The sequence below is a fragment of the Choloepus didactylus genome, chromosome 3 (genome assembly GCF_015220235.1).
Source record: "Choloepus didactylus isolate mChoDid1 chromosome 3, mChoDid1.pri, whole genome shotgun sequence".
Classification (NCBI taxonomy): domain Eukaryota; kingdom Metazoa; phylum Chordata; class Mammalia; order Pilosa; family Megalonychidae; genus Choloepus; species Choloepus didactylus.
In genome coordinates, this window is record NC_051309.1 from 15,807,587 (window position 1) to 15,942,246 (window position 134,660).

Below are 134,660 nucleotides of genomic sequence, written 5' to 3' on the forward strand. Positions count from 1 at the left end.
CTCACAAAAAGGTTACATAGAGGCAGAGCAAGAAACAGAAAAAACAAGAGGGGAAAAATTCTGATCAACTAAGGAGAACCTAAGTTAGAGGTCTAGAATAAGTTGAACTGAATAACAGAAGCCAGAGAACAAAGCCAACCAACGAGAAAACCACTAGGTAAAAGATAGAAAACAAGCTGCAAAATAAACTAATCAAGGAAATCAGATGCCTAGACAACTTAAGATAACAAGCCATACCAGGAAACACGAAAACATGGACCAGCCAAAGGAACAAACTAATAGTTCAGCTGAGACACAGGAGTGGAGGCAACTAATGCTAAATAAATTCAATGAAATGAAGGAAGATATAGCAAAAGAGCTGAAGGATATAAAGAAGACACTGGCTGACCATAAAGAAAAATTCATAAACTTAAAAAAACAAATGGCAGAACTCATGGGAATGAAGGCCACACTGGAGGAGATGAAAAACACAATGAGGGACACAACAGTAGATTTGAACAGGCAGAAGAAAGGATCAGTGAATTGGAAGACAGGTCATTCAAATTCATACACACAAAAGAACAGATGGTGAAAAAAATGGAAAAATATGAGCAGGGTCTTAGGGAGCTGAGTGACAACATGAAATGCACAAATATACATGTTATCAGTATCCCAGAAGGAGAAGAGAGGGGAAAAGGGGCAGAAAGAGTAATAGAAGACATATTCACTGAAAATTTCCCAACTCTTATAAAAGACAGAAAATTAGAGATTCAAGAAGTACAACGTACCCCAAATAGAATAGATCCCAATAGACCTACTCCAAGACACTTACTGGTCAGATTGTCCAATGTCAAAGACAAAGAGAGGATTCTGAAAGCAGCAAGAGAAAAGCGATCCATCACATACAAGGGAAGGTCAATAAGACTATGTACAGATTTCTCCGCAGAAACCATGGAGGCAAGAAGACAGTGGCATGACATAGTTAAGATACTGAAAGAGAAAAACTGCCAACCAAGAATTCTATATCCAGCAAAACTTTCCTTCAAAAATGAGGGAGAAATTAAAACATTTTCAGACAAACAGACACTGAGAGAGTTTGTGAATAAGAGACCAGCACTACAAGAAATACTAAAGGGAGTGTTACAGGCTGATAGGAAAAGACAGGAGAGAGAGAGTTGGAGAAGAGTGCAGAAATGAAGATTATCAGGAAAGGTAAAAGGAGAGGAAAAAATAAGATATGGCATATAAATTCCAAAAAACAAAATGGTAGTAGAAAGTACTGCCCTTATAGTAATAACACTAAACGTAAATGGATTAAACTCCCCAATAAAAAGACACACACTGGCAGAATGATTAAAAAACAGGACCCATCTATATGCTGTCTACAAGAAACTCACTTTAGACACAAGGACAAACATAGACTGAAAGTGAAAGTTTGGAAAAAGATATTTCAAGCAAACAACAACCAGAAAAAAGCGGGAGTAGCTATATTAATATCAGACAAGTTAGACTTCAAAAGCGAAACAATTAAAAGAGACAAAGAAGGACACTACATATTAATAAAAGGGTCAATTCATCAAGAAAACATAACAGTCATAAATATTTATGCACCAAACCAGAATGCCCCAAAATTCATGAGGCAAACACTGCGATCACTGAAAGGAGAAATAGATACCTCTACAATAATAGTTGGAGACTTCAATACACCACTTTCATCAATGGACAGAACATCTAGACAGAGCATCACTAAAGAAACAGAGATGTTGAATTGTATGATAAATGAACTAGACTTGACAGACATTTATAGAACACTACATCCAACAACAGCAGGATACACTTTTTTCTCAAGTGCTCATGGAACATTCTCTAGGATAGACCACATGTTGGGTCACAAAGCAAGTCTCAACAAATTTAAAAATATTGATATTATACAAAACATTTTCTCAGACCACAATGGAATGAAGTTGGAAATAAATAAAAGGCAGAAGATCATAAAATTCACAAACATATGGAAGCTAAACAACACCCTCTTAGAAAACCAGTAGGTAAAGGAAGAAATTACAAGAGAAATTAGTAAATACCTCGAGGCAAATGACAATGAAAACACAACTTATCAAAACTTATGGGATGCAGCAAAGGCGGTGCTGAGAGGGAAATTTATTGCCCTAAATGCCTATATTAAAAGAGAAGAGAGAGCAAAAATTGAAGAGTTAACTGCTCACCTGGAGGAATTAGAGAAAGAACAGCAAACTAACGCCAAAGCAAGCAGAAGGGAAGAAATAACAAAGATTAGAGCAGAAATAAATGCAATTGAGAACAGGAAAACAATAGAGAGAATCAACAAAACCAGAAGTTGGTTCTTTGAGGATCATATCCTATATACAGAAGGAAAAGTTTTACTTCTTCCTTTCCAATTTGGATAACTTATATTTCTTTTTCTTGCCTAATGCTCTGGAAAGAACTGCCAATAAAATGTTGAAAAACAGTAGTGACAGTGGGCATCATTGTCTTGTTCTTGATCTTCAAGGGAAAGCTCTCAGTCTTTCACCATTAAGTAGGATGTTAGCTGTGGGCTTTTCATATATGCCCATTATCATGTTGAGAAAGTTTCCTTCTATTCCTGGTGTTCTAAGTGTTTTTATCAAGAAAGGGTGCTTTGTTTTGTCAAATACCTTTACAGCATTAATTGAGATGATCATGTGTTTTTTTTTTTCCTTTATCCTGTTATTGTGGTGTGTTATATTAATTTATTTTCTTATATTGAATGAACCTTGCATACCTGGGATAAACCCCATTGATCATCATGTATTCTTCTTTTAATATGCTTCTGGATTCTGTTTGCTAGTATTTTGTTGAGGATTTTTGCATCTATATTCATAAGAGACATTTTTTCTGTAGTTTTTTTGTGGTATCTTTATCTAGCTTTGGTATGAGGGTGATGTTGGCTTCATAGAATGGATTAGGGAGTGTTCCCCACTCTTCAATTTTTTGGAAGAGTTTGAGAAGAATTGGCATTAAATCTGTTTGGAGTGTTCGATAGAACTACCCTGTGAAACTATCTGGTTCTGGGCTTTTCTTTGTTGGGAGGTTTCTAATTACTGATTCTTTCTGTTTACTAGTATTTGGTTTGTCAAGATCTTCTATTTCTTCTTGAGTCAATGTAGGTAGTGTGTGTTTCTAAGAATTTGTCCATTTCATCTAGGTTATCTAATTTATTGGCATACAGTTGTTCATAGTATCGTGTTATAGCCTTTTTTATTTCAGCAGGGTTGTTAACAATACCCCCTTTTCATTTTTGATTTTCATTATTTGTATTCTCTGTCTTTTTTTATTTGTCATTCCAGTGAAGTTTTGTCAATTTTGTTGAACATTTCAAAGAACTGACTTTTGGATTTGTTGATACTTTCTATTGTTTTTGTTTTCTATTTCATTGATCTCTGTTCTAATCTTTGTTATTTCCTACCTTCTGCTTGCTTTGGGTTTAGTTTGCTATTCTTTTTCTAGTTCTTCCAGTTTTGAGGTTAGACCTCTGAATTGAAGTTTTGCTTCTTTTTTTAATGTAATCATTTGTAGCTGTAAAATTTCCTGTCAGCATTGTCTTTGCTGCACCTCAAAAGTTGTGGTATGTTGTATTTCACTTTCATTTGCCTCAAGATATTTCCTTATTCACTTCAGATTTCCTGTTTAACCCTCTGTTTGTTTAAGAGTAGTTTAATTTCCACATATTTGTGAATTTTCCTTTTCTCCCTCAGATTTCTGGCATCATTCCCTTTTGGTCAGAGAATATATATTCTATGATGTCAATATATTTTTTAATCTATTGAGACTTGTTTTGTGACCCAACATATGGTCTATCTTGAAGAATCATTCGTGTGCACCTGAGAAGAAGGTATATTCTGTTTTCATTAGGTGCTGTGTTCTACATATGTGTGTTAGGTCTAGTTGGTTTAGTGTATTATTCAAGTCCTGTTTTTTTTTATTGATCTTCTGACTAGATGTTCTATATATTATTGTGAGTGGTATGTTACAGTCTCCTACTATTAAGTAGAACCGCCATTTTTTTTTCCTTCAAATCTATCAGTATTTGATTACTATATTTTGGGCTCCACTGTTGGGTGCATATATATTTATAATTGTTATATCTTTCCTGTTGAATTGTCCCCTGTATCAATATGCAATGACCCTTTTTGTCCCTTGTGACTTTTTGACAAGGTCTATTTTATCTGCTATTAGTATAGCCACCCAAGCTGTCTTTTGGTTACTACTTACATGGTATATTTTTTCCACCTTTTCACCATCAACCTAGTTGTATCTTTGACTTTAAGGTGAGTCTCTTGCAGAAAGCATATAGTTGGGACATGTTTTTTTAAATCCATTCTGCCAATCTCTGCCTTTTGACTGCAAAGTTTAATCAATTTACAGTTAAAGTCACTATGGATAGTACCATTTTGCTATTTATAAACTTTGAAAGTCTTATACCTTTTTTTGTCCTTTTTTGTCCTTTTTTGTCCCTCACTTCCATTAAAGCCTACTTTTATATTTATTTGCTTTCTTGTGTTGTACCATATTGAGTGCCTTCTCTTTTCTATCTGGATATATTTTTCATCTGTTTTCTTTGTGGTTACCATAGGGTTGAAATTTAATATCCTAAATATATAACAATTATATTTGGTTTGATAACCTTGTAACATCAATGACATGCATGTATACTTTTCTACCACCCCTCTGTCCTACCACCATTTTTTTTATACTTGTTACCACATATGTCTTTGTACATTGCATGTCCAAAAACAGATTTATCATTACTTTTTATACATTTGCATTTTAGCATCTGTAGAAAGTAAGAAGTGGAGTTACATCCCAAACAATACAACATAATAATACTGGCATTTATAATTACCCAAATGCTTACCTTTTCCATGAGTTTTTATTTTTTTGTTGTTGTTGCTTTGAACTACTGTCTAGTATCCTTTTGTTTCAGTCTGAAGAACTCCCTTTATCATGGCTTGTAGGGCAGCTCTGGTGGTGATGGACTCCCATAGCTTTTGTTTATCTGAGAATGTCTTAAACTCTTCCTCATTTTTTAGAGTCTTATGAGAGATAAAGTTCTCGGCTAGCAGTTGTTTTCCTTCAGCACTTTAAGTATTTCAGCCCACTACCTTCTTGCTTCCATGGTTTCTGATGAGAAATTAGCACTCAATTTTATTGGGATTCCCTTGTATGTAACATGTTGTTTCCCCTTTCAGAACTTGCTTCTTATCTTTTGCATTTGAGAGTGTAATCGATAAACGAAAGGGTGAATTTTCCTCATGTTTGTCCTGTTTGTTGTTCTCTGAGCTTCTTAGATGTGCATATTCACATTTTTTCTTGTTTTCCTTTTGCCCCTTTCTCTCTTTCTTCTCCTCCTGGGACCCCCATAGTATGTATATTGTTGTGCTTGATGGTGTCCAATAGCTATCCTAGGCTAATTTCACATGCAATATTTCTTTTTTCTTTCTGTTCCTCAGCCTGACTCATTTCAAGGGAAATGTCTTCAACTTCACTGATTCTTTCTTCTGACAGCTTCATTCTTCTTTTGAAACCTAACTGGGCATTTTTCATTTCAGTATTGTGGTCTTCAACTCCAGTGGTTCAGTTTGGTTACTTTTAAAATCTCTGTCTTTTTTCTTAGGCTCTCATATTGTTCATTCATTGTTTTCCTAATATCCTGTAGTTCTTTCTCTGTGTTTTCTTCATCTCCTTAAACATGTTAAAAATCAATTTGTTTTTTAAAGAATAGCCTTGCTCAGTATGTCCACATTCTTGTCTTCTTCTTTGGTGTTTTCTGTATATTTATCCTCTTTCTTTGGCTAGGCCATCCCTTTCTGTTTCTCTGTCTTTTTTTTTACTCTTTTGTGGCACACTGTACATTTCAATATTTTAAAATGTTAGCTCTGGGATTTACTCCCTGGGATGCCTGTTTCCTGGTTTTATAACCAGCTGGATAAGAGAGAGCCTTTCCCGAGCTTCAGCCTTATGATCAGGAAAGTCTGCCCAAGGTGAATGCATGTGCAGTTTTCCCTGTTTTACTGGGTCTTTGTCTTATCCTCAGCTTTTGCTTGTTAGTTGCTTTGGAGTTTACAGGAGTTTGGTTGTCTCCTCTGTTTCCCGGGGGACAAACCTCCCTCTCCTGGGTATCTGAAGCATGAAATCGGGCAGGCCTTTGTCCCAGACTCCCTGCCTTTATAGTTCTTTGCACTTCTTTCATTGTCTCACGTTGCTTTTGCTTGGAGGGCAAATTCTGGGAGGAGGGTAACCCCTGGGAGGTCTTCCCCTATTCGATCTTTCCCAGCCAAAACAGGGCAGGAACTCATGGAGGGGGAACAGATGAGCTCCAGTGTGCCCTGTGGAGGGGCCAGGAAGGGTGCTAAAAAGTTCTCTGACAGCTCCTAAAAGCTGGGCTTTCCTGGGCTACCCAGCAAATGCAGCCCTTCAGCTCACTTTTCCCTGCAGCCCTGAGGAGGCCCTGCATCTTTAACTCTCCACCGGTCCCTGCACCTGTCCAGTGAGGTTTGAAACAATGGCTGCCACAGCCTTTGCCCATGGTGGGTTTAACAACAGCTGCCCTCAGAGCTGGGATTCAGCCATCTGATTTCACTAATAAAAAGTTGTCATCAGTGATCAGTTGTGCCCATTCCTGTTCTTGGGAAAGATGATTTTTATTTCTCTATCACCAGCAAGCTAACTAGGGACTGGATCCTGCTGTAGCCTGCTAAGAGAGGGGGAATGGATGCAAGGAGCTGCTGCATGGAGAGAACAATTTACTGTTATTTACTGTATTTTATCAGCTCTACCTCCTCCTCTTCCATGGATGCTGTACAGTCTCCTCTGGCCTCTGGAATTTCAAAATAGTTGTTTCAGACAGTTCCTGCCTGTTTTAATAGTTGTTTAGGTGGAAGGACTGAGTCCTGGAACTCCCTACTCTGCCGTCTTCCCCAGAAGTCCTCCAGGCCTCAATTAAAAGCATTTTGGGGCAATCTGCCTGTTCCTGTTTTTTTTGTTGTTGTTGTTCTTTTTTTGTTTTGTTTTGTTTTTTGTTTGTTTGTTTGTTGCATTGAAAAATAAAGAATAAACAGTGCATGCAAGCTTCAGTCCTGCTCATTTTCAGGATGTGGGAGGAGAAATCACACAGCTTTCCTTTTCACAAGACTTTAGGAAAAAAAAAGATCATAGGCACTGACTCTTCTTAGGAAAACAGGTCAACTCTGAGCTTCCCAAAGATGCTCAAAGTGTTGGAGCTGCCACAGGCCAATGCCCAAGAACATGTCCAAAAGTTCCCACCATGGACTGTGTGCCAGTTTGAATGCATTATGTCCCCCAGAAAAAGCCATATTCTTTGATGCAATCTTGTGGGGCAGACATATTATTGGGGATTAAGTTGGAATGTTTGGATTAGGTTGTTTGCATGGAAATGTGCCCCACCCAACTGTGGGTGATGACTCTAATTGGATAATTTTCATGGAGGTATTGCCCCACCCATTCCACTGGAGCCATATAAGTGAGCTGACAAACAGAAGGAACTCAGTGCAGCTGAGAGTGACATTTTGAAGAGGAGCTACAGCCAAGAGGGACACTTGGAAGAATGCACAGAAGCTGAGAGAGCAGCTGCAGATGAGAGACAGTTTGAAGACAGCTGTTGAAAGCAGGCTTCTTCTCTGGAGAAGCTAAGAGAGGACAAATGCCCCAAGAGCAACTAAGAGTGACATTTTTGAAGAGGAGCTGAAACCTAGAGAGGAACATCCTGGGAGAAAGCCATTTTGAAACCAGAACTTGGAGCAGACGCCAGCCACGTGCCTTCCCAGCTAACAGAGGTTTTCCAGAAGCCATTGGCCATCCTCCAGTGAAGGTACCCGATTGCTGATGTGTTACCATAGACACTTTATGGCCTTAAGACTGTAACTGTGTAACCAAATAAACCCCCTTTTATAAAAGTCAATCCATCTCTGGTGTTTTGCATTCCGGCCACATTAGCAAACTAGAACAGACTGTAAATCCTCTGTGAGTATACACCAGTCTGTAAACTCTGGGTCAGCATAGAGTGGGTGCTTGTGTCAGTCAGGGTTCTCCAGAGAAACAGAACCAAGAACCCACAGGATACACATCCAAATATAAAATAGAGATTTATTATAAGGAATTTGCTTATGCAATTGTAGGGGGTAGGGGGTAGGAGCTGGCAAATCTGAATTCCATAGGACAGGCCACAGGCTGGAAATTCCAGTGAAGGTGGTGTTAAAGTGTTAAAGTTGTGAGGCAGAAGTTCTTCTGACCTCTGGAAACCTCCGTTCTTGCAGTTCAGACCTCCAACGGATTGGATGAGGCCTACTCACAATATACGGGATAATCTCCCTTACTTAGTGGCAAGTGATTGTAGATGCTAATCCCATCTACAAATACCTCTGCAGTAATGACTAGGCTAGTGTATCACCAAACAACTGGGCACCTTAACCTAGCCAAGTTCACACATACAATTAATCATCCCAGAGCCTTTTAATTGTTTGTTGCCTGATGGTATAGTGCTAAGGTTAATTGCACAGGCCTGAAATGAGATTGGGTTCAAAACCCTTCTTGACTGGCTCTAATTTTGGCCAAATTACTAATCTTTCTTAAGCCTCTGATTCCTCATCTGTAATGTGGGAGTAATAAAATACTAACATATGGCAGCACAGTGGGTTAAACTAAGATATTGCACACAAAGTAACTAACACTCAAAGATGTTTGCAGTTATTGCTGAAGGAAGAAAAAGAATTGTGCCATTAATTGGCAGCATTTCCTCTCTTCTCCCTTGTTGAAAGATGGGTTCTGTCTGGTGATTCTGATGAAGAGCCAGGATCCACTGATGGCTGCTGTGGCAGTGGCTGAGCTAGGGCTATCGAAAAGGAATCTTTCCTTCTGCAGGCATTGCTTGAGGGCCTGCCAAGAGCTGGCACTGTTCTGGTGCTGTGACACCATGGTGAAGGGAAGTCAGCCAAGTCCTTGTTCTCCTGGTGCTGACTTTGTGGGAGGAGCGTACAGGAGAGGCGCTCCCATTTCTAGACGGTTTACCAGGGAAGTTGGCTGCTCTTTGCTGTATCCATATGTCCATATGTGCTTACAGCAAGTCAGAGACACAGGCAGCTTAAATGAGATGTCCAGGCTTGTACTGGCTTGTTATATATTATGTCCTCCAGAAAAAGCCATATTCTTTAATGCATTCTTGTGGGGGCAGACGTATTAGTGCGGATTGGTTTGGAACCTATTGGTTCAGTGTCCATGGAGATGTGACCCACCCAACTATAGGTGATAACTCTGATTGGATAATTTCCATGGAGGCTCGGCCCCACCCATTCAGTGTGGGCCTTGTTTAGTTTACTGGAGCACTATATAAGCTCAGAGAGAAGGAGCTCATAGCAAGCTGGAGCTGAGACAGACATTTTGAAGATGGCCATTGGAAACTGATGCAGACATTTTGGAGAAGGCCATTTTGAAACACAACCTAGGAGCAAGCAGATGCCAGCCATGTGCCTTCCCAGCTAACAGAGGTTTTCCGGATGCCTTTGGCCATCCTCCAGTGAAGGTACCCAATTGCTGACATGTTACCTTGGACACTTTATGGCCTTAAGACTGTAACTGTGTAACCAAATAAACCCCCTTTTATAAAAGCCAATCCGTTTCTGGTGTTTTGCATTTGGGCCTGTTAGCAAACTAGAACAAGGCTCAAAGAGCTACCAAAAGATGGAGAGCCAGGATTTAAAGCTGGGGTCTGGTGGTTTCCGAGAGACATCATGGTCTGGCATGTCCACAGCAAAGTGGAAAGGGCAGAGTTCAAAACTATATATATCCACACATAGATAAATATACAGTTGATTCTCATTTTTCTATAAAGTCACAACGATTACTGAACCATTGCCTCTAGGGGAAAAACAGGGTTAGTTTCCTGCTAGCCTCTGGTTACAACATTTCCTCAATCAGTGAATGTATACTTTGTTTTATGTGTGTTTCTGTTTAAAGACAGCTTATATCTTTTGCTTCCTGCTTAAATTTGCACACGAGTTCCCTAGGAAGTTTTTGTTTCACTGGCCTTTTAGAGAGGGGTCCCATTTAACCCCATCTGGAAATATTATCATTGCCTAAGAACATTTTAGAACAACAATTAAACAAAGCCTTTGAACATAAATTTAAGGCAGTTTAATCACGAATTGCATTGGGTGGTAGGTAATTGGAGCTCATTAAATAAAATGTTGATTCATTAACATGGAACTCATGGCCAGCAGCACTATACCTTATGCCTGAAAGAAGCTTATCTGATGCAGATATTTTCTCTGCAAGGCACATCACAGCCTTCTTGGGCTCAGGAACAAAAAGCTCATTCAGGTCCCAACCCCTGGTCCTGTGGGTGTGAACCGCGTCTGTAAATAGGACCTTTGAATTGGTTGCAAGGTAAGGTGGCCCAGCTGAATGGGGGTGGGCCTTACTCCAATGCAGCTGAAGTCCTTACAAGCAAAAGAAATTGGACATAAATGGGGTGCAGCCAGAAGCTGGAAGTCAACGGAACTGGAAAAGAAAGGAGAAGATACCGCCATGTGCATAGCCATGTGATGGAAAAGCTGAGGACCAAGGATCGCTGGCAGCCAGCCCCAGAATGCCACAGTCTTTGGGAAGAAAGTATTGTCTTACTAACACCTTGACTTTGGACTTCTCCTGGCCTCAAAAACATGGGCCACAAAATTCCCATTTTTTCAGCCCACCCATTGCATGCTGTTTATTTTAGATGCTAAGAAACTGAAACAGAAACCCTAGCCAGCACTTCAGCACTACACTTAATATAGTGAAAATACCACAAAAAAGCACAAAAATTAGAAAACATGGCACTGAATATACTACAGAAAGGACACGTTTACAGTATGAGAGCTAAAATAAGAAGGCAGTGTTGCTTTATTCCACCTCAGCTGGGAAGGTGCCCACTGAGCAACTCAAATTTTTCACAGCTCTGACATGTCCACAAATGACCAGAAAAGCACCATGAATATTGATTTGGGGATGACCAATAAATTTTAGCAAATCAATGAATTTGCAAATACAGAGTCTATGAATAATGAGAATCGATTGTATATAGATTCATATATTTGGTAAATTAACTAAAATGACATAAATATATATTGTCTTTATGACTACTTTTATGCCTATCAAAGATTAGAAAAATGACTGGAAGGAAAGATGCCAAAATGATGATAGTTGGTTTTAGGGTTTTGAAGCAGGGGTGACATTTTCTTCTTTTCTCTATTTCCAATTTTTAAAATGTGCTTGTATTACTTGAAAGGTTAAAAATATGGCTAATAAACTTGACAACAGAAAGACCATGCTTCCTCCTAAATAGGGGGTGGTCACGTCTCTGGTCCCCCAGACATCCCAACATCCATCCTTTTGTTCCCCTGATAGTTCTGTTTAAATGCCTGTGGCAGTTTGAAGCTCTTATGAACCCCAGGAAAGGCCATGTTCATTTAATCCATTCCTGTGGGTGTGGACCCATGGTGAATGGGACCTTTTGATTAGGTTGTTTCAATTGAGATGTGGCCCACCCCATTCAAAGTGGGTTTTAATCCCCTTACTGGAGTCCTTTATAAAAAGATAAAGGACACACAGAAACAGCCCAGAGAGCTCAGAGGAGATAAGAGATGAAATTAAGAGACACTCACAGAGAAGAGCAACACAGAAGCTCAGAGAGGAGGCCATTGGAACCAGAAGTTGAAAGCAACAAAACCCAGGAGAGACGCTGGCCATGTGCCTTCCAATGGGACAGAGGTGTCCCGGATGCCGGCAGACTTTCTTTAGAGAAGGTATCGTCCTGTTGATGCCTTAATCTGGACATTTTCATGGCCTTAGAACCCTAAATTAGCAAGCTAATAAATTCCCATTGTAAAACCCAACCCATTTCTGGTATATTGCATTTTGGCAGCTTTAGGAAATCGAAACAATGCCTTTTCTTCTTTTCTGTAAACTCCACTCACCCCCCATGGCCTAATCTAGTGTCTCTGTCTTTTCAAAGCCTTCCAGAAAACTGCTCTGACTTATTGTGATCTCTCTCATCTATCAACAGCCATTGGAATATTCATGATTATTTGGTGAATACCTGTGATGGGCCAGAAATGCTGCTAGACTCTCTATGTATGCTACCTCATTTAATCCTGACAATGATTCACTGATGTCTGCAGGGATTTTCGAGCTCATTTTAATGAAGAGAAAATTGTCCTTCAGAGAAGTTTTGTTACTTGCTCAAGTGGCAGAGCCAACCCAAGTCTACCTGACGACACCGTCTGGGTTCTTAACTGCTCCGCTACAAAAGGTTTCTTGAAGGCCAGTTTACTTCTGTGTTCTCAGCCCCTATGCAGTTCCTGGCATGTTTGCTGAATGAATGGCTATCAGATGATGGAGACTTAATGCATTGTAGCCAGGTGCCAATAAGGCTGTGATAACCATGTAGCCAGATGTTGAGTGCCCAGACTGTCCCAGGTGTGCACATTATCTCAATCCCTGCTTTGACATGATGAGTAGATATTATGCTGTGCCCGTTTTACAGATTAGAAAGCTGAAATTCAAAAATTGTACTACAGCAATATGGTGTGCTGGAGGCAGGAACTTTTTTTGGTGCAATTGTAATCTTTCCCAAGGGCAAGCTGAATGTAGCTGAATTCACTACTTGTAGAAAGATAAAACACAAAGTGAGAACTTTCCCAAACCAAATGACTTAGTAGGAGTAAAGGATTACAGGGCCCTTTTAGGTTTTATTTTCTCAAGTGTTTGTTGATTTAACAGAAGGAGAAACTGAAAGAGGAAGTGACCCAAGTCACTGCCAATTAAGTAGCAATCAGAAGTTAGGATAAAGCAAAATCAGAAATTCTAACTGTGTGGGTGTCAGAAAACCCTCATTCTTAGGCACTGTAAATGTGTGAAGAGTTATAACTCTCTAGGGTTGGCAACATCTTTCAATTTAAAAAACAAAACAAAACAATATTTGTTAATGGAGGAAGGGACCAACAAAGGCAAAAGGGCCCACAGAAGACACAATGTGGCCCTGCAAACATGCATTGGGGTCCCCCATGTACCCCCTCATGCAATCTGCCAAGCAGCCCAGGGAGGGAGGCTGTCTGTTCTCCTCATTCTGCAGCTGAGAAAACTGAGGCACAGAGAGGTTGAGTCCCACCCCCAAGCACAACACCTCATTGCTGATACGTGATAGATCTGAGAATCAAACCTACCCTGTCACGCCAGCCCCTGGAGGGCAGCATGGTCATCTTATTGACTTTTCCATCAACATCAGACGTTCAATAAACATTCATGGAATGAATAAACAGTCTTATATCATCAGCAGCCCCTTGCTCCTTTAAAAGAGTCTTCCAAAATTTTTAATGCTTGTGCCCCTTGACCCAGAAAGTCTAATTTTGAGAATGCCGGTACTTGGACATGTGAATAAATATGTTGACACAAGAAGATTTATTGCAGCATTTAATGTGGTAACAAAGGAGTGAAAAACCTAAGTGCCCATTGATTCTAGCTTGGTTAAACAAATCATGGTACATCTCTACAGTGGAATACTGAGGAATTGTTTTTAAAGATTAGGTAGAGCAACACGTGCAGATATGGAAGGTGCTCAAAGTATGTCACCATGTGAAGAAAGCCAGATGCCCAATAGGGTATGCTCAATGCTACAACGTTTCTGAAAAACAAAGGCCTGTCACTTTGTAGATATATTTACGTGCACATGCCACCTAGTCATTGATAGAATAAGAGGGAAGTCCAGGGTAGGAAAAAGGATGATTTTCTCTGTTCATCATTTTGTTCTACTTGACTCTTACTCCATATGCGTTTATTATTAAAAGCACATACAATTTTTAAAAGGGTTGCATTTTTGTGGTGGGTCTTAAAACATTTCATTTTGCTAGCCAGAAAGCTATAATTCCAGACTATTCAGTTCAATAAGGGACATGTGGCAGGCCTCATTATATAACTGGCTTTGAGCCCTGTACAGTATGCAACGTGAAAGAAAGTAGGCACCCAGCATCAGGGGGTGGAGGAAGGCAGGGAACAGCAAGGTCAGAGACTAGGAAAATGAACCAGGAGGCAAAATCCATGTCTCTCATCCCATTTCCAGATTCTCTAGTTTAGATCTGGGATTGCTTGACCAATCCTAGAAGTTTGGTTCTCCACTTTTCAGAAAGGGTAGAGCAGTAGGTGCCAGAAATAAAACTCTGGTTGGTCATTTGTTCATTTATTTGCTCATAAAGCATTTATGGAAGTCAACTTGAGTCCCAAGATACTAAGAGAATAAACTTCAATTCCTGCCATCCTTGTCCTGAGGAAATTCCTGGTCTAGTGAGGAGGGGACGCCTGGAAGACTGTCTCAGAGCCTCTGAGATCTGTAGGTCCCAGAAGATCTATTGACTTGTATATTAATTAGCTAGGGAGTGTACAATTTGGAGACCTAACCCAGTTAGGGATCTAACTGGTGTCAGGAAAGCCTTCACAGTGAAGTCACACTGAAGTTGAGACCTGAAGACATCTGAGAAGGCCCAGAGGCAGGAAGAGCTGGGCTTGCTTGGAGACAGAGAGAAAGCCAGCAGAACTGGACCATCAGGAAGTTTGGGGAGAGAGGTGCCTATGGAGACTGGAGAGGGAGACAGGGGCTCCCACACCTGCTTGCTGGATCTGGAGGCAACACAAACTCACTGCAAGTGGGGCGGTGATGTAATCAGAGATTACCCTGGCTGTGGTGAAGAAAACACAGAGGAGGTCAAGGAGAGTGGGTTTGGGGACACCAGTTGGGATACTCTTCCCCCAAGGAGAGAATGAAGGAGGTTGGACTAGGACTGTTATAATAGAGGGGAAGAAAATGGATAATGTATAATTTGCAGGCAGAAATAATCAACTTCTACTTGGATGTGGGGCATAATGGAAAGGGAAGTATCAAAGAAGACTCAGAATTTTCTGGCTTGAGCAACTGGGATGACATTGGTACCTTTTAATGCAATGAAAGAGACCAAAAATGTGCCAGTTTGAAGAAGTATGATTAGTTCAGCTTTAGTCAGAGTGTTTTCACAGCTTATGAAACCACTCAAGTGGAGATACCTGCTTCCTTTTAACATCTCTTCAGCCCTATCAGGACCTCCGATCCAGAGACTCTCTCATCCTTTTACTCTTTCTCACCTCCTTTTGCAAACCCCTTCTCTCTCTATGGACTTAGATTCCATAGTCCATTAGTAATATCCCATCCTTGCTTACATTTTCAACTCCCTTGTCTTTCTTTCACTCCATTGTACTCACATGGCAAGGCACAACCCCATCCAATCCAACTCTCTGCCTTCTTTACTCTTGCATGTAAGCAGTGGGGAGGGGCTGGAGAAAAGCACCCAACCTCTCTGACTGACCTCTTTAAAAATTCCTGACTCCCTGGGGATCCTGCACCCATTTCCTCCTGCCACTCGCTTTCCCAGTCTCCTTCCAGCTCCACCTTCCCTGCTGCAACCTCAGTGGACAGCCTTCTCATTTTACTGAGAAGTAATCAGAAGAGAACATCCACATCTCACCACCACTAAATCCACTAACCTCCCAACACCTCAAGCCATCTTCTTTGCCTTCTGTCTTAGTTTCCTAGGGCTGCCATAATAAAATACAAAAAAAAAAAACTTTATTATGGGTGGCTTTAAAGAAAAAAAAATTACAGTTTCACACTTCTGGAGGCTAGAAGTTCAAAATCAAGCACTAGCAGGTCTATGGTCCTTTAAAGTCTATAGGGAAGGCTCTGTTCCATGCTTCTCTCTTGGCTTCTGGTGACGATGGCAATCCTTGGGCTTCAGTCTCTGCTGCAGTTGTCACTTGGCTGTCTTCTCTCTCTGTCTCTGTATCTTTTCTCCCATCTTTACAAGGACATCTGATATATTGGAGTACATGCTATCCCTACTCCAATAAGACCTCATGTATTTTTTTTTTTTCCTAATTCCATCTGTAATGGTCCTATTTCCAAATAAAGTCACATTCTGCAGTACTGGGAATTAAGATGTCAAAATATCTTTTGGGGAGACACAATTTAACCCATAACACCTTCCTTCTGTGAAATGGTGGAGCTCCTACTCATCCACTGTGCCTTGTGACCCTCTCACCTATATATAAGTGTTCTGATCTAGCAGTTTCCCACTCTCCTGTATTATCAGTTGTTGCCTGTCTACTAGATCATCCCATCATCCTACAAATATACTGTTATAGGTCCCATCTCAGAACAAAATATTCTCTCTTGACTGGAACTCTTTGTTTCTTTCCTACACATACTATATGATCTTTGGAAACCACCCTCCATATTTGTGTCTCTAGCATTGACCTCTTGCCTTAATTCCAGATGTTTACACACAACTGGCTACTTCACGTCTCCTCTTGAGGGTCCAATAATCATCTCAAACTAACACATCCAAAACCAGATTCTTGATTCATGCCTGTTCCCTCAAACCAAATCTACTTCATGCCCAGTTTTCTCATCACCATAAATTGCAATGCTGTCCTTCCAGTTACTCAGGCCCCAAACCCTGGAGTCACCTTTGACACCCCCCTCTCTTTGTTGCAAACCCAACATTCAGCTCACCAGCAAATCCTATTGTTTCCACCTTCAGCCTATAACCAGAGCCAACTGCTTTTTTTCTTTATTATCTTTATTACTTCTCTCCTGGTCAAAATCACCGGCACATTTTGCCTAGATCCCTGCAAAATCTTGTAACTGGTCTCCATCTTTCCATCCTCACCTTCCTATATCTTATTCTCTATACAAAAGACAGATTGAAGCTTTACAAAGTCATGCCAGATAAAATCACTCAGTGATGGGTTAAAAATAAAATCCGCATCCAAAGTCCTTCTCCTAACCTGCAGGGCCTGATGTGCTCTGGCCTCCTGATCCCTCTGAACTTCTCTCTTATCCTCACTTTCTCAACCCTCTCCTCAGTGGATGGACTTGTCATTTTACTGAGAACATCTATAGCTCACCATCACTAAACCCACTCATCTCCCAACACCAGCTACCATGGCCTCCTTGCTGTGCCTGGAAACGCAAGGAACAGCAAAGGGCTGAGCCTTTGCACTTGCTTTTCCCTCGGTCTGGAAAACTTTTGCCCCAGGGAGTTCCGTGGCTTACACCCTCACTTTACTTAGTCCTCTATTCAAATGTCACTGATGTACCCAGTGCCATGGGGACCCTGAGAAAGGAGAGGCAGGGGGAAGTCTGGGACAAACCACTTGATTATTTATTGAATCATCACTACTAGTGCTTACCACATATCACACACTGTTCTAAGCCCATTCCATGGGTTATCAAATTGCACCCCTCAACATTCCTATGGTCAAAATAGCTAACATTTATTGAGTGCTTAGCATGTGCCAGGCACTGTGCTAAACATGTTGTAAATATGAACTCACTTAAACCTCATCCACCCTGTGAAGTAGGTGCTGTCATTATTCCCACTTGACATCTGAAGAACAGAGAGGTTAAGTAACTTGCCCCACGTCACCCAGCCAGTGAGTAGTAGAGCTGGAGTCTGCACACAGGAATTAACAACTGACGCCACTTGAGAGAAGAGGTCAGGCTTAAACTGCACCTTTAAAGTTGGCTGAGCAGAAACTTGTCAAAGCTAAGAAGTAGAAACAGGTCTTCCATCCCAGGCAAGAAAGCACTGCGCACAGGCAAAGGCACAGAGGCAGGCGGCAGGCTTCACACTTTCCAGGAAATAGGAAGAGGCCACCTACTAAAATGTAAAGTGCAAGGTTTATAAAAGGCTGCTGGGGAGTACAACTCAGTTGTCTGGGCATTGACAAAGGCGTAAGGTGGCTGTTTCTCCCTGGACCCGGGAGATGGAGACTCAGGGTCTGCCTGCTCAGGAATCTGGAAGTGAGTACTGGAGAGAAATTGTTGAAATCCTTTAAACACTTTTCGGTCCAGCTGGCCAGGGAACTTTGAAGGAGGGGGTGGGCATGGAGGGGGGAGGCAGAGAAAAGGCAAGTGAGACGCGAAGGGGAGGTGCATTTTCAGAACCCGGCTGACTCTCTCCTCTCTTGCTGCCCAGCCGCCAGCGGACCCCTCCTGAGCCCTCGCCCCGCCGACCCTGCCGTCGGCCCCATGGAGCCAGAGAGCGCTCCCGGCGGGCGGCGGCGGCGCTGCCTCCTGATCTGCCTGGGCGTCCTGGTGCTGGTGATCTGCGCGGTGGCGGCCGGAATCCTGTGGCCGCGCCGCCCGCCGGAGCTCTCCAAGTGGCGGGGACGCGGCAGCACGCCCCACTTTTCCGAGATCGTCCTGGGGCGATGCTTCACCTACACGCAGATCGTCCGGCCCGAGCTGAAGTGAGTTGGCCCCCGGGGCTCTCTGCTGGGCACCCCGCAGCGATGGGCACCCCGCACGGTCGCGCATCCCACTAGAGCGGGCGTCCCGGCTGCGCACGGCGGGACTCTGCGCGCGGGCAGCGGGCAGGACTGCCCGAAACAAAGCGGCTGGGGTTTGAGGGTCAGCCGGGAGCGGGGTGGGGGCCGCCCTGGATACCGAGCTCCGCGCTTAATGATTCCGCGCCCGCGTCGCGGGAGCCGCTGGCGTTGGCCCCGAGCGTGCCCGCCGCGGGGGTGACCCCTTGGCCGAGATGCCCGCCCCGAGGAGGGCATTTTCTACTTTGCATGGGTTTCCGGCTCGCTGCCTCTGCCCCGAAAGTGCCCCGGACGGTTACGGATGACAGTTGGTGAAGTGGCTGGAGGAGCCCACGTCAGAAGGGCCAGACCTCGGAAACGAGCTTTATTCATTAATATAGAGCAGCACCCCAGTTCTTCTTGTGCGCCCTGGGAGGCTTGTGACCAGAAAAGACATTAACAAAACAACACCCAAAACAACTTTAAAGATTGAGATATAAAGAAGCACCAGGAAAACTTTCCAGAAGGTTCCTGGTGCCCCCTCCCAGGTACTAACCTTCCCCCAGGGAAACCGCATTTTTTGACTTCTGTCCCCAGGGAAGTTTCTCCCGGAGAACTCATTTAGAAGTTGTACGTACTGTAGGATGAGCTGGGGAATAAAAAAGCTACTTTTCAGCTGTCAAAGGAAGGTTCGGGAGCTGTGCTTGAGATAAGACATCTCCCGCTTCTGGGTGCAGCCTCGGTGGCTTCCATTCTCAAGCAGACACCTGAAGTCTTTGCAGGTGGCTCCAGAACAAAGATTCCAAGGGTTCCCTTAAGTGTGTTGTTTACAGATAATTAAGTGCTTAACTGAAAGAGAAAGGAGAAGTTGAAGCATTCCTTCAGGCTGCATTTTCTAAAATTGAGTGAAATCTAATTTAAGATGGTAATGATAAAAAGCAACCCTATTTTTATTCTCATTTTAATTTAACGTGTTCCTGGTTGTTGTTCATTCATTTTTGGTAAATTCATACCACTGGTTACATCAGCAGAGCCGGGATAGCAAACAGGATGTACCATACAAAGTAAATGACTTAAATTTTTCTCAAGGTGCAGGCTCATTATTAAACGCACATTTGTATGTATACATAGGTATGTGTACGTATGTTCAATATATGTGTACATATTCCACAAAATGTTAACATGGGATGTTCTATTAATAACAGGAATATCCTGTGTTAATATGTTGGTGAACATCCTTCCAGACATCTCACAATGCATGTACACATGTGCGTGCACACACACACATTTTCTATAAATGAGCTAGTAATAATATGGTGCTTACTCTGTGCCAGGCACATAAAAAATATCAAATCATTTAATTCTTTAACAACCAAATGGTGATAGTCACTACTGTTATCCCCAGTTTACAGATGAGCAAACTGAGGTAGAGAGTCGGCGTAAACTGCCCAACATTTGGCTCTGGAGAACTGAACTACAGCTTACTGCCTATGTATGTCTGTCAATTGAGAAATGACAAAGTAAGCTGCAAGGCAACAATGGCATTTATTTGGGGTTTTAGAATTGAAATTTGGGGAGCACAGATTCAGGTAACAGCCCAAACTGTGTCCCATTTTGGGTCTTCCAGGCAAGGATTTTTAAAGAAAAAGAAGATTACAAAAATATTAAAAAAAAAAAAAAAAAAAAAAAAAAAAAGAAGATTACATAAATCGCTTGTGATTGGTGGATATTTGGGCCACTCCAAATGTCCTTCAGGTTAGATGGTTTAATGAGTATCCTCAGGATTTTGAGGAATGCTGTTGATTTTTTTTTTTTTTTTGTCATTAGAGTTTGTGTATTTTATATCATCTAGGAAGTAAATAGTGGAGTTACAGTTCAAAAATTATTGACTTCTAGTTGTATTCCATTGTGGTTGGAGAATGTGCTTTGAGTATATTCAAATGTTTTTTTTTTTTTTTTTAATTTATTGAGGCTTCTTTTATGTCCCAGCTTATGGTCCCTTCTGGAGAAAGATCCATTATCACTAGAGAAAAATGAGTGTCCTGGTGATTTGGGATGTAAGGTTCTATATATGTCTGTTAAAATTCTGTATATCTCTTTCTCCTTTCTTTGTTTCTCTGTTGTTAGGGCTCCCTTTAGTATCTGAAGTAAGGCAGGTCTTTTATTGGCAAACTCTCTGAGCATTTGTTTGTCTGTGAAAAATTTAAGCTCTCCCTCAAATTTGAAGGAGAGCTTTGCTGCATAAAGTATTCTTGGTTGGAAATTTTCTCTCTCAGAATTTTAAATATGTCATGCCACTGCCTTCTCGCCTCCATGGTGGCTGCTGAGTAGTCACAACTTAGTCTTATGTTGTTTCCTTTGTATGTGGTAAATTCCTTTTCTCTTGCTGCTTTCAGAACTTGCTCCTTCTCTTCAGTATTTGACAGTTTGATCAGAATATGTCTTGTAGTGGGTTTGTTTGGATTTATTCTATTTGGAGTTCGCTGGGCATTTATGCTTTGTGTATTTATATTGTGTAGAAGGTTTGGGAAGTTTTCCCCAACAATTTCTTTGAATACTCTTTCTAGACCTTTACCCTTCTTTTCCCCTTCTGGAACACCAATGACACTTAAATTTGGACATTTTATTTTATCTATCATATCCCTGAGATCCATTTCTATTTTTTTTTTATTTTTTCCCCATTCTTTCTTTTGTTCTTTCATTTTCCATTCCGTGGTCCTCAAGGACACTGAGTCATTGTTCAACTTCCTCTAATGTTGTACTAGGAGTATCCAGAATCTTTTTAATTTGGCTAACAGTTTCTTTTATTTCCATAAGATCATCTATTTTTTTATTTACTCTTGCAAGTTCTTCTTTATGCTCTTCTAGGGTCTTCTTTATGTCCTTTATATCCTGTGCCATGCTCTCATTGTTTGTCTTTAGTTCTTTGATTAATTGCACCAAGTGCTGTGTCTCTTCTGATCTTTGGATTTGGGTGTTTGGGTTCTCCATATCATCTGGTTTTATCATATGCTTTAAAATTTTCTGTTGTTTTTGGCCTCTTGGCATTTGCTTTACTTGATAGGGTTCTCTCAGGATATAAAAAATACCAGTCTCTAATTTGTCAGATCTACAGCTTGGTGGCATACACTTCCTCTAACTAACCAGCAAATGGCATGCGCGAATCACCTATTCCCCTCAAGTCAGTTCTCCCCAGCTTTGTCTTTGTGGTGTGTGGGGATCTGATTCTTGTGGGGTTCAATTGGTGTACTAAGTTTGGGTGTGTTGTTGGAGCTGTCCGCCCTGAAAGTGGGGCATGTGTCTGGGTAGTTAGGGAGGCAGGGCAGCTTTAACAATTAAACCTCCCAGGGGTTCCCAGAGATTTAAGGCTGTTGCAAGAGTCTAAGCCTTCATTTCAGTCTTGCCACAGATAGTGTCTGCCGCTGACCCACAAGTCCTTGGTATTGGTGTAGGGTTCCTGGGATTTCCAAGCGCGTCCCCCTTCTCAGCTGTGCTCTTCCAGGACCTCTGCTGAAAGAAGGCTGTGCCACGTCACAAGTGTGCGCTGGCCTCCAGGGAAGCCACAGTTTCCCCACACCACAGTGCGGCCGCTGGACTTTCATCTGGCTCACTCACTCATTTCAGAACACAGAATCCCAGTTTCACCAAATGCACAGTCCCTGTGGATTTAGCAGACCTTGTCCAGAACTGGTGTCTGGAACTGGCGTTCTGGGTCACTTTCCGGCTTTTATCTAGTATTTTTCACAGAGGTGTTTTTTGCCCTGTCTGACCTAGCTGCCATCTTAGGTTCTCCCTGAGGTCTTCATTTTAAGATCGAATTACAGCAAGGGGGTGCTTTGAAGACTACTGCAATACTCTTCAACCATTTTAACCATTCAACCATTGCACTGTTGAAAGAAACTCTGAAGCAGAGAAGATGTTACTGCTTTGAAGATTGGCCAATTGCTTGACCAAAACTCTTGAAAAGTGGTGGGACCTTTTGGAGGATCTCACTGGTGAGACGGTCAGTACCTTGTCTTGGCCTCTCTACAACCCTACAACCTGCGCTTGTCAGCATATGGAGAGGGTCAGGGCAGCGTGTTCACACAGGATAGAATCCCAGTATAGTTTTCCTTTGGAGCAATGGAATGATCCCTTGCTCAAGGTCTGAATTCCCAGCTGGACTGTGAGCTCTGCGAGACCATTGGATGGTGGCTTAGTGTTCTGGTGCTGTTGTAACAAAGTACTACAAACTGGGTGGCTTAAAATAACAGAAATTTATTGTCTGAAGTTCTGAAGGCTAGAAGTCCAAAACCAAGGTGTTGGCAGGGCCATGATTCCTCTGAAGTCTATAAGGCTCTGGGGGTGGCTTGCTGGCAATCTGTGGTATTCTTTGGCTTGAAGCATAACTCACTCTCTGCCTCTATCACATGGCTATCCTCTTTCTGTCAGTCTGTGTCCAAATTTTTTCTTCTTATAAGAACACCAGTCATATTGAATTAGGTCCCACACTAACTCAGTTTGGCTTCACCTTGACTAATAAAACCTTCAAATATCCTATTTCCAAATAGACTCACATTCATGGGACTTGGGGTCAGGACTTGAACATATCTTTTTTGGGGGACACAGTTCAGGTCATAACAGATGGCATACTGTTCACCCATGTATCCCCCATGTTTAGCAGTATGATTTCGGCTTCCTTCAATCCCATGTTTCATTCTGGGGTTGTAATACTGGTGGCCAGAAAGTTTTAAATGCAACTAATCAAATGTGGAAGGTGAAAGTGTGAAAGTGAAACAGGGCCCTAAGGCGTGGGATCTGGGTGCTGCTGTGTTTAGAAAATGGAAAGTCAGACCACAGGACTGGGGTGACTGAGGAAGAAAGTGTGGGGGGCACCACACACGCAAATGAGCTGAGGTGGGGTGCGGGGGCTTGAGATGCCCCCAGGACATCTGGGAGAGTGTAGCTCAGGATCGAATTGTCTACAAGGAAGAGCTAGTTGGAAGTCCTTGGAGGAGCTGAGGTTTCTAGACCAGAGAAGGCAGAGCTAGGAGGAGAGAGAAAGACAGATGCTACTTCTGTGCTTTTTGACCAAATGCTTTGCTCCAAATACTGTTCCCAGAAAGGTCAGTGGAGGCCAATGCTGACGCCTCACCCATGCAAGCAGAAGGAAGTGGTGGCCGTCAGCCTGGAGACAAGCGTTTGTTACTTCATCACACTAGACGCTCATGACTTCTCAGATTCCTCCTTTCCCCTTTGTCATAGGAGCCTTGGAAAAATGTCGGAAGTCTTTTCAGCTATTTTGAAGGAAGAAATGTTGGAAATCAATGTTTATTGGCTGTCTTCAATGTACTGGGACCTTTATGTATTTTATTCATTTTTAACTTTTTCATAATCCTGTCAGGAAAGTCCAAGGATTCACATCATATGGGCAGGGAAATGGAGCCTGGCTGAAGTTACCTAATTTGTTGATATCATCCAGTAAGTCAGGGCTAACTATGTAATTTGAGAGGCCCCGTGGAAAATGGAAATATGAAGCTCATCATTCAAAAGGCAGGATAAAAGCTTTTCCTTTCCTCCACACTGTCTCACTCCACCCGTTGGGATGTTTTTATTTGCTATTTAATGTTGAACTCCGTTGGGTAGTAGGATACATGCAGCGAGGGAGGAGACCCACCCACAGGTGCCGGGGTTCCACTTGGCACCTTGATGCAAGTGGAAGGTGCATCTGACTCCAGCCCTCCAAGTGCCAGGCTCCTGAGGGTGCCAGAGGATGGCAGTGGTCATTAGGTGGGGACTGGGACAGTGCATGGCCGAGAACCTGTCTGGGGAGGCAGAGAGGCAGCAGGAAGTGGGACAATGTATGAGCTGTGGCTTCAAGCCCCTGGAGCATGCTCCGTTGTTTCATTGGACTGCACCCACAAAACACAAATTCAAAGATAAAATCATTAAGAATTTAAGAATTTAATTATTAAGAATTATTAAGAATTTAAGATAGCGATTGCAGAGCGTTAACCTCCAAGTATGCGTTTGCACTGGATGTACACCCATGAAATTGGCCTTGTTGTTAGTACATGGCAGAGAGGGGATTTAAACCCATCTCTTCTATCTCTAGAAACATCAGACCCATTAGACTGATGAGAAAACTGAGGTGTGCAGTGATTATCTCCAAGGTCCAGAGCTAGTAAGTGGTTGTCTTCGTTTGCCAGGGCTGCTATAAAAATCCCTTACAATTTTTATAGGCATTTATTTTCTCACAGTTGTGAAGGCTAGAAGTCCAAACTCAAGATGTCAGCAAGACCATGCTTTCTCCCAGGGCAGGTAGCATTCTGGTGATGGCGGTCCTCTGTCACATGGCGATTTCTCTCTCCTCACTGGCTTCTTCTGACGTCTGGATTCTGCTGACTGAGTGCGTCCAAATTTCCTCTCTTTATAAGGCGTCCAGTCATATGGACTAAGACCTGCACTGATTCAGTTTGGCCGCACCTTAACTAATAATACCATCTTCAAAGGTCCTATTTACAAATGGGGTCACACCCACAGGAGCACAGATCAAGACTTGCCCATTCTTTTGGGGGATACATGATTCAGTCCCCAACAGGGGTAGGCCAGGTTTTGAACCCAGGTAGTCTGGCCACACAGCCTGGAGCCACCACATCATATGGGCTCAAACGAGTTTTTTCTCAGAGCCTGGGACACCAGATTCCAATTGTGTTTGCATTTCTGTAGTCTTCAGGTAGAAGCACCTGGCACTCTTTCTGTCTACCTCAAGGTAAGTCGTGAGGCGGCAATGTGAGGTCCTGGGTTTCCTGTTAGGGAAGCATGATCCTAGAGTTCAGCCCTTTTGCCTTTGTGATTGGGGAAATATTGGGTATCTACCTTGATAAAGCAGCAGGATGGTGTCCTCTTCTGGTTGCCAGTGCATGTCCTCTGTGGTTTATTCATCTCTTTAAGAGCCAATCTCTTAAAGCAGGGCCAGGAAATATGCAGCACGCACCCTGCACCCCTCGTTCTGTACTCATGAAAGGCATGGCTGATTGATCACAGCATTTTGGGTGAGACTGGGTTCAGCAAGGCACTCCAGGAAGATGTTGCTAATCTGTTGGGGTTGTTTGGAGAAATGACATGGATGTGTGATTCTGGGGTGAGAATCATGTTGCTTGTCAAACTAAGTCAACAGGTATAAAATATTATTTATCTCACCCAGGGAAATTCTATCATCATGCAGTGTTCAGTTCTGGGTGCTTAAGTTTAAGTTTAAAAAAGGATCACTAACAAATGAGAATGGGTCCTGAAGTTGGAGGGGAGGGTGTGCAGAATGAGAAGATAAAGAGAGTTCAAGGCCTGGGGTTGCTTGGCTTGGTAAAATTTGATGGATATTATAGACGTCTTCCAGTGGTTGAAGAACAGTCTCATTGCAAGGGGATTAGGTGTGGGTAATTCTACAAGGCAGAATCAGAACTTAAAATCAAAAACATCAGGAATTACAGCACACATTTGTACAGTCCATCACAATTTTCATTCATTTGTCAAAGTATAATTTTCAAAGAGTTAAGAACATGACTTTCATAAACAACAGAGTAAACACAAGCCAAAGATTTATTTATTCATTTATGAAAGACCTAGTAAAATGATAAAGCTACTACAAAGAACATTTTGAGGCCCTGGGTATTTATTAGTATTGATAAGGAATATTGGAATAAGATTGGTAGGCTAGATCTAAAACTAGTTGATGTTTTATAGAGCAATAAAAAGCCATAACTATTGGGGAAATCTTCTATGAGACAAATTATTTGCATCTCTAACAGAAAAGATCTGCAAGTTCCTATGTAAATTAATAAGGTTTTAGCTATTAATGAATAGTAAATTGCAATAAAAACAAAGATACATTCTGTTAGATAATTAAAAAATTCTTGGATAAATCTGTCAAACAATGCTCCAATAAGATGCTAAAAGGACAAGTTGCCCACATTTTTGGCTTATTTCCAAGTTTTAAATAATTTAACAAAATGTATGGTGGTAACATATATACAACAAAAAAAATTCTCATTTTTACCACTGTTGTGGCTACAATTCAGTGATATTAATTACATTCATAATATTGGGCTATCAACATCACCATCCATGACCAGAATTTTCATCACCCCAAATAGAAACTCTTTACCAGTCAAGCAATAGCTCTCCAATTTCACCCCTTCCCTAGCCCCCTGTAATTCACTCTCTGTTTCTATGTATGTGTTTATTCTCGACATTTCAAATAAGAGAAATCAAGTGTCCTTTTGTGACAGGTTTATTTCACTCAATATAATGCTTTCAAGGTTCATCTGTGTTGTAGCATGTATCCAAACTGTTCATGGCTGTATAATATTCCATTGTGTGCTTATACCACATTTTGTTTATCCATTTATCTGTTGATGGAAACTTGGGTTGCTTCCACCTTTTGGCTGTTGCAAATAATTCTACTACAGACATTGGTGTGCTAAGTTTTAAATGATTGTTTACACATTATTTTAGTTTCCTGGCTGCTAAAACAAACACCATGCAATGGGTTGACTTAAACATCAGAATTTTATTGACAAGTGATTTTGAGGCTAGGAGACCAAAGTCAAGGTGTCATCAAGGCGATGCTTTCTTCCACAGGGCTGTGGTGTTCTGAGGCTAGCTGCAGATGATCTTTGGTCCTGGCCTTTTCTGTCACATGGCAATGCACGTGGTGGCCTCTCCTGGCTTCTTGGTTCAATTGCTTTCCAGCTGCTGGCTGCTCCCTCAGACTTCTCTCTCAGGCCTTCAGGGAAAGGATTAAGACTCATCCTGATTGAGTTAGGCCACACCTTAACTGAAGTAACCTCATCAAAAGGTCCAATTCCGAGGAGTCGTACCCACAGAATGGGTTAAGACTAAGGATATGTTTTTGGAGTACATAGCTTTAAGCCACCACATGCATATGTTCAATAAATCTTTACTGAGCTACTATTATGTTCCACAAACTCTTCTAGATTCTAAAGATATAGCAGTGAACAGAAAAGACTAATTTCTTGACCTCAGAGAACTTACACATCAAAGAGAAGAAGGCTTCTGGATTTCTATATTGCCCTGTGATCTTTTGCAATTGGCATACCAAGATCAAAGTCAATAATATTTTTTAAATTGATTCACCTATGGTAATTCTTAGCAAAATATTCAACTTAGTTCTCATAGAAAAAAAAGGTTTTTCTTTTTCAATTTTTCCAATTGATTTGTATACAATTTAATTAAATTATGTGATGAAAACAAAACAGCAAGCACAGATAGATTTACAAATGGGTAAATAAATAACCCTGTGGGTAGAACAAAAGTCCTTAGGTATAGTAGAGACTAACCATTTGGAAGCCAGGATGGATAGTGTTAGTTAATACAGTGTGTCAGTTAAATCAGAGTCAGTGACTAGGCCCCTGCCCCCTTCAGCTTTGGCTCCTGGGGTGAACCTGAACCAAACCTACAGTTTGGAATAGAGCCACCCACTGATTCCAGCTTAGATCAGCCAAACTACAGCCAACCTTCAGATCCATGGGCATGAGAATAAATGCCTGTCATTGTAAGTCACTGAGATTTTGGCCTTAAAATATTTTGCATGCCATACGGAAAAAATACCATTAAAATATATTATAGTTAAAAATGCAGTAAGTGAGTAGTCAAATGAACAAATGTATTTAAACCCTACCAAATAAAATACAAGAGATTAAAAAAAAAAATCAGGGTCAACTAAGAGATTTTCTGCAATAAACAAATTTGGAAGTTTTCTGGTATTTTTTTTTTTTTTTTTGCTGTTAGGGGGAATTTCTTTAGAAATAAATCAGGTCAGAAAAACTACAAAGACGAAGTCTTCTTAAATGAGGCAGGAGGAAAGAATGAATAAATGATGCTGAAAAAGAAACCCAAGAAAATGAATGATAAGATGTGTGTGTGTGTGTTTGTGTGTGCGTTTAAAATTTCTCTCTCTTACAGGACTCCTGTGATTTAGTTAAGACCCACCTTGAATGGGCGGGGCCCATAGCTCCATGGAGATAATTTAATCAAAGGTCTAGCCCACAGTTGATTGACTCACATCTCCATGGAAACAATCAAAAGATTAATGTCTGCCCTCACAAGATTGCATTAAAGAATATGGCTTTTTCTGGGAGACATAAAAGGAAAATGCATACCTGCTTATATGGATGGCTGTCAGCATAGTTTTATAGAAACAATTCAAGGTTTTGCTCTCATATTGATACCAATCAAAAGTGGTGTGTTCTTTGCCTGATGTACTCAAATGACTGATTTGGAGACACTGGATTTCAAAGAGATAACTAGTTTATTGCTAAGTGCAGAGCAGGAGATCAGATGACCTATTGGCCTAAAAATCTGTCTCCGTGAACTGCAGTAACTCTGACAGTTTTATAGTACCAAAAGATGGGCAAGTTTTAGGATAATGAGCACAATGGCTCAAGATGACGAGGTTAGAGATGATCTAATTATTGAGCATACACAGACTGATTTCATGCTTAGTCACAGAAAGTATGTAAGAAAATGGCAGCTTTAATATGGTGATAGATGTGATTTTCAGTATTATAATGAGGTATAGGTCACTTCTAGGTTAAAGTTTAAGCTACTGAGCATGTCAGGCAGGCCAGTTTTGGTTAGATCCAGCTCCACTTAGCAAGATAGTTTTGGAATTGGGGATGGTTAGTTCTGGGCTGACTTGAGACCCTTCATTAATAAACATTAGAGACTGTCTTTAGTGATCATAAGATTCTATGATCTTAAGTTGATTATAAGGGGATATAATGAGGATCAGTAAAAGGTTTTTACATCACAAAATAAAGATTATATGTCATACAATGATTATCAAAGATCAAGGCAACTGGATTACAGTTCAGCAATTTCAGATATTTCCCTCTGGCTATTTTAATACACTAGAAAGTAAAAAAGAAATATCTATCTAATGATTCAGTAATCATAATCATTTGTTAAATCCTAACTTCTCAGTTACAATATGACATTTTCAAAATTGCTAAACTGAATTTTCTGACTTCCTACTGGAATGTACTAAATATGGTACATCCATATTATAGAAAGTTGTTCTCCATCTTTGGTCTTTGGATGTTAGTAAAGTTCTATTTGAAGGGATGCTAGAAATTAGCCTCAGGCAAAATTTTACTTGACCAACATCCACGTTTGCCTTCATATTGTCCAAATGTTTCTTTTCTCTTATTATGGCTATCAAGTAAATATTGTAAAGTCATTTCTGTCTTTGGCACCTCATAGGTTAAATATTGTGAAATTCATAATCAAATTGCCTCACTGATTACTTTGGTTCTCAAGAGTAGGAGTTCATTTGTGAGTTAAATTATCCAGAGCAATGTCTAACTAAGTTGGCAGTAATTAAAACTCCTTAGGAGTTCTTCAAGGGCAAAGAAAGACTGAAAACACACAGTTGAAACCAGGAGAGATTTTAAATGACAGAGGAATGTTTGAGACTTGGATGAAAGATAAGTGATCATATTTGGGGGACCTGCTTTCATGTTTTAGAACTTCTAGGGAAAGTTTTTTAAAGATACTTCTGAACTTCAGGGTAACAACCTATTAATTTACAGCTGAAAACTAGTTTTGGATTCCCCAGGTCTAGTTTTCTTCAGTCTTCCATCCAAGGAAACTCTTTTCTCTCTTTCAATATTCCTCATTCCCCAGTCCATGTCTCTTCTCAAATTTTAAACATACTGAAATGTCCACAGAATAATATTAAAAACACCTGTTTATTCACCAGAGTTAACAGACAATAAAATTTTTTGTCATATTTACTTCAGATTTTTTCTCTAGTTTTTCAAGAAAGAACATGTTACAGATACAATCAAAACACCCCTGTCCCCAATTCCCTGTTCTCCTTTCTCAGAGGCAACCACTGCTACATGTGTCTCCTGTATTCTTCTAGATATTCTCTGCACATACAATCACATATACTTATATTCTTCCCCTCCCCTCACATATATTCTCTTTTCTATGCCTCACTTTTTTTTTCACTCTTAACAATGTATCTGGATTATCAGTGTAGCTCTGTCTCATTCTATTATACATAGTATTCTATTTTTATGGATATATCCAACTCTAGACTTGTTTTAAAACTTTGTAATATATTATAAGCAATGTGGTAATAAAATCCTTGTGTGTGTATGTGTGTATGTATGTGAGTGTGTGTGTGTGTGTGAGTGTGTAGGATAGAGTCCTAGAAGTGGAATTGCTACATAAAAGTATATGCCATTTTTAAATTTTAAAAATACTGTCAAAAATCTCTTCTTGAGACAATGTGTGATCTATATATCTTGTGCCTCCTGTAATTAAAATCATATATGATATCTTTCTTTCTGACCTCGTCTCTGTTTCCTCTCCTCCTCACTCACCCTGTTCCAGCTATGCTGGCTTCTTTGCTATTTCTTGAGAATATAAAAGTTTAGGGCCCTTGTAATGGTTGTTCTCACTGCCTGGAATGCACTTCTCCTAGATGACCTTATGGCTAAGTCCCTCACCTCCTTCAATTCTTTGTTCAAATGTCATCTACCTCTCTATTTAATGCTGAAGGCTACCACCTCTTCCCCAAGCACTCCTGACCCTTTGATCTTACTGTATTTTTCCTTTCTTTCCATTGTACTTGTAACTTTTTAACAATCTCTGTAATTTACTTGTTCATTGTTTGTTGCTAACTCTTGGTTTTGCTCTGGTAGAGTGTAAACTCTCACACGGGAAAGGACCTTAGTCTGTTTCGTTCCCTGGTATATTATAAGTGCACATAACTGTGCCCAGAACATAGTAGTGATCAATAAGTATTTATTGGATAAGTGAATTGCTGATTTCTAAGCTTTCTTTGGCCTCAGAGAGTCTCTGAGGCTAAGACTAAGGACTCAGAAAATCCTACTTGCTTCAGGGAATTCACCCATCACTTCTCCACACGGTGGCAGTCTTTACCTTGAATACAGGCTCCAGTAGACAAATTTGAAAATTAATAGCTGCATTAACCTGCTTGTTTTCTTTTAGTCCAAAACACCTGTCCTGAAAGACTTGACAGGAGGAAATTCATAGGCTGTTATGTAATTACCCTCAAGATCTAAGCTCTTTTAGGAGAGAGGATTTAGGTGTGAGTGCTTTCCCTGGGAGCAACATATCATGAAGATGATGGTGCTTTCCTTTCAGAGACTTTGAAATATAATTGCTATCTGTGAGGAGGGCGTAGGTTTGGAGAGTGTCACAGTACAGAATTATGACATCTAAAATAGCCTGATGACATACAAGATCGATCCAACCACCAAACATAACTGTTTTTTTCAGCTTAGCAGAAGACTTTAAATCCTTCTGCTCCATTCCCTCTTGGCCCACACAATTTTCCCCAGCACCTGGGAATCACTGTTGCCTGTTCTAGTTTTCACTCTCTCACTTGATCTATGGAAGTAGGAAGCCTTCCTCATTTCTGTTAGAAGCTACCCTGCTCTGGGGGTAGAGTCGTGATTTAAATTTTCCTGTGGGACGCAACACTGTTTGGTAGAAAAAAACGATGTTGGGAATGGTGGGCAGTTTTGCCACTCACTAACTGTTGGACTTTGGGCGAGTTGCCTAACTCCTCTGAGCTTCAGTTTCTTTACCTCTAGAACAGCGAGAATGATAACACCCTCCCCGTGGGGCCAGTGTGAAATGGAAATCATAATGTCAGCGTAGATAGGTGAGCACTTAGTGCCCTGGCTGGCACTTGGAGGTCTTTATGCCCTTTCCCTTCCACCTGCTAGTGCTACCTCCTGCCTCTGGGCGCCTGGAGACACTACCTGGGCAGGCAAAGCTAGTGCAAGGGGGTGAGAGACTGAGAGACGAACAGGAGGGAGTGACTCAAAGGGGGAGAGGGTGAATAAGGAGCTGCCTGGGCTCTGCAGGAAGGAGCAGAGTGGTAGGAAAGGGGAGGAAGTGCCATCAACCTGGATTTCTGACGTCCATGCCCAGCCTATGTTGAGTTGAGCCTCCAGGTCAGCATTTGAGGAGGCAAGCAGGAAATTACTTGCAGACTAAGGCTCCAGGCCTCCCGGAAAATTTTCCCATTAGCAGATCAAAGTCTATCAGAAGCCTCACCTGTGGCTTCCACCAGTCATGAACACTGATGAGGGCATGCTGGTCTTCACAGCCTGTTGATCCTTTAATATCCCACCCAAGATTGCTAGTTATTGTCAGTGCCCCCAACCCCAGACCACCAGGAGCCCACTGTCATTGAACAAGGTGGGTTTACTGCTTTTTGCAAGAAGAGAGCACACTCACTATGGGGGACCATGGTGGGTGGGGGTTCGGTATGAGAATGCTCGAGGACTTAAGGGATTCGGGCTTGAGTTAGGGATTCCAGGGAAGGGTTCAAGGAGGCTGGCTTTGCCCTGGATTGGATGATGTCAAGAAGTGGTGGGGATGGAGATAATTCTCTGACAGGGTATCTTGAGAAATCTTATCAGGCTGGAAGAAGGAAGCAAGGCTGACTGACTCTGTCATTGGTAAAGGAGCAGCAGTTACTTACTAACCATTTTTGTGATTTGGACAATGTTCATGTTTTTGTCTGTGCTTACATCACTGGCTATCACAGCCACAAAGTGGCCTTGTCTGATGTTGGTTTTCTGTGAAATTTCTGTGAAATTGTTTATGTTCAACAGGACGACAAGGCCCAGCTGGTGGGTGCCAGGCCTGCTCCCAAATATCAGGGGCTGCTTTTCTCTTTCCCATGACCCACGTCTCCACTTACAACCTGTGTGGTGCACGTCCTGGGGAGGAAGGATGTAAACAGCTGATCTGTGATCACTTTACTCTTTGGGGAGGGGGATTCACTTGAGAGAAAGAAAAGATGGCAGGCAGCTTGGCCTGAACTCCTTGTCAACTGGCCCTCCAGATGGATAGACTAATGGTTTTTTGCTAGAATGAAGCGATCTGTCTCTTGAATGCCTTTAGCAGGATGTCCTTGGATAAAGAATTACTTATAGAAAATAGAAAATATATTCAGAATGTATGAGGAGTGACTCCCTATAAAATTACGTAAGCTATAGAGCCCTCTAGGGAATAAAATGGAGATGTTTTCATCACTTAAATCCTTCTGGCTGTGTAAGAAGCCGAACAAAACCTCACACAGAGACCTTATCTATTATTCTGGTCCAGAAAGCATGTGTCCCATGCAGGCAGGAAGGCAGAACCTGGGAACACATGCAGGATGGGCCAACATCTCCTTGCTCTTCTAGATTGCCTGTATCCTAGAACTTAGTAGTGAAGTTTGATTCTGGCTAAGAACTATGCTAAGTGTAAGTGCAATGTGGCAATCCATTCTTGCTTAAAGAGGCAAGAAGTCTTCGAAGTGGAAACAGATCTCCCTGGAAAGAGGTGTGCAACCCTGCCCCCACCCCCACCCAATTTATCATGGCTCTAGATCTTGGGCAGGTGGTCTAAAGTGCCAAAACTATATCTTACCTGGTTACATGGTGCCATCTTTAATTGGATGAAAAGTAAGAAAAGATAATTTTAGCTAAAAGACATAGGAAAGTGTACAAAACTAATAGGAGTAAGGGGGTTTGGACATTTTCCAAAACTAGATTCTCAAATGTTTGATCTAATTGTTCAAGCAACTTGACCCCACTCCCCACTGTAATGCAGTATTTAAGGCCACAAAGCAATCCTTACACCCCTGACACCTAGATATAACTATTCTTAGAACATGGTTTAATGAATCTAGTTCTTTTTCCCTCAGTTTTTTTAAATTAATTGTGATCATACTACATGTGATGGTAAGGTTCATATGTCAGCTTGGCCAGGTGATGGCATCCAGGTGTCTGGTTAAGCAAGCACTGGCCTAACTGTTACTGCAAGGACATCTGTGGCTGGTTAATAAACCAGGAGGCTGGTTTATTAAATCATCAGTCAATTGGCTGCAGCTGTGACTGATTACATCAAGGAAGGATGTGTCTTCCACAATGAGAGAATGCAGTTGGCTGGATTTAATCCAATCAGTTGAAGACTTTTTTTTTTTTTTTTTCTTGGAACAGTGGTTTTAATATTAAAAATGAGATCTCAATCATGAAGCAATAGTATTGTTAACAGTGTTTTCTTGGTATTGTGATGACAATGATTATAGCAGTTGCCACTTCGAAAATCACTAGACACCTATTATTTCTCACATGTTAAACAATTTTTTAGTGTTTTATCTAATGTTTACAATAGCTAAAGTGAAGTTCAGGGGACTTAAATAATGCTAGTAAGAGATAAAGTCAGAGTGCAATTCCACTTTTATCAGAATCCATAGCCCAAGTTTTTACAGCATCTGATGCTCCAGTGACACACATTTTAGCATCCATAGAATGTGTGATTATCTGGAATTAAACAGTTATAGTTTAATTCATGAAAATAGAAAAATTATGTCATTTCTAAGAGAAAAATTAACCAAAAATATAGTGTAACATTTCAATATAAGCCTTCAGATGTACAGAGAATAGAAAGATATTTATTTTATTAGAATATACTTTGTATTTAATACTATATTCACAGAAATAACACTTGTACTTTTACATGGAGCAAAGAAGAGCATAAAAGTTTGTTCAAAAATGTGAGGTCAAAAGCATAGGTAAGTGAGACAGATAGAGGACCTTCACTTCTTCCGCTGACCAGTGAATTGTTTCCTGAGGAGTTCATCGAAATTGCCAGTTCGTTGCTTGAGGAGTTTGTCGAACATGTTCATTAGAGTTGCCAGTTTGCTGCTTGATGAGTTCATCGAACACCTTCATTGGAGTTGCCAGTCTGCTGCCTGCCCTATGGAATTTGGATTCGTGCATCCCCACAGTTGCATGAGACACTTTTATAAATCTTATATTTATAGATATCTCTTGATGATTCTGTTTCCCTAGAGAACCCTAACTAATATAATGTATCTCCAATTTTTTATTTAAACCCTCCTTTTATATTGTTGAGATACTATATGAATCCATTTTCATTGTAAACAAACAATATAGAAAAATATAGTGTGAAAGTGTAAATTCCCTTTCTCTACTCTTCCAGAAGTGTATTCTTTTTCTCTTTTCTACAAGTTTAGGTCTACTTTTTCACTTAATGTTGTAAAATAAATATTTCCCAAGCCTTTCCTGTATAAAATGAATTGGTCAAAGTCTGCTTTATATTCCATTGAGTGGAGGCATCCTACAAAACCATCCACTTTTTGTTGGCTACATGTCTCTAATCACTCTGGAATCCACCAAAAAGGCAAAGCCAGAGAGTGGTCAAACAAAAATCTGCAGTGGTTACAAATACAGAAGGACCAATCATGCATGTCACAAGAAGTCTTTAGGGGAGCAAATGAAGAAAAATCTTTCTCAAAATAAGGACACTGATGGTGGTGGTTTGAAGCTGTATGTACCCCAGAAAACATGTTCTTAAACTTAATCCATTCCTGTGGGTGTGAACCCATTGTAAGGACCTTTTGATGAGGTTACTTCAGTTAAGGTGTGGCCCAACTCAATCAGGATGGGTCTTAATCAGATTACTGGAGTCCTTTATTAGTGGAATGAAATTCAGACAGAGAAAGCCTCAAGAAGCATGAAGCTGAAATTCAACATAACCCAGAAGAGAATGGAGAGACCAGGAGAGGCCGCCATGTGCATTGCTGTATGACAGAAGAGCCAAGGACCAAGGATCACCGGCAGCCAGCCACAGAATATCAATCTTCAGGAAGAAAGCATCACCTTGATGATGCCTTGATTTTGCACTTTTTCCCAGACTGAAAATCATGAGCTAATAAATTCCGTTTGTTTAAGCCAACCCATTGCATGGTATTTGCTGGAGCAGCCAAGGAAACTAAAACACTGATCAGCATTTAATCAAGTTTCTTTTTCTTTTTTTAAATCCTGTTTTCTATCCTCTGCAATAGAAAATGTTCTACTTTTTGTTGTGGTCTCAAATTTTAGTGCCTTGGGCAAGTCACCAATGCTCTAATGTAATTAGTTTTGCTCTTTTCTGTTTTCTGTACCAGAGTAGGAGTACCTTGAGAGTAAAAACAGTATCGTATCGTCTTTATCACCCAGTGCGTCTTGTGAGGTGCACAGTCATCCTTAGGCATGTATTTGTGGAATGAAAGAATGGATGGAGGGATAGAAAACAAGCCAATGTCTGTTGGGCTCAGGCTAGTTCAGTTTTCATTCTTTCCCTTCAAATTATGAATGCTTGAATGTAGAGAGACTAGGCACCAAGTCCTTTCTCCTTCATTGCAACAGCACCTTGAGAACTGGGTGGCTATTAAGAAAGCTTGAGTTTTCTTAAAGTTGTTACACAATCAGAGGTCTCCACGTGGGCAGCTGGGCAGGCTTTCACTGGCGGTAAGAACAATGGGGTTGTCAGCACCAGCAGGACACAACCTTGGTGGCTTCTGTGGCAATTGCTTTACTTTTGAACAAAGTATCTTTGAGGATGCCCAGATTTTAAGGTCTTGTGGTGGTGGAATTATACTTGAGCAATTCAAAATGATACTATTAATTATTTTCAGATTCATTTGCTGATTGCACCAGACAGGTGGCCATTTAGTTCCGTCATGGTATCTGAGTCCACTGATGTGACCTGCCTTGGCCTCCACTTCTGGGAAGGAGCTATTTAAGAAAAACTCTTTTTTTCCTCTAAAAATATCTCAGGTGGACTCACCCTCTCTTTTTGGAAGCATGCTTGGGATGGCCTCTTGAGAGGTGTGAATTCTGGCTGGGTCAGTTTAGCTGACGATAGTAGTAATACAGTTATGTGAATGAGGATCTAACAAGATGCCTGTATAACACTTGGCATGATGCCAAAAAAGCCCTCATTAGATGATGCTTCTTGTTATTATAAGCATTGCAGTGGTTAGTCATTGTTGATTATTGGCTAATTAACTATAAGCAAATGAAAGTAAAGTCAGGGAACTAGCAGTAGAGAGAGCAGAGGTGATGGGAATCAGGGCACTTGCAAGGTCTAGTTCTGACCAAGTTCCTGGCCATAGTAAGTGCTCAATAAAATTCTGTTGAGTGACTGCATGCCTGGCATGTAAGAGTTGGGTGACCTTAGGCTAGATGCTCTCCCTTTCTGAATGCCTGTTCCTTATTTGTGAAATGAGAGGGTTTAATTAGATCACTTGGCCTCAACCCTGGTTTGCTGTTAGAATTATCTGGGAGATCTTTTAAAAAACTCCAGGTTCAGCCCCCCTTCTACTTTCCCTCATTCGGACTTGATTGGTCTGGAAGCAGGTATTGGATCTTTCTCAGAGCTCTCCAGGTGGTCCTCAAGTGTGGCCAGAGCTGAGAACCACTGTACAGGGTGGCCTCCCGTGTCATTCTGGCTCGAATGGGTGTGACCCTGAGAAGGAATTCCTACATGCACAAACGGTGAGCTCTGGGCTAACAGTTGCCACTCCACAGCCTCCCTGTCCTGAGCAGCAGACCCCCTAGAAAGTTCTTGGGTAAGGCTTCCAATCATGGCAAGGGGCAGCCTTTGCAGGGAAAAATATAATGAACCTCCAGAAGTCTCTCTTTTTCCTTCCATACTGCTTCTTCAGTTTCCAGTTCTGCCATACACAAGAATTCTTGTGGCCTTCCATTTTCCTTAAACCAGCCAACTCAGAACAGTCTAGGCTTGGCCATCATTTGAATTGATGGAATTGTACTCTATCCAGGGCAACAGACATGAGGATTGTGGACTTTTGCAAATATCTGAATTAATGCTTTACCGTTGTAGAGCCACGTTTGTGAACTTGAGGCTCATTTCTGAGATGACATATATGAATTAGTACTAGAGATATCTCTGTACATTGAAGTCCTAGTTCCTTTTTATTTCAGCCTGCATAGTTAAACCAATATATATGCTGAATTGCCCATTCAGGTTGAAATGATTACTTTTGATTTTAAAGATGAAATGTATCTTCACAAGGTCTTTCTCCAAACTTCTCACTTCCTCTCCCCATTTTCTCTTATTTATGGGACACACGGGAAGCCCTGGTCCATAAGATGGAGAAAGGAAGGCAGCAGAGTTACAAACTGTTCCAATTCTGTTGGGACTCGGTTTCAACTCTAGTGTTCTGTAACTCTGCTTTGTATGAATAAGGAACTCCGTTAAATTTTTAACCTGGGGTTTCTTGAGCCCTCAGTGTCATGGATCTTGAACTGGGGCCTTATCCCAAAGGAGCATAAAAATGATTTTAGAGGTTTTGTGAGTTTGCTGTGAGACTCCATTGACTTGTTCATGATTAAATTACAACACACTCGTGAAAGCATCTGGTACATCATAGGTACTCAGTGCCCATTCATTTCTTCTTCCTTACGGATGTTTTGTGGTGGGAAGTTCTCTTATTTTCTATCTCAGGGGGACATAGCTCCCTCTCCACCCTTTGTCTGTCTCAAGTCCTATAGAAGCCCCTGAGGAAAGAGGTGGAAGAGCTTTACGAGGGAGTTGAAATCTGGAACAGGAAGTCCTTAAGAAGGCCATCACATTAAACTAATGGAATTAAAACATTCTCCTGTAAAGGGAAATAGCTGCCAAACTCCTTTTCTCTAAACCGCCCACGATGGTGCACCATAAATTTTGACTGACATTTAAGCATGTAATGTAACAACATTTTCCCCTTATGTATATAATCCACGGAGAAGGCCAGGTGGATAATGGTTTCCCGGCATGGCTTTCGAGGGCAGACAGTGATGAGGTTGAAGTGGCTGCGCTGAGTGGGAAGCGGGGTCCTCCGGTGAAGGGAGCCCTGCTGGGAGGCAGACCCCAGGCACGTGTCACCTCCTTCCGTCCTTGCGAACCTCCCGTGAATGAAATTCTATCATCTCCCTTTTACAGATGAGGAAACTGAGGCTGGAGCAGTTTGATGCCTGCTCAGTAAGGTGATGCTGGAGTGGTGTGGCGAGGAGCTCATCTTCAGGCTCACATTGTCATCCAGTCCTGGGTTTATCACTTACTAAGTTGCCTGAGCTCCTGGCCTCAGCAGGAAAATGGGGCAATGGTAGAATCTACCTGTGACAGGGTCTGCAGATTGTCCCTTCTTCTCTAAATTTAAAACCCAGCTATTAGGTGGGTGCATGGCTGCCAAGATTAAAAGACTGCATTTCTCAGCTTCCCTGCAGCTAGATGTGGCCATGTTTAGGAAATGAGGTAAGAGCGTGATATTATGGTATCTTCTAGTAGCTGTTCTTTTTTTTTTTTAATTGTATCTTTTCATTTAATTTTAGTTTTATTTAACATTGTCAATGTGTTTTTTTTAATTAAATTCATTTTTATTGAGATATATTCACTATACCATACAATCATCCATGGTGTACAATCAACTGTTCACAGTACCATCATATAGTTGTGCATTCATCCCCCAATCTATTTTTGAACATTTTCCTCATACCAGAAAAAATCAGAATAAGAATAAAAAATAAAAGTAAAAAAGAACACCCAAATCATTCCCCCCATCCCACCTTATTTTTCCTTTAGGTTTTGTCCCCATTTTTCTAGTCATCCATCCATACACTAGATAAAGGGAGTGCGATCCACAGGGTTTTCACAATCACACTGTCACCCCTTGTAAGCTACATTATTACACAATTGTCTTCAAGAGTCAAGGCTACTGGGTTGCAGTTTGATGTTTCAGGTTTTTACTTCTAGCTATTCCAATACATTAAAACCTAAAAAGGGATGTCTATATAGTGCATAAGAGTGTCCACCAGAGTGACCTCTCGACTCCATTTGAAATCTCTCAGGTCCCACCTATGGATGAGTTAACCTGCTGAGGTGGCTTAGCTAGAGAGAGAGGGCAACATCTGAGCAACAAAGAGGCACTCAGGGGGAGACTCTTAGGCACAAGTATAAGCAGGTTTAGCCTCTTCTTTGCAGTCAGAAGCTTCACAAGAGTAAGCCCCAAGATAGAGGGCTCGGCATACCAAGCCATCAGTCCTCAATGTTTGTGAGAACGTTAGCAACAATCCAGGAGAGGAAGTCCAATACTTCTGCGTTTTCCCTCAGCTCCCCAGGGGGGCCCTACATATATATTTTTATTCTCCACCCAAATTATTATGGGATGTGTTTCTATTTCTCTCTAACCTACACAAACCTGCCATATATCATTTCCTATTCAAAGTTCCATGTAATTGTGGTGTTTGAACAAACTGACTATAGAAGTTATATTGTTTAGAAAGTATAGATCCTGCACCAAATAAACATTTCTTCCCTTGGTCTCACATGGAAGTTGAAGTTTTAACACACACTCAGTTTCAACCTTTACCCTTTGGACCGATTTGCCTTAGTCTTAAGCAGATCTACTTCATTCATATCTCTAATCGACATCTGGGCTCTTTTTTAGTTTATTTTTTTTTAACAGTTGCTGTATGCGCTAATACTGACATTTATATCTGCCAAGTTATAGCTCTGAGTTTCAAGTGTCACATAGATGCCCAATGTTCCAGAGACCAGTCGGGTTATACACAAAGGGATCAGCATCTCAGAGTCTGGAGATAGCCATTACAATTCAGGAATAGATTTGACTGTTCTAAGAACTTACAATCTAGGGACCACTACAATAATCATTCCCCTGTTAGGCTGTGCTCTATGATTCAATTCTGAGTTTACATATTGTAGTTAGTCCATATTGGTGGGGCATTATAGTGTTTGCCTTTGTTTCTGGCATACTTCACTCAAAATGCTGTGTACAGGATCCATTCACCTCCTTGCATATCTCACAGCTTCACTTCTTCTCGTAGTTGCTCAATATTCCATTGTATGCATACAACAGAGTTTATCATTCTATTCCTAATTCAATGTACTGTTAAGTCACCTCCACCCATTGCAAATCATGAATATTGCCTCCATAAACACCAGTGTGCAAATGTCCATTCATGTCTCTGCTCTCGGATCTTCCAAGTACATACCCCATAATAAGGTTGTAGGACCTTATGGCCCCCATATACTTAGCTTCTTGTGAAACCACCACACTGGCCTCCAGAAAGGCTACACCATACTGCCTCCTCATCAATAGTGAATAGGTGCATCTCTCTCTCCATGTTTTCTCCAGCACTTTTACCCCATTTATATTTTTTCCTATAATTTTTTAGAGATATATTCACATACCATACAATTATCTACAGTGTACAGTCAATTGTTCATGGTATCATCATATAGTTGTACATTTATTGCCACAGTCAGCACTTTAACATAGTAATTACTACGAAAAAAGTTTGTTTTTTTTTTAGCGAATAATAGAAAAGATAAGAAAAAGAAAATACCATACAATACAATATAATAATAAGGACAGAAAACAGCTTCACTACCAAGAATCCCATATCCCTCCCTTATATCCCCCTCTCATACACATTTAGCTTTGCTATATTGCCTTTGTTACATTTAATGGAAGCCTATTACAATGTTACTGTTGACCATAGACTCCAGTTTGCTTTGATTATGTTTTGTTCCCAAATACCATCCCTTTTTAAACACTCTGCTTGGTTGACTTTCATTTGTTATCCCACATGTAAAAACATTTTTATATTTGTACCTTTAGTAACAGTCATTGGCCAGTCCAGTTTTTGCCAAGCTGTACAGTCCTAGTCTTTATCATCTATCTTTATCTCTGGTGTCGTACATTCCCCTATCCCACCTCTTTCAGCTTTTCTCACAGACATCTTGGTTCGGTGTACTTACAATATTGTGCTACCATCACACAGTATTATGCTATCGGTTTCTGGATCTTTACAATCAATCCTGCTGAACATTCTGTAGTCCTTCAGCATCAAATGCCCGATCTCTACTCTTCTTTCTATCTCCTGGTAGCTTGTGTTATCATCTTTTAACTCTCAAAGTTTGTTCATTAATGTTAGTTCATATTAGTGAGACCATACAGTATTTGTCCTTTTGTTTCTGGCTAACTTCATTCAACATAATGTCCTCAAGGTTCATCCATGTTATTATATGTTCCATGTCTTTTTTCTGTCTTATAGGTGCATAATATTCCATCATGTGTATATACCACAGTTTGTTTATCCACTCATCCATTGATGGACATTTGGGTGTTTCCATCTCTTGGCAATCATGAATAATGCCGCAATAAACATCGGTTTACAAATGTCCGTTTGTGTCTTAACTTTCAGTTCCTCTGAATACATACCAAGCAGTGGAATAGCTGGGTCATATGGCAAATCTATACTTAGCTTCCTGAGGAACTGCCATACTGCCTTCCAGAGTGGTCACACCATTCTACATTCCCACCAGCAATGAATAAGTGTGCCTCTTTCTCCACATCCTCTCCAGCATTTGTAATTTTCTGTTTTTTGGATAATGGCCATTCTGGTAGGTGTGAGATGATAGCTCATTGTAGTTTTGATTTGCATTTCCCTAATAGCCTGTGAAGCTGAGCATTTTTTCATATGTTTTTAAGCCATTTGTATTTCCTCATCAGAAAAGTGTCTGTCCATGTCTTTTTGCCCATTTTTTAATTGGGTTGTTTGTCTTTCTGTTGTTGAGTTGTAGGATCCCTTTATATATTTGGGATATTAAACCCTTATCTGATATGTGGTTTCCAAATACCATCTCCCATTGTGTAGGCTGCCTTTCTTACTTTTCTGACAAAGTCCTTTGATGTACAAAAGTATTTAATTTTGAGGAGATCCCATTTCTCTATTTGTTCTTTGGTTGCTTGAGCCTTGGGTGTGAGGCCTAGGAAACCACCTCCTATCACAAGATCTTTAAGATCTTGCCCTACATTTTCGTCTAAGAGTCTTATGGTCTTAGTGCTAACATTTAGGTCTTTGATGCATTTCGAGTTAATTTTTGTATAAGGTGTGAGATAGGAGTCCTCTTTCTTTCTATTGGAAATGGAATCCTGTTCTCCAAACACCATTCATTGAAGAGGCTGCTGTGTCCCAGTTGCTTTGGATTGACTGCCTTATCAAATATCAATTTTCCGAAGATGTGAGGGTCTATTTCTGAGCACTCAATTTGATTCCATTGGTCGGTATATCTATTCTTATGCCAGTACCATGCCGTTTTGACCACTGTGGCTTTGTAATATATTTTAAAGTCAGGTAGTGTGAGACCTCCCACTTCATTCCTCTTTCTCAAGATACTTTTGGCTATTTGGGACATCTTGCCCTTCCAAATATATTTAGTTACTGGTTTTTCTATTTCTGCAAAGTAAGTTGTTGGGATTTTAATTGGTATTGCATTGAATCTATAAATCAGTTGAGGTAAAATTGCCATCTTAATTGTATTTAGTCCTCCAATCCATGAACATGGTATGTTCTTCCATTTTTTTAGGTCCTATTCGTTTTCTTTTAGCAGTTTCTTATAGTTTTCTGTGTAAAGGTCTTTTGTGTCCTTGGTTAAGTTCATTCCTAAATACTTGATTCTTTTGGTTGCTACTGTAAATGGAATTTTTTTCTTGATTTCCTCCTCTTGTTGCACATTACTTGTGCATAGGAACAGTACAGATTTTTGCTTGTTGATCATGTAGCCTGCAACTGTGCTCTATTCATTGAATAGTTCTAGTAGCTTTGCTGTAGATTTTTGTGGATTTTCTACATATAGAATCATGTCATCTGCAAACAGTGAAAGTTTTACTACTTCCTCTCCAATTTGGATGCCTTTTATTTCTTTTTCTTGCCTAACTGCTGTAGCTAAACTTCCAGCATAATGTCGAATAACAATGGTGACATTGGGCATCCCTGTCTTGTTCCTGATCTTAGAGGGAAAGCTTTCAGTCTTTCCCCATTGAGTATGATGTTAGCTGTGGATTTTTCATATATTGCCTTTACCCTATTGAGAAAGTTCCCTTCTTTAGTAGCTTTTCTTAAAAAGGAGCTGGCACATGCTCTTTGCTGCTGCTGCTTCTTCCTCCTCTTCCTTCTCCTTTTTCCTCTTTCTTTCCCCTTAATCCTTCCTCCTAGCTGGAATGTAGTCATGATGGCTGGCACTGAAGCAGCTATCTGGGGCTGAGAAGATGGTCTCTAACTTGAGGAATGCCATGCCAGTCCCAGACTCCTTACCACCAAATTGCTATCTGAGAGAAAAATAAAATTCTATATTATTTAATTCCCTGTAGCACATTAACTCAAAATGAATCCTAATAGAAATGTTGTAAGATAAAATGAGATATGCACATGAAACATATAGTAATCCCTCCATAAGTGCTACCTGTTATTATTATTACCCCAGCTCACCCAGCTAAGTGGGTGGCTGGTCTGGAATTTTGTCCTGTGACTATTTCACTTTGAAGTTGTTGTATTTTATAGTCTGACTCTTAACTGAGGTGGGCAACCATCCAAAGAGAAATGCATCACTGTCTGTGGACAAGCGGTGTGTGCTCTCTCCACCCCAGGGACACATCAACTGGACATGTCCTCCAGGGCCCTGTTCCTTGGTTAACCTGTGAGGCGTGGGCCACACCTGTGTACTCTGCTGGTTGGAGATGACTGTCAACCTCCTTCCATGGAAATCTGAGCAGGGAGCACAAGAGAAAAGGAAGGGGAGATACTGATATTGATTGAGCCTTTCTTCTGTGCTAGGTGCTGTTTTAAAAGGGCTTAACATATGCTTTATTTAATCCTAATCCTATGTTCCCCACGTTACAGATGAGAAAATGGAGGCAGAGAGAGGTTGAGCAGGTTTCCCAAGGACACATAGAGATCCACTAGGCAGCCTGACTTGAGGGCTTCCTTCCCTGTTTCCCCTGAAAAAGAGCAGGTGGGCGAGATGGGCAAGGTGGCTGGTGCTGTGCTAGAGCTGGAGGAGGAAGTGAGTCTGGGCCAGGGAGGGTGGGAAGCCGTCTGGATGGCTTTGCCTGTGCCCCACATGGAAAGAGCAGGCTTAGGAGGGAACAGAAAGTTGAGAGTCTTGTCTTTACTTCCCCTAGGTCAATCTGGCCTCACCTGTTACCCTGCTAGGATCCCAGCTCCAGAAGCTGGAGTTTACCCTGATCATGATTAATCAGTTCTCCCAGAGGAAATGCACTTCTGGACCCTGAGATACCAACAGGCTTATGTGTACTTTGTCAGCCATTTGTTTGCTTAGTGACTTTCCTGGACTAATTCTGTAAAGTCTGTATTCTTTATCAAGTTCAGAGAATCAATGAAATCTCTGCTTGATTAGTTTATGGTCAGCTAATGAGTGGACAGAGATTTTTCTTAAATGTCTTAAAGGAAGTATAAAGAAATAGGAAGTTTTCCAGCCTTTGCTGAGGGACTCTGTGCGTATGAGTTAGGGCTTCCACTGTTCCACCTTAGCCTTCATTTTCTGCTTGGGCGGAGCCTCAAGTTCAACCAGAGATGAGAGTGTTTGGCCTTCCTAGGGCTATCCTGTGCATGAGCCCAACTCTGGTGCCGTGCATGCGTGTGACCTTCCTAGGAACATGTTAGAGATTTTCAAAGTCCCATATGGATATCTAATTCCCAGGTTTCTTCTAGTTTTTGTTGTTGTTGTTTTTGGTATCTGTGTCAGTCTCTCACACTTGGGCCACTGTGATGTTAAATAATTGTCATCGTTTTAATAAGTGATCTCTGGGTAGGGCTGTTTGCACAGAGCAAGTCAGACCAATAAAGACAAGCCTGAGAACTGAGCTTTGTAGCAAGCTTCCAGACAGGGCAAATGGTAGCACTTCTCCAGAGATGGGACATTTGGGGGCTCCAAATGTCTTCTGTCCTCTCCAGTGCCAGGTAGGCTACTGGCTTTTCACAGCTATCATAGATGTGGGCTGTTGGTCTTGCAGGCTGTGATGGAGCCAGTGCGACGCAGAGGGAATGAGGGCAAGTTAAAATGCCACAAAGCTCACTGTCCTTACTGAGATTCAGCTCTTCTTGGCTAAACACGCCTTAGATTTTTGCAAGCTGCTTGTTAATTTGCAGAGTTCGAAAAAGTTGACATTGACAGTTTTTGCCAGTGTTCTTGTTTATTTAATGGAGGAGCAGATTTTTTGGAGGTCCTTACTCCACCATTTGGGAAGAAATCTCTTCTCCCTTTAATCTTATGTATGTGTAGCAGCCCCTGGCCTGAACAAAACAGGCCTGCGGACCCTGGCACACAGCAGTCTGTGTGACCTGGGCAGCTAATGTTTAACCTATCATCTTTGTAAACCAATAGAGCAGAAAATTGTGAATTAACCTTAAAAGTAACTTTAAAATGGGAAGTAAGCAGGAGGTGAGAACTCTTGGTCTCATAAAGGAGCAGTATGTAAATGTAAAGTATTGCACCCAGATTTGAATAAGCATTCATCTATGGTCCCCAGACCTCCCACTGTCAAGTGTTAATCTGTAGTTTACTTCCTTCCTAACACTTGTGGTTATCTGTCGATGACCACCACCTCCTCCCCCATGTTACAAGACCCTGTTCCTGTGCTTATACCCTTAGGAATGTCCTTGTCTCTAACCCTTATAACCAGCTCAGCTGGCCTCTAATTGTGCGGTTTGCCTGCCTGCTGAATGCTGCACCTGCCCGGCAAGAGAGAGCTGTCATGTTCTCTATACAGGCTGCAACAGTAGGTTTTAAATGTTATATAAGTCAAGACTCAACTTCCACTCAATCTATAAATGTTATCGGGAATCTAGTACTGCAGAGATGGTCAGATGAAGCAGTCATGGACCCTGGCCTCAAGGCACCACATCCTGGGGAAATAGGCCTGGACCTACCTACCCTTTCGTGGCAAGATGAACTGGAGGCCAAGTGTAGGGTAGCAGGTTTACTCTTCCTTACAGGAAGGGGAGTGTTCTCTGAGGAACTTGGCTTTGAGCTGGGTTATGATGTAAGAAACCCTTAGATCCAGCCCTAAATACAGCCGTATGAACATACATCCCTCAGCATGAAAGATAGATGGCCTGGAGGCCTCCTGGGGGGACAGCAGAGTCACAGGTCCCCACCCCTTCTTACTCCAGGGCATGGCCATGATGCAGGGTAGGATTTCACTAGGCAAGTCAGCGGCGAATGGGCACTGTAGGCAAAGAGATGGGAAAATTCAGGGAGAGGAAGTTGGACTTTTTTTAAAGAAGGCAGTAGGACTCCTTAAATGTTTTTATGCAGCATGTAATGTGAGGAAGAGACAGTTAGTTGCCTTTAAATGTTTGCCTTAGTTTCCTAGTGCTGCTGCAACAAAGAACCACAAGCTAGTGGCTTAAAACGATGGGAATTTATTCTCTCACCGCTCTGGGGGAGAGAAGTCTGGAATCAAGGTGTCAGCAGGCCCTGCTCTCTCTGAAGGCTCTGGGGGAGAATCCTACCTGCCTCTTCCTGGCTTCCGGTGGCCTCTGGCCATCCTTAGCATTCCTTGGCTTGTAGATGCATCACTCCAATCTCAGCCTCCACCATCACATGGGATTCTCCCTGTGTCTCCAAATCTCCCTCTCCTTTCAAGGCACCAATTGTATTGGATATAGGGCCTACCCTAACCCAGTATGACCTCATCTTAACTTATTTACATCTGCAAAGACCCTATTTCCAAATAAGGTGCCTTTTGCAGGTTCCTGGTGGACATGAATTTGGGAGGCACACTATTCAGCCCAGCACAGTGCTCTTCTCTATTTTATTGCACACCTAGGCAACCAAGCATTAATAACTAGACCCCTTAGTCTGGGCATCAATGGGCATGGTTCTGAATCTTGGCTCTACCAGGTTGCCAGGTGTGTGAAGTAGGGCACGTCCTGTTAACCTCACTGAGCTTCTGTTTCTTCATAGGTGAAGCAGGGGAGGTAACGCTCACCACATAGAAAGGTTCAGATTAGATGAGATGTATGTGTAAACCACCCAGCAAACAGAGGACACCTCCTAAATGAGTTTTAGTTTTTTGTAATTATGCTTCAAAAATGTGTTTAAAATCAAATTATCCATGTTTTATTTTTCTCCCAGAGATAAAGACTGCCAGGAGATCTGGAACGCATTCAAAAATGCATTTGTTTCTAAGAATCAGTGCAACATAACAGAAGAAGACTATCAACCACTAATGGAGCTGGCAGATCAGACTTTACCTTGCAACAAGGTAATGGGGTCAAATTGTTGCTCTTAAAATTGAGGATACAAACTGGAGGAAAGAGGCCACAGGGCCAGATTTTGACTAGGATGAGGAGAGGAAAAACCCAGACATTAGACCGTGGGTGTGGTTGAAAAGAGATAATGTTTGTGGGAACACTGGGGGCTCAGGGTGGCATCAGGGTTTAGGGTATCTGGGACAGAGGTGAGAGAGATGAGAACATGGAAAGAAGAAGGAAGAATTGTCCAGAAATCAAACAAAACAAACCTAACACCAGACCACAAACACAAACTCAACACCCCAAACTTATCCAAAGACAAAACTTTTTTCTCGTCTCTGATACTACTACTACTACTACTAATTCAATAATGACAATGCTGATTTGCACTTGCAGAGAGCTTTTCTGCTTAGAGAAGACTCTCCTAACCATTATCTTATTAGATTGTCACAGCCACCCTCTGATATAAGCAGGTCAGGTGTCAGCATCCCCATTTTACCAGTGAGAAAACTGAGCTTGGTGAGTGTAGGTGATCAGTGGTTGACCAAGTTTGGCCAGCTTGAAAGTGACCAGTTGAAATGTAAATGGAACAGGATTTGGAGTCAGAGAGGCCTGGGTTTTAATACACGGATGTTCTGGAAAGGGTATGTAATGACATGCAACTTTTTGAAAGTCAGGGTTTGTGAAATTCAATGTGCTCAAAATTGCCTTCAAAAAGCCCCTAAATCCATCCACAAACTAAGGGGCTCTTGTCTCATTGTTAGAGAACTGGAGATATTATGCAATTCCTCCTTGGTGCACCAAACACCATGCACCACATGCAAATTCCATTTGTTGAATACGTGATTGTGCAACAGATATTGCATGAAGCAACTTATTTGCATTATCACATTTATTCTTCCCAGCATCCTGTGAGTTTGGTGCAATTATTATTGTCACCATTTTACAGATTAGGAAAGGGAGGCTTAGCCATGCTTTGGTTGGCCCATCAGACACCTAATCAGTGATGGTGCTGAACTTTGATAAGGCAGTATGACTCCAGAGTTTTAAATGACCATCCATTAAGAATGAATAAATTCAAGGAGCAGTTCTGAAATTTGGCTCTCTGTACCTTTTAAGTAGGACCCTGAAAAAAAAAAACAAAACATGTCACTTGTCCTTTATGTGTGTTGTGTGTTATGTGTGTGTGTGTGTGTGTGTGTGTGTGTGTGTGTGTGTAGGGAGGTGGGATGGGATGGGGTGGGGAAAGAGGAAGCAGCTACGGAGCTCTTTAAGAATCAAAGAGCACTTTTCCCAGAACATTTTTTTGCAAAAAGTTCCAGGAATTTTGGAGCTTCCTAATGCCTCCTCTAGATGTGGTCCAAATCCATGTTTATTATAAGGTTTTATCCCATGACCTTTGACTTTTTCAACTGTAACCAAAAATAGTAAGTTCATTTTGTTTTGTGACCTAGAAAACACACACACACACTCACAAATGCATACACACAAATACACCGCACACACGTTCTCTCTCTCTCATAGAGACAGAGAAAACAATGATGCATGAAATAATACTCTTGCCATATGTGATTTACTCTGTTTTCTACATTTTCTTTCATTTAAACATGAGTGGTTTTGTTTTGACCCACTAAGTTGATTTCAACCATAGGTTGTGTTTATTTTCCCTCAGAGCCTCTTTTGGAGCAGAACGTACGACCTGGCCCATCGGTACACGCAGGTGCAGTCGGAGATGTTCACCCTGGAGGACACGCTCCTGGGCTACCTGGCTGACGGCCTCACGTGGTGTGGAGACGCGGGCACTTCCGGTGAGGCTCCGGGTCACGTGGGCTTGCACAGGAAGTGCAGCGCGACGGAACCCTGGGCTCCGGCGGGCACTGGAAGAGCCTCGTGGGGGAAGGGGCCACGGGCACCCGCCCTGCTCCAACCACACCCTGGTTGACGGCTCAAACCCGTGCAAAAGTAGCGTTTGCTAGACCAATCCCCATTTTCCTGAAAAACTGACTTAAGAGTTTGGGGTTGTCCTCCGTGCAATCATGGCTTTGCTCCGTGATTCCCTCCTCCTTTTTGCGTGCTCCTGTAGCCTGCTTCCTGAATTCTTGTACTTTGCTTTCTAGAAGGGCGTCTTTCAGGACCAAAGAATTGTAGAGTAGGTTGAGACCCCAGAGTCTCCTAGGACATGGCCCTTGTTTCACAGAACCGGCACAGTGACTGGCGTCTCATTTTGCAGACGTAGGACCCGAAACACCTGCCTGTGGAAAGATGTTTTCTACTCAGAGGTCCCTAGTTTTCACTCCTTTTTTCTTAGTTTTGCTGTGGATACTCTATGTTGTTTAATTCTTTATACTGTTTTGTTCTTACTTTTTGGCTTTTGACCATTTTTAAAAGCATATTTTACTGTAGCTTCTTGCCCCCTGATTTTCATTTACAAAAAAATGAGGTGTGCTATTTGAAAAATACTTGCATATTACAAACATGCGTAAGGATAAAAATTGAAAGTTGCCCCACATTCTTTCCCCACCCCTCAATCCCCATGAGATTTCTCAAAAGGCAACTGTTGTGCACAATTGGCTACATACCCTTACAGATTTTTCCCTTTAAATACTATGTGTTTAAAATATACACGGTGCTGTTCTACAGCTTACTTTATTCATTTAAAATTAGTAGGTATAAATAAATGTAGCTGTATTCTTTTAAAAGATTTTAGCATATATGCTCTATGGGTGTATCATAATTTATTTAACCAATCTCCCATTGAAGGATTTTTAGTTTGTGTTAGTTCTTATTGCTGTTATAACCACTGTTGCAAGAAACACTTTTGCATGCACGCACACACACACACACACACACCTCTGTATGGTTGTGGAATTACTTCTGAAAGATAAATATCTATAAATAGAATTTCAGTGATAATTTCAGGATAAGTTGTGCTACAGACTGATAAACTGTCATTCAAAAGATGGTCACAATTTAAACTCTCAAGAATGTATGAGATGTTTATTTACCCACACCACTAACACTGGATAAGAACGCTCAAAAAAAAAAAATCTTTGCAAATTTGATAGATAAATGCTTCAATTTATTTGGCCTTTGTTTGTGAGGCTGAGCATATTTCTATATTTAATGGTAGATCTTTCTATTTCTTCTCTAAACTGCTAGTTTGTGTATTTTAACCATTTTTAGTGGGGTGTCTATTATTTTCTTATCAATTTATAGAAGTTCTTTATAAATTATGAGTAACTGTCTGCATGAACACGTTCTCCTTCCTTGCTTAGACTGTAGTAGGGTTCTTACTACCCAACTCCTCGCCCCTGTAAACCAGCCTCTGTCTAGCCACTACAGGATTCTTTTTAAACTGAAAATGTGTCTGTGTATGTTTCCTACCTAAAACCTTTAATGGTTCTCTCTGTCTCTAAAATTAAGTCTTAATTCCTTGGCCTGGACTCTGGTTTTCCTATGCCTCATCTTTCTCACCCCTTATGCTCTGGCAATACTAATCTCAACTCACCAGCTCTGGGCCTTAGCCCATGTTCTCTGCATGGAGCACCTTGCTCTATCTTGTCTGTCTGAAGACTCCTCTTCATCTTTCAAAACTAATCACAACATCACCACCTCCAGGAAGCCTTCCCTGATGGTGCTGTATCCCCCAGAATCCCATTCAAGTTCATCTTTCTCTCCTCTGAACCGTATATGCCTGACACATAGTATTGTGACTTATTTGCTTCTGTGTCTGTCTTCCGCATTAGATCATGTGTTCTCAGAAGGCAGGGCCCCGCTCTAATCCGTCTCCCCGGATTTGGACTCTCAATAAGTGCTTGAGTATTAAGGCAAATAAATATCCTTGGGAGAAGTGACATGGAGACTGTGTATGCATGTGCTATGTCTATGAGGCCTCACTGATGTCTGAGCCTGTGTCAGGGGTGAGTGAAGAAAGATCGAGACCTTCTGAGATTGAAGGTGTGGGGACTAGGGAGGTTTGGGGGGAAGAGTCAACAAGGGAGAGCTGGGGGGAAGCAGAGAAGTGGGAGGTAGAGGCAAGAGTGACCCTCAGGGCCCAGTCTTACCTCTAATTCCTCTGGACTCGGGGTTGATGACGGGGCCCTGCCTCTGTCAGCTGAACTTGTGCTGTGATTTCCCAGAATGATGACTTGAAACTGGTCACTGTGTTCCCGGCTGGGATTTGGAGGGAAGGTGAAGACTTGGAAGGCACTCAGGGGACACTTAGTTAAATTGGGTCGAGACATGTCCATTCTCCATCCCCCATCCTGGCAGCGATGCCTTTTGAAAATGTTTCTACTGCAGTGGAATGGCCAGGGGAGAACAGATCTTATTTATAACCTTTCTTTTCGACGTCGATTATTTTATTTAATTATAAAAGACTTATAAACTATGTCTTTTAGAAATGAACTATCAATCTTGCCCAGACTGGAGGGAAGACTGCAGCAACAATCCTTATTCTATATTCTGGAAAACAGTTTCCAAGAGGGTAAGTACTCAGCAGTAAAGTTCTAGAATTTTGGAGACCCAGGAACTTAAGAGGTGCTCCAGTCCAGTGGTTGGCTCTTAACCGTTTTTGGGGTCACAGCTCATTTTAGGAGTGAAAGTTTAGGATCCTTTCTGAAGGAAAATGTTCAGTAAGTGCATGCTAGATTTTCACATAGGATTTTATGGCATTCATGGAAGGTCCATGGGCTCCAGTTGTGGAATCCCTGCTCTGACCCACTCTTCAGTTTTAGCTGCTGGGAAGCTGGGGGCTTGTTTTCATCCTTCATTTCAGACATGAGCCTGTCTTAGATTCCTGGAACACTCTTAGTAATCTGTATTTATAGACCACTTATTATGTGCTAGGTATAATACTGAGCTCTTTACCTGGACTAAAACCTTTCATCTTCACAAGATCTCTATGAAGTAGGAACCATGTTTATCACACCCATTTTACAGATGAAAAAGTGGAGGTGCAGGTAGACAAGCAACCTACTAAATGCACACTGTAAATGCTCAGCTGGGAGGTTGACCCAAGCTGTCTGACCTCAGATCCAGAACCTGGGCTAGGAAATACTCATTATGTTCCTACTCCTCCTCTCTGTCTATTTCTGACTTCATTGTAAGCTGCCCTTGTGCATTTTTATTTTTCTTAAAAGTTGCTTTAATTCCTTCTTTACAAGTGGACAAGGAAAGAAAGAGAAAAGAAGGGAGAAGGAAATGAAGGAAGGAAGAAAGAAGGAGGAAGCAAAAAAGAAAAAAGCCAATTAGAATTCTCCAAAATTCAATTTAGGCATCTGAGGAACTGAGGCAAGCAGAAACTTAACATTTGTTAAGCATGTTTGTGACAAGCCCTGGGCCAGGGGCTCTTACCTGTATCATCCTATTTGGTCCTTGCAATAGGTGCCCGTGAGCAGTTGTAAATGCCCACTTTACAGGGGAAGAAAATAAGACTCAGGTGAAGTGACTCAGTCAAGGTCACTCAACTAACAGGTAGCAAAGCTGAGTCTAACCCAGGTCTGCCTGAACCAAAGCCGTGCTTCTCTATTTTGATTTTGATCCTGCTTGTTGGTTCTGTCTTATCAATGGCAGGTCTGATTGTCTTTAACTTCCTGTGGGTACCTAATTAAGCGTCCGCCGTGAGGGGATTCAGGTAAGCCCTGGTATGGTAGAGACAGAGAAGGAGCCTGGGATTTGAAGTACAGAGAGCTTGGGCAGATTCCTTAACTGTTCTGACCTTTGGATTCTTCATTCTTCAAATAGGGAAAAAATAATGCCTGTCCCACCTAATTATTATGATTTTTAAATGATACCACTGTCCCATTAACTAGCTCAGAATCTGTTCATTCAACAAATATTTGATCATTATCTGCTATGTGCTGTGAAAAATCAGGGGAGCATATACTTTCTCTTGTCTAGAAAAGTGTCTAGTCTACTGCTCTATGATATGCTTTGGGGCAGTGCTATTGCTAAAAACTTTAAAGTCAAGGTACATTTTACATGTGGTAAGCACCCGCTGGTGATCCCCACTCTGTACTCGGTGTTTGGAGTACAATGGCTTGGGCAATCGCAGCCACCCCGTCATTATGAGGTTATGAGGTTTTGTGCCTTCCTTTGCCAAACACTCCTGGAGGTAGACAGTCTTCTTTTGTCAGACTGGTTCCTTTTTTTGTTTGTTTGTTTTAGCAATAGAGGCTATGCAGCCTGTTGGTTTGAATCCCCACCTACTTTTTTCACTTCCAAGTAACGTGACCTTGAGGTTGATTGATCCAATACTTACCCCCATGGATGCTCTTTTGAGAATTAGATACCCAGGGTCAGTGTTCGACCCCCTGTAAGCCCTCTGCTGAGTTAGCACTTGATTAATGAAAACCATTGGGCCTCTGACTTCTGCTCATCACCCCTCAGTAGAAAGACAGACACAGCATTGCCTTTCCAGCATTCACTCTTTCAACAGTGGCTCCTTATCACCTGCAGAATGAGGTCCAGGCATTCACGGCCCTCCAAGAACTCATTTATCTGTCCAGCTTCAGCCTCCTCTGAAGTTTCCCCAAACACAACACCGTTCTCTCAGCACTTTAGGTCTTTCCATCCCTGGTTGCCTCGGCCTTTGCCTGGTGAAATCCTATTCATCTTTTAAGACTTGGCTCTTGTTACTCTCCATTAGGCTTTTCCCATTTTTTCCGGTTGTTTGCATCACAGTGTATTAGACTCCTTGCTTACCCTTCTCCTCTCCCCTTCTCCTCTCCCCCTTCCCCCCTTCCCCCTCTTTCCTTTCCCGTCACAGGTTTTCACAGGGCACCCACTCTGTGCAGGGTACCAGGTGCAAGGCATAGGGCCGTGGTGGGGAAAAGGAGAGCCAGGTTCATGGCTGCCACAGAGCTCTCAATACCAGAGGCTAAACTGACATGAAGCTCATCATCACAATGCAATATAGTTGAATATAGTGAAGGGGCCATTGTGAGATGCTTGGGGAAGGGGGCCTGAGTTGGTCTCTGGATTCTGGAAAGGCCTTCTGGAGCAAGCATATAGAATCACACTGTCTTGCTCATTTTATGGTCCCCAGCAGCTGGCAGAGACATGAGCTGAATGTTCTGTTGCATGGCAAAATGAAACCACGTGCCCAGTAATATTTATTCATTCATTCATTCATTCATTCTTTCCCTTGGTGCCTGTCCAGGCCTCGGAGTCACCTTCTCTCTCCTAGGTTTCCCCTTTCTTGTCTCGTTTCTCTTATCTCTGAATCGTCTACTGTGCTCCCACCAGAGGAAATGTGCAGTGCCTGGGGTGCATGATGCCCAGGAAATGCTTCCACCTTGCTCCTGCATCACGGTTCGTCTCACTCACCTGGGCTTCTGACTTCAGAACCACCAAGCTTAGCAACTCCTTGAACGATGACTTTGAACGTCATTGCTCAACACTTGCAGAATGGGCAACTGCTTCCAGCACTCTGGCGTGAAGCATAATCCCACCAATGGCTTGGAATGAAAATCACAGACCTGGTGTTCCTATGTGCTAAAACCATACAGGATACCCGCCCCCCAGCTAGCTCATACTGAGAGCTGTTTTGGATGGAAATGCTTAGACATGGTAATGAAGTTTGCATGCTGAGGAAATGGTGGGCATTTTTTTTTTCTAAGTTTGCAGAAGCTGCCTGCGGTATGGTCTATGTGATGCTTAATGGATCCAGACATAAAGCCTTTGACAAAAACAGGTACTCATTTCTTTGCATCTTATTTGCAAGGATTTTCACAGCCCCCTGATGGGTAGTTCATTCTTAGAAGAACATGCTTTTCATGTTTTTGTTCAGTCCTGAAGATTTGGGCTAAAAAAGTTAATACCTCTGTATCCTCGAGAGAGCTATGTCTTTCTAAGTGCATGCTTTTGTCTGGTTTCTCCTTTATCAAAGCCCTCTAATGGTCCTGCTATTCATTGCTCTGTGTCCAGACCGTGCACTTGAGTTTTCGAGACATGGTATAATTTTCTAAGCTTTCTCTCCCATTATGCTCCACCCTGCCCATTTCCCGTCTTTGTTGATTCTGTTCTCCCATGTGACCTGCCTCCTCTCCCCTGCAGGTTGTCTGAATCCTCACCAACCTCCCAGCTCTGTTCTGATTCCTCTTCTCCATGGAGTGTCTGAATCCCAGTTCAGCAGTCAAACCAATATTGGGAACATCAGGAATTGTGCTGAGCCCTTGACCTCCATTTGTAGGCATCGTCAGCAATTTCTCGTAGTACCTAAAAGCAGGGACTTCAGAGGACATTATGTATAACTGATGTGACCTTAAGCAGGGCACCTAACTTCTGTGAACCTGTCTTGAACACAACTGATAAAGTGATGGTGATATGAAGATTAGCTGAGATAATGCATGAAAAATGCTGAGCTCTGTGCTTGACAACATGGAAAGAGTTCAGTGGTTATCAGCTATTATTTCATTTAGTCCTCGCTGAACCTGGCTGTACCAATGCCTTCCTTTTCTGACCTACTACACATATTGTTTTTGCCACATTGATTATCTTTTCAGTTTTTGTTCTCCAATCTTTCCCTGGATAAGCCTGGATGGGAAGGAAGGGAGCATAATTAATTTGCACTACTCAAAATTAATTTTTCTTTTCTCCTGTCTTAATATTTAATTGCATGAAGAAGCATTTGTCCTTTTGTCATCTTCCGTCCCCAACCTTGAGGGCTTTTGGGTGAAAATGTTAACATTCCCGAATTTTATAGTTTGCTATTTGTGATCCAAGGACAATACCGAGTGACAGCTGTCAGAGGCTAATGGGAGAGACTGGGCAGGGGTTAGGGTAGGACATTGAAGTCATTTAAAACAGTGCTTTTCAGCTTTTATCGAGGGCATGAATCACCTGTGGATTGTTAAAATGCAGATTCTGATTCAGAAAGTAGTGGCTGAGATTGTGTGGTTCTAACTAGTTTCCAGGTGATGCTTATTCTGCTGGCCAAGGACCACGTTTTGAATAGCGTGTATTTAAAGAATCAACGTTAATGTATAGCTTAAGAATCCTTTTTCTTTATTTGGCCTCAATTGAATGAGGAAAGGTGGCTGTTTCTAATGCAAGTCATGGGTCAGTGTTCAGAGGGTAGGTTTTGGCTCAGACCTCCTGCCTGCTGGTTTTGGGCAGCAGAGACAGAAGCATGAAGGCTGCAGTTTGGGGTTGACAGTGTTCTTTGTCTGTTCTGTCTTAGCGTTTTTGGAAGTGTGGAAATTTTCAATTTACAACCGAAGAAGGTTCATACTCTACAGGCATGGGTGATGCATGATATTGGAAGAAATTCCAGGTATATTTTTTTTGTCTTTGTGTCCCAGTATGTTCAGAGTCATTTTATGAATCTGTCCATGAAAGAATCCACAGTCACACGAATGTGTTGAGAACAGACTGGCTCAGGTAATTAATGGGGCCTTGCTCTACATTTAGCCCATCCCCACCACCTCTTAGTTTTACCTTTAATAGACATCTGTTGTGATCGGTGCCTCACTGATTCACATCTTCAAATCCCCTGCTGACCTGGGAGCCCTTAGAGGAGGCAGGCTTCTAATCCCAGGACATGTTCAGGGCCCACGACCTGGAAGATACTCTGGGATGTTTGTGAGATCTTGTTATTTTAATACTTTCTTCTTTCTTTCTCAGTGACTCATGCTCAGGTTCTTCCATAAATGACCTGAGATCGATTCTAAGCCAAAGGGATATTACATTTACCTGCCAGAATGACTACAGGTAATTGATTTTGTCTGGAAGATGACATGGCTGTCTTGCCCTCAACAAGCATTTGCCCTTTTCTCATCCTCGTCTGAGAATGGAGGGCTGGGTGACTCCTTCCTGGGCCTCCATGGTGACCTGGCTCCCTCCCTCCCAGCCTAGACCAGGTGTTCCCAGCCAGTGGCCCGCACCTGGCCAGCTTTCCCCCATTCTTGGCTTCCTTCCCCAACTTGCCCCCCTGGACAGCGATGCAGCTCTAAAGCTGAACCAGCTTTTCAGGGCCTATTTGTTGGTTTCCAGTGTGGAAGACCTCACTAAGGGCTTACAGATGCACCAGGAGTATGTTTTTCCAGGCCTTTCTCCCCAGTCGTAAAATTCCTGTCACTTGGCATATTTTTGTGGCTCCTATTTCCTTAGGGTGGACTTCAGTGTGGACACCTAACTCTTGGTAAGATGCCACATGGCAGTCTATCGAGTTTTTCTTTTTTTTCATCAAAAATTTTAAATCTTCAAAAATTTTTGCAAGTGATGTAAGCTTATTGGAGAAAAATTTTAAATTACACATAGTATTTTTATTTAAAGTCTCCTATAACCCTGTTAAAAAAACTGGGATACCCCAGTCATTTTTAAGCAGTTGTGGGCAGTGATGTAAGCATTGGTTGTTAGAAACGTCTTTGGAGAATTTCCCTTGTGCAATAGCTTAGAACAAGACAGAAGCAGAGAGAAAAAGTTTCACAAGAGTGTAGACACCAAGTGCTAGCATATTTTCGTTGTCTCCTTCCTGATACCATCTGCGCCCTTCAAGCAATCCCAAAGGGCAGAAGAGCGATTCAAGGGGCTCTTGCTGAGGATTCGTGTTTCCCAATGACCTGAATTCCCCATCAGTCAGCTGGTCCCTTTCTGGCAGCTGCCAGAAAATAATGCCAACTTTCTACAGTGGTTATGTGGACAAACAGAAAGAACAAAGGAACAACTGTAACTGAAACCTTGACAACCAGTCTGTTATTCAGATATTTTGCACTGAGAAAATAGAATCCGAGGAAGAGAATTGGGGAATGAAGTTGAATGCCATCCCCAACACTCCTTTATCTTTTTTCCCTCTTATTAAACATTCTCCTTTCTCTCATTAATGGTCAGAAGCTCTTTATATTAAAATCCGTCAATTACCCTCAAGACCTACTCACGGTTTTAGGTGAGCTCATGCCTCCCCACCTGGAAAGAATATGTAGGTAGAACTTCCATTTGGACACAGATAAGTACAAACTCTAGAACATGTACATACAGTGGCCCATGCAGGACATGGGTCTTTTCAATACCAACACCTGTCACCTCACACCTTATCACCTTATAAATCAGTGTTTATTCCCATGGCTTTACAAGTGACTTCAAATGAAACTAAGCTTGGCCACACCTTGAGTCATTTACCACGGAGCTAAACCCTTCTCAGTGGTGTCTCTCTAGGAGAGGAACTTGTGTGGATCTTAGTAGGTCCATGCATAACTTTTGTGGTTAATAAAGGGGTTTCTTTCCTTAGTGAATTGAATCCCAGATGTATCGACTCATCTCCTGATCTCCTTTTTGCTTTCTTGTCATAGGCCTGTCAGGTTTCTGCAGTGTGTGAGCCATGCCGAGCATTCATCTTGCAGTTCTGAGATCTGAGTTAATTGACATGGTGGTTTTGGACCTTGATCCCTTGCAGTATTCAGCGACATGCATGACTCAGGAGACAAGCCGTTGGAGAGATGATCTCGGAGTGTCCTTTGTCAAAGTGTCAAGCATGAACACTGAGTGTTTTCCCCCAAAGTTTTAAAGTAACTTACATTGTCAGCATAGTTTTTATTTTTATCTCCTAATAGTCAAGGAAAAAAACCCATGATTTTATAAAGTTAGAATGAAAATTTTATCTTATTTCATTTTAATTTTCATGTGATGCTTTTATGTTATTTTTCTGTTAGTAACATCCTTTCTATTGACAGTGACCTCACCAAACTTCTCTTATTAGAACAGGCAAGTAACAAAAGGCAAATGCTCATGCACTGTGTTTTCAAATGAATGACCTTATCTCAGGAAATATGCTTGAATCCTTCCTACAGATAGTCTAGCTATAAACTCCATGGTTATGAGTCATGCTGGAAAAAGTGTTCTGTGGGATATAACCTACCTCTTATAGGTTGAAATGTGTCACCCCAAAAGATATGTTGAAGTCCTAAATCCCACACCCCCCCAACCCTATCCTGTGAATGTGACCTTAATTAGAAATCGGGTCTTTGAAGGTATGATTGATGAAGATGAGCCCAAAGTGGATTAGGGTGGGCCTTAATCCAATACGACTGATGTCCTTATAAGAAGAGGGAAATTTGGACAAATGAGAGAAGAATGCCATGTGATGATGGAGGTCGAGATTAAAGTGCCGCATCTACGAGCCGAGGAGCTCCAAGGATTGCTGGCAAACAACAGAAGCTAGGAAGAGGCAAGGGAGGATTCTACCCTACAGATTTCAGAAGGAGCGTGGCCCTTCCCACACCTTGATTTTGGACTTCTAGCCTCTAGAACTATGAGTAGAGAAATTTCCATTGTTTTTTAATCTACCTAGTTAGCCACTGCTGTTCTTAAGGCAGCTCTAGGATAAAACACTACCTTGGTGCTCAGTCATTTCTAAGCCTTCCAACAGCCCTGTGATGTTGGTGTTATTACCTCTCATTTGTTAGATGAGAAAATGGAAGCTCAGAGAAGTTACATAATTTGCCAAAAGCCACACAGCTAGTTCACCGTGGAAGCTGGATTTAAACACAGCTCTGTTCTACTCCAAAGTACATGCACTCTCTCTTTCTAGGCCAATGATTCCAAACATCAGTGCCTTATATTCTCTTCCAACAAATACACATTGAATTAAATTGAATAACATTTCTGGAATCTGGAAATGAAATTTTGGAGGATGGTTTTAGACTTTTTCCCCTCCTTCTCTTTCTCTTCCTCCTCATGAGTAATGTCTTATATATACAGTGAACAGTTAAAAATATTTGTTCCTGAGCCTAACCTTTTGTGTTTTCTCCCAATTTTTCTTGATCAGTCTTGCTAAGGGTTTATCAATTTTATTACTCTTTCAATGAACCAACTTTGAGTTTTGTTGGATTTCTCTATTTCATTGACCTTTGCTCTTTTCTTTATTAATAATTTTTCTTCTGATTTCTTCAGATTTCTTTTTGCAGATTCTTAGATGGAAGCATGGATTATTGATTTTGCAGCCCATTTTCTTTACCTATAATATATTTAGAACTATAAATTTTCCTCTGAACACTGCTTTATCTGTAACTTATGTCTTAATATATATATCTTTTCCTTATCACTTATTTCAAAGTATTTTCTAATTTCCATTGTTATTTAGAAATATGTCCCATAATTTCTAAACATTTTCTAGTGTTTTTTCTTTAAATATATGTTGAATGAAGAATTAATAAACCGATTTGATATTCCTTCAGGAAACCAGCTTGTTTGTTTGGAAATTGCATAACCTTTTGGGTCAGGCATTCCTGAGTTCCTATTTTGTTGTCACTTCGTGATCTTGAGCAAAATACTTAAACTCTCTGAACCCCAGCTTCCTTGTTTCCCAAATATGGATCATAAACTTACACCCATTAAAGTATGGAGAAGACTTACAAAGATGTCCAAAATTTACAGCCTAGCACAGTTCCTGGTGTATAAGCAAGCACTCAACCAATGGTGGCTCCTTTGACCTCCCCCTCATTGACAATCCACTAAGACCATTTCCCTTTGGGCGCTCTTGTGGCTACAGCCACTGTGGTCAGTCCAGAGATTCTTCACTAGCCCCTTCTCCACTTAGCACATTCTCATGAGGATTCAGTCTTGCAGGACATGAGAGGGGGTGTTTGGGACCAGCTCTAATTAAGATTCAATTATCTCCACCTGCAGAATGTCTTCAGAAACAGGTCCCATGTAATCAATTGGGCCACCCTGGCTGTTTTCCTTTCAAGACTCCCTGCCTTATTGTTGGACTCGGTAGCTGATTTATGGGCTCTAATTTTCCTTCCTGGCTCTATACAATACTCCTTGAAGAAACTGGCTGCCTGTGGCAGAAAAAAATGTTCTCTTGTCCCTTTCCAAAGATGAAATGGATAGAGTAGACATTGGTTTGCTAGAGGCCTCACCCAAGCAGACGCATTTGAGTGCTCAAGTTCAGCCCTGGTGGAGACCTTAGAGGAGTTGGTTCCAAGGTTTTTATATTGTGCTGCAGAGGGTCCTGGGGGTCTCATAGAGGTGGCTCGGGAACTGGGGTGCTCTTTTCTTCTTGTACCACCGTCTGCATCTTCATTACCTTGATGTCCATTCTTGCCTCCTTTTTCTCTGTAGTTCCAACTTTGGCTAACTTTGCCTTTGACCAACTGTGCAACCATCCCTTGCCCTAAGGACTTTCTGGCCTATGTATAAAAATAGATCTGCCATAATCCTCTTTTTATAAGTGACCTCTCTACAGAATTACTCATTGCTCATAAATGTTATTAAACTCATAAACCTGCTATTCCCTGCCTCCCGCTCCATCGTTATTTGTTCTAGAAACTTCTCAGCATCCCACCTTGCACCCGTCATCATCATACTTAACCAAATCTGTGGGGAAGGCATAGGCCCTAAAACCTCCTTTCTAACTTTCTCAGCTCACTATTTTACTATTGCAGTGGTTCTCGACTTTGTAATGTTTGAGGCATACTTTCAAATGAAGTTCTGGAATTTCAGGCTGAATTTACAAAAATGGTGTCTCGATCTGTGATACAGTGTTCAGTGGGCCTTTCTTTAGCCCTGCGTCACTGTTTGAATAGATCTGTTTAGTGCTGTGTCTGTATCCAGCAGAAGTTATTAAATGTTTTGGCAAAGCACAGTCTTTGATTTTGGCTTGAGTTTTTTTTTTTTCACCTTTTAGCTCTTGTTCCAAATGAGCTGTGGTGTGAGACCTAAAACTAAGGTTTGCTATTATGTGCTGCCTTGATATCTGGGGAAAATTGGGAAAGCCTCAAATGGCTTAACTACAAGTTCCTTGCCCTCTTTACTGTAATTCTGTGGATTAGGTCCCCCAGCCAAAGAACCCTCCTTATCGTGGGAACCAGGCACAGGTCCTGCTTATCCCTGAGGGTTTCAGTTCCCTGCCAGCTTGCAGAATTGTTCAAGCAATCCAATCCCATCCTTCCATGGAAACCAGGGGGCAGCTTGCCCTCTTGTTACTACAAAGCCCACCTCCCACAGCTCCTGGTGGGTCTTTCCATTCCTGAGTGCAACCCTGTGTGGCCCTGTGCAGCAGGCAGTGTCCTTCCCCGGGCTGTAAGGATATGTGACTACTAAGCTGCTGTCAACCTCTTCTATTCAGTATTGGGTGTTGTGTGTTTGGCTGTCCCCATAACCCAAGGACAGGGATCCCTTCTCACCAACAAGGTGAATAGGAGGTGATTAAAACATGAGCTCAACCCATCTCCACACACTCTCTGACATGAAGGGACACACAAAATCAACTTACCTTTTGGTGTTCCATTAATCCTTAAAACAATTCCTAAATTTAAGATTGAAAGGCTTAGGTGGACTCCTTATAGCTTGTATGTTTATTTAAAAAGGTAACTTTTCTTTTTTAAAAAAAGGCAAGCAGTTATATGCACTGGATAATTTTAGTGTCTGTCAAATGAAGATTGCCTGTAATCTGTAAGAATTTTACGTTTACTGTAAGAAGTCACGGCAAACCCAGAGTACTATAAATCTTAAAAAGGTATTTTATAAATGAAATGTTAACCCAGGAATTTTTCCTCAGTTGTTTTTTTTTTAATTAATAAAGTAATTGATTTTTTTATACTACCAACTTGAAGTCATCATTTTAATATATTTTTTAAACAATTGATCAGGGACTCAGTAGTTGGGTAATATCTGAGAGACAGTGGTTAGCGTGGAAGGCTTTTGTGTTATTCCCGTCAAAGCATTTATCCTTGAACTTGAGCCACACAAGTACACATCGCCATTCTCATCCTCTGATCAAGATGCAAGCCACATGGGGTAGTGAAAACCATGGAATTTGGAGACAGGGGACCCATTAGGACAGTTCATTAATGTCTGTAAATCATCTGTTCTGAATATGTTTATAACAGACATAGATTAATTAATTATACAAATAATAAAAGAATAAAAGAGGACTTTGGGCAATCATTCTTTTAAAAAATATTTGGCTCTGGGCTTGAAGGAAGAGTTAAGGGGCATGTTAAGCTGGCGCTGCACTGCCAGAGGCCAAAGGACCCCATCACCCCCACCCCAAGACTGAGAGAGGTAGACAGCTGGAGAGAGGGCTGCCATCTTCCTGTGTGTGGGTCATGGCTGGGGAGGTGAGAAATGGATGCAGAGAAGAGCCCGAAATTGCAGACTGTTAAATACCTGAACATACTCACTCACTCACTCCTCTTTATCCTCCCAGACATCAAAGAAGGTATAGAGTTGTTTACTTTCCAGTCAGAATCTCAGTTTGGCAAATCACATCATGACCTTTGTTCTCTATTAGGAAAACTCAACTTGTAACCTCCAGGACTCTAACGTGACAACATAGCAAAATGCATGATGTTTAATAAGCTTATTAAATGTGAAATGGCATTGAAAGGCTTGATGCAAAATGCAGTCCTGAAGAGAGGAGAAAACTCACATTTATCATGCCAGGCACTTGACATATTATAGCATCCAGAGATCTCAGCTGCAACAACAGAAAATGCTGGCTGAAGGTAAATTTTCTAAAGAATATTAATTGCTTATAGGTTCTCTGTAAGGCAAGAAAAACAGCTTAGAGGCCATCTCACCAAGGACAACACCCCAAATAACTGCCTAGATTGGGCTGGTAGAAAAGCCTCTGATTGCCCTGATGACCTTGCCCTGTCACACTGTCACTGCCTGAAATGACCCTGCTGTTTCTGGGAAGAGAAAAGACCCAAGTGGGTGGTAGGTGGTGTGTGGCACATGGGGCCTGCTTCCTTCCTCACTGGTTTCAGATTCACACTTGCACAATCCGTGCGGTATACGCGGCCTGATGCAAGTAAACAGCTTAAAATAGAGCACAATTCCTCCATCTGTAAAATGGAGGTGTAATTGTGCTGTCCTCTTTGGGTGTTTTTTGAGTGTTAAAGTAAGATTCTTACAATAGTTCGTACTTCATATTAAGAGCTGAATGTTAGTTTTTGAAATTAAAACAAAAAAGCTTTTTATGTTGGACCCTAGTTTCATTTTGGAGGAAATTTTTTGACAAGCTAGTTTCTTGACAAGCTGACTTGGTTAGGAAGCTGAGACCCTGGGGGAATGGAGAGGAGGGTTATCCTGCTAAATGTAGGGTCATCCACAATGTCCCATGAGCTTTGAACCATCATCCCAGGTGGTTAGCACTTGCACACCTGAGGGAACTGGCTCCAGTCCCTAACTGGCTCCAGTCCCAAGCTGGATGTTAACAAAAGCTGCTGTATTAATTTGCCAGAGTTGCTATGACAAATACCATAATATGGGCTTGGTTATACAACAAGAATTTACTGGCTCACAGTTTTGGAGGCTAAAAATCCAAAATCAAGTCATCAGCAAGGCCATGCTTTCCTCCCAAAGTCTGTGGAGTTGTGGTGCTGGCTTACTGCAATCCTTGGCGTTCCTTGGCTTGCATTTTCTGCCTCCTGTCACATGGCCGTCTCTTTCTCCTTACATGTCTGCTGACACATCCGCTAACTTCTAGCCTCTTGGCCACACCTATTGAGGATTTTAGGAGATTCTATTCACAAATGAGTCCACACCCTAACTAGTGATAACATCTTCACAGGGTCCTATTTACAGTGGGCTCACTCCCACAGGAATGAAGGTTAAGATTAAGAACACATCTTGTTAAGCTACAGTGGCAGAGAGATTCCAGAAGGAGCCGAGAGGTCACTCTGGTGGGCATTCTTATGCACAATATAAACAACCATTTTTAGGCTCTAGTGAATTGGAGTAGCTAGCAGTAAATACCTGAAACTATCAAAGTATAACCCAGAACCCATGAATCTTGAAGATGATTGTATAAAAATGTAGCTTATGAGGGGTGACAATGTGATTGGGAAAGCCATATGGACCACACTCCCCTTTGTCTAGTTTATGGATGGATGAGTAGAAAAATGGGGGAAGAAAACAAACAAACAAACAAACAAACAAAGGCACCCAGTGTTCTTTTTTACTTTAGTTATTATTCTTGTTATTTTTGTGTGTGTGGTAATGAAGGTGTCAGGGATTGATTTTGGTGATCAATGCACAACTATGTAGCGGTACGATTGAATTGTACTATTTGTTTTGTATGACTATATGGTATGTGAATATATCTCAATAAAATGAATTAAAAAAATAAAAAAAAATAGTATCCTCCAGCTGCTCTGGACCTCAGCATCTCATTCCTTAGTCAAGAGCCTTTTGGCTGCAGGTAAAAACAGTGCACAAGTGACAAATAAAAAGGGGAGGGACTTAGTAGGAGGCTACATGGATGTTTCACAGAAACCAAAAGTGTATAGCACCACTGGGCCCCACCCACAATGGACTGGAACCAGAAACTAGAAGCCAACAGAGAGCCAGATTGCCACAACTCAGTCTCTTCTCTGTCCCTGAAGTCCCATCTTCACTGAACTCTGCATTATCTGTGCCATTCTTTTCTCTCCGCAGAATAGCTTTCTCTTCTGCTCCGGCTGCTGTGATATATACCATGCCATGGATGGCTTAAACAACAGGAATTTATTGTCTCACAGTTTGGGAGTCTAGAAGTTAAAATTAAGTTCTCTTTTGTATATAAGCTGATTGATTCCTAGAACACTAAATATCTGTGTGACACCTAAAACTCAGATCTAGAGCTCAACAGATACGGATGTCAGTGTTAGAGCACACAGCAACTGTTAAAAAAGCTGAAAAAGAGTCCAGACTTCAATTAGAGATATCAAAGAAGCAGATCTAGTTAGGACTAGGACAAATCAGGCCAAAGCATGAAGGACGATATTGACTGTGTTTTAAAACTTCAACTTCTATGTGAGACCAAGGGAAGAGATGTTTAATTTGTGCAGGATCTATATTTCCTAAACAATTTAACTCATTCAGTTTGTTCAAATATCATAATTACATGGAACTTTGAATAGGAAGTGAGACCTGTTAGGTTTATACAGGTTAGTGTGAAATAGTGACACACCCCAAAGTAATTTGGGCAGAGAATAAAAATATATATGCAGGACCCCCTGAGGAGCTGGGGGAAAATGCAAAAGTGTTGGACTTCCTCACCTGGATTGCTGCTGATGTTCTCACAAACATTGAGGACTGGTGGTTTGGTACACGGAGCCCTCTATCTTGGGGCTTGCCCCTATGAAGCTTGTTACTGCAAAGGAGAGGCTAAACCTGCTTATAATTGTGCCTTAGAGTGCCTCTTTTTCGCTCAGGTGTGGCCTTCTCTCTCTAGCTAAGCCAACTCAGTGGGTGAACTCACTGCCCTCCCTGCTACGTGGGACCTGACCCCCAGGGGTGTAAATCTCCCTGGCAATGTGGGATATAACTCCCGGGGATGAATCTGGACCCAACACTGTGGGATTGAGAACATCATCTTGACCAAAAGAGGGATGCAAAATGAGACAAAATGAAGTTTCAGTGGCTGAGTGATTCCAAATGGAGTCAAGAGGTCACTCGGGTGGGCATTCTTACGCACTATATAGATAACCCTTTTTAGGATTTAATGTACTGGAATAGCTAGAAGTAAATACCTGAAACTATCAAACCACCACTCAGTAGCCTTGACTCTTGAAGATGATTGTATAACAATGTAGTTTCCAAGGGGTGGCAGTATGATTGTGAAAGCCTTATGGATCACACTCCCTTTATCCAGTGTAAGGATGATAAGAAAAATGAGGACAAACACTAGATGAAAAATAGAGTGGGGGGATGATTTGGGTGTTCTTTTTTACTTTTATTTTTTATTCTTATTTTTACTTTTTCTGGTATAAGGAAAATGTTCAGAAAAATAGATTGGGGTGATGAATGCACAACTATATGATGGTACTGTGAACAACTGATTGTACACCATGGATGACTGTATATGTGAATATATCTCAATAGAACTGAACTAAAAAAAAAGAACACATCTTGTTTTGGGGCACATGATTCAGTCTACCACAGGTGCCAGTAGAAACCCCCCAAATTTAAAAATTAAAAATTTTTCGTTTTCAATTTTTAAGGTGACCAAAGGTTCAACAACCTCCTCTGGCATTGTGACAGCCCTCCACCCGAGTCCCAACTCTCCTGACTGGGAGCCCATTACCCTGGTGATAACAGGGTATGCAGCAGTTCTTGGTGTAATGAACTTCAAAGACAAATGAGCTGGAAGTAGAAGTTCCCTCTCTGTGCCATATTGAACTGAAAGAACATTGGAAAAGAGTAAAAGTTGAGAAAAAAGAGGAACAGCTAGCCCAAGCCAAGAACAAATCTCCTTTTGTGAATAATACTTAATAATCAGTTCAGTTTTCACAGGGTTGCCTTCCAAGGGAGTTTCCCTGAATGGATAAAAACACTAGATTCAGAGTTGGCTGCTGGAGGAAAGAGGCCCCTTGGAGAGCCACTGAGTCCCAGATTATTCTCAGTTGCTCACAGTCTTTTGACTTTGTCTGACCTTGATCCCCAGAGCCATGAGCTTCTCAACGTGGAGCTTGCCTGGACTGTGAGATGCGAGGAAGGAGCACTTGGGGAGCACTAGCTGTCCTTCCTACTGCCAGCCTTCTAGATCATGGGCATTAAGTCATTGCATCTGTGCTGTCAGATGGAAGTGTTTTAAAGAACTGTTGTTTTTTAAGTGTTAAGTTTTAATCCATGACCATGAACACGTCAATTACCTTCACAATAAAAGTAACAAAACAGACATTTCTGTAATAATTTATTGCAGAATCGTGAAAGAAGCATGGAGCATTTTGGCTGGAAATCATTGGCCAAACCCTTTAATTTACAAGTGAAGAAACTTTCTCCTGGTGGGTGGTGGGGGGTAGATGTTGAATTATAGACAGGAGCTTTTCCTCATTCTTTGTTTCCCTTTCAAATATTTTTTTTTTCTTTGTAATAAATAGCATTTCTGCACTCCTCTTTCCATTTTTAACTAAGAATATGGCAGCTCGGTCAAAGACTACGTTTCTCAGCTCTGTGGTTGGCTCTGCCCATTGGGATGTGAGTGCATATGAGTAATACAATTGCCTTGTCATCTTAAAGGCAAAGCCACTTGCCCTGGATTTCCTTTTCCTCCCTTCCCTTTACTGAGAAACGGGGCACCTTCATTTGTAGACTTGGATCTAGAGATGGCACATACAGTTTGAGAATGACACAAATCTGAATGATCATAGAGAAGAGATTTCATCCTAGCTCCCCAAGCCCTTCTCCCACTTCTGGACTGTAATGTGAGAGAGAAATAAATTTCTATCTTCTTTAAGTGACTGCATTTTGATTACTACTTGTTACAGCATCTTAGCTTGAGCTGTAACTAATACACCAAGCTTCAACCACACTCAGCTTTTCAGACAGCTGATAGACTGTTGGGCTTTGGGAAAAATGATGTAGATGAAGGGCTGAGGTGGATGTGTCAAAATGTAATTTTTACACATTAAATATTTCAAAGTTTGAAGGGGAAATCAAGGCAAAAATGATGGTTTCCTTCAACATGTGAATATATGTATTTATTCTACCTGAATTTCCAAAGCTTCCCAAGAAGATTTAGCTCAGGAGATCAGGTCATGTTAGTGAGGTGGGGTAAGTGGACGGGCTGAAGTTTCACGCTAGAGGGCTAGAGAAGACTGGGCCAAGCTTTGATGACAGGAAGAGAGGACAAGGGACTGAAGTCACCTGGGATGCAAGGGCAGAACTTGGAGTCACTCATGCACCTTTCAAACACTTGCTGCAGGCCTACTATGCGCCAGGCCCTCTGGTAGGAAGGGGCTGAGGATACACCTCTGCCTTCTAAGAACTCAGGGTCTCTATGGAAATTGCTTTCCTTGAGGTCCCATCTCAAGGCCAAAGCAAGTAAGACCATGAAGCCGTTCCTAAGGACCACTCCCTCCCTTACCCCATCCTGACCACTTTCACCCAGAGTCTCAGTTCCCCAAGGGCAGAGACATGGTCAGTTTTATTATCACTGTGTCCTCAGCTTTGGAAACATACTAGATCAGTAAGCATTTGCTGTCCGAACTCCTATCTCCTTGTTTCTCTTTGCACCTCAGCTCCTTTTTTCAGACTCCAGCTTTGCTGGTTACACCCATCTCTGCATTAAATAACTGATTTATTGATTATTTATTATTCATTCAATCACCAGTATTTGATTACTTTCTAGGTGCTAGGTGCTGGTGACAACTCTGTCTTGAACTAGTTGTGTGACTTTGAGCTTGTCATTTCAACCCTTAGAACTTGTTTCTTCGTGTGTAAAATAGGAGGAGTGGCACATTTATTATTGGCTTCTGGTATCAAAGCAATGGACTGCAATGACTTATTGCTCAGGGGGAGGGGGATCCTCCACCCAAATACTGCCCTGGATGACTTGTATATATAAGGTGTTTATGACTGAGATACTCATAACTCAAGGACTCCTTTTCCTTATTAAGATATCACCACCAACAACAACAAATGGAAGAAATCTCTGAGCCTTGGTAGTTTGAGATATTATCCAACCTGAGACCTTTCATCTGATTATTCTGGTAAATGCATCTCGTGCTGTGGCTGTGAGGCTGTAGTATATCTTTGAGCTGTTAATGATTTACAATCTCATATCAGGGATATTTACAAGGGAAGTCACTCATACTGAAATGCATTTGCAGAAAGCTGTGTCATTGAGTTACACCATGGGTGTCACCTGATTTTCAAGAAAGTCAGTAAAAGCAAGACCAAGTCTCAAACTTGAGAAAGGGACTTGGGCTTTTCTATTTTCTGATCTTTAAAGGCACTGCTCACCCTTGAGGGCTGGTTACTGGATCTGCTGTAAATACTGGCAATTGATATGGAAATGCAGCTGGTCAGTTTTTCTGCATGCCCTGTTTTCTGTCCCACTTCTTTGCTGAAGGGAGATGACTAATGGATATATATAAAAAAAAGGCAAGTTGGTGAAAACCCAGAAAAGGAGAGGACAAATGTTGCTGAGGATGTGAATCAATTGGATGGGGGTTAGGTATAAGAACAGTCCGGAAAGCTAAAAGTACAAAAAAAAAGTGCTTACCTGATTTCCTCAAACTCAAAAAGCTTATTCATTTCATATTTCACATTTCAAAAATTGGGAGGATCTTAAAATTGATGTGTTTATATTATATGTTTTTCCCCCTGAAAAACTGTCATTTTATTAATGGTACATCTAACGTAGCCTGTTTACAATAGAGGAAATGTGTTATTCTCAATTCTGATATTCCAGTGCCCCACTTTGATCCAAGAAAAGCTCTGTGGGTCAGTTTAGTGACTATTAAACCTGTCATCTCCACATGAAAGGAAAAACAAAACAAAACTTTCAGAGCTTGGTAAAAGAAAAGGTATAGCAGATAATAATCAGATATAGGGGAGATGACTACTGAAGCCATCAGTTTGTAGTGGGCTTAAAACTCCCAAGAATTATTTTTTTATTTAGTCCCTTCTGTGTCTCTTGGGTGGTGTGTGGGAGGTGTCAAATCCAGTAACTTATTTGTAGCTTAAACTTCCCGATTGGAAGATGATTCACCCAGCTAGGGAAATTCTCTGAGCAAGGCACTTACTGATAGCACACCCAAGAAAAAGACCTCATGACTTAGCAATTTCCTTAATGGCAAAATAATGGAAATGTTAACTTTGAAAACTTAGCAATTAATATTATATTATTATTATTTAGTAATCATTACATTGTAATTATTATTATTTAATAATTTTTCTGTTCAGTTATTGTTCCAGTTTGCTAATGCTGCCGTTATACAAAATACCAGAAATGGATTGGCTTTCATAAAAGGTGTTTATTTGTTTACAAAGTTACAGTCCTAAGGCCATCATAAAAGTGTCCAAACTAAGGTGTCAACAAGAGGATACCTTCACTGAAGAAAGGCCAATGACATCCAGAACACCTCTGTCAGCTGGAAAGGCATATGGCTGGTACCTGCTTGTTCTGGGTTGTGTTTCAGCTCCTCCCTCAGCTCCTGTGCATCCTTAGCTTAGCATCTCCAAACATCCTTCTGTCTGTGTCAACAAGCATTTCTTAGTGTCTCTGTCAGCTCCTAAGCATCTCTCAAAAAGTCTCTCTTAGCTGCTCTTCGGGTGTTTTGTCCTGTCTTAGCTTCTCCAGAGCAAACTCTGGGCTAGCATCTGAAAGCATCAGCAAGCATCTGGGTCTGCTCCTTTTAAAGGACTCCAGTAAACTAATCAAGACCCACTTTAAATGGGTGGGGCCACACCTCCATGGGAATAATCTAATCAAAGGTATTACCCACAGTTGGGTGAGTCACATCTCCATGGAAACAACCTAATCCAAATATCCCACAAGATTGGATTAAAACATAGCTTTTGGGGAGACATAATATATCAAACCAGCCAGGTACCCTGAGACATAATACAGTTAAAAGTATCTGGCCCAGAAAGGGCATAGAGGAGTGAGGAGTCTGGCTCCTGACTGAAGACACTATGTGTGATTTTCTAGGCCTGATCACAGGCAATTATAAAGGCTTTACCTTGCTGGTCTCACAGGGGAAAGCCACCTTCCCTGCACAAGACTTGGTGCACAGTTGGTGCATCCTCAGAAGGGAGATGCAGTCAAGGACTTGTCATGCTGTTACCCATACCTGCCTTCCAAAGCCAAGACTTTCCACTGGTGCCTTGGCTGAGACCTCTTTAAGGTGGGGTGAGGAGGAGACCCTGAAGACCCTTTTCTCCATTCCGACTCAGTACTCAGTACTTTTCCTCTCCTAGCCCCTCCCCTCCTCTTGGCCACTGGGTCTGCATGGCAGGAGCCTTTTGTTTGGGCTCCCTTGGCAGTGCTGATCCACCTGACCTTTGCTTGGTGGCGCCATTCCATGGGAGGAAGGGAATAGGGGGAGTTGGTGCTTTTCCTCTGGGTTAACCTCTTACTTACACCATCACAGTAAGTGATTTAAGGCTTGATTGTTATTGTCACTCGGGCTTGATTGTCTTAAATGACTACCAAGACAGCTGGCAGCTCAGCTCAGTTCTTGACCGTGGGTGCTTAAAAAACAGCAGTTCCCTTCCTTTCTTTCTCCCAATTCAGCCACTCCTCATTTTGTATTTCAAATTACAAACCCTTTTAAGGGACTCTGCCTTTTCTTGTACCAACTCAGGACTTTGAAGACTAACGATATGATGTTGACGATAACAATTGCAACCATGAGAACAATCATGTTCAGGTTTTCTAAAGCATCCAGAATGCAATATACCAGAAATGGATGGGCTTTTATAAAGAGGATTTATTAGGTTACAAATTTACAGTTCCAAGGCCTTAAAAGTGCCCAAACTAAGGCATCAGCAAGAGGATACTTTCACTGAAGAAAGGCCAGTGGTGTCCGGAACACCTCTGTCAGCTGGGAAGGCACGTGGCTGGTGTCTGCTAGTCCTTTGCTTCCAGATTGTGTTGCTTTCAACTTCTGATTCCAGTGGCTTTTTCTTTAAGTGTCTGTGGGTTCTCACTTAGCTTCTCCAGGGCAAACTCTGGGCTCCATCACTTAGCTTAGCATCTCCAAATGTCTTTCTATCTGCATCTCCAAGCATCTGGATCTGTGTCAGCTCTGAGCTCTCTCTCTCTGTGTCTCTCTGAGCTCTCTTAAGGACTCTAGTAAACTAAGACCATCTTGAATCAGTGGGGTCACACCTCCACTAATCAAAAGGTCCTACGCACAATTGGGTGGGTCACATCTCTAAGGAAACAATCTAATCAGAAGATCCCACCCACAATAGATCTGCCCCTACAAGAGTGGATTAAAAGAACATAGTATTTTATAGGGTACATAACAGATTCAAACTAGCACAAACCATCAACACCGATTTTTGTTGAACAGTAGGCACTGGGCCCCATGCTGATCCCTTTGGACATGTCCATTTTCTCTAATCTTCATCACATACCTGTGAGGTGTCTGCTATTATGATTCCCTTTTTACAAGGGTTATAGGAATAAGGCTTGGAAAGAGTAAATAAGGGGCCCAAGGATACAAATATGAAATGGTGGAGCTTGTATTTGAACCCAGAGAGTCTGACTCCAGTGCCTAATTCTTAATCATATTGGAGTCCAATAAATTCATGTGGACTCGGTAAATCATGTAGTGCTTTAGAGTTGCCCATGGGCTTCCAAATGCATTGTGTAATTTGATTTCCAGAAGCATTCCATGGCTAGGATGAGTGTTCTAATTTTATGGAAGAGGAACTAGAGACTGTGAGAGGTAGGATAATTTGACTGAGGTCACACAGACTGTAAATAGAGTTTAACTGAGCATGAATATTCTGATGCTTTGCCAAGGGGGAATGCCCAGGAAGCAATTACTTGAGTTTCAGCTTCTTTTCCTGTAAAATGAGGGCAGTACCTACTTACTACCCACCTGACAGATATAACACCTGCCTTCCAGGGTATAGGATGAGTTGTAAAATCAAATATTCCTATGAGTCAATGCAAGCTTTCAAAAGGTCACATTCAATTGGCATTTGAAGGTCTCAGAGTTGAAGTCTTTACGGAAGGAGAAAGTGCAATAAGTTCTTGAAAAAGGAAAAGAGAGAAACTTCCCCAATCAGGCTCCATAGAAGCCAGGGTGGTTGTGGGTCCAGATGTCCAGAAAAGAAGAGAAAACTGGGGTCAGGGTGGTGGGAGTAAATGGTATGGACTCCGGAACTAGGTTCAAATCCTGGCTCTACATTTACTTAATAGTTGAGGGACCATGGGCAAATCATTTCCTGTCTAAATCTCAGTGAACTCCAATGTAAAATAGAGTTAATAATGTCACTTACTTCAGAGACCTTGAGGGCACTAAATAGCTTGGTATAATTCCAGTGCTTAGCACAGTGCCTGGCTTGGGTTCGGAAGGCCATAAGGAGTCCTTATTATTAAGGGAGATCAGGAAAATGTTATGCAAGATTTAAAGAAATGTTACGGTGTTCTCTACTTTGATTATTTCATATTACCCAGGATTCCTGGTCATATGGGCGTATTTTCCAAAGAAAAGAGTATAGGATTCATGGCAAAACATCCTATTTGAGATCTGGAGCAGGTAAGTCACATCACCTCAATTATCTCTTGTGTAAAATGGGAATAACATTTTACCTACCACCTGGAAGGGATATTACATCCAATGAGATAATGCATGAGAAAAAGCTGGGGAAAGTGCATGACAAAGGTAAACCATTGGTGTGATGATGATGGTGATGAAGATGATATAACAACTTGTCAATTTTCTTCTTGGAAGGTATGGCAAAAAGAGAATTTTTACAAATCCACTCTATTTAAGATTCTTTTGTAAAAACAGAATATGTAAAGAAAATCTGTGGCAAATATGAAGGGTAAGTAAAATGTTGGCATATTTGGCAATAAGTGCTCAGGCATACACTGAAATTCAAGAGTGGTCAGCAGAGGGAGACAGATGATCACGTTGGTAGAGTAGCCCATTTTCCTACAGACTCACCAGGTACATAAAGTAGAGCATCTATCTGTGTGCTACAAGCCTGGCTTCAACTGTCATTCTGTACGCTTTTGGAACTCAATGGATTAAGTAAATAAAAATGAACCCTGGGGTAGTCATTTCAGACTCGACATTTCAACTGTTCTAACTTACCAATTTCCGGCTCTAGTGTCACCCCCTCTGTTGACTTCCTCTAGTCATCTCCCAGAATTCCTTCTTGACTTCAGGTACTTCTTTGTTTTACTCCTTGACCTCCCTCTCAATTCCACATCCAACCCAACAGAAAATCCCATTGGCTGTACCTCCAAAATATATCCAGAATCTGACCATATCCTACCACCCTGGTCAGGCTCCCAACATCCTTAACCTGGATTCCTCCAAAAGCCTCCCATTTCCACCCCCTTGCAGCCTCTGCTCCCCAGAGCAACCAGAGTGATCCTCTCCAAATGTAGAGCAACCACATCACTTCCTAGCTCCATACCCTCCAGTGGCTTCCCAGCTCACATAGAGCAAAAACAAAAGTCCTCCTCCCCCTCCCATACCTCTCCAACCTCATCTCCCTTATTCTCTCCCTTGTTCACCTGCTCCCTCCACACTGGCCTCCTTGATGCTCCTCATTCCCCATATAGGTCTTGCACCACCTAGATCCTGCCTGGAGCACTTTCCCCAGGTGTGCGCATGGCGAGTTCTCACCCCTCCTTCATGTCTTGGTTTCTCTTGAAGTCTTTCTCGTACCCCTCTACGCTTCTTCAGCCATCTGCACCTTTTCTGCATTATCTTTCTCAATATGTATTCATTTACTTTCTGGGTGTTTCCTATGTGCCGGGCACTGTCCTAAGTACTTCCCAAATATCTCTCTTAATTCATGCAAAATCCCCACGAGGTGGACATTGCTGTTTCCTGCATTTTATTGATGAGGACACTAAGGCACAAAGAGTTATGACTTGACCTGGGTCACAGAGGTAGTGTAGGGTGGAGCCTGGTTTCAAACCCTGGTTGTCTGGCTGCAGAGCCCCTGCTCCTAACTCTCCAGGGTTGTCTCCATTATATTTAGTACACCTGACATATTATTTAAATAGGATCTTGTTTATTTTCTCTCTCCCCTCGCTAGAATGTATACTCAAAGAGGTTAGGGACTTTTGTCTACCTTACTCATTGCCGAATTCCTAGAACATAGAAAAGGGTTAGCACATGGTAGGTGTTCGCTATGTATATTTATTGAATGAATTAATAAACTTAACACAAGTGAACTATGTAAATAATAGTGTATAAGTCCATGAGGGCAAGGACCGTGTCTGTCTTGCTTGCTGCTAAAATCCAGTGTCTAGAAGAATGCTTTGGCCTGGACCGGCGCTCAATAGGTATTCCTGAATGAACCAATGAGTATGTTCCAATTTTCTTATCAGCAAATGAATTAGATGACCTTTAAGGTCCATTCAGCTTGCAAGTTTGCATTGCCCTTCATTTTGCTTTCTTTTATTTAACAAATATTCAGGGAGAGAATCACTGATGATTTAAGGTAAGGGAGCGACATGAGCCCCAAAGACTAGCACCATGCCTGGCACTGGGTGTTTGATAAATCATTATTGAGTGAACCAATGATCAAGGAAGAGCATTCTGCATGGCTGTGTATGAGAGATTGGAAGGGATAAAGCAAAATGCAGAGAGGACCAATGAAGGGGCCATCGCAAGATCCACGTGAGGGGCGGCAAAGCACGAGATGTGAGAGATATGGCTGAGGATCCGGCACAGAGTTGGCAGAGCCATGGCCCAGGATAGCAGAGTGAAGAGAAGCTACCCTCTCGGAAAGGAGGAGAAAGAAAGTGGTTTGGGTGAGGAGGATGTGAAGCCGTGGTGAAACATCCATGCAGAGAGAGAGAGGAGAGCCGAGCCAGAAACAGAACCTGCAGGGACTGCCCAGTTCTAGGGACTGGGAGGCAAAAGGGCCAGAAAGAGATGGTCGTGGAGCTGGAGAGTGCAGTGCTGTGAAATCAAGTGAGGAGACATTTCCACAAAGACAGAGGGAGGCACAGACCCAAAATCTGTCAAGAGATCAAGGAAAACAGGTTCTGAACAAGGGTGTTTAGTAAGGCATTGATAAGTCCCAACTGGAAATTGCTGTGCAGGCAGGAGCCAAGTTGCCAGGACTTAAGGAGGTGGAGGCAGCTCTTGCAGGCTTCCTTTGTTACTTACCGGCTGTAACCTCGGGAAGGTTACGTATTCCCTGGTCGTCAGCTTTCTCTTGTATAGAATACTTATATTACAGCGTAATATCCCTCCATCAAAGGATTGAGAAAGTGAGACAAGAGAAAAAACACAGGTAGAGTACTTAGCACATAGTAAGGATCACTAGACAGAAACTGCATCTAGTGATGAGAACTACCATAAACTGACAATAAAGATGACGATGAGCTTGGTACTGAAGAGGAAAACTACTGCCTCAGGCCCCAAGGAGCAGAAGGGTCAGGAAAGGCTGTGGGCTTTGCTGCCTGTGGCTGGTGGCAGAGATTAGGGCAGAGATTAGGGCAGACCAGCCCCAGCGGAGGACAGATGGAGAGAGCAATCAGTGTCCTGGAGGAGGCTGGGTGAGGACACATGCTACTTCCCCACAGACACAAGCAAAGGGCAAAGCAGAGGGGAGTGCAGGCCAAGTGTGCATCTGTCAGCCTTGCTGGGTGACACCGGAAGCAGCACATCTGCCGAGTGAGCAGCAGCAGGGACGAGTTTGCTTGAAAAGAGGAAGAAAGATCTGGAGCAGCACGTGTGAGAACTAGAACAGCTACTCTGGCAACTCAAATATACAACATTCTTGGAATTATTTTTTGCCTAGTGTTGAATTCCTTGAATGGTTGTTCTCCATTCTAAAAAGCATCGGCCGGGCTTTACTCTGGCCAATCCTGGGGTACAGGGATGAATTAGCTCGGGTCCTCTAGAGGGAGGCCAAATAAATACAGGGAAAAATTCATTCACTCATTCATTCAACAAGCATCATTAAGCCCTCATTTCCTATTTGGCACAGAGCTAGGACACACCTGAAGTCCCCAGCTCTTGGGCCACATCTCCAGGACACAATTCACAGTAATTGTCTCCTGTAAGCTCTAGGAGTCAGGAACTCTGTGCTTTTCATCTATTTTCATCTCAATAGGCTGAACTCAAGTCTATGTAATATTGATGACAAAACCACCCAGACACAGAGAATTAATTCAAGTTGTATTGGAACATAACACCCCTAACTGCATATTATCAGTGGGTAAACTGTAAGATAAAAGATAATTGCTTAAAAGTCTTCAATTTTAATTAACATTTTGTATTGACATGTTCCATGTTTGTAGGTTAAAAACAAAAGGACCCAAACAATGACACCCCAGTAAAAATGAGCATATCTAGTGTCCATTATCTTAGTTTATAAATATCATCCACTATTAAAAGGAGCTAATGCTCCTGACTGATTCCAGGTTTAAGTCAGGGAAAGAACAAAGTGATACTGGAACATTTTGTTGTATCAGAGAACAAGGAAGTGCTCAAAGAATCATGGGGGCCTGGAATTGCCTTGCAGCAGCTCCCACTGGCCAAATTTAGAACAATTAGAGCACTAAAAAATAATTACGGTATTGGAGTATAACACATTGAATACAAAAAGAATCCACGAGACCAGAGTCATATTTTTAAAAGGGTGTTGGGAGCTCTTGTTTATAACAGAACATAAGTCACTAAGGGTACAAAAGATGATAGGATTAGAAAACCATCATTTTCTAAGACCAATTTAATAACTGATTCAGGGAACAATACCAGAGCGGTGCTAAAAACCACTGAGGAAAAGTTGGGGAACAGGACATGCACATGGTCTCAGAGTATCATCACACAGATTACTGATGAATTACAATGGATAAAGGGTGTGTTTGTAATGGAGAGATCTGATGGATGCCATATTAACCAAAATGATCACACTTCGCATTACCAACAGTGGGACAAAGTAGCATTTTGTACTTCTGAATATAATGCACTGGGAAATTCACATCACCTTTGTTGTTTTTGTTTTGTTTTGTTTTCTTTCACCAAAAAGGGTTATCCTGAATCCAATCTTAAGGAAACAATCAGACCAACACAAATTGTAGAATGTTTTGTAAAACAAGTGTACTGGATTCTTCAAAAAGGTGATGAAAGGAAAAAGAAAAAGGCAGAGGACTATTCTTGAATAAAGAAGACTAAAGAGTCAGGACAACCAAATTCAGTGGATTATCCTTGATTCAATCTTTTTTTTTTTTAATTTTCAGAACAGTTTTATTCATAAGAGCTCCAAAGCGAACACATACCCAATATTCCCAAATGAACATTTTCCAGGAGCATGGAAAAATAAAATGTGTTGTAGTCATACAGTGGATACCTCGCAAACTGCTGATAACATGCTACAATACTGACAAGTGTTAAGGACAAATTTTTGAGTGATAAAACCTAGATATGAAGAGTACACATTGTATGATTTCATTTATAAAGTTCCTTGATTCAATCTTGAGTCTGAAACAGCAAACAACTAAAGACATTTTGGGTCCCCCTGGGGAAATTTGAATATGTCTGTGTAGTAGATATATTACACTGTCAGTGTTAAATATCCTGGATTTGATAATGATGCTGATTTTATGAAGGGGAATGCCCTTGTTCTTAGGAGATGCCTGCTGAACTATTTAGCAGCAAATGTCACAAAGTGTAAAACTTATTCTTGAATGGCAAAAAAATTAATATTGCATATGTATACATGTAAAGAAAGAGGGCACAAATGTGGCAAACAGTTAATTGATTAACATTAAATTGTTGACAATTAAAATTAAATTGTTAACAGTTTAGGCTGAAGGGTAGTTGGGTGTTCATTGTACTATTCTTTCAACTTTTACGTAGGCTTGAAATTTTTTAAAATAAAGTGTTGGGGAGAAACCAAGATGGCGGCTAGGTGAGACAGGGCTAAGGAACACCTCCGTGGAAAACACTAGATAAGGACCAGTTACAACGATGTGCCAGCTGGACGAGATCTGCTAGTTCCCAGGGGCTGTATACTTGGTGAAACTGATAGTCTGCATTCTGAAACGAGTGAGTAAGCTGGCTGGAAGTCCTGCAGCTATGCAGTGATCCAGGGAAGCCAGGGTTTGGCGTCTGGAGACCAACAGGCTCTTTTAATAAAAAAAAAAAAAGGGGGGGGGGAACCCAGGAGCGGCTGCGGTGCGATCGGCTGCAGGTGCGATCGGCTGCAGGTGCGATGGTGGGAAACACGCAGTAAAACACAGCAAGAGGGGGCTGGGCCAGCCTCTTGGTGACTGGCCTGGAAGATAGCCTGCTGCAGATATCCCTGGGGCCGGGGGAATGGAGCAGAGAGCCAGAAGCCGAAAGAATCCCTGCGGCTAGCAGCTCTCTCCCGGGAGGGCTGGATAAATTCCTGCCTGGGGCCGTGCCCACAGCCCAGAGCCCTGCCAGTTGTCCCGGAGCTGGGAAGGAGGAACTGTGCGAGGAGGGGGGTGTGGATACGCCCCGTTCGGCCATTTTTGCATAAGGCTGAAAGCGAGCCAGCTTCCCTTGAGGGACGGCATGCACTGGTGATGTTGCATGGCATTTTCTCAGCAGAGGTCCTGGAGGATCACGGCTGGGCAGGGGGACATGCTCGGGGATCCCAGAGACACTACGCCAAGTCCGGTGGTTTGTGGGACATCGAGAGAGAGGGGCTGGGGCTGAAATGAAATGAAGGCTTGAACTCTGCGGCGGCCTTGAATTTCCGGGAACCAGGGGTATTTGAATATTGAGGCTGTCCTTCCTCCCTGACCCCCCGTACAAGCACCTCGCATTCAGGGCGGACAGCTCCAGCAACACACCCAGGCTGAGTTCTCCAGCTGGAAACCACAAGAATCATTTCCCCACTCACGGCAAGGACAAGGTGGAGAACTGACTTGAGGGGTATAGGTGACTCACAGACGCCTTCTGCTGGTTAGTTAGAGAAAGTGTATGTCACCAAACAGTGTTTCTGAAAAATTAGATAGGTTTTTTTTTTTTTTTACAAATTAAAAGAACCCTGTCGAGCAGAGCAAATGCCAAGAGGCCAAAAACAACAGAAAATCTCAATGCATATGATAAAACCAGACAATATGGAGAATCCAACTCCAAACACACAAATCAAGTTATCAGAAGAAACAAAGTTCCTCGCAGAATTAATCAAAGAAATACAATCGAGGAACAAAAGCATGGCAAAGGATTTAAAGGACATCAAGAAGACCATGGCCCAGGATATAAGCTACATAAAGAAGATCCTAGAAGAGCAAAAAGAAGACATTGCAAGGCTAAATAAAAAAAATAGAAGATCTTATGGAAATAAAAGAAACTGTTGGCCAAATTAAAAAGACTCTGGATAATCACAATACAAGACTAGAGGAAGCTGAACAACATCTCAGTGTCCTAGAAGTCCACAGAACAGAAAATGAAAGAACAAAAGAAAGAATGGAGAAAAAAATCAAAAAAATCGAAATGGATCTCAGGGAAACAATAGATAAAATAAAACGTCCAAACTTAAGACTCATTGGTGTCCCAGAAGGGGAAGAGAAGGGTAAAGGTCTAGAAAGAGTATTCAAAGAAATTGTTGGGGAAAACTTCCCATACCTTCTACACAATATAAATACACAAAGCATAAATGCCCAGTGAACTCCAAATAGAATAAATCCAAATAAACCCACCCCGAGACATATTCTGATCAGACTCTCAAATACTGAAAAGAAGGAGCAAGTTCTGAAAGCAGCAAGAGAAAAGCAATTCACTACATACAAAGGAAACAACATAAGACTAAGTTGTGACTACTCAGTGGCCACCATGGAGGCGAGAAGGCAGTGGCATGACATATTTAAAATACTGAGAGAGAAAAATTTCCAACCAAGAATATTTTATCCAGCAAAACTCTCCTTCAAATTTGAGGGAGAGCTTAAATTTTTCACAGACAAACAAATGCTGAGAGACTTTGCCAATAAAAGACCTGCCCTACTTCAGATTCTAAAGGGAACCCTACCAACAGAGAAACAACAGAAAGAAGAAAGAGATAAAGAGAATTTTAACAGAAATATATAGTACCTTACATCCCAAAGCACCAGGACACTCATTTTTCTCTAGCAATCACGGATCTTTCTCCAGAAGGGACCATAAGCTGGGACATAAAACAAGCCTCAAGAAATTAAAAAAAAAAAAAAAAATTGAATATACTCAAAGCACATTCTCCAACCACAATGGAATACAAATAGAAGTCAATAATTTTTGAACTGTAACTCCACTATTTACTTCCTACATGATATAAATTACACAAACCCTAATGACAAATCAGTGGTTTTGAACTCAATGTAAAATACGTAATTTTAGACAACTATATAAAGGTAGGGGAATGGAGGAGTATAGGAACATAGTTTATGTGTCCTATTGAAGTGGAGATGGTATCAAAGAAAAACAAGATTGATATGGATTTAAGAGGTTAATTTTAACCCCCACAGCAAACACAAAGAAACTATCAGAGAATGTAACCATAGAGATGAATTGTAGAGTTCAGGTTAAGAGAAATGGGGGAAGGGGCAATGGGGAGTTAAGAAATGAGGGTGGAGTTGCTGTTTGAGGTGAAGGGAAATTTCTAGTAATGGATGGTGGGAAAGAGCATCACAACATTCTGAAGGTGATTAATCCCACTAATGGAATGCTAGGGAGGGGGTGGAATGGGAAGATTTAGGCTGTATATATGTTCCCACAACTAAAAAAAAAAAAGACGGTCTAAATAGATGATTGAATGCCAAGGATGAACTTGGATGGAATTAGAGGATAGAGGACAGGTGGCTCAAAGGGACACAGTTGAGACATAAGGTAAAGGAAATATAGAATGTAAGCTTTGTATCATTGTTGAATCTCTTATACTTCTTAGCTGCGCTTAATGGGATTGCATAAAAGAATGTTCTTGTTCATGGGAAGTGTATACGTGAACTATAGTGTATGTTCAAGGATGTGTGCAGCTAGCTCTCATATGTTCAGAAAACAGAACAATAGATGATGGATGATAGATAGGGAGGAAGGGAAAGAAATAGTGATGTGACAGCATGTTAAGGTTGGTGGATTGAGCTATCGGGGGAGGGGGATCAGGGTATGATGGAATTTTTTGTATGGGGTTAGTATTGTTTTTGCAACTGTTCCTATAACTTTGAATGTATTTCAAAATAAATAAATAAATAAAGAAAGAAAGAAAGAAAGAAAGAAAGAAAGTGTTGGGGGAAAGAAAACTTGACTATAGTTTTGCACCCACTGAGGTAGGGTGCGAAAAACTTGCTATATGGCCTTGGACAAGTCACTTCTCTCTAGGCTTCAATTTTCTCAATTTAGCCCTATTGAGGGATTTGGACTAGATAGTTTCTAAGATTCCTTTATGTGCTAAAAATTTATGATCACCCAAGCCATGGAGTCAACAAATAGTCCCTCTGCAAATATGTATGCAGATGAATGCTGTTTAAGAGGGATTAGCAATAGCTTGTAGGATAGATTGGGATTGCAATAGGCCCTGGGAAAGTGAGAACCTTCTAGATGTTTCTTAGAATCAAGGATGGAGACCTCTCCTTGTGTGCAAAATCAGTGGAACCAAAACCCTTTGTGCCTCCCCTTCCCCACCACTGATATCTGCTCTCCAGCTAACTTCTGGCAATTATAGCCACGGTTCCCCTCTAGTTAATGAGGGTGGCCTAACTTAAGCAGCTCTCTAATGACTACTCTAATGATTTTCTTGAAACTAATAAACATTGCTAATTCCCGGAAGTCATTTCTTTCCTTTTATTTCTCCCAAGATCAAAGAAAGTAGGGAACACTGTTTAAAAGGGTCAACAATCCTGGATTCTCACATTCCAACTCTTTAGTTACACCATGTTCAAATAGATCAGATAGTGCCACTCCAGATGAGACTTGGTGTGGAATCACCATAATGGAAGACTCGGGATTTGGAAGGCATCAGCTCATCTTTATATCTAACCCTTTATCTGGGTTTGGCAGAAATTCACTAGCAACTGAAACAGGTTACATAAAAATGTCCACATTTCAATGAACTCTCAGATACCCTTGTTTGAATATGGTCAAAAGTTTCTGCCAGAGAGATATAATAAAATATTGTTATTGGAGCCAAGAAAAAAAAATATGTGTATTTGGGAGGAAAGAATAATAGTCTAAAATATTTTGTCCACATTTTGTCCTTTTTGCCTTAAAACGACAATATATCATATTCTGAATGTTAGCACTTACAAAAGTATTCTACATGCACAAGTGGCAAAGAATTCATGAATATAATATTTTGTTGACAAATTCCAGACTGAACTGATAGAGACTATTAGCGTGTTTGGGGGTTAGTGCTAAACTTCCAAGTCCAGGTCTGCCTTTCTTGATGTGTATAGTATCCTTGTCAAAGACATGGGAAACTTTTATGTTCCTTCTGACTGCTCTGTCTCAATCTATTTGAGGTCAGCAGGAAGTACCTAAGAGTCCCCTTTTCTCAGCTTCAAATGTAAATGATTCATTAAAAACTCATGCTATTTACTTTTACTACTAGAAAATTAATGGCATATCCCAAGTATTGAAATATTCAAAACTTGCTCTTGAACTTCTGTTGAGATGACACACCTCAGTTTTGTAAGTCTTGGGCTTTTGGAATAGTGGAGAGAAGATTCTGGGAACAAACATAATATCAAGATTACAGCAAATGCTTATAAATGTGAATTTATTTATGTAAAAGTTGATTTATAAAATAATTTTTATAACTTTGTTTCTAATAACAAAACCAAATTTTGGAAATATTATAAAAAGAAAAGAAGAAAATAAAAATTACTTCTAATTCCATCACTCAGAAATAACGACTATTTTCATATTTTTGGTGTAGTGCCTAACCCAATGTCTGGATAAAAAAGATACAAAGTAGTGTTCATTGACTACATCCTCATGTCATTATTATTATGAAGCTTAGGTATTTCTATAAATTGTTTTTTATTGTAATCATGGGGTATGTGTACTGTCTTGTAACCTGCTTTTCAACACATACCTCAAAATGGGTTTTCTGGTTCAAAACATTGCTGTCAGATATACTTCCATTACTTACAACACTTTGGGAGATACTTTCTTTCAACCAGCCTAAGTCATATGTTTATTTTAGGTCAGGGTCCCTGGGAAACAGATTCTGAGAAGGAGAATTTGATCAGGAAGTTTATTGGGGTTCCCCCGGGATCAACACTTTGGGAGGAGGGGCAAAAGAATCAGGGTGGGCAAAGGAAGAAACTGGGTTCCCACGCAGTCTCAACCAAGACCTCAGCTGATCTCAAGGGGAGCTGGGATGGCCCTTCTGAGTTGTCTCACCTTCAGTCCAGGCCTTTGCATTCCCATATTTAGCCAGTTGATAGAAGGAGGCTATCCCCAAGGAGGGGGCATGACTTTGGGTGAGGTGGAGCTCCTCAACCTCCAACAAGCTCTGGAGGGGACTCAGTTAAGGATGGTTAGCAGGGAACACTCCTCCTAGCTGGGGAGTGAGTCACGGATGCTAAGACCTGGAGGGGCCTCTGAGCAGCTCATCACAGAATCCACTCAGGTTGAGCTCAGCTTTTATTTCTTTTGACTTCGTATTTGTTAGTACCCTTTGGATTCTGTCAACATAGGCCAGAAAGTGGGTTGTGGATGATTGATTGGTCCTTTTTTTTTTTTTTTTTCACTTTAAATTGTAAATTTTTGTAAGTTGTTTAGCCGTAAGTTTGGTGGGAAATAAAAAGGTGGCCATGCTGGGATCAAGCAAACAGAAAAATGAGGCATGGCCCTAAAGGAATATAAATGTCTGACTATAATGACTGAAAATCTAGATTCCAATGACATTCTGAGAAAGAACTTCTCAAAAATTTTTAGCATCACAAAGCAACATTGGCACAAGTATGCATTGTCCAAAAGTTCTGTGAAAGATACAATAGTGTTTTTCTTAAAATGAATTTAACCTGCAGTTCACTCTTTCTATTTTCTTATACTATAAACAGATAAAAGTGGGAACTTGCATCCAGTTTACCCACCATGGTTAAGATGGACATTCTTGGTTCTACCTGTCTAAAGGCTGCTTGGTTTTAAAGATTTCTGAGTATTTGTTTTCCACTTTTTCTCTTTAGATAACGGACGTTTTCTTGGTAAACATTAAAAAGGAGCATGCTCAGGAAAAACTTTAAAGTTTAAAGGGTACTCAATTGGATGGAAAGCTACAAAAGAGGATTTCATGGTTTGGTAAAATTACAGAGAATGATTAAAAACGATTGCTAGGCAGAGACCTGCCCCAGATTGAGAAAGCTTTTCTTTAACCCCAATCTAGACAGAGGCCCGTTGTCTTCTATGGGATCAAAGTGCCCATCTTCAAACAGTGAGCCACACACACTCTACTGATCATATAATCTCAGATTGACAGCAAGACGTGATTTCCAGAAGCCTGGGGGAAGCCTGGGGAAGCTCTTGTTACTCCTTGGAGTGTGCCCTGGAAACTACCCAAACTTCCCTTACACACATTTACACTTTTATTCCTTACTTTTGTTTCCACTCTGGCACAACCACAAACTTAGGAACCAGTCATTTTAGCAAGAGTTTCCATCTGTCATTCATTGTTGCCCCAATGCTAAATATTGTGAATTGTTACTTAGCAACAGATACATAACCACCCTTTGATAGCATTGATAGGAATAACTGACATGTCCTTGGTGTTTCTCTGTATGTTTTGGACTATAAAAGATCCCAAAGGGTGTGCCAGACCTCAGCAATTGATTCTGGTGTACATTTGCATGGCCCTCATGGTGCAAAGTGGAGTGTATATTTGGTAGATTTCCAGTCAATTTGATTAATTAGCTAGCCAACACAGAAATCTGATTTTTAAGACAGCCTTCCAACCTAGTGTTTACCAATAATAAAAGTGATATTTTGTTCTCCATCTGCCTTACTTCTTAGTCTATTTCTCATCCAGGATACTATTTCTCTGCCTCCCCAAGGGTCCAAAAGATGCTTATTATTAGAAATTTGGAAACTTTGGAGGAGTACAAAGAAGAAACAACATGTGTAGCTTCACCACCCAAGGACCACAATTTGGTGTATTTCCTCCTGATTGTTTTCTTAAATGAAAGTAAAAGAAAGCAAACTTTTTTCTTGATTAGATACTAGTTGCTAACCTCAAATGACTGGAGATATCCAGAAATACATGTCAATGAAAATAAAACTAACTCATGCACTTACCCCTGTTGATCTTTAGTAATTTTTTTTTTTTTACTTATTTTAAATAATTGAGATCATACTGATACACAATTTCCTGGCTCGATTTTTCCTTTCGTATTTTATTGTTTCAGATTTCATAAAATGAACATAAAGAGTCAAATTATCTTGAAAGGCTGTTTTGTAAAAACGAAAGGCTCTTCATTTCACCCACTCCCTTTCCTCTTCTCCAGAAGCAAACTTGTTCGACTCTTGCTATATCTTACAATCAATGATGTCTTAAGTTTGATGAATTGAGCTATGTATTAAGAAAGCATTAAAAAGTTAATACTCTTTCGTGGTGTTATTTCTATTGAAAACTCATACACAATCATAGGTCAAATAGAGAACTAGAGCATAATGCCTTCCTCTTGGAAGATTAAGTTATATGGCCATCAAAATTAACCTTAGGAAGAATTGTCAACAATTTAGAATATTCATATATTACCATATTAAGAGATAGAAAGCAGTGTAAAGACATCTAATGAAAGATGATTTATAGAATAAAAGCATTTACTATAGTTGACTTTTGAAACCACACAAAAATGAGAATGAATGAGACCTATAAACAAAGGCATAAGTCCTTCAGGACAAAGACTTTGGGAGAACAGAGTAAATGGCAGCTGAATTTTGGGAGGTGGAAAGCAGTTGGTTGACTGGACTTAGCAAACCCAAAAAGCAAAATCCTACACTAACACAAGGGAAACCCAAGTAACCCAATTTAATACAGCCAAACTCTTGAGAGGCTTGGGAATTGGTGGAAACAGATACCTTTGGAAGCAAAGGTGAGTGTGGTATGTAAGACTGGAAGATTGCTTAAAAGTCTGTATAAGAAATAGTTGAAATTCCCATATCTTCCTCTTGACTTAATCCATCCCCACCCAGGAAGATGATTGGAGGCTTATACTCTGAAGAAACAGTCTCTTCAAATAGCCGTGATGCAATACAAAAACAAAATGGAGGACTGAGTAAAAGTTCCATTTAAAATGCTGAGACATTGCTCCCAGCCTTCTTTCCTCCAAAATATTGAAGCATGCCTTTGTCATTCAGGAGAGATTAGAAGAAGCATCTCTGTTGAATTTGACAAACCCAAGACATCAGGGGTTTCCTCAATGAAACAGACAGCAGACCATCCTGTAGTGAAGCTACCACCCCACTACCCATACCTTGTGCTCAGAACTTTTCAATCGGCTTTTCAATGTCTCAATCTCCAATATGAGCAGATGTGGTAGTGCCATTTTGTTCACAAATATTCTGTGTCCCTTTCTGTGGAGGAGTATACATCTGGCCATGTTGAACTCAGACATAGCCTTTGTGACTTCCTTTGGCCAATTAAATGCGAGAGGAAGTAACGAATGTCATGCCAGGAAAGAAGCTTTCAGAGCCAGTGCATTGTTTACCATGCTCTCTTTTACTTGCTTCCGGGAGCATGGAAATGTGAACTAATAGGGGACATGTATCAGACTAGTTTCTTGAGTGGTGATGCTGAAGAAAATCCCCTTGCCAATACATGATGACACAAGTAAAAATGAACATTGTTATTCTAAGCTAACGTTATTGTTATTGTAGCATAGTCTAATTATTCTGACTAGTAGAGATGGCAACCAAGGATCATCAGACATCTAAGGAAACTCTCTAGTATGAAAATTAGAGACTCAAACAAATGGGGAAAAAATTTTTAAGGCAATTGGACAATGCAGAGAGAGGAAAACTTAAAAAACGAACAAACTGTCATAAATATGCTCTGAGAGATAAGACTAACATTGCAGCCATCAAAAAAATAGGATACGATTTTTAAAAAGGAAAAGGAACATTTAAAATAAAAATAGCTTTTGGAAATAAAAAAAAATATTGTAGAAGAAATGAAAATTCAGTGGAAGGACTGGAAGAACTGTTGATAAAACTACCAAAAAGATGGGTAAAAAGAAAAAGTGTTGGAAAATAAGAGAGCAAAGATAAGACTACTATAGAACCAAACTGAAAGATCAACATCCTAACAAGAGTCCCAGGAAGAGAGAACTGAAAAAATAGTGAGGGAAGAAATTGTAACTAAAACTATTCAAAATATTTCCCTGAACCGAAGAACTTGAAGTTAAAATTATTATGATAAGAGTCTACCAAGTAGCTAAAACAAGAGGTGAAACTAGATCTTCAGTAAGATACAGCATTGTGAGAGTTCAGGAACAAAAATAAAGGAAAAAAAGTCACATAAAAAGCATCATGAATTAGAATGGAATTGGCTTTCCTCAAAGGGACACAGTAAAGAGGAATATGATAAAATGGATTACAGCGGAGCCTACAAAACCCTAAAAGAAAATTATTTACAACTTGGAATTTTATACTCAAACAAACAAATGTGAGGTTAAATAAAGAAATTTCCAAACATGTAAGACCTCAAAAGTTCATCTCCCCACCTCACACCTGCATGATTTTTTGGGAACTTATTGAGGTTATGCTCCACAAAAACGAGAAGTTCATCCAACTGAGAAGAAGACAAAGGAAGCAAGCACGAGATGCAGGAAACAAGTATGCAGCACAAGATCTGGCAAAGAAAATTCTCAGGGTAAATGTGCTAAATCCCTGCATGACAGCTGTTCACCGTTGTGTGAGGGCAATCAGACCTAAGACAATCTCTGTCATCTCTTAATTATGATTATAATTATTAACATTTTTTCTCATCTTGGTGGTTCATAAAGTAATGCTCTTACAATCATTGTTTTTACTGAATGTTTATGCCATGAAGTGTGATCAAAATGTAACTTCTTTTCTCCTACAATCCCTCTAAACTTTATTTCGTGGGAGGAATCTTTTCCTCCTCCTGGAGGAGAAATCTCTCTCAGGCAATTCTTAGGTTCCCGTCTTATGGTACAGGAATGAAAAACAAAAACAGAGCAAAACAAAAAATGCACAACATCAACATGAAAAGGAGCCCTGGAGATAAGCCTCCCTTCTTTCCTTTTATCCTCTTGGCTGTGGGTGCCTTGGTCTTCTGTCACAGAGCCAAGATGGACAAACAGAAAGCACATTTCTCTCTCCCTGTAAGAGTCTCTCAGTTGAAAAAGAGACAAGTGTTGAAGACTTTTATGTCCTAAACAAAACAGTGAAGCTATTTTGTGGCAAGCTTCTTGCCACCTTCATGTTACTTCGCCTTCCTAGTGATCCATTCTTGACCTCTCCCAAGAAGATCAGGAGATGCAAAAGTTCTCGTCCTTCTCCCTCAGGCAGAAGTTTGATACTTACCCAGGCTGACCCAAAAAGTCTGTTAAATATTTAAAATGCTAGCCTTCTAGTGGTGTTAGCATTTTAGTTGAGTCTTAGGTTAAAGGAATATGCATCTTAGTAAGGAGGATTTAAAACGATACCAATGATTATAGTAAAATGGGAGGACAAACTGTTAAGGCACTTTGGGAGAACAATTTGGTAATACCATATTTCGTCAATTTTAAGACACTTTTAAAAACATTTGGACATATATATTCGGGGACTCCCTGAAGAGCTGGGGGAGAATGCAGAGGTGTTGGACTTCCTCACCTGGATTGTTGCTGATGTTCTCACAAACATTGGGGACTGATGGCTTGATGTGCTAGCCCTCTGTCTTGGGGCTGGCCCCTAAGAAGCTTGTTGCTGCAAGGAGAGGCTAAACCTGCTTATAATTGTGCCTAAGAGTCTCTCCTCAGTGCCTCTTTGTTGCTCAGATGTGGCCTTCTCTCTCTAACTAAGCCACCTTGGTGGGTGATCTCGCTGCCCTCCCCCCTACCTGGGATCTGACCCCCAGGGTTGTAAATCTCCCTGGCAATGCAGGATATGACTCCCGGGGATGAATCTGGACCTGACATCATGGGATCGAGAACATCTTGACCAAAAGGGGGATGCGAAATGAAATGAAATAAAGTTTCAGTGGCTGAGAGATTCCAAATGGAGTCAAGAGGTCACTCTGGTGGACATTCTTATGCACTATATAGATAACACTTTTTAGGTTTTAATATATTGGAATAGCTAGAAGTAAATACCTGAAACTACTGAACTCCAACCCAGTACCCTTGATTCTTGAAGACGATTGTATAACAATGTAGCTTACAAGGGGTGACAGGGTGATTGTGAAAACCTTGTGGATTGCACTCCTTTTATCCAGTGTATGGATGGATGAGTAGAAAAATGGGGACAAAACCTAAATGAAAAATAGGGTGGGATGGAGGGGTGATTTGGGTGTTCTTTTTTATTTTTATTTTTTATTCTGATTCTGATTCTTTCCGGTATAAGGAAAATGTTCAAAAATAGAGGGGGTGATGAATGCACAGCTATATGATGGTACCGTGAACAGTTGCTTGTACACCACGGATGATTGTATGGTATGTGCATATATCTCAATAAAACTGAATTTTTAAAAAAAGCATTTGGACAGCTTTTTAAATTGATTCTGGTGTGTGGCTAAGACTGGAAACCCTCCTGTCCTCCCCATGCTTGCTCCATGCTCATGCTTCAGGGCACGTGTCTAAGCACCCTCTCTCCTCCTACTGCACCCCCTCCCTCATCTCCTGCCAGTGGCTGAACCCAACCAGAAGCCAGAAGGTATGGGAACCTGGGGCCCATAGGGTCAAATCTCAGTGTGTGTGAGGGTTTTAGGTACTTCTTATTCTTAGCTTTTGTGCAAATTCTCAAGACCATGCCTTCTGATTTGCAGCTCCTTTTGGTATTAGAGATCTATTTTATCTGGATAGCTCTGTTGGAAGCTCCAATTTACCCTCTTGTTAAATGTGCCATTTCAGATATATCCTCAAAGTCTAATTAGAAAACAGAAAATATTTTACATATTTACAACCAAGGGAATTTCAAGCAGGTAATTTATTACATAGGTGGTGAAAGAGGCTGAGAAGCCAACTGGGGCCAGAGATGACTGACAGCTGGAAGCCATTACCACACCCAGGCTGGAGAGGTGAAGGGAGGAGAACCTGTCACTAGAGCCCAGGGGCTGGGTTTGCTGGCTGAAGAGGGAACCATGGTGGGCCTGTGGGGCAGCCACGGGAGCCATCGAGATGCCTGTCTTCTGCGGGAGAGGCTGACCTAGGCAGAAAGGGCTGGATAGAAGCATCTACTTCTCACTTCTCCTTGCCCTCCAATCTCCCACCATTACCTCCATTAACTGAACCCATTGAGAAGTGTGCAGGGGTCAGCCCCCACCCCCAACCCCCACCCCACCACCAACCGCATCCCTCCATCCTCGCGCGGATACACACAGCAGAGCAGAATGGAGAATCAGTCTGAGGATGAAAAGGCCCAGGGCAGCTGCTCAAGAGCTCTTTGGGGCCCCTCTTCTCCCCATTAATTGTCCAAGAATCCCAGCAGCCTTCTCAGTATGTGGGAGTCGGTTCTCCTTTCAAATGTCCTAAGACTCCATTCTTTGTCCACACTGTGCCACTGTGGACCAGCAGGACTGCTCCCTAGCAGTCCTGTGATCTCATCAGACCCAGAAAAAGATGCAGGGCTCTTCAAGGGGCTACTTCTCAGAAAACTGGGTCTCATTCTTGGCCTCTGTGTTAGTTTCCTAGTGCTGCCGAATGAAGCACCACAACTGGAAGACTTCATGCAAAAGAGATGAATTCACTCACAGTTCTGGAGGCTGTAAGTCTGAAACTAAGGTGTTGGTAGGGCCATGTTCCCACCAAAAGCTTTAGGGGAGAATTCTTTTCCTCTTCCTAGCTTCTGGCTCCCAGCAATCCTTGGCAATCCTTGGCTTGAAGATGTGTGGCTCTAATCTGTGCCTCTGATTTCCCTCGGCTTTCTTCCCTTTGTCCTCTCTTTTCTTATAAGGACATCAGTCATTTGATTAGGGCAGCTCTAATCAAATGACTGATAATTTCATCTTAGCTAATCACATCTGCGAAGACCCTATTTCCAAATGTGCGCATATTCTGAAGTTCTGTGTAGATGTGAATTTTGGAGGAACACCATTCAACCCCCTGTAGGCTCCTGTGGTAAAAATGCTTTTGTTTAACTTTGGATGCTTAGATAAGTCCCCTGAAAAATGATCACAAAGGAGATCTGTGTTTTAATCTTACCTCTGCTACTTAATCTTTTTTGGTGACTTTGCGCAAGTTAATCAGCTCCTCTGAGCAACCGTTTTCTCATCAGTTAAAAGGGCTGTTTGGACTAGATGACTTATAAGATCCTTGTAGTTGTTACAACCAAATTTTCTTCTTTAACTAGAATCCTCTGTGATAAAGTAGACTAAGAAACCCAGGTGGAAATGTGCTGGGTAACAAATCACCCCCAAATTCAGTGGTTTAGGACAATAATCATTTTATTGTACATGATTGAGGAACAGTTCTTCTCTGCCCCATCGTGGTCTCAGCTAGGGTGGCTTGACTGGGGCTAGAAGATTCATGATGTTCTTATCATGTCTGATGCCCTAATTGGAATGGCTTGAACAGCTGGGAACTGGCTGGGACACTGGGTCTCTCTCTTCTCGTAATGTTGGCTGGACTCACTCAGACATCTGGAACCTTGGTTCCTCCATGTGATCTCTCTCCGTTCACACAGATAGCCTGGGCTTCTTTCTGTGGTCAGCTGGATTGTCCTCTGAGTGAAATTCAAATTGACACATCTTCTTAGGGTTAGGTCCAGAAGTCCCATAATGTCAATCACATCAGCTCCATTCTACGGGTCAGATCAAGTCACAAAGCCAGCCCTGATTCACGGGTTGGGGAAACAGACTCCATCTCCTGAAGGGAGGAGTGGCATGGCAGCCATCTGTGTGGACGCTTCACCACAGAAACCCAAGAGCAAAGTCAACCTCTGCAACACTTCTCTGCCAGTGTCCCTCAGCTTTAGCGGAAATTAAGAATTTGAGAGCCACAAGTCCTACCTAGGAGGAGGACTGAGTCCTGAAGGGAGAGGGAAGGACGGTAAAAGAAAAGAAAATATAAATGAAAAATAATTCTGACAGACCTGGGCAGTTTCAAACCAGGGATTTCAAACACAGCTTTAGCTACTTCTCACTAATCCTGTAATCACTGCAGACAGCACTAACCACAAAGCTTTCTAAGGAAAGTCAGTTGTGTTCTTAGCGTTCTGCTGAAAACAAGGCTCTACACAACCATCACCAATCTAACAGTTATAAAAATAGTTTTGCCACCCTGACTGAACTTTTTTTTTTTTTTTTTGTAAAATAGTTGATGTTCTGTTCATTGCTTGAAATAGGCCATGGTGGGAGTATTTACTCACAGAAACCGGCAAATGCTACATATAAGGCTCCTTCCACCTTAAAACATTTATCTTCATCCCAAGAGCCCATAATCCTCTAAAGGCAAAACTGCCCATACCTCTCCATTCTGACAAGTGACTATTCATCCTCCACCCAACCCAACCCCACCCTTAAAAAATCACCTGCCCCAAGCTCTTAGTTATATACCAAGTGTCTCTGGGCTCTCCACTGTACCAGCTCTTTCCAGGGGTACCAATAATGCATTAGGCCTCACTCATACTTCTCCAGCCCTAACTACCACCCCAGACAACTAAAATACATGGGTTTCAGCTGGGAGTGGAAGGGAAAAAGGGGTCTTTCAATTCACAATTTACCCAGAGCCCATAGCAACTACTTTTTTTTATTCATTTTATTGAGATATATTCACATACCACGCAGTCATACAAAAATCGTACATTTGATTGTTCACAGTACCATTACATAGTTGTACATTCATTACCAAAATCAATCCCCGACACCCTCATTACCACACACACAAAAATAACCAGAATAATAATTAAAGTGAAAAAGAGCAACTAAAGTAAAAAAGAACACTGGGCGCCCTTGTCTGTTTGTTTGTTTGTTTCCTTCCCCCACCTTTCCACTCATCCATCCACAAACTAGACAAACGGGAGTGTGATCCCTATGACCCCCCCAATCCCACTGTCCCCCCTCATAAGCCACATTTTTATACAATTGTCTTCAAGATTCATGGGTTCTGGGTTATAATTTGATAGTTTCAGGTATCCACCACCAGCTACCCCAATTCATTAGAACTTAAAAAGGTTTGTCTATATTGTGCGTAAGAGTGCCCACCAGAGTGACCTCTCGGCTCCTTTTGGAATCTCGCTGCCACTGAAGCTTATTTCATTTCCTTTCACATCCCCCTTTTGGTCAAGAAGATGTTCTCCGTCCCACGATGCCGGGTCTACATTCCTCCCCGGGAGTCATATTCCACGTTGCCAGGGAGATTCACTCCCCTGGGTGTCTGATCCCACGTAGGGGGGAGGGCAGTGATTTCACCTTTCAAGTTGGCTTAGCTAGAGAGAGAGGGCCACATCTGAGCAACAAAGAGGCATTTGGGAGGAGGCTCTTAGGCACAATTATACGGAGGCCTAGTCTCTCCTTTGCAGCAACAGTCTTCCCAAAGGTAAGTCCTGTGGTAGTGGGCTCAACCCATCAAACCACCCATCCCTATGTCTGTGGTCATGTTAGCAACCATCGAGGTGGGGTAGGCCCAATACCCCTGCATTCTCCACAGGCTCCTCAAGGGGCTTTACATATTTTTTTCCTTGTTTTTTTAACTTTTTTTTTTAACTTTTTTTTCTAAATCAACTGTATGAAAAATACAAAAAATAAAAAAAAAATACAATAAAATAACATTTCAAAGAGACCATAACAAGGGAGTAAGAAAAAGACAACTAACCTAAGATAACTACTTTACTTTCAACGTGTTCTTACTCTACTGCAAGAAAGTAACCTAATATACCAACATTTCTGTGAACTTGGTCCTACTATACCCATCAGAAATTAACAGACCATAGTCATTCCTGGGCATTCCCAGAACATTAAATTTACCCATGATAGCTTATCTGTTCTTCTTGGATTATTGTTCCCCCTTCCTTAACTGCTCTCTATCGCTAGTTCCCCTACATTCTACATTATAAACCATTTGTTTTATATTTTTCAAAGTTCACATTAGTGGTAGCATATAATATTTCTCTTTTTGTGCCTGGCTTATTTTGTTCAGCATTATGTCTTCAAGATTCATCCATGTTGTCATGTTTCACAACATCATTCCTTCTTACTGCCGTGTAGTATTCTATCGTGTGTATATACCACATTTATTTATCCACTTATCTGTTGAAGGACATTTGGGTTGTTTCCATCTCTTGTCAATTGTGAATAATGCTGCTATGGACATTAGCGTGCAGATATCTGTTCGTGTCACTGCTCTCCGATCTTTCGGGTATATACCGAGAAGTGCAATCGCTGGATGGAAGGGTAACTCTATATCTAGTTTTCTAAGGAACTGCCAGACTGACTTCCAGAGTGGCTGAACCATTATACAGTCCACAATGAATAAGAGTTCCAATTTTTCCACATCCCCTCCAGCATTTGTAGCTTCCTGTTTGTTTAATGGCAGCCATTCTAATCGATGTGAGATGGTATCTCATTGTGGTCTTAATTTGCATCTCTCTAATAGCTGGTGAAGCTGAACACATTTTCATGTGTTTCTTGGCCATTTGTATTTCCTCTTCAGAGAACTGTCTTTTCATATCTTTTGCCCATTTTATAATTGGGCTGTCTGTACTATTGTCATTGAGTTGTAGGATTTCTTTATATATGCAAGATACATGGTTGTCAGATACATGGTTTCCAAAAATTTTTTCCCATTGAGTTGGCTGCCTCTTTACCTTTTTGAGAAATTCCTTAGAAGTACAGGAACTTCTAAGCTTGAGGAGTTCCCATTTATCTATTTTTTCTTTTGTTGCTTGAGCTTTCAGTGTAAAGTCTAGCAAGCGGCCACCTAATACAAGGCCTTGAAGATGTTTTCCTACATTATCTTCTAGGAGTTTTATGGTGCTTTCTTTTATATTGAGATCTTTGGTCCATTTTGAGTTCATTTTTGTGTAGGGTGTGAGGTAGGGGTCCTCTTTCATTCTTTTGGATATGGATATCCAACTCCCCCAGCCCCATTTGTTGAAAAGACCTTTATGACCCAGTTCAGTGACTTTGGGGGCCTTATGAAAGATCAGTCGGCCATAGATCTGGGGGTCTATCTCCGAATTCTCAATTCGATTTCATTGATCTATATGTCTATATTTGTGCCAATACCATGCTGTTTTGACAACTGTGGCTTTCTAGTAAGCTACAAAGTCAGGGAGTGTAAGTCCTCCCACTTCGTTTTTCTTTTTTAGAGTGTCTTTAGCAATTCGAGGCATCTTCCCTTTCCAAATAGATTTGATAACTAGCTTTTCCAAGTCTGCAAAGTAGGTTGTTGGAATTTTGATTGGGATTGCATTGAATCTGTAGATGAGTTTGGGTAGAATTGACATCTTAATGACATTTAGCCTTACTATCCATGAACATGGAATATTTTTCCATCTTTTAAGGTCCCCGTCTATTTCTTTTAATAGAGTTATGTAGTTTTCTTTGTATAGGTCTTTTACATCTTTGGTTAAGTTTATTCCTAGGTACTTGATTTTTTTAGTTGCTTTTGAAAATGGTATCTTTTTTTTGAGTGTCTCTTCAGTTTGTTCATTTCTAGCATATAGAAACATTACTGACTTCTATGCATTAATCTTGTATCCCACTACTTTGCTAAATTTGTTTATTAGCTCTAGTAGCTGTATCATCGATTTCTCGGGGTTTTCCAGATATAACATCATATCATTTGCAAACAATGACAGTTTTACTTCTTCCTTTCCAATTTGGATGCCTTTTATTTCTTTGTCTTGCCGGATTGCCCTGGCTAACACTTCCAGCACAATGTTGAATAACAGGGCATCCTTGTCTTGTTCCTGATCTTAGAGGGAAGGCTTTCAGTCTCTCACCATTGAGTACTATGCTGGCTGTGGGTTTTCCATATATGCTCTTTATCATGTTGAGGAAGTTTCCTTCAATTCCTACCTTTTGAAGTGTTTTTATCAGAAACAGGATGTTGGATTTTGTACGAATGCTTTTTCAGCATCTATTGAAATGATCATTTGATTTTTCCCTTTTGATTTGTTAATGTGTTGTAATACATTGATTGATTTTCTTATGTTGAACCATCCTTGCATGCCTGGAATGAACCCCACTTGGTCATGGTGTATGATTTTTTTAATGTGTCTTTGGATTCGATTTGCAAGTATTTTGTTGAGGATTGTTGCTTCTATATTCATTAGGGGAGATTGGCCGGTAGTTTTCCTTTTTTGTAGCATCTTTGCCTGGTTTGGTATTAGATTGATGTTAGCTTCATAAAATAAGTTAGGTAGTGTTCCATTTTCTTCAATGTTTTGAAAGAGTTTAAGTAAGATTGGTGTCAGTTCTTTCTGGAAAGTTTGGTAGAATTCCCCTGTGAAGCCATCTGGCCCTGGGCATTTATTTGTGGGAAGATTTTTGATGACTGATTGGATCTCTTTGATTGTGATTGGTTGGTTGAGGGCTTCTGTTTCTTCTCTGGTCAGTCTATGTTGTTCATATGTTTCCAGGAAATTGTCCATTTCCTCTACATTATCCAGTTTGTTGCCATACAGTTGTTCATAGTATCCTCTTATAATTTTTTTTAATTTCCTCGGGATCTGCACTAATGTCACCTTTCTCATTCATTATTTTGTTTATATGGGTCTTCTCTCTTTTTGATTTTGTCAGTCTGGCTAGGGGTTTGTCAATCTTGTTGATCTTCTCAAAGAATGAACTTTTGGTGTTATTTATCCTCTCTATTGTTTTTTTTGTTCTCTATGTCATTTATTTCTGCTTTAATCCTTGTTATTTTTTTCTTCTACTTGGTTTAGGATTGGTTTGCTGTTCATTTTCTAGCTTTTTCAGTTGATCCATTAGTTCTTTGATTTTGGCTCATTCTTCCTTTTTAATATATGCATTTAGTGCTATAAATTTCCCCCTCAGTACCACTTTTGCTGCATCCCATAGGTTTTGGTATGTTTTGTTCTCATTTTCATTCGTCTCTATATATTTAGCAATTTCTCTTGCTATTTCTTCTTTAACTCACTGATTGTTTAGGAGTGTGTTGTTTAACCTCTAGGTATTTGTGAATTTTCTAAGTCTGTTAGGGTTATTGACTTCTAATTGTATTCCTTTGTGGTCAGAGAATGTGCTTTGAATAATTTCAATCTTTTTAATTTTATTGAGGCTTGTTTTATGTCCCAGCATATGATCTATTCTGGAGAAAGTCCTGTGAGCACTAGAGAAGTATGTGTATCCTGGTGATTTGGGATGTAATGTTCTATATATGTCTGTTAAATCCAATTCATTTATCAGATTGTTTAGATTTTCAATTTCCTTATTGGTCATCTGTCTTGTTGATCTATCTATAGGAGAGAGTGATGTGTTGAAGTCTCCCACAATTATTGTGGAAACATCAGTTGCTTCCTTTAGTTTTGCCAGTGTTTCTCTCATGTATTTTGTGGCACCTTGATTGGGGGCATAAACATTTATGATTGTTATTTCTTCTTGTTGAATTGCCCCTTTTATTAGTATGTAGTGGCCTTCTTTGTCTCTCAAAACATCCCTGCATTTAAAGTCTATTTTATCTGAGATTAATATTGCTACACCTGCTTTCTTTTGGCTGTAGCTGGCATGAAATATTTTTTTCCATCTTTTCACTTTCAATTGCTTTGTGTCCCTGTGTCTAAGATGAGTCTCTTGTATGCAGCATATTGATGGTTCATTTTTTTTGATCCATTCTGCAAATCTATACCTTTTAAGTGGTGAGTTTAATCCATTTACATTCAACATTATAACCATGAAGATATTTCTTGAATCAGCCATCTTATCCTTTGGTTTATGTTTGTTGTATTTATTTTTCCCTCTCTTTATTAATATCCTTTAATGTACCCATACTGAATCTCTTTAGTACTGAACCTTTCTCCAAGTCTCTCTGTCCTTTCTTTGTTTCTCTGTCTGTAGGGCTCCCTTTAGTATCTCCAGGAGGGCAGGTCACTTGTTAGCAAATTCTCTCAGCATTTGTTTGTCTGTGAAAAATTTAAGCTCTCCCTCAAATTTGAAGGAGAGCTTTGCTGGATAAAGTATTCTTGGCTGGAAATTTTTCTCTCTCAGAATTTTAAATATGTCGTGCTACTGCCTTCTCACCTCCATGGTGGCTGCTGAGTAGTCACTGCTTAGTCTTATGCTGTTTCCTTTGTATGTGGTGAATTGCTTTTCTCTTGCTGCTTTCAGAACTTGCTCCTTCTCTTCCGTATTTGACAGTGTGATCAGAATATGTCTCGGTGTGGGTTTATTTGGATTTATTCTATTTGGAGTTCGCTGGGCATTTATGATTTGTGTATTTATGGTGTTTAGAAGATTTGGGATGTTTTCCCCAACAGTTTCTTTGAATACTCTTCCTAGACATTTACCCTTTTCTTCTCCTTCTGGAACACCAATGAGTCTTATGTTTGGACGTTTTATATTATCTATCATATCCCTGAGGTCAATTTCAATTTTTTTTTTTATTTTTTTCCGCATTCTTTCTTTTGTGCTTTCATTTTCCGTTCTGTCATATTCCAGGTCACTGATTTGTTGTTCAACTTCCTCTAGTCTTGTACTATGAGTATCCAGAATCTTTTTAATTTGGTCAACAGTTTCTTTAATTTCCATAAGATCATCTATTTTTTTATTTAGTCTTGCAATGTCTTCTTTATGCTCTTCTAGGGTCTTCTTGATGTCCTTTATATCCTGTTCCATGCTCTTCTTGATGTCCTTTATATCCCGTGCCATGGTCTCATCGTTCATCTTTAGTTCTTTAATTAGTTGCTCTAAATACTGTATTTCTTCTGATCTTTTGATTTGGGTGCTTGGGTTTGGGTTATCCATATCATCTGGTTTTTTCATGTGCTTTAAAATTTTCTGTTGTTTTTGGCCTCTTGGCATTTGCTGAACTTGATAGGGTTCTTTTAGGATTTGTAGACCAATTGAAATCCTTATCTCTAATTTTTCAGGTCTACAGCTTCGTGGAGTACACTTTCTGTGACTAACCATCAGGTGGCGTCTGGGGGCCACCTGTTCCCCTCAAGCCAGTTCTCCCCCGCTTTGCCTCTGTGGTGAGTGGGGAAGTAAGTCTTGTGGGGTCCAGTTGGTGTACCAAGCTTGCGTGTGTAGTTGGTGTTGCCCGCCCTGTATAAGGGGCGTGTGTTTGGGCAGTCAGGGAGGGGGGCGGCCAACCAAATCTCCCTGGTGTTCCTGGAGTTTTAAAGCTGCTGCAATAGTCTAATCCTTCAGTTCAGCCCTGCCACAGTTTGTCTCTGCCACTGACCCACAAGTCCTGGGTATTGTTGTGTGGCCCCTGAGACTTGTGAGTGGATCCCTCTTCCAGGCCTTGCACCCCCTGGTTCTCTGTTGAGGGATGACTGTGCTATGTCACAGGTGAGTGCCATCCCCCCAGGGTGGTTCTGGGCTGCCTGTTTGTGTAGGGAGGCTCCCAGTCTGCTGAAATAATGTCTGAATGGGGCTTGTTAATTCCCACTGCTCCACCTTCCCAACTCTGGGACAACCAGCTGAGGGTGCAGGGAAGGCTAATGTCCACACCCAATTTTGTGGTGTATGCATGTTATTGGAAGCACTTCCATCACATTCGGTTGTCTGGGGCAGCTGTGGGCTATGGGGCTGGCGACAGGCAGGAGTGTTTCCTGTCCACCAGGATGATGGCTGTGAGCGGACACCCCCTTTTCTTGGGAAGTTGTGGTGTTTAGTGAATTTTCTCAGCCACTGGATTATTGCATTTTGTCTCAGAGCTCTCAGTTCTGGTCTTGTCTTGACCTGCCCAAATTGCAAGTCTTTGAGGCTTTCTGTATTGGGCTTCTTAGGGTAATTGTTTTAGAAAATGAAAAAAAGAAAAAAAAAAAAGGGCCCTCCTGGGAGATCTAATGCGTTATTGAAATGCTAAGAGACAAAGCAATTAGGGCTATTAAGGAAAGATCCAGGGGACAGAGAGATCAGTTTTTCTTTGGGTTTTGCAAATGAGCCTGAGGGCCTGAGCTCTACCCTTCCCCTTTCTATGTTCACCAGAACTTCAAAAAGCATCCACTTTTATTTTTGAGTTTGTCTTGCTGTTTTTTTGCTGTGTCTGTCTCCTCTCTGCTGGGCTGGCTACTCTCAGCTTCTCTGTTGTGTGGTCTCAGTCTGTCTATGGTTGGAGTTTGGATCAGTAGAATGGGTTTCCGATAAGAGCTGCCACTGCAGTTCTCCCTTCTCCTTCCCGGAGCTGACAGCCCCTCCTCCCTGACTGAGGGACTGAGCCTGGCAGGGAGGGGTGTGGGTCCCCAGGCCACAAAAACTTACAGATTTCGCTGATCTCAGCAGTTCCACGTTTTCATGAGTGTTGTATGAAGTATGCCCAAAGTCAGATTGCTCTGCAGTGTCCAGTCCATGCAGTTCCTGGCTTTCTACCTACTTTCCTGGAGGAGTAACTAAAACATGCAGCTCACCAGTCCGCCATCTTGCCCCACCTCCCCGACTGAACTTCTGAGTGGTGGACGAGAACGTGCATATTTGGAGTGTGCTCCCCAGGTTGATTCTGAAGCACCCTGCCCTCTCCAGTTGAAGAACACCGTTCAGCCCTTTAGCTTGGAGTAGTGGGTGCTGTAAATACTGTAAATAAAGTGTTTTTCATACATGATCGTATATGGGTACCATGACATTGATGAAAGACTCGGAAACTGAGGCTCAGAGAGGTGGAACAGTCTGCCCAAATTCCACAGCTGGGCTCATGGTGGCCCCAATTCCATCTCCTTCTACTGCCCATAAAGCGTAAAGGAATCTCTAACTCTCAGAAACATAGAACCTTAAAGCTGAAATGATGCCATTGTGTTCAAGCCTTTTGTTTGACAGATTAGGAAAGAGGCCAAGGGACTTAAAGGTCTTTCCAATGGCCATGGGAAGAGTTAACGTCAAGCTAGAAGGAACACTCCTTAACTTCAATTTCAGGTAACTTCCCTTAACCTCAGTATCAGCAGACTTAATGCAACTTTGCTGACTTCAAACTTTTGTCTTCTCACATGCATTTTAAGCATGAGATCCTGTAGGGAAGGATGATGTTCTAGCAGATTCTGACCCAAGGCGTGAAGCAGATGCTGTATCTTATTTTGTCATAAAGGCTGTGGAACTTTGGAATAAATCTTTAGGTTTGAAAGTAGTCTTTACAGGCAGGATGCTAAAGATATAAAATATGCTACTCTGCCAGATTTTGGTATTGCCTTTGAGTTAATATTTTAATAGGAGGCATTTTATGCAGTATCCTGAGGCATTATATTGAGAGTGAAATGCTTTAAAAATCTGATGAGTTATGTATGGATAAACCCAGTATCACTAGCCTCTGCAATTTAAAAGATCCACATCTCAGTAAAGTGATTGTTCTAGAACTTGAAATTGTGATTTTGGGACAGTGAGACAAAAAGTCAGGCAATATCATTTTTTGAGTACTACTTGGAATGAGGCACTCACCTATTCTAAGTTTAGGTGCCCCATTAATGGATGAGGAAACTGAGACTGAGGGAGATTCTACATCTACCAGTGTCTGTTCCCACACACTCTCCTCTATCAACTACCACCATAGATTATATCTAAAGCCAATCACTTTGTGAACTAGATCCTATTCCCCTTGCCTACTGAAGAATATTTTTCCAGAAATTCCTTTTTTTTTTTCTTTTTTGCTGGATTATTCTCACCAATGTACAAATATGCAGTCGATTCTTCCATTTAACAAGAAACAGACTACAAAGGAAAAAAAAACATTTTTTTTCTGGAATTCTGCATTTTTGATCTCAATCCTTGGCCTCCCTTTGTAGCAAAACCCCACAGAAGAGTTGATTAAATTTCCTGACTCTTATCCCTCTCTTCCCATTCTCTCTTGAACCCATCCCATCTGCCTTTTAGCCTACCACTCTACCAAAAGAACTTTTGCCAAGGTCATAATGACTCCCAAGTTGCTAAGTTAAATGGTCACTCTTTACCTTCCATGGCACTGACACAGGTGATCAGTGCACCCTCTATAATGTGACTTCTTCACTTTTATCCCAGAACAACACACTCCCTTGGTTTATGTCATACCTTATTACCCACTTCTTCTCTGTCTCCTTTGCTGCCTCCTGTTTTTTTGCACCAATATCTTAATCTCAGGGGAGGAGGCAGGTTTCAGTCCTTGGCCTTTTTCTCTTCTCTATCTACACTCACTGTCTTGTTCTCTTCTGATCTCATGGATTTAAATACCATCCATATACTGATGAGTCCCACAGTTATAGCTCCTTTCCAGACTTCTTTTCTGAATCTAGAATTAAATATTTAACAATATCTTAAAATCTTCACTTAGATATATGAGTGATGTCAAACTTAGCTGTCCCAAACAGAATAGTCTTTACTCTCTACCCTTCCCCACCAAAAAAAAAAAAAAAAAAAAATCCCTGCTCAATGCGCAGGCTGCACCTATATAAATTATTGGCAACTTTTTCCTTCCAGTTAGTCACCCAAAATCCTTGGAGTTGCCTCTCTTATATACCACTCCCCATGTCAGTGGACCCTATCGGCTGTCCATTCAAAATATGTCTACAATTTGAACATGTGTTGGCATTTTCTCTGTTGACTGCCTGATCTAAGCCACTCTCATTTCTTATATGGATGATGGCAAAATTCTCCTACTTGGTCTCCTGCTTCTGTTTTGTCCCTTGCAGTGTATTCTCCAAACAGCAGCCAAAGTTTGTTCTCTTAAAACATAAATCAGAGCAGAACATTCATTTGCTCGAATCTCCCCTATGGCTCCCCCTCTCATTCAAGTAAATGCTGAAGTCCTTGCAGAGGTCCTCAAGCCCTCCTGACCTCTTGATATCATCTCCTGCTGCCCCTGCACTTCAGTCACTGCTGCAGCTTCGCTGAGCTCCTTGCTAGTCCCTGAACACACGAGGCCCACCCCTGCCCCAGGACCTTGGCACCAGCTCTGTCCTCAGCCTGAAATGCTCTTCTCCAGCTAAAGTCCCTCCTCTTCATCAAGTCTTTACTTGAATGTCAGCTTCCCAATCCAGCCTACCCTGATAACCATATTTAGAACTGCAGCTCACTCCAGCAGTCCTCATCTCCCTTACTCTGCTCAATGTTTTATTTTTTAATGTACTTATTGCCACAATATAATTTACTTAATTTTTATTTTGATTATTTATAGCCAGCTTCTCTTCACTCCCACCTACCTCCCACTGGTATATAAGCTCTACAAGAGCAGGGATTCTTGTATGTTTAATTCATTATTATACTCAAACTTCTAGAACAAGGCAAGGCACTACGTAAGTGCTGGGTGGGTGGATAATGAAGTCAACTGTCTGCACTGTCATTTGTACTCTTATAGTTAAGTTCTGGGTCCAGATATGAACTCTGGTCTGCTTGTCTCCAGTGCTCTTACATTTTACACCTTACAATAGGCCAATAATTAGGCTTGCTTTGACTCAGGCAGCATTGAAAGCTCTTTCTGTATATCATCTCACTTGATCCCAAAAAGAATCATGCAAGTTGATGCTAATAATCACCTCTTTTTACAGATGAGGAAACTGAGGCACAGCAGAGAAAGTCATAATTTGCTCATGGCTCTTAGCTAGTAAGCAGCAGAACCATGATTTGTACTAGGACAGTGTGAGTCATAAAACTTTGTTCTTAGTATTGTGCAACATTGTCCCCATCAACAATGACAAGGACCAAGAGCTGGTAGAATCATTAGAATGCAAATTAGTAGAAACACAAAGTAACACTTTTTCCCTTCAACAAATTTTCTTATTTGTACGGGGGCTACCAAAATGGAATTGTAGCCCCTCTCCTTTTTTTAACCTTTCCTGCTGCCATTTTGTATTTTATAATGTTTTGGCAGTAACACTGATGGTGTCCATGGTTATTTATGAAGCACTAGTGTAACCCACACTTGGAGGTTCAGAAAGGATCAGATGGGTTTAAGCTGACTCCTTGGTTGGGACACCGCATTTAGAGATTCTGCTATATTTTCTGCCTTTTTATCACTTTCTGATGCTAGGAGAGTCAAGGGAAGTTCTGGGAAAGACAGTAGGAAAAGTAAAAGGTAAGATGTCTGCTGGTAAAATAATGGCCCCCAGGATTGCATAGTACCCAGAAGCTATCTCTTCTCATCCCAATGACAGAGGCCAGACTTACCTTCCCACCCCCAGTGCTGCTAAGGAAGCTGGAGAATTAGGTGGTATCTGAAGGTAAGGTAGGAGTCATTATGCTGCAGGAATGAAAGAGGGTTCTCCTTCCGGGCAGCACAGTGCAAGGCTTGAGTGCACAAATGCAAGGCAAGACAGGTGTGGGAGGCCGAATAATGACCCCACAGAGCTCCAGGTCCTAATTACTGGAAGCTGTTACTATTACCTTATATGGCAAAAGAGACTTTGCAGATGTGATTAAGGGTTTTGAGATGCGGAGTTTGTCCTGGATCATCGGGGTGGGCCCTTAATGAGTGCTCATAGAGAGAGGTAGAAGGAGATTTGACACAAGATAACGTGACTGCTGAAGCAAGATGCTATGCTGCTGGCTTTGAAGATGAAGGAAGGGGCCATGAGCCAAGGAATGCAGCTGTAGAAGCTGGAAAGGCAAGGAGACCAACTCTTCCATAGAGCCTCTGAGGGAGCACGCCCTGTTGATGCCTTGATTTCACCCCAGTAAAACTTATTTCAGACTTCTGGACTCTAGAACTGTAAGAGAATTGATATGTGTTGTGTTAAAGTTTGTAGCAATTTGTCACAGCCACCTTGGGAAACTAAAAAAGGGGACAGGGTAGAGTAACACAAACAAGGCTGTATCTGTTACAGTCAAACAGAAGTCATGTCCAACAGAAATCCTTGAAAGAAGCACTCCACCCCATCCTATGACCTCTGGGACTTACCCTGGAGGGGGAAGAATCCATTTTCTACTTCTCTTTCATGAACAAAGACTACTGATGTGGAGCACTGACTAAGAACTTGAACTAAGAGAAAGCAAAAAAAAAAAAAAAAAAAAGCCATTGTAGCTTGTGTTCAAGGGACAAGTTCTTGTTTGGTGGCTCTCTGATTCGGGCAAAGTCTTGGAAAGGACTTTTCATTTAAAACAGGTAACGTCCCTTGGGCACAGTCTAGAAGAGGACAATGAATTCAAAAGTGTCAAACTGTTCTACAGAATATACCAGCAGGAATTTCATACTTTGGAGAGTCTCTCCAGAAGAAAGAGGGTGAGGACCCTAGAACCCAGGAGAGGGAGAGATGGAAGAGGGTCTCATGAGAACTTGGACCCCAGCAACTTTGCAGGCAGTATGGAAAGCTAAGAATTAAGGTGATCAGAGAGTAATTCATTGTTGGAAGCTAGCTCAGGAACTTCATGAAAATGGATGTATAATTGTCAGTTTTAAGTTGTTTCATGATTTGCTTACCTCCAAGCCTTTGGTACAATCATTGATTTGTCATATGGGCCAGTAGAGCAGCAAGGAGAAAGGGGAACAAGCAGAGGTTATGGATTCATTGAGAAGAGAATCTGGGATGAGAGTTGAGCAGGATGTGAGCATCACCTAGGAATCCTTGAGAACATTACAGAAGGCTAAAGACTTCCCACAGCACATGGGATAGGACCTGAGAATTCTCTTCGGCTTGAGAACACGTGCATATTGGAAGTTTGCTATATTTAAATGAACATAGGTGGAGTTTATGGGACCCCTGAGCCAACTGCTTCTCCAGGCACAAATAACGGCAGAAGGCTATGAGCTCAGAGAGATATACTTGGGGATATGTGGAACCATAGTCTTGCTCCAATCAGTTTAGTTAGAAGATTATTGCAATCTACAGGGGGCTTTGGGTAAATAAAAACACACCCACTCATTCATTTATTTGTTCATGCATTTATTTATTTAACTACAAATATTTAGACTCTGGAGTTACAGTGATTAAATGACACATTCCCTGACTTCAAAGAATTCAAGTCTAATGGAGAAGATAGAATCCAAATAAATAATTAGAACTGAATGTTGTATGCTCAGTGATGGAGCCCACAGTGGGGGTACCTAACCATCTTCATCCTGGGAGAGGGTCAACTGCATGTCCTGAAGAAGGCATCCTCTTAGCCTGTGTTTAAAGGCACGTTTTCCAAAGGTATGTGGGTGTGTCATTTTGGTAGTCACATAATTATTTTTATGGTTGTCTGCTATTTATAGCATATGCTATTTCCATTTACGGTGATGACATAAGGCTTCTTTTTCATTTTTTAAAATTTAGTTTGTTGTTGGAGTAATGGGTATCCTCCCATCACCCCCTTGGAACAGGCAAGGCAATTACGTGATCCAAAGTCAAACTACTCAGAAAGATAAGCAAGGAGAAGCCCTGCTTCCTGCTCCACTCCCTCCCACCCCCTGAGGTCATCCTTTACATTCGTATTGTTTATTCTCTATGTATTCCATCTTTGCAATTGTTTCCCTTTCAGAAACTTCAACAGTGGCATTTCTTACTTATGCAGGAGGTCTGTAAGATGGATTCTTTGGCGTGAGATTGCTGGATCTAACGGTAAATACATCTGTAATTTTGACACACACTCCCAAATTCCCTTCTAGACTGATAGTGCCACTTTGTTTTATACAAGTAATGAATGAGAGAGATTTCCTTTTTAATTGAGTTTATTTAAGTAAAAAAGAAAAAAAAAAAATGGGTGAATCACTTTTAAAAGCCTTTGTAAGTAAATGGTAGTGGAGGAGGGACTTGGATTACAGTGAGAATGTGCAATATGGGATACCCTGGCCCAGATGATGATAAGAAGGAAACGGTTGTAGACAATAAAATGCATGCACACAGGTCAGTGATGTAGTGTGGATAATCTGTCTAGTATAATTAGTTATTTTTTAATTAGAGAGGTTTTAGGTTCACAAAAAAGGCATGTATACTCCCCCATTATTGACAATTTGCATTAGTGTGGAACCTTTGCTACAAATGCTGAAAGAACATTAAAATATTACTGTTAACTATAGTCCATAGTTTATATTAGATGTTTTTTTTTTCCTGGATACCACTTTATTGTTAACACCTTTTAATAGTGTTGTACACTTGTTATAGTTCATGATAGAATATTCTTATATTTGTACTATTAACCACAGTCTATTGTCCACAACAGGGTTCGCTGTGTTATGTAGCCCCATGTTTTATCTTCTAACTTTCCTTCTAGTAACATACATGACCCAAAAATTTCCCTTTCAACCATATTTACCAACATAATTCAGTGCTATTAATTATACTCACAATAACATATTAGTATTACCACTGTTCATTTCCAAACATTTACAATCAAACTAAATAGAAATTCTGCACAAGTTTAGTATCGGTTTCCCTTTCTCTACCCCCATTCTATCTCCTGTAACCTGTATTCTAAGTTCTGACTCTAAAGCTTGCTTATTATAATTAGTTCATATCAGTGAAATAATACTCTATTTGTCCTTTTGTGTCTGGCTTATTTCACTCAACATAATGAATGTCCTCAAGCCTCACCCATGTTCTCGCCTGCATCAGGATTTCATTCCTTCTTACAGCTGAATAAATTTCCATCGACTGTATATACCACATTTTATTTATCCATTCATTGATTGATGGACACTTGGGTTGCTTCCATCTTTTGGCAATCGTGAATAATGCCGCTATGAACATTGGTGTGCAGATGTCTGTTCAAGTCCCTACTTTCAGTTCTTCTGGGTCTATACCTAGAAGTGGGATTGCCGGATCACATGGCAATTCTATACTTAGCTTCCTGAGGAACTGCCAAACTGTCTTCCACAGCTGTTGCACCATTTTACATTCCAACCAGCAGTGAACAAACATTCCAAATTTCTCTACATCCTCCCCAACATTTGTAGTTTTCTGGGTTTTTAATAGTGGCACTTATGGTAGGTGTGAAATGACATCTCATTGTGGTTTTTATTTGCATTTCCCCAACAGCTAGTGATGTTGAGCATTTTTTCAGGTGCTTTTTAGACAATTGTTTTTCCTCTTTGAGAAAATGTTTATTCAAGTCTTTTGTGCATTTTTAAATTGGGTTGTCTTTTTATTGTTGAGTTGTAGGATTTCTTTTTATATTCAGGATATTAAACCCTTATCAGATATGTGGTTTCCAAATATTTTCTCCCAGTGACTAAGTTGCCTTTTCACTTTCTTGACAAAGTCTTTTGAAGCAAAAAAGTTTTTAATTTTGGGGTCTCATTTATCTATTTCTTCTTCCATTGCTTGAAAGTCTAAGAAACCATTTCCTAACACAAGATCTTAAAGATGCTTCCCTAAATTTTCTTCTAGGAGTTTTATGGTCCTAGTTCTTATATTTAGGTATTTGATCTATTTTGAGTTAATTTTTGTATAACATGTGAAATGGGGGACCTCTTTCAGTTTTGTACATGTGGATATCCAGTTCTCCCAGCACCATTTGTTGAAGAGACTACATAGCTGAGTAAACTTGGCAGCCTTGTGGAATATCAATTGGCCTTAGATGTGAGGGTCTATTTCTGAAATCTCAGTACAATTCCATTGGTCAATGTATCTATCTTTATGTCAGTATCATGCTGTTTTGACCACTGTAGCTATGTAATATGATTTAAAGTCAGGAAGTATGGTCCTTCTACTTCATTCTTCTTTCTCAAGATATTTTTGCTTATTCAGGGCCACTTACACTCCAAATAAATTTGATAATTGGCTTTTCCATTTCAGCAAAGTAGGGTGCAGGAATTTGATTGGCATCATATTAAAAATCTGTAATTCGGTTTGGGTAGAATTGACATCTTAATGATATTAGGCTTCCAATCCATGAACACAGAGTGTCCTTCCATTTATTTATGTCTTCTTTGATTTCTTTTTAGCAATATTCTGTAGTTTTCTATATGCAAGTCCTTTACATCCTTGGTTAAATTTATTCCTAGATATTTGATTCTTTTATTTGCTATTGTAATTGGAATTTTTAAACTTTTTAAAAAATGGCTAATTAGCTGTTAGTTGAAAGTGGATTGCCCACCACGCAAAATTTTTTTTTTTTAAATGAATTGAAACTTACAGGAACAGTTGCAAAAACAATACAGATTCCATATACAGAAATCCAGCATACCCTGACCCCCCTCCCCCGCTACCCTGATCCACCAACTTTAACATCCTGTCACACTACCATTTCTTTCCCTCCCTCCCTATCTATCATCCATCATCTATTGCTCTGTCCTCTGAACATAAGAGAGCAAGCTGCACACATCTGTGAACAAACAATATAATTCACATATACCTTTCCCATGAACAAGAGCATTCTCTTATGCAATCCCATTAAGCGCAGCTAAGAAGTTCAAGAAATTCAACATTGATACAAAGCTTACATTCTATATTTCCTTTTTTCTTTTTCTTGTGCCCTATCTGTGTCCCTTTGAGCCTCCTCTCCTCCATCCTCAGATCCCATCCAGGATAATCCTTGGCATTTAATTGTCATTATCTATTTAGACTGTCTTTTGTTTGTTTTTTTCAGTTGTGGAAACATATATACAGCCTAAATCTTCCCATTCCACCCCCTCCCTAGCATTCCATTAGTGGGATTAATCACATTTAGAATGTTGCAATGCTATCACCTTCCCACCATCCATTACTAGAAATTTCCCTTCACCCCAAACACTCATCCCTTACACTCATTTCTTAACTCCCCATTGCCCCTTCCCCCACTTCTCGGAACCCCTACTCTACTATTCATCTCTATGGTCATATTCTGATACTTTCTTTGTGTTTACCATGGGGTTTAAATTTAACCTCTTTAATCTATAACAATCTTGTTTTTCTTTGATACCAACTTAACTTCAATAGGACACATAACTATGGTCTTATACTCCATCATTCCCCCACCTTTATGTAGTTCGTGTCAAAAATTACATATTTTACATTGAGTCCAAAACCACTGATTTATCATTACAGTTTATGTATTTTAGATCCTGTAGGAAGTAAATAGTGGAGTTAAAAATCAAAAATATAGTAGTATTGGTATTTATATTTACCGGAAATCTTTATTTCTTCATGTAGTTTCAGTCAATTGTTTAGCATCCCTTCCTTGCAGCCTGCTCAACTCCCTTTAGCATTTCTTATAGGACTGATCTGCTGGTGGTGAAGTCCCTCAGCTTTTGATTATCTGGGAATGTTTTCATCTCTCCCTCCTTTTTACCCTCCAGGTGTTTGTTAATTCTCCAAGTCTCTGATGGTTACTGACTTCTATTTATATTCCATTGTGGTCAAAGAATGTGCTTTGAATAAATTCATTTCTTTTTTTTTAATTTATTGAGGCTTGTTTTATGTCCCAGCATACGGTCCATTCTGGAGAAAGATCTGTGATCACTAGAGAAGAATGTGTGTCCTGGTGACCTGGGATGTAATATTCTATATACATCTGTTAAAATTCTCTGTATCTCTCTCTCCTTTCTTTGTTTCTCTGTCTGTAGGGCTCCCTTTATTATCTGAAGTAGGACAGGTCTTTTATTAGCAAAATCTCTCAGCATTTGTTTGTCTGTGAAAAATTTAAGCTCTCCCTCAAATTTGAAGGAGAGTTTTGCTGGATAAAGTATTCTTGGTTGGAAATTTTTCTCTCTCAGAATTTTAAACATGTCATGCCACTGCCTTCTCACCTCCATGGTGGCCGCTGAGTAGTCACTACTTAGTCTTATGTTGTTTCCTTTGTATGTGGCGAATTGCTTTTCTCTTGCAGCTTTCAGAACTTGCTCCTTCTCTTCAGTGTTTGACAGTCTGATCAGGATATGTCTTCGAGTGGGTTTACTTGAATTTATTCTATTTGGAGTTTGCTGGGCATTTATGCTTTGTATATTTATATTGTGTAGAAGGTTTGGGAATTTTTCCCCAAGAGTTTCTTTGAATACTCTTTCTAGAACTTTACCCTTCTCTTCCCTTTCTGGGACACCAATAGTTCTTAAATTTGGATGTTTTATTTTGTCTCTCATATCCCTGAGATCCATTTTGATTTTTTTGATTTTTTCCCCATTCTTTTTTATATTCTTTCATTTTCCATTCTGTGGTCCTCGAGGAGGCTGAGTTGTTGTTCAACTTCCTCTAATCTTGTATTATGAGTATCCAGAGTCTTTTTAATTTGGCCAACAGTTTCTTTTATTTCCATAAGATCTTCTATTTTTTTATTTACTCTTGCAAATTCTTCTTTATGCTCTTCTAGGGTCTTCTTTACATCCTTTATATCCTGTGCCATGCTCTTCTTCATGTCCTTTATATCCTGTGCCATGCTCTCATTGTCTGTCATTAGATCTTTGATTAATTGCATCAAGTACTGTGTGTCTTCTGATCTTTTGATTTGGGTATTTGGGTTTGGGTTCTCCATATCATCTGGTTTTATCATATGCTTTAAGATTTTCTGTTGTTTTTGGCCTTTAGGCATTTGCTTTACTTGATAGGTTTCTTTCTGGATATAAAAAATTCTGATCTCTAATTTGTCAGATCTTCAGCTTGGTGGCGTATACTTTCTCTAACTAACCAGCAGATGGCATCCATGAGTCACTTATTCCCCTCAAGTCAGTTCTCCCCAAATTTGTCTTTGTGGTATGTGGGGATCTGATTCTTGTGGGGTTCAATTGGTGCACTAAATTTGGGTGTGTAGTTGTTGCTGTCCGCCCTGAATGTGGGGCGTGTGTCTGAGAGGTTAAGGAGGCAGGGCAGCTTTAATAATCAAACCTCCCAGGTGTTCCCGGAGATTTAAGACTGTTGCAAGAGCCTAAGCCTTCATTTCAGTCTTGCTACAGATTGTCTTTGCTGCTGACCCACAAGTCCTTGGTATTGGCGTAGGGTCCCTGGGATTTCCAAACGATTCCCCCTTCCCAGCTGTGCTCTTCCAGGACCTCTGCTGAGGGAAGGCTGTGCCATGTCACAAGTGTGCGCCGGCCCGCCAGGGAAGCCCGGTCACCAGGCCATGCAGAGGCGCTCCCAGCATGCTTCAAAGATGGCTGAATGGGGCATGTTAACTTGTGTCTTTTCACACAGCTCCACGCTCCCAGGTCCAGGACAATCAGCCGTGGGTGCACTAAAGGCCACTGTCCATGGCCGATATTGTGGCATGTGCGCAGTGCTGCGGGAAACACTCCCTGTCGCACTGGGCTTCTTGGCATGGCTCTGGGCTGTGGGTCTGCCCTGGGGAGGCATGTCCCCAGCCCACGGGGGAGATTGCTGCAAGGGGCGTGGTTTTTTGTCCTTTTGGCCCCCTTCTGCTCCTCTGGTCCCGAAACAATCAGCAGTGAGTGTGGGAAGCGGTATCCTCCATGCCAGACATCGAGGCATTGGCCCAGCCCGCTCCCGCTGTGCTTTACTGTGTGGTTCTCACTGCTGTATCTGCAGCCACTCCTGTTTTTTTTTTTTTTTAAAGAACTAGTCTGTCTCCAAACGCCAGCCCACCATTTCCCCACACCACAGCGCAGCCGCGGGACTTTCAGCCAGCTTACTCACTCATTTCGGAATGCAGACTCCCGGTTTCACCACATGCACAGTCCCTGTGGATTTAGCAGACCTTGTCTGGCTGGTGCATTGCTGGAACTGGTGTTCTGGGTCACTTTCTGGTTTTTATCTAGTATTTTTCATAGAGGTGTTTTTTTTTTTGCCCTGTCTCACCTAGCCACCATCGTAGGTTCTCACCCCACAGAATTTTGCATTCTTCTAACGTAATCCCTCAGTTTGGAAAGTCTTCTTGCATGTTAGATCTTGTGACCAAGGCTGGCACTGCCCTTGATTGTGTCTGCCATGTTGTCAGTTGCACAGATACTGGTGACATCATTGGACATGGGTAGTAAAGGACCCTCTCTAATGTGGGTAACTCCGGCTAACAATAGCAACAATGAACCTCATATTGCGCTTATTTTCAAGCACACACTGACAGCCCTACTTACAGTCACAGCAAACAGTTCTCTGGGGCACACTTGGGCTTTATTGGGATAAACTCATCTAATCATGCCAATACTCTATGAGGAAGACACTGTTACCATTTCTCATTTCAGTTGCAAAAACCAAGGCTCCGTGGGTTGAAATAACTTGCTCATCATCACAGAACTCCTACATGGCAGGCACAGAATCTAAGCCCCTGCAGTCTTGTGAAGTGGATGAAGCAGGAATCCTAATTGTCCCCATTATACAGATGAGCAAACTAAGTCTCAAGGAGGTCAAATGACTTGCCCGGCATGCCCCAGCTAATAAATGGAAGAGCTAATATTCAAACTCTTCTTGTGACTCTAATTCATGTGTTCTCAGTTATACTGTTTTAAATGTCAGACACTTTTAATGTGATATAAAACTACCATACTATCCATTTGTTAGAACTAACAACATTTTCCTTTCCTAGAATATAGATCTTTCTTTAACATCCATTTTCCCTTCTTCCTACTAACAGAACTTAGATTTTTGTTCAGGGCTGCAATGTGCTTCTGCATTTTTTAATGCAGGGAAATGATTTATAAGAAATTTCCAAGTGTGAGGAAGGCATGCCCAATCTTACTTAACTCAGTAATTTGAGAGTGGATTCTATGCAAGATGTATTTGTAGTCTGCTTGGTTTGTTCAGCATCCTCAATTTGGGTCCCTCAGTCTTTAATGTGAGGATACGAGTTCATGGGGCCATTACTGAAAAACATTTGCCTTCTTCTGCTGGTGGGGGACAAGACATAGTAGACTCAACATGGAGCAGTGTAGCATATGGAATTTGCAGGGGATGGACCCTGATTTAAGTCCTGTCCTCCGTCCCCTACTTATGCAACATTTGCATGTGTAGCCACTCTCTGCCTATTTCCTCACCTACTTGTGTGAATAAAAGTTTCTATCTCATACAGTTGTTGCAGAGACTGAATGAGAAAACATATGTAAAATGCCTAATGTGGTGCAAGTTCTGGTATGTGTATTTGTTAAATAATATCAATTTAAATAATAAACTATGTCATCCCAAAGCACTATAATCTTAGGAGTTAGGGAAAAAATGTGTTCAAAATAAAACTGCTAGCAGTCAATCTATAGGGGCCACTGCTGTCATGAGCAGCCTTTTATGAATTGGCATTTCCTCATCCAATTCTCATCCCCATACCTGAATTTATTTTTATTCTGAAAAGCACTTGCAAACCCCATGAGAAAGACAAAGAAGCAAAAAGTGAAAAGTTCACAATGCAAAATTTAAGATGATCCTGACTGTGTTATAACCATGGAAAGAGTCACCATCATTCCAGCTTTGAAAAAGCATATCATCAGGATTGCAACTGGAAGGCTAAAGGAGTTGGTGAAATCAAGCCAAAACCTGGGTAGAGATTGACAGCATACAATATCTCATTATTTTCATTATGAGTTCAGAAAAAGCAATGTTTTAAAATTCAGGGAATAAACTCCTCTTGCTGGCGGATCTATGTGTGAAGATTTCATAAGATTGGAACATCAAATCATACTGTGCAAATATCTGGTTTTCAACTAGTCCTTATAAAATAAACAGAAGCTTAACTCAAGAACTTTTGCTTAACAAACAAACAGACACATAATCAGTGAGTTCTGCTCTTGAAGAATGTCCCAGAAGCTCACACATGAACAAATTGCTAAGAATGCTCAATTCAGCCATGAAGTGCGCTGGAAATTTGGCGGGAGGAACCACTGTGGGCTGGAAGGCTCCAAGTGCTGGTAATCTACAAACACCAATCTCTCTTCTTCCTAGCAACAAGACCTAGATTTTGTTCAGGGCTGCAATGTGCTCAGCTAAACAAACAAACAAATACACCAGAAACTCGATACATAACAGCCTTACTTAAACCTGGAAGTGGCCACATGAGGCATAAAACCCAAGTCTCTGGGAGAGTCAGGAAAAGCACCTTACAAAGGGCCACCACCTGACTCAAACTTTAAGGCCTTTGTCCATATCCTCCTTCCTGCAGCGTGAACAAGGGGCTGGAGGTGGAGTAGCTACAAATAACCATGAGACGACAAGCATGAGGACAAATGCCATAAACTGAGGCTGACGGAGCCTGGGTTCCTGGTGGCATCGAGGAGCTGCCATACCAGCCCTGGACTTGGTGAATCTGGGTTTCTTGCTAAATGAGGAAAATGCACCTGTTTACCTGTGTCACTGTTCTTTAGGCCCCTGCAGCCAAGGACAGTCCCAACTGCTATAGTCATAAAGGATGGGGAAGATTTTGCTAAGTGCAGGGAAGGGAGCGGGCATTCTAGGGGAGGGGAGGGGTCCAGCAAAGATCTAGCAGCACAAATGAGTGACGTGCAGGTGATGAAAAGGGCCACTCTGACTGAACTGGAGCATCACGGGGCACCATATATCAGGTGGGTCTCGCGGAGGCCCTCTGGCATCATCATGTGATGGTTTTGCCTTTCCAAGGGAGCACATGGAAATAACAGCGTGAGATTATTGCCTGTTGTTCTTAAACAGGTTACCATAAAGAAATGTGAGTTCCTCCCCAGAAGCCAGTCCAGTTTGCACATTTTCCCTGAAGTCTTTCTTTATCTACACACGTTATGCTTGCTTGTTTTTTATTGTTTCTATGCAAGAACAGGAAAATGATTTTTTTGCCCTTTGGTTTTCCAAACAAGGTAAGAAATATGTGCTTGGATGTCTTAAATGAGCATTCCCCAAACAAGGTAAGAGGTAATTGATCCTGACCCCACAATTCCTGTGCTTCGGAACAGCCGCCCAGTCTTGCTGGCTGAGACTCCGCTGCAGGTCACGGGCCCGCCATCTTTTCTTCTGCCAGACGAGCCAGTTCTGGGTTGCTGGAACATTCCACAGTCCGTCCCGTAGAGGATGGGGCAACGGGAGTAATATCCAGTATCCCTTAGTGCTACATTTGGGGGGGAAATAAAGAATTCATCGTTTCTTTCCATTTCTGTCTGATTTCTATGACATTTATATCTTTTGGGGATAAATAAATGTCACCCCAGCCCAGAGAGGGAGGCATTCTGAATTCATTTAGATCCTGAAATATAAGGTTAAAAAATGCACAGTACTCACTTGTGGTTGGCTACGCCAACTGCCACTTCCATTTCCAACTCTCTTCTTTCTTGCTGCCTTTTACTTCAAAATCTAGAAAGTTAAAAAGAAAGATATATCTTTCCCATTTGAAAGTTGGCGTGGCCATTTGTCATAATTCAAGGCAATGGTATGTAATTGAAAGCTCTGATTAAGGGTGTTTTTTGTTTCTTTGTTTGTTGTTTTTAGTAGAAAGGAGATACGTGCAGCTATGGATGTGATGCCTGGAGGTGCAGTGCAGCCGCCTTGGGACTGAGGTGACAAGAATGAAGGAAAGGCCTAGAAAGTTCCAGAGACTTCAGCCTTGATATCATCAAGACCCTGAACCAAAGGTGTGAAATTCCTAGTTCTAAACATCTTGTTACGTGCTAAAAAATAAAGTCCTATTTGTTTAAATTCCCATTTTCTGTCACTTAGGACTCTTTGTTACTTGCAGCTGAAAATATTTTTTAATGGCTACAGATGAAGTGGTACTGAACTTTGTGGGAAATCTCAAATTATAGACTAGAGGATTTGGGTTTGTAAACTTTTCCACATTAACTTCTTTTATGAGATTTATACCTGTGAGGACTTATACCAGAAACATGTAATTGTCTGAAATGTCCTCAGTTCCTAGAAAGGGTAGCCCTTGATATCACAAACTATATCCCTTGTATTATGGGTTGAATTGTTGAGTTGAGTCTCTAAAGCTGTGTTCATCTTAAATTTTAACGCTTAATCCTATAAATATGATCCTATTTGGAAATAGGGTCTTTGAAGATGTTTTTAGTTGAGATGAGGCCAAGTTGGATTAGGGTGGGCCCCAGCTAATATGACTGGTGCCCTTATAAGAAGAGGGAAATTGGGGGACAGTATAGACAGACACAAGAGAAGAAGGCCATGAGACGACAGAGATTGAAGCACTGTGGCAACAAGCCAAGGAGTGTCCAGCAATGCCAGGAAACCACCAGAAGCTAGGAAGAAGCAAGGAAGGATTCTCCCCTTCCAGTTTCAGAGGGAGCATGGCCTTGCTGACACCTTGATTTTGAACTTCTAGCTTCCAGAATTGTGAGACTATAAATTTCTGTTGTTTTAAGCTGCCTAGATTGTGTTCTTTGTTATAGCAGACCCAGGAAAGGAAGGCACACTGGATCCAGTTAATGGGAACTTAATCCAAGGAGAGGGTCGGGATAAATTGCCTCCAAACAGATTCTCTCTCTCTCTCTCTCTCTCTCTCTCCCCTCCCTCTCTCTTTCTTCCTCCCCTTCCCTCCCCTCCCCTCTCATCTCCCCTCCCCTATCTCCTCCCCTCACTTTCTCTCTCTCTCTCTCTCTCTCCCCTCCCTCTCTCTTTCTTCCTCCCCTCCCCTCCCCTCCCTTCTCACCTCCCCTCCCCTTTCTCTCTCTCTCATCTCTCTCTCTCTCTCTCTCCTTCTCTCTGACTATAATTTGAACCAGGAAACCAGAAAACAGTAGAATTTGGTAATGACCACAGAAACTGAGAGTTAAAGATTTGGGATCAGTGCTGCCCCAATGAGCAATAGATAGAGACGTTCTGTAGAGAGAGTCCGTGCTCTGAGAGAGAGTGAGGAGGGAGAGGCAGCCTCAGCTTCAAAGGACTTCCAGTGTCCAGTTTCAGTTCATAACTAGTCCCTGCTCCACTTCTTGCCCTTGTGTAACCTGAACATCCTCTGTGTGGCAAATTAAAAATGGACACAAAATCTTTTTATCTCCTCTACTGGAGGAGGAGACTATTTCTCACGCTTGAATCTAGGCTGGCCTTATGACTTACTTTGACCCATGAAATGCAATGGAAGTGACTCTGCATAGTTTCCAAGCATAGCTATCAAGAGGCCTTACAGTTTATATCCTCTTCCTCTTAGGATACCACTGCTGTGTGAAGACTTGCCTCCTTGAGTTGGACAGACCATGTCGTGAGTGAGACCCTACTGACAGCCACACCAACCTCAACAACAGCCATGTGCACGAGGCCATCTTAGACCATCCAGCCCCAGCTGAGCTGCCAGATGGCAGCAATTGCATGAGTGATCCCAGGCGAGACCAGCAGAAGAACCACACAGCTGAGCCCAGCCCCAATTGCTGACCCACAAAACCTTGACAAATAAAATGGTTGTTTTAAGCCACTAAGTTTTGGGATTGTGTGTTGTGTAGTACTAGATGAACTGATGCTCTCCTTGTATAATAGCCTCTTGCCCTCCACCACCATCCCCTTTTAACTCAAGCTGAAATTTTTATATTCCTTGCACCCAAAAAGTCTTGATTAAAAGCATAAGCAAACTTTATTAACAAAAATCACTAACACTTGTTGCACACCTTATGCAACATGGACAGTCCTACATCTTCAAAACAATGATACGAGGTAGGTGTTAAAGGTTTATAGTTGAGAAAAGTGAGATGAGAGAGAGGTAAAGTAACTTGCCACAGGTCACACAGTGAGTGAATTGTGGAAGTGGGATTCTACGCAAGAGGGCAGGCTGCAGAGTCTGTTCTCTGAAATCATTTCAATGTGGCTTTTACTTCTGGTGGTGCCCCTACATTCGAACAGACTTTCTCCTCTGGGTCCAAACCCTCTAATGTACCTGGTGGCATAAGAAGTGCAGGCCAACTGAGATGGACTTGGGCTTGTCTCAGACTCTAGGAATTCAAGAGTGTCCCTTAGGCTACTCTGTGGAAGCAATGCAGCCAGCAGTCAAGGGTTGCATGGAGAAAGGTAGAAACAAGGCAAAGATTTCAAGAAAAAGAGATCTGAGAGAGGAAAATGGACTTTAGGATATTATCTGGTCTGGGCCCTTTCCTTTAGGTATGCAGGATAGTCATCACCTCCATTTTACAAATGAGGCATCCATAGTCCCTTTGGGCTAAATGCCTTGCCTTTGTGATGGTTAGGGCACAGCAAAGGAGAGAAAGCCCTGGTTTCTGTGAGTTCGCAAAGCAGCAGAGCCGTTGTCACTAACACAGATGCTTCCAGGAGCAGGTTATGTGAGTGAGTGACCTGCAGGAGGGGACTGTGGCAAAGAGCAGCCACACTTGGTCCCAGCTGGTTGCTGTTATGGGGAATGTGGTACCATGCATGTTGCTGACCTTTGATATTTAATTTTTTTTAGAGAAGCAAGAAGGGGAGGGTATTTCAATTTTTATGTAAAATTTTAGAAATATTGATGACCAATTACCAACGTTATAAACGCCATACAGTCCTCCAAAAAGCACATGTCAGTTGGCCAGGATTTGTTACTTTTGCATTAAGAAACCCTCCCTGCAGGAAAGGTCTCACTAAAGTCCCAACATGATGTGTTGGCAACTTTCATTTCCTTCCTACTTTTTAAATTTCCTTTGAAACTGTTGAATGCAGTAAAACGCACCTACTGAAAAACACACAAATTGTAAATATACGCCTTGATGAGTTTTCACAAGGTGAACACTCCCATGTAACAAGCCCCCAGGTCCAGAAACAGGTCATGTTCACCTCCCTAGAAGCCTCCCCCATGCACACATCCTGTCTTGAAGCACCACAGAATATTTGTGCCTCTCCTTGAACTTTATATAAATGGAATCACATAGTATAGACTTTTTTGAGTTTGGCTTTTTCAGTTCAGTTTTACGTTTCTGAGATTATATGTGATTGTAATTTTCTCATTCTTACTGATGAATAGTATCTTATTATGGGAATATATCAAAATTTGCTTATCCATTCTATCATTAATGGGCATATGAGCATTTCCATGTTTCAATTCTCAGGAATAGTGCTGCTACATTCTCATACATGCCTCTTGGCGACTGTACGCATACATTTCTGTGGGGTATATACTTAAGGAGTGCAGTCATAGAGTATGCATATGTGCAGCTTTAGTATTACTACCAAAAAAGTTTCCCAAAGTAATTGCCCTAGTACACACTCCCCCAGTGTACGAGTGTTCCAGTTGGGCCACATCCCTGCCAACACTTGGTGGTGTTTATCTTTTCCATTTTAGCCATTCTGTGGGTGTGAGGGGCCATTGCCTTTTGGCTTTAGATTTGCTTTTCCTTCAGATTTGTGTGGCATGGGTCTTACTGACAGTGGTGCTACTTCTACCTAATCCATGCAGTTCTTAAAGGACCCATTCAGATAGACTTCAAATGGTTCTCTGTTGCTTCCACAATGGGGCTAAAACTTTGTAAACTTTTCTCCCACCATTGCTACTTCACCCAGATCACAGTAAGCACCTGCCATTCCTGAACTCTTTCCTGCTATTTCTCAGATCCGGTCCTTCCTGCGTGCTGTTCTGGCTGGCTGGAACCTGGTTCTCTGACATCACCACCTGACTAACACTTATTCAACTCTCAGGACTCTGCCTGAACATCACCGCTTTCAGGAAGCCTCTCCTGACTTTCATGACTTGGCAGCTCAGAGTTACTCAGGAGACTAAAATTGCTTGTACTGTGCCAAAATGGTCATTGGCCCTTTAGGGGCAAAGGCAATTTAAGTGGTTGTCACAGTGTACAAGCAGCAAATATTTGTTAAATGAATGTATGAATGAATGAATGAACAAATGAATGGATTAATATGAAAGGTTTGGAAAAGGGAGAAAATGAAGGGATTTGACAGTGGGATTTACTTAAGAGGGACTTTAAATTCTACTACTACTAATAACAATAATAATAATAAATCCTGTTTCTCATTTTGCTCATCTGGCTTAAGCACAGGGTTCTTAATACGTTCTTCATTCAGTTTGATGCCAGTATCTAAAGGATATGGAGAGATGCTCCAGGCTTATGCGGAACTGAATTCCTTTCATCAAGCATGTTCCTTAGTGCTCTCTGGGAAACGGATTAAAGCAGGTGACTCACCACCTTGTTCAGTGAGAAGTGGCTTCAGCCCCGCCCGGAAGGCCTGGTGGGCAGAAAGGTTTGATATCCATACAGTTATCTTCAGCCTCAACAATGGTCAACACATGTTTGAACGCTTGGTATTTCCTCCCAGATTTCCTTATTAGGAAGCTTTATAATCTGAGAATCATCTATAAAACAATGGGGCCAACTTTGGGACATCTGATTCATGTTCAAACGTCATAGCATTGTAAATGTTGCTAAACAGTAAGACATTGGCTGACTCCAGACTCAAAAGTATTGACAGATGGCCAGACTTACAGCTCTGCTCTGAAGCTCCAAAATTGGGAGAAGAAAACTTGAAGCTATGACTCAGAGTAGGCTGCCAGCTCCATTTCTCCAAACTTCAAAAAACTCAGGATTGGTTGAGAGAAATTCCCCTGCTAATGAAACTTATTCATCAGAGTTGTTTTAAGAACACAATAAAAATTTCAAATTATTTTCTTACTGTAAAAATGAACAGGATGGGAATTCAACAGAAAATGCTTTTATTTTATGGGAGAACCCCCTTCCCCCATCCCCCTCCTGCTAGTTTGAGCTCCACAAGGGGAGAGAACATGTCTTGTTCAAGTCTACATTCCCAGTGTTTGGACCCATACTTGGATCTAACAGGTGCACAGTAGTTGTTTGCTGAGCAAAATGGTGCTTATAATCCCTATGTTGGCTGTCTCTGCAGATTTTGTTTTTGCCACACAGCAACCTTGAAGCACAACTCAGCATTTTTTACATTCATAAAGAACTCATCACATTGGCTTATAACATAGCTTTCACTGAGACCTTTCTAGGGAAAACAAATAAAAAGGTTTGCCTTGCGAAGAATACAGCATTTCTCTCCCAAATCCTCATCAGACATGTACTTCCAGCCTCTCTCTCTCTCTCTTTATTTTTTAAAGCTTTGACATTGAATTCCCTTTCTTCAAAATCTGTGATCTCTCCCCAAACCCCTTAGCACTCTATTTCCCCAAAAGTAAGATATGTATCCATGAAAAATGATTTTTGATAGTACACATAATGATTTCGGGCCTCTCACTGAAATAGCATAAAATAATATTGAATTTCATGGTAAATAAAACTATATTCTCCTTTAACATTTTTCTGATCCTTCAGATTTCATCAGAGAAAATGATTTCAATTTGCTGCTATTATGTCTCCTGCTTTTTCCCCCATATCCCCATCTCATTTTCCTTTTCCTTTTTAAAAAAATTTAACAAAGGGAAGCTGTTCCAGTTTGCTAATGCTGCCATTTTGCAAAACACCAGGAACAGATTGGCTTTTATAAAGGGGTTTATTTGGTTACAAAGTTACAGTCTTAAGGCCATAAAGTGTCCAAGGTAAGCCATCAGCAATAGGGTACTGTGCCAATTTGAATGTATTATGTCCCCCCAAATGCCATTATCTTTGATGTAATCTCATGTGGGGAGACCTATCGGTGTTAATTAGATTGTAATTCTTTGAGTGTTTCCATGGAGATGTGCTCCACCCAACTGTGGGTGATGACTTTGACTGGATAATTTCCACGGAGGTGCTGGCCCACCCATTCAGGGTGGGCCTGAATTAAATTACTGGAGCACTATATAAGATCAGACAGAAGGAGCAAGCTTGCTACAGCCAAGAGGAACACTGTGAAGAATGCAGAGGAGTGGCAGATGAGAGATATTTTGAAGATGGCCATTGAAAGCAGACTCACCCCAGAGAAGCTAAGAGAGGACAAATACCCCAAGTGCAACTAAGAGTGCCGTTTTTGAGGAACTGCAAGCCTAGAGAGGAACATCCGGGGAGAAAACCATTTTGAAACCAGAACTTGGAGCAGACACCAGCCATGTGCCTTCCCAGCTAACAGAGGTTTTCTGGACACCATTGGCCATCCTCCAGTGAAGGTACCCGATTGCTGATGTGTTACCTTGGACACTTTATGGCCTTAAGACTGTAACTGTGTAACCAAATAAACCCCCTTTTATAAAAGCCAATCTGTCTCTGGTGTTTTGCATTCTGGCAGCATTAGCAAACTAGAACAGGTACCTGCACTGGAGAAAGGCCTTTGGCATCCGGAAAACCTCTGTTACCTGGGAAGGCACATGGCTGGCATCTGTTTGCTCCCAGGTTGCGTTTCAAAATGACGTTCTCCAAAATACCAGTGTCCACTTCCAACAGCTGTCTTCACAATGTCTGTCTCAACTGCAGCATTGAGCTCCTTCTGTCTGAGAATTTACAGGTCTCTGGTAAACTAATCAAAGTCCACACTGAATGCGCAGGGCCATACCTCCATGGAAACATTCAATCAGAGGTCACACCCTAACCAAAGGTGTCACTTACAGTTGGGTGGGTCACATCTCTATGGAAACAGCCTAATCCCAATATCCCATGAGATTGGATTAAAAGATTGTGGCTTTTTCTTGGGGGACATAATATACCCAAACTGGCACAGGAGCCTAGCAGTGGTTTCTAGCTAGACTTTAATAACTTGGTTTACTTTGCATTATATTTATGTTTATGATTACCTTTTGTACATATAAAATTATACTGGTTTTTATTTTACAGTAGTGAATTAAATCCTCCTTTTAAAATAAATATAAATGTATTATATTTGAATAAATTTAAAGAAAGATCATAAATAAATAACTACTGAAATGCTGAAAAATTTAAGGATTATTATTACAATCAATCAACTTTAGAAAAGAAGTTGAGAACAGTAACATAAGATCAGGTTGAGAATTTTTGCTGTTTTTTTTGGTGTGTGTTTATTTGTGTGTGTGTGTGTGTGTTTTGGTATAAACAGAAAGTCTGGTATGTTACCTGCACCTTAAAAATGCAGCTAAAAGTGAAGTAACACTCCTGAAGGACCCCCAAAATATAAACCATTATATTTACTAAGTGACAGGGCTAGGACTCAGTCTTGCTTCCAAGTCTCTCCACTATACCATGTGGCCCTTGCAATTAGACAAACTGCTATGGGAAAAAAAGACAAAAATCATTTTCAAACTTCAGAGATGACCCAAGAAAAGGATGGCAGTACAGGTAAACACAAGTAAAAAGGATATGAAACCCATCTGGCCAAAGAAAGACTCCACTTGGATGTCACTTTCTTCAAGAAGTCCCTGACAGCACACACATGTGCACATTCAAAACACACACTAACACAGCACAGGTTTAGGATTAGGCACTTGGTTTTATGCTCAATGCTTGTTCCTTGAAAGCACCACTGAAAGAACCTGTGGGTAAGCCAAGCTGAGTGTACTGCCAGGCTATGGAGTCTCAGTAGCATCTCCAAGAGGCTATGGCAAAGTTGGGTGTTTGGATATTTATGAGCTTTTGTGGTCTGATTAAGGAAGGTCGTTCAATGAGGAGGCTTGATTAGGATGGGGTAAGGATCATGATGTAATAATTTAGAATCAGTGGTCTCAGCATGGTGGGGGGTTCTAGGAGAAGCTATGGAAGAATCTTGGCATATAAACCATCATTTGATACTATCTATTCAAATCTGGAACAATCCGATGTTCATTTAAAGTGGTTTCTCAGGAAGTTCCTGACATGAACAATAAAGTCATTTATGACTTTTTATCTTCTTGGGCAAGAGTTTCTGGAATAAAGTTAAATTCATGAAGACAGTAGAATGAATAATAAAGTCATGTCAAAGTAGGCAGTTAGTGGGTGTAGATGGATTTAGGTCTATTTATTGAGGCTCTTTTGGTTACAAATGGCAGAAAACACAACTCAAATTGGGTTTTTAAATAAAAAAAGGCCTCTGTTGGCTCATGATACTGCAAAGGATCCAAAGCCAGGCATGACTAACACCAGGGGCTCACATCATTACATGATGTATTATGGCTCTATGATAAAGAGACAGATGTATTATTATGTATCTCTCTCCATTTCTCTACCCTGCTGTCCTCTGCATTAGCCCCATTCTCAGGCTGACTCTCCCCACTTATAGGGAAGATGGAAAGGATGGAGGGGTGCTATTTTAGATAGAAGGATCAAGAATGGCATTGTGGGGAGATGAATTAAATCAGCCATGTGGATCCCTAGAGCAGGCCATCTCAGCAGAGAGAAAAGCAGGTGGCAACAACCACAAGAAAGGAAAAAGCTTGGGGTGTGTGAAAACCAGAAGCAGACCAGTGTGGCTGGAAAAGGGTAAGCAAGGCAGAAGGGAGTTAGAGGTGAGACCAAAGAAGCAGTGGCCAGAGCGTATAGGGGCTTATGGGCCATGCAGAGGAGTTTGGATTTTATTCCAAGAGTGACAGGAAGCCTTTGGAGGGTATTAGCAGGGAAGTAACAGGTCTGCTTGAAGTTTAAAAAAAAAACTCCCTCTGACTGCCATGTGGAGAATTGCCTGTAGGGAAGAGGAAACAGGAAGCCCGGTTAGGAGAGAAGGCAAAAGATGATGCTGGTTTAGACCAAAGAAGGCAGGTGGAGTTGGTGAGAAGAGGCTGGGTTCTGAGCTATTTCTGTGGTAGAGCCAGCAGGACTTGCTAAAGGATTGGATGTGAGACATAAAGGAAACAAAGGAGTCAAGGATGGGCCCTAGGGTTATGGCCTGATAACTGTGAGTGCTATTTGCAGAAGTGGGGTCACAAGGGGAAAAACAGGTTTGGGGAGGAGTGAATGGGGCAGTCAAGAGTTCTGGGCAGGATTCATTTCAAATAGCTAATGGCATCCAAGTGACGTGACAAGTAGGCGGTTGGCTGGTGAGTCTGAACCTGGAGGAGAGGTTGGTCCTGGAGTATGTGTGGAGGCATCAATGCAGATGACAAGAGCAGGGGTCCAAGGACAATGCTTGGGGCACAACACGCAGAGGTTAGAAAGAGGAGGTGAAGCTGGCAAAGGAGACCGAGAAGAAGCCACTTATAAGGTAGAAGAAAACTAGGAGAGCGGAATGCCCTGCAGCCACGTGAAGGGAGTATTTCCAGAAAGATCCAGACATCTAGGGGTCAAAAGATCCTGAGGGTTTGAGCACTTGGACAAATGGAAATTAATGCACTGTAACTTAGATCTGCAAAAAATCCAAACAAAACAGACACTTGTATTTTCTGTAAGTTGCTCTCCTCGTGCTCTGTGCTATGAAATCCTCATTCCTTGAAATAAAGGCAGTGGTGGGGACAGGAGGTGGGAGGCTAGCATGATAATTAAAGGTTGCCTACTCTCTTTTGGGTTTTAAACATTCTCTTTGGAGCCAAATAGTAAGCTCAAAGATAAAAATGTTCATCAGGACAATTTTCCCCCTTCTCCTCCACCTCTTGTTCTAAAGAAGGCTTGTGGGAGCAAGAGGGAGTGTATGGGGCACTTGTTTTGCACTAGTGCCCCTGAGGCATGCTCCTGCTGGCTGGTTCTCTTATCCTGGTCTGCCAACAGCTTTGGGCTCTGGGATTTCCCTCCTTATGGGTATCCCAGGTCTCTTCTAGTCCATAGTTTTCTCGGGTCCTTTGTGGTCCCCCCCTCCTAGGGTAGGGAGCACAGGAGCTCGGGGCTGCTATGGTTGCCTCCCTAAAATCCACTCAGCCATGTACACCCTCAGGCAGACACTGCTGCTGCTGGACAAAGTTCCATGCCCAGTGAAGGCATTCTTGCAATTTGCCTAAGCGATGGAGGGAGAAGCAAGAGCAATCTCCTCTTATATTCCCCCAAAACCTATGCAGATGCTACTGCTGTCCTTCCATCCCTTCCACCTCCCCCATAACCACTCAGGGAACATTTCAAATGTAGAGGAGACCCTCTCTCTTGTCTTTATTGTCACCTGGGAACTCTAGAATGTCAATTTTGAGAATCAATACCAAGAATTGACTTCTAATTAGCTCTTCTCCGAAAGCAGAGATGAATTGGTCCAGTGGGTGTAGAGCCACAGGACAATATGCTCGCTCTAAAGGGAAGAAAAAATACAACTATTCAATCAGGCACATTATTTTAATAACACTATTCCCTTTTATCTGCCTCCCTCACCATGTACCCTTGGGCTAGTTTCAGGGACTGCATTTCTCTTTCTTCTCATGTCCCTCTCAGCAATCCAGGTTATCTGGGTACTTGCATCTCATTCTAAATGTCTCTGGGTGTACCCTGTGGTTGCTGCCACCCCTAAAGTCTGTGTGCAGCCTAGGGACACTTCAACTCAACCCTGCTGCTGCCCTGGTCAGGCAGGATAATGGCCCACAGTTCTGCATTCAGATTTTGTTTCACCTATTCCAGTATGTGTGACCACAGGTAAGTTACTTACAATTTCTGAGCCTTAGATTTATCTTAGTTGTAAAACTGATCTTAAAGGGTCATTAATAGTGACTCTTGAAAGTAAAGGAATTAACATATGTCAAGAAGTGGATGTGCAGGCGGCCCTCTGAAAGTACAAACTAATACTCCAGAGAGCAATTACTTAGAATTACTTATCATTGCTTATAAGGTCCCTCAAGCTCTGGTGCTGGGGCATTCTTGCCTCTTTCCCTACCCTCTTCTCCTCCCTCAGCTGCGCTGGCCCATTGCTGTTTCTTGAAAACACACCAAGACCATTCTCCATAATGGACTCACTTGTGCTGTTTCCTCTTTTCCAAATGTCCACATGGCAAGTCCCCTCATATCATTGCTGTATCTGTTCAGGGTCGACTTCTCGAGACCTCATTCCTCACCACCCTATCCAAAAGAGCACCCAGGCCTCTCCACCCCTAAATTTGCTATAAAGCACTTATCATTACTTGAAATTATTACATTAAATTTTTTATTTGCTGGTTTCCCATCTCCATTCTCAAAAAGCCTATGAATCCCATAAAGGTAGAAACTTTGACCCTGCACATCTAAGTTGGAAGCTAGCACACAGTAGGCATTCCATAAGTGTTACTTGAATAACACAATGAATGATGTTGCTTGGCCCTGAAAAATGGGTGGTCATGGGTCAAGCAACCTGCTCGATGAGTTGAGTCCTGGGATTGAGGTAAAATGATATTTCCAATCATGCATTTCATAGTCATGGCGGAGAGGGTGAGGTCTCTCCCATTCTTTTCCTTCCCCTTTGCCACTCAGTGGTCCTCAAGGGAGGCATAGTTGCAAAGATTTTCTCTGGTCTGACCTGCCTTCACCTAGACATGGGTCTTACCAACTCCCAATGAGCCAGCCATGCAGAACTGAGCAGGAAAATTCAACCTGAGCCCTTCCTTCCCTTGACAGGAGTTCTCTCCCTGGGATCTCTTAGAACTTAAATTAGGACCTGGCAAAGAGGAGAAACTTAGTGCATGTTTGATAAGAATGTGAATGAATGAATGAATGAATGAATGATAATGTGATTACAGGACCCTGCCAAAACCAATAAAGAAGATGGGCTTATCACCATCTACAGTGTTTGCCAGAACAGGTGATTCAAGCTCCAATCTTTAAATTCTTCATCAGCTCAGGTTTCTCCTCACTCAAGTTTTTATTATAAATGCTTTTGTTTCAGTTTGCTAATGCTGCCATTATGCAAAATACCAGAAATGGATTGACTTTATAGAAGGGGTTCTATTTGGTTACAAAAGTACAATCCTACGGCCATAAAACTGTCCAAACTAAGGCATCAGCAATAGGGTACTTTCACTGAAGAATGGCCAATAGTGTCTGAAACACTTCTGTCTGCTGGCAAGGCACGTGGCTGGTGTCTTCTTCCTTTTCTCTCTTGTTGCGTCTCAAAATGGTGTTCTCCAAAATGTTGCTCTTGGGGTATTTTGTCTTCTCTTAGCTTCTCTGGAGCAAACTCTAGGCTAGCATCTCAAAGCATCAGCAAAAGTCTGCTTTCAACAGCTGTCTCCAAAATGTCTCTCTCAGCTGCAGCAGTCTGGGCCTGTGATAGCTCTTTTAAAAGGACTCCAGTAAACTAATCAAGACCGACGCTGAATGGGTGGAGCTGCACCTCCATGGAAATAATCTGATCAAAAATATCACCAACAATTGGGTGAGTCACATCTCCGTGGAAACATTCAATCAAGAGGTCACACCCTAATCAGAAAGATTAATAAATCTGCCCCCACAAGATTGCATTAGAGAATATGCCTTTTGGGGGAACATAATATATCCAAACAGGTTCAGTTTTCAAATATAAGAAACACTGAAAGAATATACAATGAAGTCTCATCAACCTTCCACCTAGACAGAGCAATAGTAAACATTTTGCCATATTTATTTTATCTTTTTCTTTTCTCACCCCCTCTATTTCTCTCTCTCCCTTCCTATCCTCCCTCTTGTCCCTTCTTTCTTTTTCAGAACTGTTTGAAAGTAGGTGACAGACATTAGGATTCCTTACATCTAAATGCTCCAACAAGCATTTCCCAGGAATAATAATTCTCTTTCTAACTACAGTTCCATGATCACACCTAAGAATACTAACAATAATTCTAGAACGTAATGTAGAATCTAGTCCATATTCAAATTTTTCCCTGTTTGTCTCAAGAATGTCTTTTACAGGGTTGTGTTTTGTTTGCTTGCTTGTTTGTTTGTTTGGTAAATCAGGATCCAATTAAGTTTCACACATTGCGTCTCAATATGAATGCCTGAAATCTAGATCAAGTATAGGCACCTGATTAGATTAAGGTTAAACACTTTTGCCCAGAACACTTGTCTATTAGATCTATGTTGCTTCCATAGCAAATTATTATACATTTAGTGGCTTAAAACAAAACACACTGATTATCTTACAGTTCTGGAAGGTAGACATCCAACATGGGCCTCGATGGGCTAAACTCAAGGTATAGACAGGGCTGAGCTCCTTTCTGGGGGCTCTAAGGAGAATCTGATCCTTGTATTTTTCATCTTCTAGAGACTGCCTACATTCCTTTATACCTCTGCTCATGTTCTCCTCCCTCCTTGCTGCTCAGCTGGCCCATTTGGTGGATCAATGACCATACTTGGGGCTATGGGTGGGGAGCCCTGGCATAGAAACAATTTAAAATTGGCAATTAGATATCACTATTCTAAATAATTCATAAATAGTACCCTCCACCGGTGAATGACTCTCTGATCATCTTAATCCTTAGCTCTCCATCCTGCTTCCAAGTTTTTGGGGCACAGAGTCTCATGAGATGCTCTTCCTTCTGCCCTTTTCCAGGATACCAAAGGCCCTGCCCTCTGGGCAGTGCTCCAGAACTTGAGGGCTGTGATGATTTGTGACTCTCATTGCTACTTCACACTAGTATTAGGATTAAAAGATTTAACGATCTTGGGGAAGTAGACAGGGGTCCACAGTGGCTCTCATACAGATATATTTCTATCCCAAGATGCACTGTAAAAATTCAGCTCATGATATCACAGCTATATAAAGTAGAAGTAATGTCCCAGACAAAAGTAGTGAACATTTATAGATGATCTTTCTAGCAATGTTAAGGCAAGTATTAAATGTTGTTAATATTCTTGAATATGAAAATAAACAAAACAATACTGCATGAGTGATGTATCATACTCATGGTGATGGTTAGGTTCATGTGTCAACTTGGCCAGGTGATGGTGCCCAGGTGTCTGGTCAAGCAAGCACTGGCCTAACCATTACTGCAGGACATTTGTGGCCAGTTAATAAACCAGAAGGCTGGTTTATTAAGTCATCAGTCAATAGCTGTACCTGTGACTGATTACATCAACAAAGGGTGTGTCTTCCATAATGAGAGAATTCAATCATCTGGATTTAATCCAATCAGTTGAAGACTTTTAAGGGAGAAAGAGAGAGAATTTTTACTTCTTCTTCAGCTAGCCAGTGCCTTCTGAGGAGTTCATTAAACACCTTCATTGGAGTTGCCATTTCATACATGCCCTACAGAATTTGGACTCGTGCATCCTCCCCTACAGAATTTCGACTTGTGCATCCCCACAGTTGTGTGACACTTTTATAAAATCTTATATTTACAGATATCTCTTGTTGATTCTGCTTCTCTAGAGAACCCTAACTAATACCCTCATGAATAATATTCAATAGACAGAGTACTGAAAATAATAAAAAACTGATTGTTGCTAGGATGCATTTCATACTGCTTGACCCAGATGCAAAACTGCTGGCTGATCTCTGCTTTGCCCATCACCAACCGGGACAGAAGAAGGGCGACGTGTCTCCTCCTTTGTACTAGGGCAGCTGCCCTCACTTTGATCAAGCATCCAAAGCTTCCCCAGACCCTGGAGAGGACCTACGACAGCACCTGCCCATCAGGAAGAGGCTGGTCTAGCCAAGGTCCCGTCTGCTTCTCTTAGCCTCACGTGGGTCAGTGTTCGTGCTTCATGTGTGGAACCAGCCGGGTTTAGATTTGCACAGAGAGGTGATGAGGGGTGGATGGAACACGACTGGCAGATAGCACTGGTTACAGCCCTTCCTTTTAGGGAGCCAATGGAATGAACCAGCTAGGACCATGAACCAGTCCTCCATGCTGTGTGGCCCTTTCCCAGAAAAAAAAAGTAATGAGGAAGAAGAAAATACACTGCTGTCAGAACGTGTTACAAAAGCCCTCCTTGTTCCAGAGACTGCTGGCTGATTGCCTCCCTTCTATTAGAGAACAGGAAGTAAATTTCAACTGTGCTGCTCTGTGCTGCCAACAAAATAAGAATGTCATGGCTCAGGTCCAAGGAGGACATTGAAGGAACCAGGACATCTTCCCCCTAGGAGTAGTCACCTGCTTGAGGCCACAGAGCTGGGCATGTATTGCAGAACAACCACCCCACTTCCATCCGTAGGAGCAAGGCTGCTGCCTGACACTGGCAGAGACTAAGAAGCCTTGTGGGCAGTATTGAATGTTGCTTTGTCTTGTCTTTGATGTGCATTAGGGGAGAGTAAAAAGTCCCAATAAGTCCCAATCTTTTGGTGTTTTGAAATGTGGGATTCATTGGGTTAGCAGAATCAGCAG

At 41.4% G+C, this 134,660-nt stretch overlaps 1 protein-coding gene across 1 annotated transcript; it reads left to right on the forward strand.

Moving 5' to 3' along the window:
• Positions 1 to 17,759: 17,759 nt before the first annotated feature.
• Positions 17,760 to 62,976, forward strand: CD38 (CD38 molecule). Its single transcript, XM_037829432.1, has 9 exons — positions 17,760 to 17,914; positions 18,090 to 18,363; positions 48,271 to 48,400; positions 50,062 to 50,197; positions 52,790 to 52,875; positions 56,012 to 56,085; positions 57,574 to 57,666; positions 58,017 to 58,103; positions 59,681 to 62,976. Exons 1-9 carry the CDS (start codon positions 17,878 to 17,880, stop codon positions 59,742 to 59,744), a joined length of 981 nt encoding a protein of 326 aa, XP_037685360.1. The 5' UTR covers positions 17,760 to 17,877; the 3' UTR covers positions 59,745 to 62,976.
• The last annotated feature ends 71,684 nt before the right edge of the window (positions 62,977 to 134,660 follow it).

Excerpts from the sequence above, each read along its gene's own strand:
- CD38 (XM_037829432.1), top strand. The coding sequence starts at position 17,878 with ATGGAGACTCAGGGTCTGCCTGCTCAGGAATCTGGAA. Across the intron at positions 18,364-48,270 it reads ATCGTCCGGCCCGAGCTGAA|AGATAAAGACTGCCAGGAGA; the intron begins GTGAGTTGGCCC and ends TTTTTCTCCCAG. Across the intron at positions 52,876-56,011 it reads GGAAAACAGTTTCCAAGAGG|TTTGCAGAAGCTGCCTGCGG; the intron begins GTAAGTACTCAG and ends TTTTTTTCTAAG.